This window comes from Chenopodium album, chromosome 4 (genome assembly GCF_948465745.1).
Source record: "Chenopodium album chromosome 4, dcCheAlbu1.1, whole genome shotgun sequence".
NCBI classification, from domain to species: domain Eukaryota; kingdom Viridiplantae; phylum Streptophyta; class Magnoliopsida; order Caryophyllales; family Amaranthaceae; genus Chenopodium; species Chenopodium album.
In genome coordinates, this window is record NC_137837.1 from 19,017,794 (window position 1) to 19,161,972 (window position 144,179).

Genomic DNA, 144,179 nt, shown 5'->3' on the forward strand with positions numbered 1-144,179 from the left:
ACATACTTACTAACCAATTCCAAACACTTGACTCATCATATTCAATTTAATAAATTTAATTTAGTTTGGAGTAAGCAATAGACCAGGTTGTCCAATCCAGGTCCCAAATGACCATTTGAAATAAAAGTTTAGCGCGATGCAAGAATGGGCGCGACTCCATTCTCACAAAGTTAGTCTAGGATAATCAACATTACTAGCTCAATTAAATAATGTAGTTCAAAACTACATAACACATTGTACTCTGAAAATAACCTTTATCAACTCAACCTCGAATAATAATAATACCATTCTTTACTCAACTCTGTATCCCATAAGTGTGCCATGCTCGTTGTCCTATACCTAGCCTTGGACATGGGTAATTCGAATAAAACCAACAAGTATAAAAACTTGAATACTCCCAATAACTAGAAAACACCTTGAACCAGACCACATACGGGTCAATTCCCACTGTAGGAGACCATAGAAAAATAAATAATAAAGATTGTACCTCATTCTTAACTCATGATCATTATCTCATTACCAACATGCCAAGGACTAAGGTCTATAACGCCGAGCCTCAAACCCATAACAAAATAAATAATTCTCAACCTTTTGATCTCACACATTGATCAAATAACCATTCACAAATTAATTTATAATATCTCAATATTGGCACATGTTCCCAAATAACATAACAATTCGATTCATAATATCTCAACTCTTAAAACACATACTAATAACCCAAATATAATCATATCTCAACCCAAAAATAATACTCTGCATTAATAATCCTAAAACCTCAAGAACAATACTCCCTATAGCAATAACATTAAAAAAAAACCCAGAAACATAACACAATCATTCAATATAACAATAGTAGCAAGACAATTAAATCAGATCATATCATAAAATTATATACGTCAATCATATATACATACACTCAAGCATATGAATATCCAATTATACAATAATAATATAAGGTAATAATTAATAAATTCATTCCATTTAAACCATTAAATTCCAATCCTTTACTAATTCAAATGTGGTTAACAAACCAATCCAATAAAATTATGCTTGTATCAACATTCCATACAAACAATTAATCCAATATAATTCAACATGTTTGCATCCATAATTCCATACAAACATAATCAATTCACCAAAACATGTCTCATAAACATAAGCACATGAATTAATTAAATGTATAACCAAACAATTTTCATCCAAGTGTTCTCTAATCATGAAACTAAGTTCTTTTCTTTGGTACCTAAACATGATACTACTTACAACGAAGTAGACATGTACGTACCTCATACAAACAATCCTTTTGAGCCACTTTTAATCACTTAAAATTCTCCTAGGGAATAATCACTTCCTAGAAAACAACCAACAATTAATATTACTATCCCAAGTAATTTCCAACAATATAATATGATGAAAAACTTATTAAAATAAATAAAACATATATTTATATGCTTAATTAACTTTAAAAATAATTAATTTTATTAATCAAACTCAAGGATAAAATTTTAAAAATAAAAAACTTCGTTAAAAATGAAAAACTGCCCGAAAATCATATTTAGAGGCAGAATTTGGCCACGAGAGGGTGGTGCTCACTACCAAAGGTAGTGAGTCTTTCTTAAAACATCGTTTCCACATGGAAAACACTACTTTTTTGTCAAAATCGGATGAGTTCAGAACCTGATCGGGATTAAAACGGGATTAATATTAACGAACCGAAATCTAAACATTAAAATACGAATTTACGTGTTCAAAATAATCTGGAAACTAATTAGTAATATAATCACCAAAATTTCAAAACATCATTACTATAAAAGCCCTAAATCAATTGTTCATAAAAACCCTAAAATCATGATTTTCAATAATTAAAAACCCTAGGTTATAATTCATAAAGTATGAAATTTATAACATAAATATAATCTGAAATTTATAATCTTTATACCATTAAAATATAATTTAATACTAAAAATATAATCTTTATACTAAAATCAAAACCCAAAACAATTAAAATAACATTAAGCAAAATAATGAAACAAAGGAGGATGAAAATAAGACTAACCTTTTTGTGTGGGAATTTTTGGGGATGTATGGGGTATTTATAGGAGAGAGAGTGGTGTAGGGTTAGTTTTAAGATTGGGCCTCATAAAATTAATGGGCCAATTAAGAAAAGAAAGTGGGTTTGGTTTGTTTGCTGGATATAAATTAGTGAAGAAAGGTTCATAAAAAGTTCTTTGTAATAAAATCGTTTATCAACTCCAAAAATAATTTGAAACTTTTGAAATTAAATCCGAAAAAATACAAATAAATATTATGAATAAAATATAATTTCATTAATAATATATTTAAAAATACGGGGGATTACAATATGCATCTACATACTTTGCATTTTTTTTTAATCCTATCCTTAATTATAACCCGTGCACTAGCACACGGGCACATTCTAGTAATAATAAAAAGATAGTTTTTTTTTTTTTGCCAAAAAAAAAGAAGTATAACACTTATTAAAACACGGTCATATTTGGTAAGTGTAACACTTATCAAAACACAGAGATAGTACTATATTTTATCAATTTTCTCTCTTACTTTAAACCCCGTAAAACTTATTTTATCATTTCTCTCTCTTCCATAGTCCCTAATAAAATAATAAAAATATTTATCCTCTCACATATTTTATCTTTCGTGGTCCCATCTTACTTTTGTTATAATAATTTATTCAACCACTCACAATATTATGTTACTTTCCTAAAACTTTGTGTCATCGATGCAAATAAAATAATAATAAAAAAATAAAAAAAAAACTGAGGTAGTACAATTTTGTCATTAGATTTATGATGATTTATCCATATACCTGAAAGAAAATCATCGTTTTTGTATACTCAATCTGGTTGTTCAAAAAAAAAAAAAAAAATATCAATCCCTTTATTTAGTTCCATGTCAATGTCATTCTTAGTGAACAAAATCTGCTGTAATTCATTGTTCCCCTCACCCCACAATAAGGTATTTACTCATCTCTCTTTCTATGAATATCCCATTTCCTCATTTTTATTTAATTATTTTTTGTTTATAGATTTGTTGAAATTTTGTTTGAATTGTAGAATAATTGGGATGTGTGCAAAAAAACTAGCAATGTGATAATTCAGAGTCACTGGGTTAGAAATTCAGCAATACCCCATCTCAAGCTTAATAACAATTTTTCTTGGAATTATCATCACCATTTTACACTCCATTCAATTAATAACGGTGGTACTACGGTGAGTTCTTGCCTCGAAATTATATTTGTATGTATCATTTTTATAAAATTGTGGCCCTAATTCAAGGTGATGTGATTGGATTTTTTAGTTTTCTTGAATGTCATTATGTTTTACATGTATTAATGGATAAAAATAGTTTAATTGTTACAAGCCTGGATAAGAGGAGGGTTACGATAGGCCTGTGGTAGCTTAGTCACATCACTTGACATGAGCTTCAATGATTGAGAGTAGTACTAGGATGGGTGACCTCTTAGGAAATGCTGGTTCATGTAGCCAACCCCACTTATAAGATTAAGGCGTTCAAGAAGAAGTTCTTCCAAAACCCTTAATTGTGATATTGTGTATGGTTTGTTTTTGTTTGGAGATTTATAGCAGTTAAGCATAGCACCCCATGTAGTACTTTAAAGTGAATTTGTTGTGCAAAGAGTGTGTTATGACTCGTGGCCGCCTGCTCGGCAGGGGACGGCTCCTCAATTGTGAGTCATTGCCTTTTCCTGATCCAAGAAAAATGTTTTGGCTTTTGGGTGGCCCTATTTCTTGTGCTGCGACGGAATTTTTGTTGATGGAAGAGTTGAAGACTAGTTTTATGCACAAGTATTGATAAATGAGGTGAATTTGGAACCATCGTTATTAGTTGAGCTAGCTGACATTGTGTAAATATTTCAAGGATGAATGAGTACTTGGAGTGGAAGCTTACATTTGTGTAACCATGATGTCCTTTCTTTTGGTTTGTTTGGGTGCTTTTTTGTCTAATTTTTGCCTGTTTATTAGTTTGGAGAAACGGGAGCCCTGTTCTTAAATATAATTTGGGGCCTATATATTTGAAAATTTTTACTAAATTAAATATTTTTGGATAAAATTGAAGATTTTAGTAAACAAATGCTATTACAGCAAGATAAGTAAACGTTAGGAGATGCAGTACTAGGTTGTAGACTTGTAGCAATGTAATTTGTAAAAAAACTTGATCAAACTTTGTAAAAAATAATATACATACTTAAGGCACTTCACGACTCGTAGTTCACTTCAGATTGTAAATTTGCAGAGTAGTAGAGATGAAACCAATATAAGAGTAGTGTTGTTGTAGTTTACCCCAAATTCCCAATATGTAATTGAATAATGATTTTTTTTTTTTTTAATATTTTTAATTGTTAGGATTTCCTGAATCTAATTGACAGTCTTGTATGGAAAAGAGGGCAAGTATGAAAATTAATTGATTAGTTTGGAAAAGAAATAAAATTTAATGGGAAACTAAAATAGAGAAATTAAATAATGACTGTAATTGAGATTTGAGAATTTGTAGAGTTTTAAATAAGCGTGACTTTAGGATATGATGGAAGTGAGAGTAAAGAAAACTGATTTCCAGGCCATAAAAAACGGGAATACAACATAGTTGGGCCCTCTAATTTTTTGGGGCCCTGAGCACTAGCACACTTTGCACACCCTTATCTACCTGACTGCAGTGTTGCACTTCTAGGATTAGGAATTACACATAGTTGTAATCTATGAAAAATGACTTTATTTTAATGCGGAAATTGTTTACTAAGTGATAGCTTCACATTTCTTCTAACTTTAGCTTGCGAGTCCGTTCTTAAAAGCTAAAAATAAAACTGCTGAACCAACCATCTTTCAGCTACCAAAAGTGAGCTTGAGAAAGTTACTTGGGTAAATGGTATTTGCCATTCTTCTCGCTGCTATTCTGTCTAGTGAACTTGTTAGTTCTGATGAAAACTTATTTAGCCTGAACTCATACAAACGATCAAACTTGTTTGAACTTATTGCAACGATAAAACTTAATTAACTTATTTTACCGCATCAGAATTTTTTCTGAAGCTATTTAGTTTTTTACTAAGCTTATTAGTCCTTGTTTGAACTCATATGACCTTTTCTTTGGTTATAAGAAATGCAATATATTAACAGATGAAAATTGATTATTCAGAAAGAGGACATACTGTCCTTAAATCAATGTTTCAGACTACAGATCATTCCCGTTTCTTCAAACTTTCCCAATTGAATGACCTTTAATTTTCCTCAGTCAGTCATAGTCCATAGAGACCCTAGATAAGCTATTATGTCTCACACAGAGTGTAAAAAGTGTGCCTTGGCACACCTAAGTGCTAGGCGATTCGGGTAGAACGTTTTGTTTGCTATAGACAAGGCGCACCCGAGACCTGATTCGCGCACAAGAGTTGCACATCAGTCATTTTTTATATTAATGAGGCACACTGAAGTGCACCTGGTGCAGGCCGCGCAGCAGGACCCTTATTGCTTTAGTGTTCCTTGAGCTTTATTATAAATTGGTCTCACACCAACTCAAAAGATAAAGCTCAAATAAAGATAGAGGAATTTTGTCCCCACCAAGTACACCACAAAATTGTCACAACAGCATTGCACCACCACAATTTTTCCTTGTCCACCTCAAACTGCATAAAACAAAATTATAGCCAATCCACCACCGTGAAAGGGAAATTCATGACTATTGATACAAGACAAACAAACTTTCCCAAAGGTGACTTGCCATTTCATAATATATGGAAGAGAAGTAAAGATGACACAGTAGCTCATTTAGAATTTGTTTGTGGCCAGGTCTAGTGATTTGAAAAAAATAAGTCATCAACTTGCTGGACAGTTTTCTCTCATTTCTTTTTGAAGTAGAAACTCTTCATTTAAGCAATTTTCAATTGTATCTCTATCGAATTAAATAAGTAAATTTTTGAATGTAAAGACTCCTAGGATTTGGTTATTTGCTTCATCAATGAGATTGAAATTTTAATCAACAATAATATTAGAACCTTAATCTCAACGATGGAGTTGGCAAAACCACCAATTGATGATTCAAAGCCTCCTATATTAACATGAGGTACATATGTACTATCTCCAGTTACACACATTAACCATTTTCTCATTGACCTATCGCTCTTTTTAATAAACCTCAATCATATTCTTTGCTAGCTTATAGTTGTGTATAATACCAACTGTTCCTAGTTTTATCATGCTTACCACAGCTTATAATTTCAAGGTGAAACAACTTTGGTTCTATATTCTATCTACTTAGTAACAACAACAATCCCAAAGACGTAGTTGGCAACATAAATCAAAATTTTAGACGTCAACTAAGTTTTCTCTTTTTCCATGCCCTTATAGTAAGTGTTACAATGTATATGCTTTTGTAAGCCCATTTTTTTTATATCATACTTGTGTCCTTCCATCCAAGTCTTCTTTTGTCTCCTTCGAAGATTCTTGTGATCTCAACTCTTCACTTTCTTTATTGTTGCACCTTCTTGTGATCTCAATTGGTTCTCCCTTGTTCAATTCTCAATGTCCAACTCCAACTTTCCTTCAAATGTCTTCAATCCTAATTCTATCCCTTGAGGTATTTCTTGCTGACTTGCTTTTGTCACGAGGAGGAATGAATACTATGATGGCCACCTCAAATGTTACTCAGATCTACTTTGGCATACTCTTGCCATATTCATGGTATACCAATGTCAGACATGGGTTTGGTCCTTCAAAAATAGAGAAAACCTATGGAAAATTAGAAGTATCTGTGTTGGAACTTGGAAGCTATATAATAGATCAACACTTTTGGCAATTTTGAGTACTGCAGATTATTTCTACATTTACTTTTGCACGAACTTGTATCTAATTTATCTATTCATTCTTTTCTTAGGCACATGGCTTACCAGATTCTCAAAAAATTTCAGCAGAACCTGAAGGTACTAGTGAGTATTTTATATTTATATGTATTCTTTTTGGGAACTTTTGATTTACTAACATCAATTTTAATTTTTCAGGCTCAATGGAAGGAAATGATGGTCGACAAGAAAGATCACTGTCAGCCACCAAGTACTGTAGTCACTTGCATTAGAAGTATTATCTGTCAATAGTAAGGTTTAACTTTTGATAAAGTAATTTGATAGGTGTAGTTTTAATACCATACTAGTATAGATTAAACACACTGTCTGTGCATATAACAACTAACTGACAACTAGTGCTGTGGTATACTGGTATTCTCACTTCTCTTTTTGAAGCTGCCCATTATAGTGCAACCTCGACCAAAAATTGTGAACAAAATTTGTTAGAAAGTGAACGTTCTATATATGTTCAGGAGTCCTTCCAACATTGTGTTTCTTATGATACCATTTTGTTGACTATTGAATTTTCTCTCCAACATTTAATTTGATTCCCTCCATTCAGATAATCATCTATCTAGACTCTATTTTAACTAGAATGACCATTAAATCCAAATGAAGTATATATTCTCTTTGATGAGAAACCATAGCATCCTGAGGTCTTCATTATTGTGCCGTGACTTCTGAGTAAATTGATGAGGAGATATAAAAGTTCATCATGAGATTTATGACATTAATTGCCACAAGTAGCTGACTTTCGTGCATGTGCATATATTTGGTTGAAATAGGAAGAATTCACTCTGCCTAAAATTTGTTACTTCTATGTAGCTATGAGGTGTGAGTTAAAGTCCTGAGTCAGTCATGAAATGGTATAAAGTCTGTATATTTGCAGTAGTGCATCTGATTCTATCAGCTATAGATTATGTGGTGTAGGTAGGTATAATGATTGTTCTTGTGAACGGAGGAACTTAATCATGCTCCAGTACAGTGATTGAATGAATTTGTTTATGCTTTCCTTTTATGCTTCTAAGTATTAGAAGTGAGTTTGTTAGTTGTAATGCACAATTTGTACTTGCTTAATGTATGCACTTCAATTCTTTTTTTTTTTTTTTTTTTTTTAAATTCTCACATATTGTGTATTGAAGTTACATATTTGTAGGGGAGGATAAGAGAGTGAAGAGGGAAGGGGAAGATATCCCTTCCTAATTTTTTCGAACTTTGGAAGGGTTTAGTTCACTAACGAGGGAGAAAAAATAGAACACTCCTATTCCTTTCTCTTCCATTATCCAGTCTCCAACATCACTAGGGAAAAATTATTCCCTACTCCCCTTCCCCTTTCCTTCTCTTCAAATTCTCTCGTCTGAACAAAGTAACAAACTGCTGTAGGATAACTTTTTCACTGAGAACTAATTATTGTGCAAACTTGGCAGAATATTGGAGCAGTTGAAAAGATATGGAGCTTCTGGAGTACTGTCATATGGTCTACTGAACACTGCCTATTACCTTACTACCTTTCTCTTGGTGTGGTGAGTAACTAGAAATCAAAAGTGTTGACTCTGTGTGTTTGACTCTCAGGGAATTTGTGTATTAATGTATTTCTGGACCTGTACATTTCCTATCAGCACTTGGACACTTACTGGGTGGTGGTGGTTAAATTGCTTACATTGATTTTCCACCTGTTGCTTCAGGTTCTATTTTGCTCCGGCACCTGGAAAAATGGGTTATCTTGCTGCTGTTTCAAGGTAACTGCATGTTATACCAATAATATTTCATTCCGATTAAGTTAATTTTTTCTAATGTCATTTTACGTATATTGGATGCAGATTTCTAAAAGTAATGGCCATGGTTTGGGCAGGAAGTCAAGTCACTAAGCTCTTAAGAGCAGCAGGGTAAGCTATCAATTCTACTGCTATATAATCAGTTACGAACTAGCTTAGTAGCTTAGGTTGCTAAGAAGAACTTTATAGTAATACAGCTTTATAAATGGGACAAATAAATTCTTAATAAACTGCCGCTTTTAATTTTCCCTATCACTGACAACTTCCCAAGTAGTTGCTTGTTCCATTTAGTAAAAGCTAAAAACTCTTTCCATTCCCCTTTCTCCAAAACTCATATTAATTGTGAACTAAAGCAGAGTGTCATCCAGTTTCTATCACTCTATGTTCATCTGGTAGAGTTGACGGTATGTTGGTAACTAGAATGATAGTGATTAGAGATCAGACTGGAAAGAAGGGATATAAAAGGTTCAAAGGCTAAATTATGTTGTGTTTATGTGAGTTGTCTTACGTTGTAGAAGTAAAGAGAAATAACAACCTTATAAGCCTAGGGAGTTAATCCTTCCATAGCCAATTGACTTAAGTAATCTAAACTCTTCTCTAGGGATTTTATACACTACACGATTGTCTTTTTTTGCTTTACTTCTGCTGATGGGATATCATATCGCGTGGGTTTGAATCGCCTTGCTACTCATTATATGTGATCTGACAATATTTACTCGCCATTACAGTGCCCTTGCCCTTGCACCTCTTGTAGATAGGGGATTGTCATGGTTTACTGTCAGATACAAATTTGAGTCACGGGGAAAGGTTAGTATACTTGTCAAGAAATTATAGTGTCTTCTGTGTGGCTGCTTAAATTACTGAACTTTTTTGTTTTTGTAAACTTCTGCAGGCTTTCTTCACAGTTGTCGCATTTTGTCTGAGTTTAGCTTTAATCATGTTTTTAGCCGTCACTCTGCTTTCAGCATGACATATCTCTTCTTTCATTGTTGCTGAATCAAAGAGAGCTATTCTATCTTTTCTTTGTAAATCAGACATCTATATTTAACTAGTAAAGAATTTTGCCAATTGTAATTGAGTTGATAACCTCCCGGTGCCTGTCAAAAAAAAAAAAAAAAAAAAAAAAAAAAAAGATCATCTCCCGGTGATTTTGTTATTTTCTTCCTTTTGTTGGAGTAAAATGACTCACTGTCTGAACTAATGCTGTCACGCTGAGTAGTTTACGAAAGCTGGTTATGAGAAACATCTTTTGAGGTACTCATTTGTGATTCAAGACGTTTTTAAATATTTGCTCCATTTCCTTTTTGGGAAAGCTTTTACAATATTTAATTCATTTATCACACTTAATGGACCCAACATAATACACTCTCTCTTATTCTTCCACTACTTTGTTTTTTTTACAATTTTTTATTTTCTCAACTATTTCACTACCTCCATATTTTATTACTTTCTCCAATTTCTTCTAAAACTCCGCACATGGAGAAATGAAGCAAGTATTTAAAAACGGAAGGAGTAGCTCTCAATTCTTTAAATCAAAAGGACAGTGATATAAAATGAAAATACCTTCTCCTAGTGATGAGTTTGTCTATTTGTCATGCTAATTAAAAATTTATCTCACCTTACAATTCCTTTTGATCAAAAGTATCTTCCCGGAACAGAACACTGCCTGCAGAAATTGAAGACGCAAAAACTATGTAACAAACCAAAGAAATACTCCCTTTATGAATAGCCTAACATTCATTTAAAAAAGAAAGAATAACATGTCTTTCACAAATTCGGACTTTGCCTGTCTTTCGTAGTAGATGGAAAAATTAGAAGAATGAATGCCAGTTCGACGATGTTGGACCTCCCCCCAAAAAAATTGTTTGTCCCTCCCTTCTATAATAACTTAATACAAATTTGAAAGTTTTGAAAAAGTATCCAATAATTCCATCAAGACGAGATTCTTTGGTAATGTAATTGGGTTTAGAGCATCTCATTGCGGATGTCGCCCAGAATTTATCCCTGCTTTCCTTCTTCCTCCACCTCATTTTCTCTTTCCTCCACCTTACTTTCCAATAACATCACTATTTACTTTCCAATAGCATCCCTGCAATAGTAAACAAGGTATTAGACTTGAACGTTATGTGGGTAAAAACTTTTCAAAATAAAACAAAGAGGAAACATCACCCAAGAATGTGAGTACAAAATTCCCGAAAGTTCAACCTTTCAATTGTAGACTCTTGTTTTCAGGAATGTGGAACGCATGGAAATAGTAAATAAGTGTAAGGAAAAAAATGAATAAAGTAAAAGAGACTAGGTAAAAAGGTAGGTGTATAACAAAAAAGTGGAAAAAGCAAGTGAAAGATTATAAAATGCCATAAATTATTTGAATAACTTTTGTATACATCTGGTGTACAGTAATTTACTATACATCGAGGGTCACTTTTTATCAAATATAGGGTCACTTTTACAATTTTTTGGGTAATTTTTATCAATAAAGCATAAATCATTCGTAACTTTTATTTATGTCAGGGTAACTTTTATTCATATTAATGTAACTTTTGCTCATTATAGGGTAACTTTATAATGGATGTACAATATTTATTGTACATCCAATTTCTTTAAAAGTTTGTCAAACGGTGTGGGGTATGAGGGTAAGATTGTAAAAGGGATTTTTCATTATAAGACTAAAGTAGAAATGAGTTGAACTTTTAAAAACGAATCAAATTGAAAAGTAGGATAAACTTTCAAGAATGGAAGAGTATAAGAACCAAATATCACAAGTCATTTTAGCACGTTATTGGAATATGTCTCTTCAAAAGTAGGAGTATGTAGCACAGAAAAAGCTGATTCAAGTCCCACCATTTTTGGGCTTCATAAGCACGAAAACAGGAAGACCTCGGACACTAGAAGTTTCCGTGCTTCCTTCGATGAAAGAGTAGTCAATGAGATTGATCACTCACTTCATCGAAACTCATAAGCATTCCAAATAAATCATTCAATAGGAAAAAAAATTAGTAAGACACGTTTATACTAAAGATAGGATTGGGCATAAAAAGAAAAAGAAAAAAAATAGTGCATCATGTATTCATATAACATGGTAGTTAGCTAACAACAGATAACAAAGCAAAAACCTAACGCAATTGACCTTCATTTTGAAGTGAGGATAGCTTCAGGGAGAGTAAAAGAGGTCATACTTTCACAGGGAATCAGATAGTTTAATGCTAACCATATAGTAATATGATTGATTGATTTATTATTACCTTTACAACAAATTAGCAATAAAACTGTGACATTTATTGGCATCTCAAAGCGAACTTCATTTGCAATAGCACTACAACAGGAAAATCCTAAATAACATGTACTTTCTACAAGCAAATTGGATGTGGGACAAATATGCCTGTGTGATAAGCAACAGTATAGATTACATCCTCAGTCTACAACAGCAACCCAGTTTAAATCCTGCTGAAACAGGTTCTGGAAAGCATCTATTGTTATTGTCCCTATAAAATCAATATAGTTAATTTCACACTGACATCTTTAGCAAGCAGAATTTTCCAGTTACAGGATTACCTCATTCTTTGTATATTAGACAAACACCACACGTTAACATCAGATACAGGCTTACTTCAAGATTGGCCACTTTTTCCGAAAATATGAGATTAGCACATAGGGATGCATAATTTATGTCAACAAAGCCTATAACCTAGTTCTTTCAAAAAAAAAAAAAAAAGCCTATAACATAGTGTCAAAAGTCCTAAATTCCTCTTGTGAGAAATAACAATGGGAGTACTAGACAGTATTAAAAGTAGAGGTATGTGTGTGATAAACCCCCCCCCCCCCCCCCTCCAATCTTATCCTCCTCCTCCTCCTCTATAGGAGGTTGCTGAAGGAGAAGAGAGGAATTCAAACCTTGTGCTTAACTGAAGATTCTTATAAAATTAATGTATAAGAAACAACCATCATCTGAACAGCTCAATATGAAAACATAGCATTGAAATGATAAAAGTAAATGGCAGAGAAACTCACTTCTCCAGCAACTCCAACCACGGGAAAAGATTGCACTGAAATCCTCCCTTGGGATGGGAATATCCAGTTTGCTTGGTGGGTAAGACCTTATTCCCCATATCATCTTGGGAAGTCTGCAGGCCACAAGCATTGCAGAAGGTTTCCAAATCCGATTCCTGACAAATCCAAATTTCGGTGTTACTTCATATAACGTACAACTAAAAAATTTTAATAAACAAAAGATATTTACCAAATTATACCTTAATCATCAGGATTTTTGAAAGAGATGTTAATGGATAAGGATGAAGCTTGTAGCCACTGGAATTTATACACGCTACAGCAAGTGCCCTAACCTTAAAACAAAGTGAAACAAACTCAATATAAGAACGATAATGAAGTTTTCAGGAAGAAAAGGAGCTTAAAAGCAGCATATACCAAATCTCTTTTGTTTGAACAATTAGATAAATAATAGCTACCCACCTTGGCACTTCTTATACATCTACCACATAACATTTGGAATAATTTTGTTGAAGAAACAAATAGATTTCCCTGGTCTCTCACAAAGGATTCAGGTTATCAAACGATTAAACTCTATAAGAAGTTTGGATTATCAAGGTAAAGGAATCTTATCGATATTATTGGAACTAGGAAGTGTTAGAACTTTGGAAGCACTGATATTTATAAATCGAGAAACAATAGTAATAGTACATGCACTAGTTTTGGAGACAACAGGAATACAGGATATTTTATAACATTTGCAGGGTTGGATAAAAAAAAAAAAAACAGATCCTTTGGAATCGATATGCATCCTCATGCGAAACTAAGTACCAGTTATTAAAATTTCTAGATTTCTACCTGTGAGATCTACAAACCTAAGGTTAACAGGTTGTGAGCAATAAGCATTCAGAACAGCTAATTATAAGGACCAATTAAGAGCTTCAAACTGCATATAGTGGTACTGTCCTTTGGAGGAGTAGTTGGAAGAAAATTAGAAGTCATTGTTGAGAATGGTCCTGTCTTAAGCCTAAGGGCCAGAAAATGGAAATGGAAATGGAAATTAAAAAGTAAGTAAGAAAAAGACGTAATACTTTTTTTTCTCCCTATTTTGGACAGTTTTCACTTTATAAAGATCAAGCAAAAGAGAAGTAGAGGTAATCAGTGAATAAAAAAAGTGCACCTATGAATGAAGCCTAAAGCGATAGGAATCAAGCATTTCATTGAATTAAGAAGAAAAAAAATGTAATATTTGGAAATATTCCCAATAAAGCTAACAATTTCAATCTTAAGATAACTGACCAAAACCCTAATGAGAAAAGAGGAGGATAAAGAGGGGAAAAAAAAACATAAAGGTCACAATACACAAGGTATATCATATGTTTTCTTTAAGACCATGCTTGATCAGGAAGTAGTAATTATTACAAACAGCAACAATTCCAAAGCCATATTTTCCCAAAAGGATGAGACCAGCATGAACTAGTGATGGAGGTACCGACCCGGGTATGACGGCAAAATTGCCGTGTCCGAGTAACATAGGTGGCAGCCCCATTGAGTCCATCACAACTAACTAATAATATATCATCCGCAAAAAACAAACACCACGATAACTCATGCTGGATAAACCATGTTATGCAAAACTACTGCAAAGAGGAAAGAACATTAAGAACCTTAATCCTCTATTTCTCCGCCAATAGATTTCACATCTCAATAGATATCCTTATACTTACGTGGTATATCTTTTCCAGTTATCGCCAACTAAAACACTTCTCTTAGTAGCTTGTTATATGCTCACTCTAGTTCGATAAGGACCAAGTGCAAATTCTCCTTTCTTTTCCTATAATACTTCATTCATGGTAACATAAGATGAATGGCTTTTATGATGACTCGTAACTAATTCTGGGTATAAACCTTTATTAATTCACCAAAATACTAGTACATTTCTTAATAAAGTTAATACATCACCAAAGTGTTTTTTCTCCATCATTTTGGTCAGGTACCTCCATCACTCTAGTTTCAAAAAAAAAAAAAAAACAACTTGTATTCCCATCATTTCAAGTATGTATTAAAAAATGCAAACTTATTCACAAAAAGACACCTTTGCAATCAGCAAAGCACCATAACAAATGTCCAAATTCAAAATTGAACAACTTCAAGAATTCACGATCCATTTGGAATCCAATAATGAATAAGCACATAATTCCATCTATTCAATCCTTTCAACTACTTACCATCCCTGACATGAGTTACTATTTACAACGCCATTTTGGAAAAAGGTTTATAACCATCAAATATTACCTATGCCATCTTAAAAAGTGTTTTATAATATTTGAAAACAGAGCCATATTGAAAATCATCTATACAAAAAATCCAAGGTAAAAGATCTTATCAAAGTACCAACCTCCATGATATAAGGCTCAATGATGCAGAACTGTAGGTTAGTTGCCTCTGATGCTACAGTGTGAAAGAAACGCCAAAAATTGCCGATCCGAAAAGACCTAGTAAGAAAGGGGTTACAATAAAAGTAAATTTAATGAGACAGTGCCCTTAAAAAAATTCCATTGGCATAAACAATGAGTCATATGTTAGCATGGCAAAAAGTATGTACCTTAACACTGTTCGCGCAAAGCACATCTCCTTTGAGCCAACAATATATGAAGATAGACGAGAAAACCACAAAGATAGAGACTCGCCCTATAGATAATATCAGCTGTATTAAGAGTCAGTACAATAAAGCAAGCAGAAAACTGTGACAATCAAATTCATAGCAAGAGTATCATCAAAGAAGAGAGCAACCGTTGAATGGCTATGAGTCTCAAGATGAAGGAGGACATATAAAGATCGATATTCAGCCTCATTGTCAAAAACAGAATCTGAAGTGCGGTTGATATCGTATAGGTTATATAGTGATCCAAGGCACTTAGTGAGCTGCTCCATATTAAGATGATGGATTGAAGATAAAGTGGTGCTGTCACCCTCACATCTTCTAAGCTTGTAGTGGGAGGTGACATGAAACCTAATCTGCATTAGTCATGATCCATGTAACACAAAAGTCAGAGCATCATATTAGCTACCAACTTACAACAAGTAGTTCATGCCTAAAAAGCGACACAGTAGCCAATAATAATTAAAACTGGCCTGAGATGGCTAGGGTACAAGTACAACTCAGAAAACTTGGTAACCCATAATTTCCTATTTTGTTGACTGGGCAAGTCGGCCTCCTTGCTCCTAGGTTAGAAGTGAAGAAGACCTCGAAGGTCAGCTAATTAGTGATAATTTTAATTTCTGGTTCTGCCTGATCTACTACGGTTCTTAAGCTGAACTCTGCATGACACTTTCAGGTTAGGGCATACTTGGGCGATGGATGGCGCTTGGATTTTAGCAAAACTCACTTCAATACTTTTTCTCTACCAGATTTCTATGTGAAGGTTAGTACTTCAGTCAAATAGCATGGCCTATTGGCCTGTATTCATAAAGTCCGTTATAGTATAGTGTGTAGTCCGTACAGGCGTACACAATGAAATTGACTTTGCTTTAACTTCAATTCTCTGATTACTGATATGTTATTTTTCGGTCCTTTAGCAGGTTAGTTTGCATTTAAAAATAAAAAAAAAAAAAAATAAACAAAAAGAAAGACCTTTTGGACAATATAAGAGACTATAACATAATAAAATAAGCAAAATGGTACACTTCCTTTTTTAATGAACTTACCAAAATTTTTACAGGGTTCCCAAAGCTATATAAAAAACAGGAAATACATTGTTATACAAGTTTAGCCATATGTATACAGCTCAACTTCGCTTAAATGAAATGCTAAACACCAAAGATATTCTTTTGCACATCAAGGTATCATCAAAATTCTCCCTGTACATGGTATCCACTTTTACCAATGAACAATTTGGCAGTAAATATCAATGACATACCACATAAAACTACGAGCACATGCATGAATTCAGTGACCTATTTAACATCTAAAAGTGAATAGTCTGCCAAGAGTCTGGATTTAATGATCCCACAAAATAAAAATTCATAACGCTATATGATAGATGTTGGTATGATACAGATTATTATGCAATCATTGACCAAAACAATATGAAAGGCTATACATATACAAGATTTTATGCCGTTGGGGTTGATAAGAGAAATCAAAGGTGCTACTATATATCATAACCAAACCACATGTTTTCAAGTAAACTATAGCAAAACATTGCTCCCAAAATTACTTGTTAAGGTTAAAGTTTGGGCCAACCTTTCCAAGTAAACTTCTCTATGTCTTTGAGACCCTTAGGAAGTCCTCCACTCATTTGTTATGCCAGACTTCATTCAGAAGTCAACACCCACAAATGGAGATGAATGCTCTGTTTGAGCACTTATTCAGCAACCCTGAACTATACAAATGGTTCCACATAAGTTTGAGGTAGACAAGGAACAGTATAACTATGCTATTCACTCATACTGAAAAATACTATCCATTTAAGGGGAGCTCATAACATGAATTCATTCAGGTGTTCTAAGCTTTTCCTGATCTTCTTTACGCACACAAATCTATATGTGAAGTTGAGCACTTAAAAACAAAGCATAAAAATGAACAATTATAGCATACCATTTTCTCGTACATGCAGATCACTTTATCATTGTTGATGTTCTGCATGCTGAGATCTTGCCTAATGGACCTTGTCCTATCAGAGATGAAATCATGAAGAACAAGAAAAGAATGTTCAGATGAATCCAACAACTTCATAAGGTAATCCAATGTGTCCTCCAAAACCGGCAGAGGGCGTATATCTGATGCTTGAACTTCCTTCATTGAGATAGTTCTGCAAAACTAGTGAGAAAAAATGGGGTTCATACACAAAATGACTATTATGACAAGTTTGTCCACTATATTCACAACTTAACAAGAGCAAATTTTTAACAGGCAAAGAAATAAAACCTTGTTTACCATGTAAAGATTCCTAAGGAAAAATAAAAATAAATTAAAAAAATTAAAAATGCCACTTTCCATATCTTGCACTCAAAACTTGAATACAACCTACTAGAGTACTAGACTACTTGTCCAAAGAAGAGACTAAAAAAAAAATTTAAGTCAACCATAAGCAACCATAGGCGGAGACAAAAAAAAGCCCTTAAAAAAAGGTGGCATAGTACTCCCTCCATCACATTTATAATACGAAGTACATGTTTTCCTTTTTAGGTGTTCCAAACTGTGTTACTAATATTTCTATTATTTCTATCATGATACACCTACTTTTTTACTTTCCCATACAAGATACCCCTACATTTTCACAAATATTTGTACCATCAATTATTTTTTACCCCTATATCCAATAGACCAATACTTCATTACACGTGATTATTTACTTTTTTTTTTTTTAACTTTTCCATATAAAACAATCCAATTAATAAAAATGCTATTCACTCCCTGTAATAGTCTACAACCCTTAATTTTCATGAAAAATGAGAAACAGGCACTATATGATGGGACAAAGGGAGTAATAAGCATAGAGAGAAAGCAATATATATCCCTTGCCTCAGTAGTTGCATGGGACATAACAAAGCTTGTTTACTTGTTCAAGTACAGCAGATAGTGATACAATAAATGAAAATACATGTTCCATGTATCTAAGAGATTGAATTATATAAAAGTTAAGCATGAATAACCTTAAATACTAGTTTTCAATAATTAGAACTTTGACATAAAATTCTCCCTCCTTCAACACAAATTCCTGGCCATACTAATGCAACGAATTTACAATTTCAAAAGGACAATCAATTTCACTTAAACAACAGCAGACAAAAATTTTATAGGTTTACCTTTTTAACAGCGAGCATTGAGGATGATTTTGACTGATTTCCATTCAATCTTTCAAATACAGCTAGATCTCGAAGCTGCTCACGCTGGATTCTCTCCTTTTCTACCCAAAACAAGCAAGAAACATTAAATCACAAGCCCTTCTGTCTCATATACAATCAAAATAGAAAATTCAGTATTCCAACCGAAATCCTATTCTCGGAACACTAGACAATCAAAAGAATTTTCATTGTTCTGAAAATCATTAATACTATTATTTTTTTAATCATTGAATTTCCAAATTATTTCATTGATTTAAAATCCTTTTCAAATTCAACAAATATCAAGTATAACCCATAATAGGATTTAGCACCTAATTGGCCAATTCATCTCCTCTTAATCATAGTAATTCACATACCAATGAAAATAACTCCTATGCAAAATCAACAAACTTCAAAAATAAAACTTGAAAATCCCAAATATAGTCTTAGAGAAACCCCAGATCAGAAATTAAGTAAAATTCAGCACTTCAAAGATAAAACATGAAAAAAAATCCAAATATGAATTTTGAGTCTTAGAAAAGCCCCAGATCAGAAAATAAGTACAATTCAGCAGAAATTTATCACAGTCCTATATTTAATCAATGGGAATAAAAAAAAGGTGTATAATATACCTGGGCACATAAAAGGGCAAGTTCCAACAATACAGTGAGGAGTGGTACAATCAGTATCTTCTTCCAATGGAACTCTTTGGGGTCTGTTAGAGATGCGATTCCAATTGGGTTTTGGACCCGAAGTTCTGGTGACATAGTTGTGATGTCTGGAATTAGAATTAGAGTATGAAGATGAAGAAGAAGAACGAGAAGATGAAGTTGCAGAATTTTGGGAGGGATGATGATTTCTGTTCATTGTTAAGTTTTACAACAGTTTGCTTCTTTGTCCTCTCTTATTCCCAATTGAGTTAACTTCGTCAAGTAGACAAGTACTATGAATAATGGAATGGGTGGGTCCAACATAAACCGGTGAATAGGTTTAACTAGCATAGTACTTATATTCAATTAACAAAATTTTTAGATAAAACGATTTAATGAATATTAATTAACTTACTTACATAGGTGTCTATTTTTCACCCCTCAAAATAATGATATACTTACTATTTTAAAATTGGGGATTTTTCTATGTGGCCGGTTACTCGGATTACTTCTGACCGAGTAACCCCTCAATTAACCATTGATCGATTAACCCCTGATCGAACCCCTGGCCTAGTAAACCCTCGAGTAACCCCTAATCGAGTAATCCCTCAAGTAACCCCCGACCGAGTAACCCCTTAAGAAACCTCTAACTGAGTAACCCCTGATCGAACCCCTCAACTAACGCTTGATCGAACCCCTCAAGTAACCCTTGACCGGATTAACCCTCGAGTAACCCCTCAAGTAATCCTTGACTAAGTAACCCCTCACGTAATCCTTGATCGAGTAACCCCTTAACTATATAACCTATACATAGTAACCCCTTAAGTAATCACTGACAGAGTAACCCTTCAAGTATATAACCCCTGACCGAACCCCTCAAATAACCCATGACCGAACCCATCAAGTAACTGCATGACCGCGTAACTCCTGACCGAGTAACTCCTCAAGTGACCCTTAACCGATTAACCCCTGACCGAGTAACCCCTCAAGTAACCTCTGACCGAATAACCCCTCAAGTAACCTCTAATTGAGTAACCCCTGACTGTACCCCTCAAGTAACCCTTGACTGGATAAACCCTTGAGTAACCCCTCGAGTAATCCCTGACCGAGTAACCCCTTGAGTATATAACCTCTAACAGAGTAACCCCTGGTTAGGGATGTTAATGGGGCGGGGCGGGGCGGATGTTGGCCTTCTCATCCCCATCCCCACCTAATATTTTCATCCTCATCCCCATCCCCGCGGCGGGTCCAATTTTCATCTCCATCCCCGCCCCACTGGGTACAACTCCAAAACCATCCCCGCCCCACCCCCCATTTGGATATCCATCCCCACCTAATCCCCACCAAAGACCCGCCTAATTCCCACCCAAGATCCACCTAATATCCGTATCTCAAATACAAAATCTTACATAAATAATACGAATTATAAAATAAAACATTCTATACACATTTTTGTGTTATAATATAAGTGTCGTACAAAGTATTATAATTAATATTGTATTTCATGTAATTATTTTATAAATAGAATAAAAGTATGTAATTTTGCTTTAAAAGATATATAGATGTGGGGATGAGGTGGGGATGGGGCGGTTACGAAGTGGGGCGGGTGGGGCGGGGCGGGGATGTGGCGGGTACAACTTAAAATCCACCCCCACCTCGTCACCCATGGCGGGTATGGTTTTTATCCCCATCCCCGCCCCACCACCCGCCAAACCGAGATCCATCTGGGGCGGGGATGGGGCGGTTCTCCTACTTGACCCGCCCCACTGACATCCCTACCCCTGGTTGAACCCCTCAAATAACTCATGCCCGAACGGCCGAACCCCTCAAGTAACCCCTGACTGCGTAACTCTAGTAATCTCTAATCGAGTAACTCAAGTAACCCCCACCAGACGATGTGGCCCACCACATATAAAAATTTGTGCTTGAAAATAATTTTTTATTTTTAAATTGAATGTATAGTTTATAAATATAATTCAACTCAATAGATGAAAGGAACAATCTGCTCTAGTACCATGAAAGGGTTTTATTCCTCCGTAATTAGGTGTTTAGGTTTTTTGTTTTCTTTTAGTTTTTCTTGTTTTTGCTTGTTTGAATTTTCCTTTCCTTGGTTATTGTAACCTCATTTGGAATTAAAATAATAATAATAATAAAAAAAAATCTAGAGCATATACAGTTGTACATGTGTGAATTAGAATAACAAAAATATACTCTACAAAATAAGAGCATATACTCTCTTTGAATTAAGCAATCTAAAGTTAACTAATATGGATTAAATATATGCGGAATATCCGTGAGTAATATTGATTGAAAAATAATTAAAAAAATCAAGGATGTTTTCTTGGAGTATCTTTAATAATAAGATCTTTGACAATTATACAGTTTACGAAAAAAGAACACTCTAGACCATATACAACAGTTGTACGTGTGCTAATAAGGGTAGCAAAAATATATTCTACAAAATAAGAGCATATACTCTCTTTGAATTGAGCAATCTAAAGTCAACTAATATGGAAAAAATATATGCTGAATATCCGTGAATAATATTAATTGAGAAACAATATTAAGAAGTTGAGGATATTATCTTGGAGTATCTTTAATAATAAGATCTTTAACAATTTATTGTTAATATAATTTGCCAAAAAAAAAAAGGGACATGGACGTGTTCTATTTTAGTATAGTATATAATAGATCTCTTATCATAGTGAATGTCATTGTTAATATAGATATTAAACACAAATAGTATTGTAAATTATGTGCATATGTATAATGATTATGTTAAACGTCATACATGGTAAATATTTTAATTTCAGAAAATATACTTACAAGATATATATGTATTCTTAGTTTATTAGTAAGAGAATGCTAAATAATTATATTTTTTATTTGTGTATATCGCTTAGTTTGTTAAGTAAATATTCTCGTGCATAATTGTAGCTAATAGGTTTTTAAAGAGCAGCGGAAAGAAGAAAGAGGTGGGGAAGAAGATAGGCAGATTGTTAGGGATTTTAGGATATAAAATAAAATAATACCATGAAAGAGTTTGAATCCTTGCCTTCTCATTAGGAACGTATGTATTATATACAAATTACAAGAGCATAATTAGCCTAAACTTAAGGAATTTGATTAGCTAAAGTTATGCACAAGAATATTTACTTAACAAAACTAAGCGATATACATAAATACGGAATATAATTATCTTATATTCTAAAAGAAAAAATATATTTTCAAATTTCTATATCTTTATCTATCTATACTTAGTATTTAAAAAGACAAACCACAATCACCTATATAACACATGTCATCATAATTCACCCATATGGCACATAACACATCCATTAATAATATTTCATCTTTATACTCCCTTTTAAAGTAAAAGATAAAATAAAGGAAATTTTGTCAAAAATAACACCACCTTTGGGCGGTCTTCCAAGAATAGAACGACCTTTGGATTATTCCAAAATAACACCACCTTTGACTCATATCTTCCGTAAATAGAATGTGACCTGTTAATAACCTGTTTAATAGGTTACCTATGACACGTGTCAAACTGTCAGTGGTCATTTTTTTTAAAAAAAAAAACATTAAATAAAAAAAAACCTCGAATATAAAAAAAAATAAAACCTTAATTAAAAAAAGAAAACCCCCTACCCAACCCCACCGGCCCAACCACCACTCCTCCTCCATTACCCAGTCCCCCTACCCCGCCGACGTCGTCTCTACCAGCCATCTCTTCCTGCCACGTGCCGGCGTCCGACCTTTTCCTACTCCCACTTAACTCAGGGCCCCTTCGCACCCTAACTTACCTCACGCACCTCCCAAATCGACAACCAAAACTACCAGAGCAACCCGCTATTACTCGACAACAAGCGACATCAAGACCACCATCACTTTCCAACCAAATTCGTCACAAACAGCAACTAATCTCGGCCATTACCCATTCCCTTTCCCTAGCCAGACCATACCTGTAAACAACCCATTATTGAAAAGGGGGAAGGGGTTTCAGGATTAAGGTTTCGAGGTAGGGAATTAGTTTTCTGGGTGATTTCGGGTGGGTTTAAGGTAGCCAAGAATAGGGGAGGGAGGGTCATTACGGGAAGGAGGGTTGTTTTAGGGGAGGGAAGGTCGTAGAGGTAGGAATCGGGTAGGGGAGAAGGGTGAGCGGTTGCCAGCAGTGGGGAAGTGGTGGGGGTCGCCGGCGGGGGTGGGGGACTAAGGCACAGATGGGGGCAGGTGGTGAGGGGAGGAGTTTGTTTTATTTTTTTAAAAAAATATTGTTTCTAAAATAATTTTATTATTAAAAAAAATTGAAGTTTTGTTTTTTAAAATCATTATTATTTAAAAAAAAGTTAAAATAAAATACTTTTTTTAACCAATCACACATGGACACATGTCAAATATAACTTGTGAAACAGGTTACATGCTTTTTGTTCTATTTTTGGAGGATGTGCATCAAATGTCGTTTTATATTGAAATAATCCAAATGTCATTCTATTCTTAGAAGACCGATGAAAGGTGGTGTTATTTTTGACAAAATTTCCTAAAATAAAATGTTATTGAATGCTAAAGTCTTTATGCATTCCTAACTTTCAAATTTGAGTAAGAAAATGGAGTGTTCCATTTTCACTATATAAAAAAAAAGTTGTACTCCTCTCTATACCCCTTTTAATGTAAAAGTTAAAATAACAAATTATTTAATATTAAAATCTTTATGTATTCCTAACTTGCAAATTATAAGTAAGAAAATTAAGAAAATTATTACAAAAAAATCACCAACACATACAACACGAATAAACAACACATTTCAAGAAAAATTAAATGACCTACAACCCGTTCGTTGAACGGGCCAAAAGGCTAGTTTATATATTGAGTATTAAAAAAAACAACTTAGACAGGGACACGTGGCAGCCATGGAGGTAGTGTACCCTGTTTTAGTCTATAGATAGATTATAGTAAAATAAATTTAATTTAATAAAAATAAATTCAATTCTGTAAAATCCATATCATATAACTATAACTATCAAATCAAATAATAACTAATATATAAAGCTAAACTTTTTGGCAGGTCACGAGGCAGCGACACTTGACGTTCCAACTTTTCGCCAAGTGTTGCACTACATTGAATAAATTTAAATAGACGAGGTCACAAGACAGCGTCACTTGGCGTTTCAACTTTTCGCTAAGTGTCGCGCCACGTTGGATAGATTTAAATAGACTTCCTAAGATTAAAAAGAAAAGTTAGTTTAGAATTCTATTTGGATAGAATCTTAGAATAAAATTGTTAGTTTAGAGTTTTATTTTCGATAAAATACCAATAAATCAGACGTATAAATTGAATAATAATTTTATTCAAAATAATTATTAGATCATAATTCTAAAAAATTATCACAAAAATTTGTTTTTAATATCATGAAATTTTTTTGAGTGAAGGAAGTAGTTTAAAGTGTAAAACATCCATTTATAATAGTAGGGAATATTTCAAGCATTACCCCAAACTTGACCCCCACTGTGATCATACAATAAAGTACGGTGGCGTCCAAAGGGAAGGAAGCTAGAGCAAAAGAGTCGCCAACAAGTTTTAGGAACTTGTAAACCGTTCACAGGGTGAAGATTACACCCCTTAACGATCCAGGAGATCGTTAACTCCAATAGGTCTGGAACAAAGACTGGAAATTCGGGGATGAAAGTACAAATCCAACCTAAAAGAGATTGAACCAGCCCTAATAATAGGCCTCTACTTTATTCTTCTCGTATTCATGTGCGCTTTCTGACTAACATGCAATCAATAGGTTTACCCTAAACCTGTTTAATTTATGTTGGTTGAATATTAATGCACAAATAAATCTATTATTGGCGATTACTTGAATTATAATCATATTAACCCTAAACAAGATTATTAATTATCTTATTAAGCGTGATTACAAGTACAAATTCCCTTCAAACATGCATAAAAGGCGCGATCAAGCAATAACAATAAACAAATAAGCAAGGAACATAATCATCATAATAAAAAATCATGTTAAAGCATAAAATTAATAGCAAGATCCTAGGCATGATACTAACAAGATTAATAACAAACCTTAGCATGTCACTAAACATTAAAGATCAAAGGTTTAGCCCTAACATGATACTAACATGATATTAGGAAAGAAATAGGAAGCATCACAGAATTTATAATTGACATTATATTCTTTACCCTAAAAATGATACTAGGAACTTATTGTTGTCACCCTAAACATCATACTAAGAAAAGAATCCTAAAATGATACTAGGAATCAAAATAACAACCTAAACATGATTTCTATATCATAATATCAATTAAACAATAAAGCACTTACTTGGATGCCTCGTACCTCTTTCTAATAACAAAATACACACGTTAATAACTTCAAGGAAAATTATAAAAATCAAAGAATTAAATTGAATAAAGATTAAGAAAGTTTAGACTAGATTTGGGACCAAACCCTCAGAAATACCAAACCTTTCACGTCTAGGGTGAAGGCAATTTTGAACTGTGCTAGGTGTGTCTAGATCTTATGAATGCGGAATTTTGTTTGTGAAAAGGGTTGGTTAGAATAAGAGAGAGAGAGAATCAAGAAATTCTTGATGAGACTTGGTGATTAGAAATAGAGGTTTTAGGAGGCTATTTATAACGAAAATCAGCCGGAACATGATAAAAAAGAATCAGAGTTTCGAGAAGAATAAAACGCAACGCTTTCGCCACACACGCCTCTGTCGCGACAGCCTGTGGTGCAGTGCTACAGGCAGCTTTTTTTACACGTTTTCATATTTTGATAAAATTTAAGCGTGCGAGGGGTAAAACTATAATTTCCTTTAAAACACTTCTTTTATTCTAAATAAAACTCTTAAAAACTCAATTATCAATGCTAATCATATTAGGATTCAAAAGAACCTTATAGAAGATTCTAGAAGACCATAACCAATCCTAATTGCATTAGGAATGATAAATCAGAATAGGCCCTCCTCTAGATCATTGGGCCGCATATAAAGATCAAACCGGGCCCAGTTTAGTAATTTGGCCATAACTTCCTCATTATTCATCTGAATTGGACTTATAATATATCGTTGGAAAGTTCTTTTCGAGCCCAATCCAACTACACTATTATTGGACCTTGCTATGGACCAAACTAAACTAGATTGGATATTTTCATAAAATAGGTTTTCAAAAACAGAGAGAAAGAAGAGAATTAAAACTAACCGCAACACTAGACTTTCCACACTTTCACTTCATTCGATTATGATTCGACGTGAAAGGTATTCATCACCGGGTGTGGTTTTGGGGAGACACAAATGGGTGTCTACAAAATCCCCCACTTTGACTGAGTTTGGAGAAACGCAAGTTTCGAAAACAAAAGTCAAAGTATCGATAGGGACGGAGAATGATTCAGAACGTTCTGTGATCCTAAATCACTCTTGTAACGCCAATACCTACAAACTGGCGTTAGTTAAAACATATAAAAGAGTTAAGAAACGCGTATCTTGCACCGTCAAGCACACGTTTCTGGAGGTAACCGATTTGTTGCATTGTTGGAGTGACAACCTTCCACAAGCTAGGGAACGCTATCCTGTTGTTTTGATGTTGATATGTCCACGCGTCTCTGAAAAAAGAGCTTTGATGATATGCCCACGCGTCTCTGAGCAAAGATCTTCTGAATGATATGTACACGCGTCTCTGAACAAAGAGCTTCTTTTTGTCTGACGATCTTCCTCAAGCTAGGAGATACTGCCTGAAGACTGTTTCGCCTGTAACTGCCTCCAATTATGCTGTGATAGTCTTCTGCAAGCTAGAGAACCCTATCGAAGATTGCTTCGCTTGAAATGATCTTCTAGCGCTTTGTAACCATCTTCCGCAAGCCAGGGAACATGATCGAAGACTGCTTCGCCTGAAGCCATCCTCATTTGTTGCGATTATACTCTGAAGAGTATCACCGAAGACCAACGCCTATCGATCCTTTAATGTTCGCTTGAACTTTGCTTTTGCTATGCCAGTGCGTCAGCGCTTTTGCTGCTTGTGAACTAGTATGTCGGTGCTCATGTTGTTTGTGAACCATTATGTCGGTGCCTTTGCTGTTTATGAACCATTATGTCGGTGCCTTTGCGGTGAGCCAATGTTTAGGCGCTTTAAGCTAAGTGAAACGATCATTTATCAGGTCGATCACTTAATATGATTGTAACCGAGCCGATTACTGAATCATGTCAAATTGCTTAGAGGGGCTAACTGGCGTACCAAGGAACCCAAAATTGCTGTATGAGGTCGAAATAATCATTCTGAGAGGCTTCGCATTCTGTCGCCGCTGCAACGTCACTGGCGCCGCGATTTTTCCCTTTCGCTCGGCGACAGAGCTGTCGTGCGACGCTACTGTCGGGATTTTTGCATAAATCCCTTTTCTTCCTTATTTCGCTGCTACTGCTTTCATTCACTTGAGTTCGCTGCGAGAAACTTCAAATTGCTCGTTCTTGCTCGTTTCTCAACCAAAATCGCTCAATTTGTTGCAAATCAAATCTTTGTCAATCTAGTTTGTTAATGTATGTTAGTTTTTTCCCAACTCACTCGAATTTTTCTGAATTTCGCACATGTTCATTCACGAATTTCTTGAAAAATTGAAACTTATATTGCTCAATTTGCTTTGTTTGTCAAATTTTATGCCATTAAATTGCTTGATTATGTTTACATATTGCCTTGGAAGTATTTTGAGACTTGTTTGACTCAATTTGGTGAACATATGAGCAAATTTCCATTGTGGGACCTCTTGACTTCGTGAAAACAATGTGACTCGTTCTTCATGTTTTTGCTAGCCATTCTTTTCAAAATTTGTCACTATATTTGTCATAGTATTGCAAGAAATTGTTTTGACTACTGAAAATTTCCATTTATGCTTGGATTGAAATCATGATCTTTTTTAGTACTACGTACTCTATTTTTTTGCGAACATAGTATCATGCGGCTAGGCGAACCTTGGATACTATAAAACCTTAATTTTCTGGTATTTTGCATAATATAGCATGGCTAGACGATGAGGTTCAGGCTCTTGTTCTCGTTCTAGGGAGGCTCATCGGGAGGACGATCTCGTTGACGCCGGCGTAGGCACCTCTTCTTCTCTAGGGAGGTTTCTTGAGTGGGACCAGCACACTCTGTATTTCGCGTTTGAGTTCCACATTTCAGAGCGCGTCCGACGAGGGATATGATTCTCAGCGGGCGAGTCCGTAGCCATGGTTCTTTGTACGATACTTACTTCCGCGACCATAATGGTCTGCGCCTTCTGTGGGAGTCATATGGCTTGACTCCTCTGCTGCGAGCCACTCGGATCGGGCTATGTACTCTTTAGAACAGAGCCACTACGTAGTCCGAGCTTTGTTGGAGTTCTTTTGGGACACCACCAACACCTTCCATTTTCCTTGGGTTCAGATGAGTGTCACCCCAGCCGACTTTAATCTCATCTCGGGACTGGAGTTTCGCTCGACCGCGCTGCCGTTTGACAGCTCCATCAGTGTTTTCTCTCCTGTGGTCGATGAGCTGTTGGGTCCGATTGTTGTTTAGACCCGTGCTGAGGTGGAGCCATCACAATTCAGCTCCAGGTGCATTCGCCGGTCGACTCTGGCGATGGCTTTTGAGGACGATGCGACCACCCGAGAGCAGTGGGTGCGCATCTTTGCACTTATTTTGCAGTTAGGGACATTTTCCCCTAACAAGGGTAGTCGAGTGCTACTTTACTACCTTCTTGCTCTTCGCGATCTTCAGCTGATCGGGACCTACAATTGGGCCAGCTTGGCTTATGTTGACTTTTTGTGGGGATTGCGAGACTCATGTCGACATCGGTCTTACACAAGAGACATCGCTCTCTCTAGCTTCTGGAGAGTCGTAGAGGTACACTTTATCTATTAAAAGTTAGCTCTAAACTCTTATTAGCACTTGCTGATATCTATTAAAAGTTATCATTCCTACTCTGGCTGCGCAGTACACTGCTGAGCGTCGCTACTTCCCGGGGACATATGAGGCTGCGGTGTACCTAGGAGAGAGAGTTGCTATTCAGCACTCCTCAGAGATTTTTGTCGTCCCTGCTCCTCCGCCACGTCACATGTTCCATGACGTGATGCTGCTCAACCTATCGGAGAGGTCGCCTGCTGGTATGCCTTGGCGATCTCATGCTAGCTCAGGGCGATGCTACGAGGAGAATTTGCTACCGTTGTTAGCTCCGGCCCCTGTTTTGTCTGAGGAGGCGGCGGTATGATTTTTGTCTTTTATCTTTTTGCGAAGTAGCCCCCAAGTGGTATTTTATTCACTTTGATTTGCTTTTTTCCAGATCAAGCCTACTGAGTTTGTTACCCCTCGTATGTCCATCCACTATCAGGGAGCATACAGGCCTATTGAGGAGATGATCCCTCCGGCTCCTGAGGATCAGCATTTTGTTGAGCGATCTATCCCTCGTCACCAGACTCGGGTGAGTTATTTATTTTCTATTTGTTTGTATCTGTCTTATATTGTTGCTAACTTTATTTCTTTGACAATTCTCGCGCGAGGTGGTTACGGCGATGGCGAGGTGCATCGACGCCTTTCGGAGCCAGCTAGTGCGGATGAGGAATGTGGCTTCATGTCGTCGCGACGACGCTGTTTAGGAGGTAGCTTTTCCTCTTTATTTCTGCATTGTTTATATTTCTATTTTCTTTGCATCTAACTTGATTTCTTTTTACAGGGACAACCTATTCCCTCCCGTACTCGGACGAGACCTGAGGCTCGGAGAGAGCCGGCTAGGTCTAGCTCGAGGCGTCGCCGTACTACTTCTGGTGGTCGGGGTGGCCAATCTGATGCTTCTCGGACTGAGGCGGTGGAGGGCTCGGGCTCTTCTTCTGAGAGTGCATAGGCTGGGCCGATGGGTCAGGGAGAGGCGACATCGGCTCCGGTAGGTGGTGGGACGTACGAGGTCGACTCTTCGTCGCAGCAGCCTCCGCAGCCTCAACCTTTGCAGATTCATCACTAGGGCGACCTTGGGTGGACTGGTCCTGAGTTGAGTTTCCCTCCTCCTGGTGAGACCGGAGCTGGTGGGGAGCATACTCCTCGATCTACGCAGTTGTTTGATATGATGAACATTCCTCATCATCTGCGTCCTCTAGCGCCGTAATTATGTGTGTGTAACACCCTGACCCCAACCAAATTAGGGAGGGGCCTATTGTCACGAAATGCGCATCGAGGGCCAACAACTGTCCCCACAGACCAACACGAATCCTTCCGGCACATTTTGTCCTCACTCATGTGCACCTCGAGAAAACTTCCCAGGAGGTCACCCATCCCAAGACTACACCCAGCCAAGCACACTTAACTATGGAGTATTCTTAGCATATGAGCTCCCTAAAAGGAAGATGCACCTTGTTGATATACGCCCTCGTTGCGCCTGGAAAGCTAGGGACTCCAGTATTATGCCTAATGGCAACTGGGTAGCCAAAGTGTTACATCCAGTCTGGCTACGACCATATGGCCCCAGAATTATCCCCCGCTAGACGACTGACATAGGATTAATTATCCACGGTCAGCACGTGGTCGCAGGGTTGCTCTGATACCATTTGTAACACCCTGACCCCAAACAAATTAGGGAGGGGCCTATTGTCACGAAATGCTCATCGAGGGCCAACAACTGTCCCCACAAACCAACACAAGTCCTTCCGGCACATTTTGTCCTCACTCATGCGCACCCCGAGAAAACTTCCCAGGAGGTCACCCATCCCAAGACTACTCCCAGCCAAGCACGCTTAACTATGGAGTATTCTTAACATATGAGCTCCCTAAAAGGAAGATGCACCTTGTTGATATGAGTAGTATATCAAACTCCTTTAAAGCAATCATGAGGGGTATTACAGTGTGTGTGCAAAAAAAATTGTGATTAATTTTGCACAAAAATTTCCGTCATTTTATTACTAATGGAGGGTGTAGGCGTCGTTTGAAGTGCGCCTATGTTAAGGCATGTGTGAATATGCTTTGCACTCATAGGAAGTGGGAATTGACATATACGATTAGGGACAAGGAAAGTAGGGAGCCGCCAACAAGTTTTTAAGGAACTTGTAAACCGTTCACGGATCATAAAAGGCAACCACGATTAAGGGACAACGATAGGCAACAAGGATTGACCCGTGAAGGTTACACCCCATTCATAATCCATGAGATTACTAACTCCATATGGTTCGGAACCACGAAAGGAGGATCGGGGATGATGGTACAAAGTGAGTCATGGAGTGACATTCGTTCGTATTGGCTTCTACTCGATTCTTATAGTGAAAAGTGATTCCTGCGATCTCAAAGGCATACAAACAAAATACTCAATTTGCTCCAAACTATTATTAAGATAAATTGGTTGAATATTAATGCAACATATAATTCTAAAATATTAGTGATCACTTCAATTAACAACAAGATTAAAAAGGAACCTAAGCCGGTTGTCCAAATTATCTTATTAGGCGTGATTTCCAATTACATATTCCCTTTAAACATGCAATATTGTGATCAATAAATAAATAATAGAACAAACATTAATATTGGAAGCAATTCAACAATAATAGCTTTAGTCAAATCAAATAGAAAATAACCTAATCATGATACTAGCAATATTAAAATAAAATAAGTAATTAAATTAATTAATTACTCACATTCCGCGCGTTCCTTTAAATGGCTACATCAATAAAAAATATAAAGCAAATAAAAATTAAATTAAATAAAAAGTAGAGTTGATTTAGTCCAAACCCTCAGTCAATTATACCTTTCACGCCTTGGTTTAAGTATAGAGCTTTGGGTATTATATGGACTCCTTGGAGTGCTTAAAGGAAGGAATAGTGAAAGAATGGGGAGCCTAGTGTTTAGGCTAAAGAGGGAGAAGAGAATTATTTGATGATCAAGATTTTTGATGATTGAAAAAGGGGAGATATGACATCTATTATTATAGAGAAAAAAAAAGAAGGGTCGAAAAAACAAGATAAGATATGAATTAAATCGGAATAAAACTCGATAGACAACAGTTTTTGCGATTTTTGTTTTTATCATATCTTTTGATCCAGAAATCTTAATAAGATAAATAATATGTCGTTGAAAAGATTTTGAAGTATAATTTCTAACCCAATTGAAATCAGATTAAAATATATTGTAGAATAAAAGATATGATCGAAATAGTGGGACAGTGTCAGTTTTGGATAGAGTTTGACATTTCATTCATATCTTTTCTGCTATAGCTCAGAATTGATATTATAATATATCATTGGAAAGATAATTTCAAGGGATATCCAACCATATAAGATTCAGATAAAAAATACGAGGCACGAAAATAATATCTGTCTATCTTTGAACGTCTTTCAATTCGAATAGAATTAGGACTTTTAAAAAGAAAAAAGTTTTATTCAATTTCAAACTTTTTAATCTTATCTTTTCATAAAGGATAATTAAGATCTTTTATAAGCTTATAGAAGTTTCCAATTAATCCTTATTTGTTTGGGAATGGGATTAAATCCTTTGGACCCTCCACATGATCATTGGGTCGTAGGTAAGGTGGCTTAGGTTCGGTTTGGGCTCAGTTTAATATTTTGGCCATAACTTATTTGTTATAACTCGTATTTGGGCTTATAATATATCGTTGGAAAGCTCTTTTATATCCCCATCCAATTATTCAATCATTGGACCCAGATTATGGACCAAAATAAATTGGACTAAACGTTTTTATAAAAAAGACACGAAATGAATGATTTTAAAGGACACGAAATGAATTATTTTGGGTTTAAACGCACGAAAAGAGGAAAATAAGTGATGGTTTGGGAAAATGGGCTAGGAATTGGTTTTTTTATGAAATGTATTGGGATTGAATATGAATTTAAGCACTCCAAAAATTAAATACTCAACTCGACCAATAATGGCGATGAAAGGTTGTTCATCATCGGATTTGGTTTTGGGGAGACATTTTTAGGTAGGTGTCTAAAGAAGCCCCCACTTTGACTAATTTTGTAGAAACGTCAGTTTCAAAAACGATAGTCAAAGTAGTTGATTGGGACGGAGAATGATTTAAGACATTCTGCGACCCTAAATCACTCTGTATACGCCGATACTTGCAGAAAAATGTTAGTTCTGTAGATAAAAGAGTAAAGGGATAAAATGCTTATTTGACACTAGTGTATCGGTGGTAAATATGTTCGATAGTATTTGACACCAGTGTATCGGTGACAAATGAGTTTGGTAGCTTTATATGCTTGAAGAAATCCACCAGGTGACGTTTTGTTGAGATACTTTCCATGCTTGAGGAAAGTCGACAGATGAGTTTGGTATCTTTCTATGCTTGAAGAAATCTACCGGATGATACTTTCTATGGTTGAGGAAAGTCGACATATGAATTTGGCGGTTTTCTATGCTTGAAGAAATCCACTGGATAATACTTTCCATGCTTGAGGAAAGTTAAAAGATGATGAGATTGCAAGTCTTTGTGTATCGAGAACCTTACGCCGTGAATCATCTTCGCTTGGGAGATGATCACTAAAATGATGATGGTTCGATTGTCCCCGAACGTGGGCTGTAGATGGTTCGCTTGTCCCCGAACGTGGGCTGTAGATGGTCTGCTTGTCCCCGGACGTGGGATGTAGTTGGTTCGCTTGTCCTCGAACGTGGGCTGTAAAAGGTTCGCTTGTCCTCGAACGTGGGACGTAATTGGTTCGCTTATCCCCGGACGTGGGCTGTAGATGGTCCGCTTGTCCCCGGACGTGGGCTGTAGATGGTCCGCTTGTCCCCGGACGTGGGCTGTAATTGAGACCTTGACAGGGTAAAGTCGTATCCCCAAATCAAAAGTAATTCCTAAATCCTCTAACTAATATAGATAGGGAAGTAGGGTCGAATCCACAGAGAAACGGGTCTTTCTATTCCTAATTAACTAATATAATTTAGATTATGAGGTAACCAAAATTTATATTTGAATAATAAACTAAACTACGGAGATCAAGAATAAGGAGAAAATAATATATAAAAGGATCTAGGGCATAGGTTCACCAATAAATAATATTCCAGGGTAGAATATAATAATCATTCATCAATGCATATATTAATCAGATTATAAAGGGCTTTCGCTACGTATTATAATCACACAATTAATTTACCGGTATTAAATCTCATCTTTCAAATCTCGACTTAACCATTTATAAATTAACCTGCCTATTGAAACTAGATCTAAACATCAATTCTCATATGTCGAATCTCGAATCAATATTGTCAAACACATGCATAAAAGATCAGGCATAATCTAGTCACAGAGCATTAAATCAATCAATAGGAAATTAATCTAGCATTGACAATTAACAACAATACATTACCCCTTCATATTATTTATGGATCCCCATAAACCCTAGAAAGAAAACTACTCACACATAATAGAAACTAAACTAATCAAAGCAATAAAGCAAGACATGATTAAAGGAATAAAGTAAACAACTAAGATTAAGAGAAGAGAAATCGTTACCAAAATAAATCTGGAATTAAGAGTAGATTAAGAACAAAGGTTTTAGAGAAAGAAATCTAAGAAAAACAATTAAGAGAGTAAGGAAAGAGAGAGAGAGAGAGAGCGAGAGAGAGCTCCTAAAATCGTATTACGAAGGAGTATTTATACTCTGTACAAATCCTAAACTAAAACAAACTAAAACGACGCTAATCGTCTCTTAATAATTACACGCGCCCGATCGGTTGAGGCACCGCCCGATCGGGCGCGCCTTTTTGCTCCAATGTTAAATCTCGCGCCCAGCCGAGCGCGTCATCGGGCGCCAACCTTAGCTTTTCCCGCCCGGCCGGGCGCGCCTCTGGGCGCCAGCCTCTTTGGTCGGGTGGCTCTCTTGGGCCACTATTTGGACTACGATTGGGCTCCAATTCTTCGGGCCAATCTGGGTTTCCTCTTCCGGTCTTGAATACTCGGTCCAAATGCCCCGGTATCACCTATATCGAGCCCTTAATCACCGGTTCGTTGGCTCTAACCGGCCCTGGGCTATAAAATTTGGTCGTGCTTCTCTAATGCTCGTGATTGCTCCAAAATATCTCGGGAAAATACTCCAAAAGTTTAAATCCCTGCAAAAGTCAGCCAAATGTACGAAAACACTAGAAAACACCAATTAGTAATAAAAGTGGCTCTAAAGAGCCAAAAACACTACTAATTTAGACCAAGGGACGGGAGTAAAATACTATATAAAATAGACACATCAAACTCCCCCAAGCCAAACCTTTGCTTGTCCCTAAGCAAAGATCTCATCAATGAATCAATAAATATGCTTCACCCCAAAAGTAAAAATCAAGCACAAACGATTCAGGGTAAATCAAATAAACATGCTTCAAAATCAACCAATCAAATCCATCTAACTACCAATCTTCCCTAACAATTGTCAAATAGAGCAAACCACAAGAGCATATAGAATTCAAGACTAGTTCTCACACACTCAACTCTCATTTATGTGGCGAGTAAAAGATGTACTCGATCGCTCTCCAACCAACCCTTTATATGAACAATGCCCTCCCAACTCACACTCTCGTGTGTATAAAACAGTGAACGCTCAACCTACTAGTCGACTCGAAATATGTCAAATAATAACTTGCATTGATAAACAACACTTTCACATTCATACAATTCTATGCACAAAGGTCGGAAGGTCTTTAAAGCTTGTAATGTAAGGCTAGGGTAAAGGGTAGGATAAATTTGGGAATAAGTGAGAGAAAAGCTATGCTTAAGGGAGCAAATACTAATAAAGCCCATGATCAAAATAAATAATGATCAACATCTCCTACATAACCAACTTTAATATCAACCAAACATACTCCAATCATAATAAACAATCCCAACACTTACAATTTCACTCATAAGAAATATAATAATGAAGTGGAGTGAATAAACAAACTTTATTTCCAAACTTGAATTTTTCATTGAAGCTCTATTTTTTCCTTTATTTTGATCAACCTCCAACTAGAACATTTGAACATTAAACAATTTTTTTTCTCTTGATTGTTTTTTTTTATTGAAGTTCACTTATTTTTTTTCACTTATTTTTCATAACATCATGCTTTATTTTTTCCAAGAAAATATAACTTTCAAACTCATCAAAAATAAACATGATCAAAGACAAAATAACTTCTCAAAACCCACCCAAATTGTGAAAATAATAAGCACACTACAAACTCCCTCACCTCACTCACTAATAGCTCCCCCAAGCCGAGCTTGGGACTAATAACCAATGGGGCAAAATAGGCTTGTAATGTGGCTAATAAAACAACAAAAAGTCAAGGCAAAAACATGGGTAGCAAGAAGGGAACAAATGTATCTACAATAATCCGGAGGCTACCTAAAAGAATGAACGTCTTCGTCCTCCATAATGTGCATAATAATGAATCATATAAACATTACTTATAGTTGCAAACCAATACTCAAATTCATTGACATACCAGGAACTAACGCACATTCCTAATCAAATCAACTAGTCAAGCACCATATTCACAAGTAGTTGGGCAAAATTGACTCATGTTAAGGTTTCAAATAATCTGGAGGCTACCTAAAAGAATGAACGTCTTCGTCCTCCATAATGTGCATAATAATGAATCATATAAACATTACTTATAGTTGCAAACCAATACTCAAATTCATTGACATACCAGGAACTAACGCACATTCCTAATCAAATCAACTAGTCAAGCACCATATTCACAAGTAGTTGGGCAAAATTGACTCATGTTAAGGTTTCAAGGAAATCAAACATCAAATCATGATCAACTAATCCACAATTCTTATCATCAAATACCAAGAATCAAAACAATTTTCTCAAGTAAGGGGCACAGGGAAGCATAATTTACAATTCATTGGAACGTATTTTTGGATTTTTTATTTTTCAATTTTTTTGTATTTTTCATATATAAGAAAGCAATAAAACTAACCTAGAAAGCAATAAATCTACCCTAAGAAAACACACCAAAAAATAAAAGAAAAGAGAAAAAGAAAGATACCAAATCCAAAATCTCCCCCAAGCCAGAAGTAGACAATGTCCTCATTGGCTCGGGAACTAGCCCAACATAGCTAGTCCTGATCATCCTCATCCATTGAGCCGAAACCTGCACCTCCACTGCCACCTGCACCACCTGCACCAGAAGAGTTACCACCAAAGTAATCAGTATGAAAACTCCCCCCCCCCCCCCGCCGGTCCCCCGAAAGGAATGTCCTGGCCGTACCCATGGAAGGAAGAATAGTTAGTGTAAATACCATGGGTAGTGGGATCCCTATCGTATCCCTAGGGTGGAGGCTGAAACCAGTCAGGCTGAAACCAAAAATTTCCTCATACCAATATCGTTCAAAAATCTCCTAACATAATCATGTAAACCTAATGCTTCTAAAGTAGGGCAGTGTAACCACCGTAAAGGAATTACCTCACGCCCGTAGAGTTGCTCAAGCTTTTCCTTCTGTTCCAGGGTTGCGATTTTGATCGTCGGCCAATGCGGTAGTTGCAACGCCGGGTCATATTGCTGACTTGAGCTTGAGCTTCCCCCTAAAAGTGTTCTTGCCCTCTTTGGCGCCATTGTTGAGATTTTTTTTAAAATGGGTCTAAAAATTATTTGATTGGAACTTGAAGATTTTGGAGTAGAAATGTAGAGGATGAGGAGGGGATCAAAAATATGTAAAAAGTTTTGGATTTGGGTGAGAAATGAAAAAGAAATCTTAGAGAGAAGGTAGAGAGAATTTGAGTTTTAGAGAGAGAAAGTAATGGAGGAAAGAAGAAATGAAGGAAGAAAGAAGAAAAGAAAGAAGAAAAGGAGGCGGACACCTCTCGCGCCCGGTCGGGCGATCTGGACCATTTAAACGAGCAGTTCTCGCGCCCGGTCGGGCGATCTAAGTCCGAATTTCCTTAAATTCTCGCGCCCGGTCGGGCGCCCTTCGCCCGGTCGGGCGATCTAACGTTCAAATTTTCGCCACTTCTCGCGCCCGGTCGGGCGGACAATTTAGTTCGTATACGACGAATTTCGCGCTCGGTCGAGCGCTCGTCGCCCGGTCGGGCGAAAATACTTTATTTTGAAGACTAGCACTCGCGCCAGGTCGGGCGGCATTCGCCCGATCGAGCCCGAGGCTAATTATCTGCTTTCGTATTTTCTTATTTTCTTCAAAATTTGGCTAACTCTTTTCCTTATAACCTGTATAAACACTCATAAAAACTCATTAAATTCCCTCATCTCTCCTCTCATAAGAAAAACAGGAAAGAAAAACTAGTCTAAAAAGCATTGAAAATACGGGTTGCCTCCCGCAAAGCGCTGGTTTATCTAGGTCCCGCACGACCTTCTTACCAAGTACAATGACTAGGAACCTTGGCCTAACACTTGATCGGGCGGTTTCTCACCCGGTCTAGCGGTGTTTTGGCTGCGACGCGGCTTCCTGACATGCCCTGTGGGACGCCAATTCACCTTATCTGGTGGATCCTCCTTGACTTGGAATGGGAGGTCTTCAATGCTACGCACCAAAGATCCCTCTTTGATCTAGGGTTGCTTCAAATTATTATTGCATTCAGCACTTGCAACTCGATCTGGCGGAACACTTCCCATAGGCTCCAATCGCACAACTTGCTTGATTGATTCCACCTTTTCGTCCTCAAAACCAAGACCAACATTGTAGATTGCTATTTCTATTGCATTAACTTCCTTCTGCCATTTGTCTATCTCATTTGAAAAGAATGCAACACAAGATACCGCCTCCAAGGGATCTTTTTCAAGAGCTTGGGGCTTGTTAGAATAATTCTCAACCACATTAACACTAAAACATTTTTCCTCAGTCATTGAGCTTTTAGGGGTATTATTAAGATTGAAAATAACTTTATCATCCTCTACTGATAGTGTTAACTTACCACTTCTCACATCTATGATTGCTCCTGCAGTGTTAAGGAATGGTCTACCCAAACTAATTGGGGTTTGCATATCCTCAGCCATATCAAGAACAACAAAATCAACATGTATATAAAATTTACCTACTCTAACGGGGACATCCTCTAAAACACCTAAGGGGTATTTGAAAGAACGGTCGGCCATTTGTAGAGTAATATTGGTAGCTTTTAATTTACCCATATTCAACTTGGAACACACAGATAATGGCATGACGCTAACACTAGCACCCAAATCACACAATGCATTATCAATCAATAGATTTCCTATATGACAAGGGATAGAAAAACTACCCGGATCTTTTAATTTAGGTGGAGACTTATTTTGAAGTACGGCACTACACTCTGCAGTGAAAGTTACTGTCTCTACCTCACTAATAGACCTTTTCCTTATCAATATTTCTTTCATAAATTTTGCATATGAAGGAATTTGTGTGATTAATTCAGTGAAGGGAACTGTTACCTTTAAATCTTTTACCATCTCCAAGAACTTACCAAACTGCTTATCCAAGTTTGTCTCCAATTGACGATTGGGGAATGGAAGTTTGATAATTGGTTTTGGAGCATTATTGCTCTTGTCTGGAGTAGCCACCTTCTCTGGAGTCGTACCCTGCAATGTAGGATTAGATATGTTAGTATTATGCTTTAGCCTTGCAGGGCTGTTAACTACATCGTTTGGTTTAACGGAATCAAGATTAGCATTATTTAATAAATCAGGTTGATCAAGTCTGGGCATAGAGGGCCCTTCATAGTTTGAACCACTCCTTAGAGTAATTGCATAGGCTTGATCCGTAGGCCTGGTCGGCTGTGCCGGCAGAGCTCCCTGTTGGCGGGCTTGTAGAGTAGCGAAAAGTTGCTCAATTTGATTGTCTACAATTTTATTGTGTGCTAGGATTGAATCAATTGTTGCATCTCTACTCTCCATGTGCTTCTGCATATTAACCAACATCGCTCTAATTTTCACCAGAGAAGGGTCGGAAGATGAGGAGGGTTATTGTGGTTGATTCTTCTTGCCAGCATTGGGATGGTAATATTTCTGATGCTGTTGCTGTGGCGCCTGTGGTTCTTGTGGTGGTGGATTTTGAACATTAGTACTCTGGTAGGAAAGGTACGGATGGTTCTGATACCCAGGATTGTAGGTGTTGGAGTATGGGTTATTCTGCCTATAAGCTTGAAAGGCATTAACTTGCTCCACGGAACTCCTGCAATCTTGTTCCCAATGACCTAAAATACCACAATTTTCACAGAAAGCCTCATTAGAATTATTATTAATCGCAGAAACATTAGCTACATTAACAGTGCTAAGATTATCTAATTTTTGGCATATAGAGGTCAATTGAGCTTGCAAAAAGGATACAAAGTCAACACTATGTTTCCCCTTGTTAGCAAATCCTCTAGGATTCCCATATTGGGAATTATGTGTCGCCATATCTTCAATAACCTGACCTGCATCATCAACATTAAGATTCATAAATCTCCCACTAGCTGCAGAATCTAAAATTATTCTAGAGGAATTTCCAATGCCATTATAAAAGGCTTGGATTAACTGCCATTGTGCTAAATTATGGTGGGGGCATTCTCTTTGTAGGTCCTTGAACCTCTCCCAAGCCTCATATAAAGATTCATCGGCTTCTTGGGCAAAATTCTGAATCCCACTTCGTAGTACGGCTGTTCTATCTGCAGGATAATACTTGTTATAAAAATTCAGAACAAGAGTTTCCCAGTCAGTTATACAAAGTGCAGTTCTATTTAAGCCATTAAACCACAATTTAGCTTTTCCGGTTAAAGAGAAGGGAAAGAGAATCTCCCTGATTTGGTCTTGAGTGACCCCGGCTTGCCTGATGGTATTTCAATATTGACAATAGTCGGCAATGTGAAGATTCGGGTCTTCACCCTTAGCTCCACTAAATTGCTTCCTCTCTATCATCTTTTTAAATTGAGGTTTAATTTCGAATTGAGCCCCATCAAGAGCTGGAGTGGGAGTGAGATGTGGAAAATCTGAAAGCTTTGGTTGGGAGTAATCACTAAGCTTCTTTGGAACCGCCATCTCTGATTCTGCGTCTGATGATACCTCATAATCGCTAGAACCAGTTGGAGGATCGCGGTGATTATTATTATTATCACCGGAATCCGCCGGGATTTGCTTGTAGAGATTTTTCTGTCTATGGAAGGAACGCTCGACCTCAGGATCGAATGGGATGTACCCTGATCTGGAACACCTGGGCATAAACAAAAAAAAAAACTAAAAGAAAATATGAGATTTGCCGCAAAGAACTAGCGTTCTCTGAGACAAAAAGAAATAACCTAGACTACAAAAATAATCAGAAATAAAAAATAAAACCGTTTCCCCGGCAACGACGCCAAATTTTGACAGGGTAAAGTCGTATCCCCAAATCAAAAGTAATTCCTAAATCCTCTAACTAATGTAGATAGGGAAGTAGGGTCGAATCCACAGAGAAACGGGTCTTTCTATTCCTAATTAACTAATATAATCTAGATTATGAGGTAACCAAAATTTATATTTGAATAACAAACTAAACTACGGAAATCAAGAATAAGCAGAAAATAATATATAAAAGGATCTAGGGCATAGGTTCACTAATAAATAATATTCCAGGGTAGAATATAATAATCATTCATCAATGCATATATTAATTAGATTATAAAGGTCTTTCGCTACGTATTATAATCACACAATTAATTTACCGGTATTAAATCTCATCTTTCGAATCCCGACTTAACCATTTATAAATTAACCTGCCTATTGAAACTAGACCTAAAAATCAATTCTCATCTGTCGAATCTCGAATCAATATTGTTAAACACATGCATAAAAGATCAAGCCTAATCTAGTCATAGAGCATTAAATCAATCAATAGGAAATTAATCTAGCATTGACAATTAACAACAATAAATTACCCCTTCATATTATTTATTGATCCCCATAAACCCTATAAAGAAAACTACTCACACATAATAGAAACTAAACTAATCAAAGCAATAAAGCAAGACATGATTAAAGGAATAAAGTAAACAACTAAGATTAAGAGAAGAGAAATCGTTACCAAAATAAATCTGGAATTAAGAGTAGATTAAGAACAAAGGTTTTAGAGAAAGAAATATAAGAAAAACTATTAAGAGAGTAAGGAAAGAGAGAGAGAGAGAGAGCGAGAAAGAGCTCCTAAAATCGTATTACGGAGGAGTATTTATACTCTGTACAAATCCTAAACTAAAACAAACTAAAACGACGCTAATCGTCTCTTAATAATTACACGTGCCCGATCGGGCGAGGCACCGCCTGATCGGGCGCGCCTTTTTGCTCCAATGTTAAATCTCGCGCCCGGCCGGGCGCGTCACCGGGCGCCGAACTTAGCTTCTCCCGCTCGGCCGGGCGCGCCTCTGGGCGCCAACCTCTTTGGCCGGGCGGCTCTCTTGGGCCACTATTTGGACTACGATAGGGCTCCAATTCTTCGGGCCAATCTGGGTTTCCTCTTCCGGTCTTGAATACTCGGTCCATATGCCCCGGTATCACCTTTACCGAGCCCTTAATCACCGGTTTGATGGCTCTAATCGGCCCTGGGCTATAAAATCTGGTCGTGCTTCTCTAATGCTCGTGATTGCTCCAAAATATCTCGGAAAAATACTCCAAAAGTGTAAATCCCTGCAAAAGTCAACCAAATCTACGAAAACACTAGAAAACACCAATTAGTAATAAAAGTGGCTCTAAAGAGCCAAAAACACTACTAATTATGACTAAGGGACGGGGGTAAAATACTATATAAAATAGACACATCAGACCTGCAAAATAAAATTTGCCAAGGGACTCGTATAGACTATGATTGACTTGACACGACATGACATGTGTATAGCTTGTGATTGTCTGTATGTGTGCACAAACAACCAAAAATGCAAAAGCAAAAATTTTCCGTCATTTTTGTCACGAGACGAGTGGAGGGTACCGACTTTCTCCCAAAAAAGAAAGACGTGAAAACTGAACTTTTATTTTTAAAATTCCCTCGATAAAAAATTTTGAAAAAGTTTTTTGAACTTCCGAAAAACAAAATAATGAAAAAGGGAAGAAGTTTTGAACTTCCTCCTTGAGCAACACGAAATGAATCGTATGGATTGAATTTCTTGTCCTGAAAATAATGTATGCATGATGCATGTTCTTATGCCAGGAGACTAAGGACAATTACATTATGTGACACGATAGATGAATGAACTTAAGTCATGGAGCTAAGCATCATATATGGTGTAAAGAAGCGATCTTGAACGTCACTTAGGTTTGGAAGTTAAGCACGTATATAAATGAAGTGATTATGAACGTTGCTTAGGTCAAGGAACTAGGCACGATATGCTTTTATGATTACAAATCAAGACGATATGCTTTGTATGATTACAAATCATTGATATATAAATGTTGCTCAGCACATTAAACAATGAACATTGCTCAGGTCAGGAAGCTAAGCAAGTATACAACGTTTCTTCTAATCAATGTTGTCTTGAAAGATGATGAAGCATGCGCGGTAGGGAAACAAGATTTCATGATAAAGGGTTCCTAAGGGAAAGATGATATGGCTATGTATGTGTGAAAGAAGTGTGTGAAAGTGATACTAAGGTGAGGCTGGAAAGGCTATGGTGAAGGAAATAGATGTGAGAAGAGTCGAGATGGTGGCTCTTTAGGCTAGGTAGGCTAAATTATGTAGGTTTAAGCCCCCAAGCCTAGCTATAAATGGGTAGTGTAGGGAATATTTCAAGCATTACCCCTAGCTTGAACCCCACTGTGATCATACACTAAAGTACGGTGGCGTCCAAAGGGAAAGAAGATAGAGCAAAAGAGTCGCTAACAAGTTTTAGTTACTTGTAAACCGTTCACGAGGTGAAGGTTACACCCCTTAACGATCTAGGAGATCGTCAACTCCAATAGGTCTGGAACCATGAATGGAAGTTCGGGGATAAAGGTACAAATCCAACCTAAAAGAGATTGAACCTGCTCTAATAATAGGCCTCTACTTTATTCTGATCGTATTCATGTGTGCTTTCTGACTAACATGCAATCAATAGGTTTAACCCTAAACCTGTTTATCTATGTTGGTTGAATATTAATGCACAAATAAATCTATTATTGACAATCACTTGAATTATAATCAAATTAACCCTAACAAGATTATTAATTATCTTATTAAGCATGATTACAAGTACAAATTCCCTTTAAACATGCATAAAAAGGTGTGATCAAGAAATAAAAATAAATATATCATCAAGCAACAACAACAACAACAACAACAACAACAACAACAACAACAACAACAACAACAACAACAACAACAATAATAATAATAATAATAATAATAATAATAATAATAATAATAATAATAATAATAATAATAATAATAATTATAATTATAATCATACTATGTTAAAGCATAATAATAATAGTAAGATCCTAGGCATGATACTAACAAGATTAATAACAAGCCCTAGCATGTCACTAAGCAATAAAAATCAAAGCTTTAACCCTAACATGATACTAACAATCATAAATATTAGGAAGAACATAGGAAGCATCATACTTTTAATCATACTTGATATTAAAGTTACCCTAGACATGATACTAGGAAGATCAAAACACCCTAACATAACATTAGGAATCATAATAACAACCTAAGCATTATTTCTACATAATAACATCAATAAAAACCATTAAAGCACTTACTTGGATGCCTCGTACCTCTTTCTAATAACAAAATACACACGTTAGTAACTTCAAGGAAAATAATAAACAAAACAATTAAATTAAATAATTGAAATAGAGATTTGGGACCAAACCCTCATAAATTAAAACCTTTCACGTCTAGGGCGAAGGCAACTTCGAATTTGGCTAGATGTATATAGGTCTTGTGAATGCGGAATTTTGTAAGAAAAAGGTAGGTTTAGAAAGGAAAGAGAGAAGCTTTAGCTTAGAGAAAGTTGATGATTGTAGACTGGAGATTCCAGATGAGAATTGATGATAATTGATGGAGTTTTTAGAAGGCTATTTATAGAGAAAATCAGCCAAAAAGATAGAAATTCGAAACAGAGTTCTGACGCGCAAAAACGAGGTTAGTGCTAGACGCTGACATTAGCGCCAAGCGCTAATGACTGGCGTTTGGCGCTGATTTAAATTTCTGACGCGTTTTCTAAAATCAGATAGAAATTAACCGTACAGGAGGATAAAATCGTATTTTCCTCAAAAACATTCTTTTATTCTGATTAAAACTCTAAATAGTCAACAAAAGTCAATTTATCAATGCTAATTGAATTAGGAATGAAAAGAACCTTCTAGAAGAATCTAGAAGACTAAAACCATTTCTAATTGCATTAGGAATGATAAATCCATAATAGGCCCTCCTCTAGATCATTGGGCCGCATATAAGGCTCAAACCAGGCCCAGTTTAGTAATTTGGCCATAACTTCCTCAATATTCATCGGAATTGGGCTTATAATATATCGTTGGAAAACTCTTTTCAACACCTATCCAACTACACTATTATTGGACCCGTATTTTGGACCAACCAAACTGGATTGACTGTTTTCTTAAAATAGGTTTTCAAAAACAGAGAGAAGAGAAAAGAAATTAAAACTATCCGCAACACTAGACTTTCCACACTTTCACTTCATTCGATTACGATTGGACGTGAAAGGTACTCATCACCGAGTTTGGTTTTTGGGAGACACAAATGGGTGTCTACAGAAGCCCCCACTTTGACTGAGTTTGGAGAAACGCAAGTTTCGAAAACAAAAGTCAAAGTATCGATAGGGACGGAGAATGATTCAGAACGTTCTGCGATCCTAAATCACTCTTGTAACGCCGATACCTGCAAACTAGCTTTAGTTAAACAAATAAAAGAGTTAAGAAACGTGTATCTTGCACCGTCGAGCACACGTCTCTGAAGGTAACCGATCTGTTGCTGTATTTCTTTATTTCTGTAATTTTTTTGACGACCTCCTACAAGCTAGAGAATGCCGCCTGAAAACTGCTACGCTTGTAACTGCCTCCAATTCCGCCATGATAGACTTCTACAAGCTAGAGAACCCCATCGAAGATTGCTTCGCTTGAAACGACCTGTACAAGATTCCTTGTTTACTCCAAACTCACGCCGGTTTCGATCTATGTAAGTTTCCTCCAAACTCACGCCGGTTTCAATAAATTTCGCATGCATTTATTTACGAATTTCTTGAAAATTCGAAATTTAGATTGCTAAATTCTCTTTGTTTATCAATTTTTATGCCATGAAATTGCTTGATTATGTTTATATATTGCTTTGGGAGTAATTTGAGACTTGTTTGACTCAATTTGGTAAAGAAACGAACAAATCACCATTATTGAACCTCTTAAGGTCGGAAGACAATGTGGCTTGTTCTTGATGTTTTTGCTAGCAATTCTTGTCCAATTTGTCACAATAATTACTATAGTATTGCAAGAAATCGTTTGATTGCTTGAAAATGTCGTATATGCTCAATTTGAATTTGTGTTCTGTTTTTGTACTACGTACTCTGTTTTTTGCGAATATAGTATCATGCGGCTAGGCGAACCTTAGATACCATTGAACCTTAATTTATGATGATTCTGCATAATGTAGCATGACTAGACAACGAGGCTCTGGTTCACGGTCCCGAGACGTTCGACGGGAGCATGAGCCTGTAGAGGACGACGCTGATCCGTCCACTTCACTCGGCCGACTCCCTGAGTGGGATGAGCGGACTTTGTACTTCTCTCCCGTCCATCATATCTCTGAGAGGGTGAGACGGGGCGTCACAGTTGGGAGGACACGTTGTTACGGTTCCGGTTGCGATGGTTTGGGCGACCTGTACAAGATGTACATCGCCAAAGACGACGAGACGAGACTTCTATGGGAGTCTTGTGGACTGACTGCACTGTTTGAGACCTCGGAGGCCATGATTGCCTCTAGAGGGGGTCACCATGTAGTCCGTGCTCTGGTGGAGTTCTTTTGGGACACAACCAACACTTTTCACTTCCCTTGGGGTGAGATGATGGTCACTTCGACCAACTTCATTCTCATTACGGGACTGGAGTTAAGCTCTGTGGCGCTGCTGTTCGACACCGACATTAGCATCTTTTCTCCCGAGGTCGAGGAGCTGTTGGTTCCGATTGCTATTCGGGCTCGAGCTCAGGTGGAGTCTACTAAGTTCAGCGCGAAGGGGATTCGCCTTTCGACTCTAGCAGCGGCTTTTGATGCTGGTGCGACTACCCGAGAGCAGCGGGTGCACATATTTTCACTTATCTTGCTGTCAGGGACGTTTTCTCCCGACAAGGGTAGTAGGGCGCTGCTTTACTACCTTCCTGCTGTCCGTGATCTACACCAGATCGGGACTTACGACTGGGCCAGCTTGGCCTATGCTGATTTCATCCGAGCGTTGCGGGACTCGTGTTGACATCGGTCCTTTACGGGGAACGTTGCTCTATCAGGCTTTTAGAGGGCCGTAGAGGTATACTTTATTTCTTGTAAAGTTTAGCTCTAAATTTTAGTTAGCACTCGCTTATAATTTTTTGCTTCTTTTAGATCTGGTTCTGCGAGTACTTTCCCTCAGCTGTGCCGACGAGACCGTCGCCGTGCATGTTTCCAGTAAGTGCTTCCTGGGGCAGCCGCCGTGTGGGGATGTCCACTGCTTACGTTCGAGATTGAATTATCTCGGTATGGTTCTTTACATATTTGAACATTTTGTGATACCTTCGATAGATTCATGTCTAATAGGCGTTCTTTGCAGGAGTCTGATGTGCTGTACCGACCGTGGGTCGACTTGGCAGTTCCTGGGCTAGCCGTGCAGTATTCTGCTGAGCGTCGCTATTTCTTGGGGACTTATGGAGCGGTCGCGTATCTTGGAGAGAGGGTTGCTATTCAGCATTCCTCAGATACTTTTGTCGTTCCTGCTCCTCCGCCGCGTCACATGTTTGATGCCGCGAGGCTGGTGAGCATGTAAGAGGGAGCTGGTACCCCTTGGCAATCTTACACGATCCCTGGGCGGTGCTATGAGGAGGATCTACTGCCGTTTTTGGCTCCAGTTCCTGTACCTGCTGAGGATGTGGCGGTATGATTTTCAGCTTTTACTTTTCGTTAAGTAGCCCCCAAGTAATGCTTTACTGATTTTGATTTTCTTTGTCAGGGTGGTCCTGCTGAGTTCGTGCCACCTCATATGTCCATCCACTATCAGGGGACATACGGCTCGATTGGGCGAGCGCTTTGTGGAGCGGTCGATTCCTCGTCACCAGACTCGGGTAAGCTTGTTTATTTGCGACTTTTGTCCATATATGTTATGCATGTTTACTGACTTTCTTCTTTGACAGTTTTCGCGCGAGGTGGTCACGGCGATGGCACGATGTATAGATGCCTTCCGGAGCCAGCTCGTCCGAATGAGGAACGTGGCTACATGCCGTCGAGATGACGTCGTTCAGGAGGTTGCTTCCCTTCTTATGTTTTTGCATTACCGCTTCTAATTTGCATGTTTCTGATCTTAGTTTCTTTTGCAAGGTCAGCCCATTCCTTCTCGTACCCGCACAAGACATGAGGTGCGGAGGGAGCCGGCGAGGTGTAGCTCGAGATGTCGCCGCACTGGTTCAGGTGGTTAGGGCGGTCGTTCTGAGGCTACCCGTACCGAGGCGGTAGAGGGCTCAGGCTCTTCATCTGAGGGTGCACATGCTGCGCCGGTAGGCCAGGGAGAGGCTACCTCGGCTCTTAGAGGTGGTGGGATGTACGAGGTCGGCTCGTCATCGCAGCAGCCTCCGCAGCCTCAGCCTTAGGTTGATCTTGGGTGGACGGGTCCTGTGCTGAGTTTTCCTTCTCCCTAGGAGACCGGAGCTGGAGCTGGTGGAGAGGTTACTCCTCGTACGGCGCAATTTTATGACATGATGGGTGTACGTCCCCTGGCGCCGTAGTTTGTTCCTGTGCTTTTTATTATTTCATTTCTACTTTGTATAGAACTTTGCCTTTAGTTAGACTCATTATTTATACATGCTTGTATATACATACTGTTATGAGTTTATTCATCATTTATCGTTGTTTTTCATTTTTTATTATTGTTATGTGCATGTTTGTGTGTGCAAAGAATTGTGAAAATTAATTTTGCGCAAAAATTCCGTCATTTTTATTATTGATGGAGGGTATCCGACTTTCTCCCCCAAAAAAGAAAAAATAAAAGTCGCAAAAAATATTGGATTTATAAAATCCGAGAAGTAATATAATTAATATAATAGTTATATTAATTAAGAGGAAGGAATAAGTGAATTTTTAGAAAAAGATATAAAAGAAAAATAAAGAAACCGTAAAGTCATTGGCAGACTCGAATCAGGTCAAAACGAGTTTGTTTTTTTCGGAAAGCTCGTACGATAAGACACATTAGTGCCAGCTGGCGCCACGCGTTTTGGTGTAGCGCCAGGCTCTACACTTAGCATTTGGCGCCAATGTTTGGCGTCTAGCGCTAATGAGCGCTGAATCCGAATCCTTTCTGGATTAAAACTGTGCCGATTTTGTGTATAAATAGCCCCCTGCCCAACCGATTGTCTTCATAATTTCAGCAAATAAAATATTTTCTTAGCTTTTAGAAAAAAAAATAACAACATGTCTCTAGTCTCCAAAAGTTTTACCAACTATACTCATGAATGGTGTCGGTCTCTTAATGCCAAGGAGAGGAAAGAGTTAGATGTGTTTCACTTGGGGGGTATTTATAGTGTCAAAGGGGTAGATCTTGATTTAGATTTTATTCATACCGCTCTAGAATATTGGGATGTAGATACTCATTGCTTTAGAATAGGGTATGATGAAATTAGCCCTTTGCCGGAAGAATTCGGTGCTATTTTAGGCTTCCCAGCACTAGATCTTGTAGTAATCCCTAAAATAAACGAATATTATTATAAGGATTTTGAACGCTTCTTCAATTTAAAAGATAAAGATCTATCAAAATTAGTAGATGGTAGCATAGTTAATTTGAAAGAATTTGCTCGCCATTATTTTGATAGACCTTATTCTGAATCTTTCCATGTTTATAGAAGAAGGGCTTTTCTCTTTTGTATGCTCAATCAATATTTTCTCACTAGTGGTAAAAATAATGAGGGTCAATCAATTATATCCACTGTTTTAGAGCAGATTGAATCTGGGAGAAATCCAATGCCCTTAATAGTTGGAGAGACTATGCTTAGCCTTGATGAATTAAAGAAGAATCCAAAAGTGCCTTTTCGGGGCTCTCCAATGTTATTACAGGTAGAAAAATAATATTTTTAATTACAGAAATCAAAAATATATTTTTGTATAGTAATAATAATTTATTTGCATTGCAATTTTTACAGATGTGGCTAATGGAAAGACAAGAATTAATTAGCCCTCCAGACAACATTGAGAAGTATACTCCAAATTCCTTCGTGAGAAGGGAGAAACGCTTCTCTAAGATGGGGCGCCATGAATGGAAGAAGGTTTTCGAGTCTTATAATTTCGCCATCAAATGGGTCATCCCTTGGTGGAAAATAGAAAAGATGGTTGGTGTCAACAAGCAGCCTTTCGGCCGTCTTCCAAGCTTGTCCCGAATGACTTTTTATTATCCCTGCAGGGTAAAAAGACAGTACGTCCTACTTCAGACTATTCCTTCCGGTGATCTTCGTCGTCCCTATGAGTTTCCTGTCTCTCAGGAATTAGAAAAATTTGATGCTTATTGGAGCGCTAGACCTTTATGGGAAGTGATTACTCAAAAGGTTTCTCCTTCCTTGCCCAATGATGTGAAAAAGCGGCTTCTGAAGAAACCTTCAAAGGACGTGAAGAAAAATCAGAGTAAAACGGATGTGAAGAGTCGTCTAGGTGACAAAGTGATTCCTGTTAAGGAACGATTGGGTGAAAGAATTGAGTTCAAAACACCTACAATGCTTAAGAAGAAAAGTACTGCAAAAGATAAAGGAAAAAGGAAAGCTGACACCACAAAAAAGAAAGCTTGGGTAGAAAAGAAGCATGGGGTCCTAGCTAAGGGAGAGACTATTTACTCAAAGATTGAATGTAGGTCCTCTAAAGGATGCCTACTAGCTAAGGTTATGGATGAGGAAGATGACGCAGACAAGAATTGGAAAAGGGCTAAGAAAGAGAAAAAAGATTAAGAGCATTGCTTAATTTTCAATTATTAGACTTAGTTAGTTTTTTAAATTCAAAGTTAATTTATTTAAACTTTATTTAAATTCTATCAATAATGTAATTTATTTTATTAATGAAATTGCAACTTTTTAATTAAATTATTTACTTTAAATTTAATTTATTAAAGCAATGAAAACCGAACAAATAATTTTCCAGAAATTCTTTCGAGTACGGAAGTAAAAAATTTTCCGAAAAACACCGAAATATTCCTAGATATTTTTCAGTAAATTGGCGCCACGATTCTACGACTGGCGCTAGCTGCGGCAATTTGGCTTCAGGCGACGGAGGCTGTCGTCCAACGCTAATGTTCATCGGCTGGCGCCAGAACTTTTTTTGTGATGCCGATGTCTCGTCGATCTTCTATTGAATTTTTTATTAAGCCTGGGATGCGAGATTTGAAAAAAATAAAGTGGCCGCACCCGTAAAGGGTTGCCTACGTATCCTTTCTTAAGGAATCAGGCCAAACGTAGCTTTCTTGAGTATCCTACTCAAGTAATTATGGGTAGTATTTCTTAAGTTGGTCAAGATTTTTCATGTTCGAGAACTCATTGCCATCCATGTCAGTTAATTTTGCTGCACCTCCTGACAGAATTGTTTTGACAATGTAGGGTCCAGACCAATTAGGTCTGAATTTTCCCCTTGGATCTAAAACATTTTTCCTTAATGCTTTTAACACCAAGTCTTCTACTTTGATGTTTTGTGTCTTGACCTTCTAGTCGTTTTTCATCAAGTAGAATTAGCTCCTCATATCTTGCCCTAGTCCATTCAACTTCATCGAGTTTTCTTTCTAATGCGATGCGTAGAGATGGAATCTCTAGTTCGACAGGTTGTACGACATCCATTCCATAAACCAAGGAAAATGGCGTATTTCCTGTTGATGTGCGAATTGACGTGCGATAACCCCACAATGCGAAGTGAAGTTTGTCAGGCCAATCCTTGTAATTTTCCGTCATTTTCTCGAGGATAGTCTTTAGATTTTTATTAGCTGCTTCGACTGCTCCATTTGCCTCAGGTCTATAAGTGGAAGAATGATGATGTTGAATGCCATATTTCTGTAGCAATTCTTCACATTCGGCTTGAAAGTGAGTTCCATTGTCACTTATCATTTCATGTGGGACTCCGTATCGACAAATAATATTTCTTTCGATAAAGAGTGCTACATGTTTTGCGGTGAGTTTAGCGTATGATTGTGCTTCGACCCACTTTGTGAAGTAATCAATTGCCACTAGGATATATTCGTGACCTCCTGTTCCTGGTGGAGTGATTTTTCCGATGATGTCAATTCCCCATGTAGAGAACGGCCATGGCGACGTGTAGGTGTAGAGCAAGGATGGAGGAACGTGTTGTAAATTAGCGTAGATTTGGCACTTAGGGAATCTTTTTACGTATTGATGGCAATCCCTAATCATTGTAGTCCAATAGTATCCTTCTCGCATTATCTTTTGGACTAACATCTTGCCATTTACGTGAGTTCCACAAATTCCTTCGTGGACTATCCTAATTGCTCTTTGGGCATCCGTTTTTCCTACACATAATAGAGCTCGACCCTTAGGTACCCTTTTATGTAGCTCGTTGTCTATGAGTACGTATTGGGAAGCCAAGAGTCTTAATGCTCGTTTTGCTCTTTTGTCAGCATGGGGAGGGTATTCTCCTTTGGTGACATAATTGAGCATATCCGTATACCACAGTTCTTCTTCTTCTTCTTCTTCTTCTTCTTCTTCTTCTTCTTCTTCTTCTTCTTCTTCTTCTTCTTCTTCTTCTTCTTCTTCTTCTTCTTCTTCTTCTTCTTCTTCTTCTTCTTCTTCCTTGATTAATTCATCATATTCTTTAGCTTGAGTATATGCTGGTTTGTGCCTTTTTTCTATAGTTAGAGGCATTTGCTTGATTTCCGTAGGAATCCTAACCATTGAGGCTAGTCTTTCCAAGGCATCAACAAATTGATTTTCTTCTCAAAGTAGATATGTGTATTCTACCTTCTCTAACTGATTAGTAAGGGTTTCCAGCTAGGTTTGGTAAGGGGCTAGACTTTCGCTCCTTACTTTCCACCTTTTGGAGATTTGATTGATGATTAATGAAGAGTCTCCGAATATCCGTAACTTTTTTACTCCCAATGCCAAAGCTGTTTCAAGGCCTACCACGCATGCTTCGTATTAAGCAACGTTGTTGGTAACGTCGAAATCAAGCTTTATGGAGATTGGAACATGCTCTTCTTTAGGTGATACTAGTAATACTCCAACGCCACATCCCTTTTGGTTTGAGGCTCTGTCGAAGTACAAGGTCCAAGTATCATCTTCGGTGACCATCAAGTCTTCATTTGGAAATTCGTTGTCGTGTATTGGCGTCGAGTCTTCTATTGGAAAGTCCGCTAGAAAATCTGACACCACATATCCTTTGATAGCTTTTTGTGGCATGAACCTTACATCAAACTAGGCTAAATTGACTATCCATCTTGATATGCGCCCATTGAGTGTAGATTTCTCGAATAAATACTTGAGTGGATGTAATCGGGAAACTACGAAGACTGTATGCACGAGCATGTAATGTCTTAACTTGGTTGTGGCCCACACCAAGGCGAGGCACAATTTCTCAAGTGGTGTATAGCGTGCTTCATATTCGAGCATTTTCTTTCTTAGATAGTAGATCACATTTTCTTTGCCTTCTACTTCTTGTGCTAGCATAGCTCCCATTGTCTCTTTGGTAACTGTTAAGTACAGCCTAAGAGGTATTCCCGGAAGTGCTGGTGCTAATACGGGAGGATTTGCGAGATAGGCTTTGATCTTTTCAAAGGATTTTTGACACTCGTCATCTCATATTACTGGTACATTCTTTTTAAGCTTTTTAAAGATTGGTTCACATATTGTCGTCAATTTTGATATGAACCTGCTTATGTATTGCAACCGGCCAATAAATCCCCGAATCTGCTTCTCGGTTTTGGGCGGTGGCATTGACATGAATGCCTTGATCTTGGTTGGGTCTATCTCTATTCCTCTAGAGCTTATGACATAACCCAAAAGCTTGCCTGAGGTGACTCCAAAAGCACACTTAGATGGATTCAACCTCATATTTTATTTTCTTAACCTTTCGAAAAATTTCTTAAGGCTACTTGATGGCCTGGGTGATATTTTGACTTTACAATCATGTCATCCACATATACTTCGACTTCTTTATGCATCATGTCATGGAGTAAGGCAGTCGCTGCACGTTGGTAAGTAGCACCCGCGTTTTTCAACCCGAATGGCATTATCGTGTAGCAGTAAGTACCCCATGGTGTTATGAAGGTTGTTTTCTCCATGTCTTCTTCTGCCATGAGAATCTGATTATAGCCTGCGTATCCATCCATGAATGAGAGAAGTGCGTGATTTGCTGTGTTATCCACCAGAATATCGATGTGTGGTAAGGGAAGTCGTCCTTTGGAATTGCCTTATTTAGATTTCGATAGTCGACACACATTCTTACCCTTCCATCCTTTTTCGGAACTGGGACGACGTTGGCGACCCATTTGGGGTATTTGGATACCTTGATGAAACCTGCAGTTATTTGTTTTTGAACTTCCTCTTTTATTTTAAGAGCTACGTCGGGTTTCATTCGACGTAACTTTTGTTTTACAGGTTCCATTCCCGGAATTAGTGGTATAGTGTGTTGAGCTATTTCTCTATTAATGCCAGGCATATCTTCGTATGACCAAGCAAATACATCGATGAATTATTTAAGCAAGATAATTAAATCGGTTCTTTGTTGTTCATTAAGTGTTATTAGTTCGATTTTAACTTCTCTTTTATTGGTTGAATCATTTGAGATATCAACCGTCTCAGTTTCTTCAATTATCGGTGTCTTCTTTTCAAGCGTTTCCATTGCTTTAATAAGTTCTTTTTATTTTTCATTGTTAGTTAAGCAATGCTCGTTACCTTGGGTTAAAGCAGAACACAAGGAGTAAGGAGAAGACATCATATTATTATACTCTGAGATCATTACATCAAAGAGTGATATGTCCTTAGGGACTTGATAACTAACTATTTTAGGGGAAGGGATAGAAGGAGGAGGTGCTACAACTAAAGACCTAGATGACTCTATAGGGAGAGACTCAGACTCAGACTCAGACGACTCTTCGAACATCGGTCCTTGTCCTATCGTGATGGAGATCTTCCTTCCACTTGGAGTAGTCACCTTGACGGTCTTGCGCCACCCTTGTAGTGATCCTTCCGCTGGAGTGATTAGCTTCAAGGGATCGAAGCTTTCACTTTGTAGGACTGTCTGAATTAGCGAGGAATTATCCCCTTTGTATGTCGGCTCATCCTTTTCTCGCCCAAATAATAATCCCATGACATTAAAGTCAAAGCATGGGGGTGCTTTCTCCTTATGGACAGGAGTTGGGATTTCGTATGTGAAATAGCAATCTAATAAAAAATTCAAATCCCGGTTTCCTTATGCCATTAACGACAAATGGTTCGGGAAATTCGTAGCATGGATAGTCCTCTCCTTCTTTTATAAATTGCCCATTAAGGGTAAGAGGGTACTGATCCATTGGGATTGCTTTCTTTTGAATGCGAGCGTCCCTACGTGCCTTCGACTTTTCCTGCTCGCTTGAGATCTTTCCGAGTCGGTTCGAAACCAAGTCCGAAAGTGTCTAATTTAGGGAGGCCAGGTGATTCCAGCGGTTTTGCTATTCCTTTCTTCTTTCCTAGGGTCATCCCAAGAAAATGTCCTTGCTTCTTTAGAATAGCATTCACGATCATGTTGGAGTGGGGGTCGCGGCAGAGAGGGGTCCTTTCATCCTCCTCGATTAAGGAGACCTCTTCATTAAAGCCCCACAAATCTTCATCGTCTTCATCGTGCTCCACATTAATTATTGGATTCTCTATAGATTTAATTCTCATAGGCAAAGCATCGATGGTAATATGAATTCCTCCAACTATAGCTTTTACTTGTTGGTGGAGAGATGAGGGGACGACCTTTAGGTCATAAAGCCAAGGGCGTCCCAACAATAGATTGAATGAAACTTTAATATCTACTACTTGGAAAGTAGTAGCGTGTTCTATTGCTCCCGCCGTTGCATTCATAGTAATCTTACCAAGAGCTTGACGACGAGTGTTGTCATAGGCTCTTACTCCTTGCGTTGACGGGGTTAAGTCTTCATCCCTTATGCCTAACATCCTCGCAGTTCTAAGTGGACAGACATTAATGGTTGTTCCATTGTCTACAAGAGTCATAGGGACGTTCATTCTCTTGCAAACCACTGTGAGGTTTAATGCCTTATAGTGTTTGTCACCTTCTGGGGGCAAATCCTTGTCAGAAAAGGTGATCAAGTTGATGGGACTAGGGAGATCACTCGTGAGGAAATTAGCCAACCCCTCAGGAGTGGTGTCAGAATCTATCCATATTTTATCCAAGGCATTCATTACGGCCAACCTATGTTCTCGAGACGTTGCCAGAAGCTTCCATACGTTCATTTCAACTTTGGTTTTCTTGAACTGTTTGACGATGTCATTATCTTCTATGATAGGTATGGGAACTAGATGTGTGGTTGGCATGGGTTGTGTCAAAACTGGAGGTTGCATTCTCCCGGATCTTGTGAAGACGTCTATTGATGAATCTTCTTCTACCCAAAAGTCATCCATGGCATATGACACCGAAGGTGGAGGTCCTACCATGTCTTTTAATAGACGTCTTCTTCTTCGCTGTCCCAAACTCCATTATTTTTTGCATCCTCTTCTTGTGGAACTTGGACTAGCTTCTTATCATAAATCATTTTCTGAATAAAATCCTTGAATTTAAAACAGTTTTTGATAGTATGACCCCTTGATTAATGATATTGACAATAATATCTATCTGTCCTTTTTAATGATTCAAATGGTCTCGGTTCGAGAGGTTTGATCTCGCCACTCTCGGAGAGCATTTCGAACATTTGTGCGTATGGGATCCCAATTGGAGTGTAGAGTCTATTACTCTTCTTGGGTTTATCGGTTACTTGCAAAGAAAAGTGTTTCCTCGTTCCCTTGCTAGCTAGAGGTAATGAGATCTTATTGGCTTCCACAAGATCTTGAATGAGGTTTTGAAACCTGTAGCATTCATTTGTGGTATGACTGTTTCCTCGATGGTACTTGCAGTAGGACTTGGGATCCCACCTTGAAGATCGCTTTTCTGGTGTTGGATTCTCAGTAAGGCCAATAGGTTTGATTAGTCCTTGATCATAGAGGTGATAAAAAATAGCATCATAGGTCGTTCCCATGGGTGTGAACTCTCTCTTAGGTTTATTTTTCGAGAGTGGAACCTCGTCATATTTCTTCTGAAGTTCTTTTACAACTTTGAGGGCTTCGCGTAGCAAGTGCGATCCTTCCATCATAGTTAGTGTAAGCAATTGTAAGTCCTCTTTACTTGCTAATTCTGGAAGGTCATTCATGGCGTCGAAAAAGATCTCCTCCTCTTCTTCGATAGCATGGATTTCTTTGACAGGTTTGATGAGAGACGAGGGATCAACCTCGTTTTCCTCATCAGAGATGGCCAAGGAGTGAGCGAGAGGCGCATCATCAATACTTGGCTTCTTACTGGCAGTGGGCAATGGTAGCTTGTTGTTGTCGATTAAATCTTGGATAGTTTTTTTTAAGCTTCCAACAGTTCTCGGTAAGATGGCCCCTACCTTGGTGATACTTGCAATGTGCATTGGGGTTCCAGTTAATAGGAGTTATAAGACCTTTTGCATTTAATCGGTCAAATACGACGTCATAACTCATGCCAATAGGAGTAAAGTTCCTCCTAAATGGTTTCTTTTGTCCTTGATTATTCATAGCAAGGACTTCACTTAGGTTAAAAGTGCTAACATTGTTTTAGTGGGTGGTTTTGGAAGAAGAAGGATTGTCGTTCTTCTTGCCTTTCCAGCCACTGTTGGAGTTATTGTTGGCAGCTTTCAACTTAGTCAGGTCGTCTTCAATATTAATTCCAATGTCGTAGACGGCCTTGAAGGTGTGGAGATTATTCTGATATTTGAGATGCTTGGAGTACTTTTCTTGAAGGTTTTTGATGAATAACCTTACAGACTCTTTTTTACTGGGCACCTCAATCATCTTAGCTAAGGTTTCTCTCCATTTGTTAAAGAATGAGGTGAAGCCTTAATTCTCCTTCTGCTTGAGGATTTCAAGTTCCCTATGGTCGGTCTCAACTTGAATATTGCATTTGTATCTATCAACGAAAGCATTTGCTATGGACTCCCAGGTGGAGGTTTTTTCTTTCTCGAGAGAAAAGAACCATTGCTGGCAAACGGTTTCGAGAGATAGTGAGAACAGAGAGGGGAACACTTTCTTGTCGATACCCTTAATACTCATTATTGTTTAGAAGGCTCTTAAATGAAAATAAGGGTTATCAGTTGCTTTGAATTTCGGGATGTCGTTGGCATTGAACTTCTGCGGAAGAAGATCCTTGTCCACCAAGAACCCTTGTGAGCTAATCCCTTGAAACTTGTAGTCACTAGATAGCTTGCTCAGACTCTATTGCATGAGGTCCATCTGTTGTTGTTTCACGGGTGCATTGATCTTGAGGGTTAGAATCTTTAATGCCTCAGTCACGGTAACCAGTTGGTTCCTGAGCTCATTGACTTCTTCTTGTGTTTCCATTACTGTCCTAGCTTTCCTCTTACGAGCAATGGGTTTGTCGAAAAGTTGGACTTGTACAAAAAGATTGTCTTTGATTAACCGCCCTTCCTTTCTTGACCACGCGCTGTAATTTAAACCATTTTTGTTTTAATTATTTGACTCAAATCGACCTTGACTTTACGGTTTTAAAGAGGAAAAATAGGTGCATATTTTTGGCAAAAATAAGGTATATATATTTTTAGGAATCAATTATGGTATTTAATGAAGTGATTTAAATTGGAGGATTAATATCCGACTTACCCCCTAAAAAAATGACGAAAAAAAACGCGCATACAAGACTTTCTTAGACATGGTCAAAAGTGTGTATTAGTGTGTGCGTTATGTGGTGAGTGTAAGTGACATGCTTTGACTTTTGTGTAAGACCATGAGACTTAGTGCCTAGACTTAATTAATGACTTAACAAGGCATTATTATCAGTAAAAATTAACCGAATTAATTAGCAAACTGTTAATTGGACACAAAGTGATGACTCGAGCAATAAACCGAACTGTCGTCAAAACGACAGGACTGGCGCCTCTCTTTGCAGTGTAGCGCCAGACGAAAGGATTGTCGCCAGGCGCCACACTCCACAGAGTGGCGCTACAGCTCAAACTTTGGCGCCATTGCTGGAGCGTCGATCTGAAACTGTTTTCGGTATTATTGCTCAACAAGGGTATACCTACAGTCGTACTAAGTCAACTCTGATTAAATATTAGACTTTATTTACTCAAATTAATTAATTAATTAATTAATTAATTAATTAGGCAAAGTTCTTTTAGTCATTAATGTATTTAATCTAAGCACAAGTCAAACAAACAGTTAGGAAAAACACATAGAGTATGCACAACAAATAATGCACAATTAGTCAAGTAGGCACAATATGATGCAATGAGTTTGCAACCTAACCATGGCTTTAGTTCTCTAAAGTTCGGGATATGGGTTAGTCAATAGAGGGTCCATGGTTAATTGTCCGGATGCACCGCGTGGAAGCCTAACCGTGAAGGGTTGGCTCGAGTGGATGGGACATCGCAAATTTAGAAAAACTCGCTTCCATGGTTTGGTGAATTCAACATTCTCGGATGTACCATTTGTTGCTCAGAGCGTTCAATCAGATGGAGCATGAATTCCCTGAGGGTTATGTCCATATGTAAAACACATATGAGTTTCAGAAAAATGAGAAAAACTCAATCAGGAAGTAGGATCGAGCAAACAATGCTAAAAACTGGTCGAAATTAGAACACATATTTCTGGCTCAGTATTGGAAGAACTTGGCGCCAGCAAACAGAGGCCAACGCCACTTTTTGGCTTTACCGCCTGGCGAAAGAGGTTGTCGTCTAGCGCTAAAGTCAAAATACTGGCGCTAATCTTTGTTCGCTGACGCTAGTTCCTACATGCCTCGGCAGCTTTCTGTGCTCGATAAAATTTTCCAGTTTCGCGCAGTGTTATTTGATCCTAGTTGTGAAAGATATTCCTCAAATTTCCTACGTGTAAAAATCCTATGTTTTAACTCATTACGGATGGTCTTTCCAATGAGATCTTTTTTATGCATATGACAATAATGTTAATCAAAATTACGCACATGAAATACTTAGAACTTTTCGAGTCTTATCCACTCATTCTAAATCATTGCCGAAATAAATTTCAGAAAATAAAATAGAAATCGTCCCCAGTGGAGTCGCCAAAAATTGTAAGGAATATATCAAGCATTACCCCTAGCTTGAAACCCACTGTGATCATACACTAAAGTACGGTGGCGTCCAAAGGGAAAGAAGATAGAGAAAAAGAGTCGCCAACAAGTTTTAGGAACTTGTAAACCGTTCACGAGGTGAAGGTTACACCCCTTAACGATCCAGGAAATCGTCAACTCCAATAGGTCTGGAACCATAACTGGCAGTTCGGGGATGAAGGTACAAATCCAACCTAAAATAGATTGAACCTGCCCTAATAATAGGCCTCTACTTTATTTTGATCGTATTCATGTGCGCTTTCTGACTAACATGCAATCAATAGGTTTAACCCTAAACCTGTTTTTCTATGTTGGTTGAATATTAATACACAAATAAATCTATTATTGGCGATCACTTGAATTATAATCAAATTAATCCTAACAAGATTATTAATTATCTTATTAAGCATGATTACAAGTACAAATTCCCTTTAAACATGCATAAAAAGGTGTAATCAGGCAATAACAATAAATATATAACCAAGAAACAATAATCATAATAATAATAATTATTATTATAATCATACTATGTTAAAGCATAATAATAATAATAGTAAGATCCTAGGCATGATACTAACAAGATTAATAACAAGCCCTAGCATGTCACTAAGCATTTTCCTCAAAAACATTATTTTATTCTAATTAAAACTCTAAAAAGTCAACAAAAGTCAATTTATCAATGCTAATTGAATTAGGAATAAAAAGAACCTTCTAGAAGAATATAGAAGACTAAAACCATTTCTAATTGCATTAGGAATGATAAATCCATAATAGGCCCTCCTCTAGATTATTGGGCCGCATATATGGCTCAAAGCAGACCCAGTTTAGTAATTTGGCCATAACTTCCTCAATATTCATCGGAATTGGGCTTATAATATATCGTTAGAAAGCTCTTTTCAAGCCCTATCCAACTACACTATTATTGGACCCATATTATGGACCAACCAAACTGGATTTGCTGTTTTCTTAAAATAGGTTTTCAAAAACAGAGAGAAGAGAAAAGAAATTAAAACTATCCGCAACACTAGACTTTTCACACTTTCACTTCATTCGATTACGATTCGACGTGAAAGGTACTCATCACCGAGTTTGGTTTTGGGGAGACACAAATGGGTGTCTACAGGTAGGGGTAAGAATTGGATATTCTTTGACTCGATCATGCATGGATATGAATATGAATATGGCCGCACCTCGATGTGAGGTTGCCTACGTATCCGTTAGGAATCACGCCGAACGTAGCTCTAACCGAACTTTGCACAAGTGTATGTACACCTCAAAGAGTTCTTTCAAGGGTTGTAATATGGTTAAGTTGATGGTTTAAAGAAGAAAAGGGTACAAGGCTCAAGACTCGAGAGAATCCCCAAGATGTGTAATTGTGAATTTGAAATTTTTTAATTTTACAAGTTTTTCTTTGATTTTTTTTTCATTGTTTAACTTGTTACCGCCAAGAGGGACAAGAAGTTTGTTATTGTTGATACTTTGATTGGAAGAAAAGAAGGAAGGAATGACGTTCCCCTTATTCTTCCAACTCTTTCCTAGTGATTCTTGAACTCTAGTATTATGGAAAAATGAGCTCACTTAATTCACTGACTCAATACTCGGATTCGAAAGGAAGAGTGTATGAAATAATTTTAAAAACCAATGGGAAATACTCCACTCATTCCTATTACGACGGAAAACGACGCATGCATGGTCATAGTATACGATCATAAACAATATAGTGCATTACTCGAAGACAAAGTGTGTGCAACGACTCAACATGTGTGATTATGTGAGTTTATTAAGACTCGTTGTATGATCGCATGGATATAGACATGAGGACGTTGTGAAAAACAAAAGATCCAATGACCAAATAGCACGGAAGACTAAGAGACAAACTAACTTGATTAATTGTGTCCAATTTTAATGTTTATGCTATTTACTAGGTGAAAACGGTCCATTGGCAATCATTAGTCATAAATAAGATCAACAACAATCAAAGACAAAGAACACATGTTAAGGTTAGTGCAAAAATCGACCACAAGAAACTAGGAAGAGGACTAGAATTCTAGAAGAGTTATGACTCATGGGTATAAAAAAATAAATAAAAATAAAACTAAAAATCTACAATCCTATGTTATACGAGTTGAAACGGATTAAAGGACTTGGCTAAGACTAGCTTAACACGAAAAGATATTAAAAAAAAAAAAAAAAAGAAAGTTGACGCTAAAAAGACACCTAAACTGGACATGCTTTAGTATATCGGTTATAACTTTTTATCTGTGACTCTGATTGGGACGAAACTAATTTCAAATGAAAGATAAAACTCAGGGCTAGAGATCCATAGGTTGCACGATACGTAACTCTTTCTAGAACTCCGGATATGACCAAAACAAGTTGACACTTATGCAGGAAACGAGAATAATAATCCGATTGACTCAAAATTTTTATTTTAAAAAAAAAGTCTATAGCTGGACTCTAATAAAAATAATAAGGGTTTAATAAGAGAAAAAAAAAATTAATTTAAAAAAAGCTAATAAAAAAATTCACATATAAGCACATTGTCACACATGATGCAATGAAGTTCGCAACCTAAAATCAAGTTCTATGTTCGAATATGGTCAAGCTTATTTGTATGTCAAAGGGTACCATTATTAAGAGTTTGGACGCGTTAGCAAGGCAGCCTCCCTGGAGGGTGTATGCCAATGGGCGGCTCTGCGAGTTCGTGATGAAATCGAACTCGACTCCATGGTTTGGGCGGATTTAAAAACTCGGTTGAACCCTTATTGCCATGAGCGTTTTCGGGTTGATAGAGCTTAAATCCCCCGGGCAGCCACATACGTAGAACACGTACTATTGTGGCAAAATAGGTAAGCTAAAATGCATATGCATATGTGACAATGCCAATTAAATCGCAGGAATACAATTCAAGAATCTTTTAAGTCTCATCCACTCATCTTAATTAAATACCGATCACGCAAATCGATAAATAATCAAGAATCCTCCCTAGTGGAGTCGCCAAATTGTAGGCGTCGTTTGAAGTGCGTGTACGTTAAGCATGTGGTGAATATGATTGGCACTCATAGGAAGTGAGAATTGACATATACGATTAGGGACAAGGAAAGTAGGGAGCCGCCAACAAGTTTTTAAGGAACTTGTAAACCGTTCACGGATCATTAAAGGCAACAACGATTAAGGGACATCGATTGGCAACAACGATTGACCCGTGAAGGATACACCCCATTCATAATCCATGATTTTAATAACTCCATATGGTTCGGAACCACGAAAGGAGGATCGGGGATGATGGAGTGAGTCATGGAGTCACATTCGCCCGTATTGGCCTCTACTCGATTCTTATAGTGAAAAGTGATTCCTGCGATCTCAAAGACATACGAACAAAATATTCAATTTGCTCCAAACTATTATTAAGCTAAATTTGTTGAATATTAATGCAACATATAATTCTAAAATATTAGTGATCACTTCAATTAACAACAAGATTAAAAAGGAACCTAAGCTGGTTGTTCAAATTATCTTATTAGGCGTGATTTTCAATTACATATTCTCATTAAACATGCAATATAGTGATCAATAAATAAATAATAGAACAAACATAAATATTGGAAGCAATTCAACAATAATAGCGTTAGTCAAATCAAATATAAAATAACCTAATCATGATACTAGCAATATTAAAATAAAATAAGTAATTAAATTAATTAATTACTCACATTCCGCACGTTCCTTTAAATTGCTACATCATTAAAAATATAAAGCAAATGAAAATTAAGTTAAATAAAAAGTAGAGTTGATTTAGTCCAAACCCTAAGTCAATTATACCTTTCACGCCTTGGTTTAAGTATAGAGCTTTGGGTATTATATGGACTCCTTGGAGTGCTTAAAGGAAGGAATAGTGAAAGAATGGGGAGCCTAGTGTTTAGGCTAAAGAGGGAGAAGAGAATTTGTAATACCCCGTATTTTTATGTATTTTTATTAAGTATTTAAGTATTAATAAAATATATTGTCAAGGGCTCAAGTATTTTAATTAAATATTTTAAAGGGTTAAATTATTTTAAATATAAAGTTTTATAAAAGTAAAATATGTTTTGGGCCAAACATTTATTAATTCTTGGGCAATGTAAATTATTCCTACATACTCTTATTGGAATAACCCATTCCAAAACCCATAACTTAAGCCCTACCCCATAACTGAAGCCCACATTTTTATAAGCCCAAATTTAACCCTACGCTTTCTACTCTATAAATACCCCATGAATCCCCAAAAATTTCCCACACAAAAAGGTTAGTCTTATTTTCTCTCTCCTTTGTTTTATTAATTTGTGTAATTATAATTATTGATTTATGGGTTTTGATTTTATTGTTTGAAATTAATTTAATTAGTATCAAATTGTATTTTGATGATTGAACTTTATAATTTTCAGATTTTGTAAATTTTATAACCTAGGGTTTTTAATTATTGAAAATCATGATTTTAGGGTTTTTATGAATAATTGATTTAGGGCTTTTATAGTAATGATGTTTTGAAATTTTGGTGATTATAACTACTTATTAGTTTAACTTAATTCCAGATTTATTTTGAACACGCAAATTCATGTCTTAATAATTAGATTTCCGTTCGTTAATATTAATCTCGTTTTAATCCCGATCAGGTTCTAAACTCCTCCGATTTTGATAAAAAAAAGTAGTGTTTTTCGAGTGGAAACAACGTTTTAAGAAAGACTCACTACTTTTGGTAGTGAGCACTACCCTCTCGTGGCCAAATTCAGCCTCTAAATACGATTTTCGAGCAGTTTTTGATTTTTAACGAAGTTTTTTTTTATGCTTTAAATTTTATCTTTGAGTTTAAAAGGGGTAAGAGATAATTTAGTGTTTCTATGGATAATTTAAGTATAAAGATGTATTTTGATGAAGTTTTAAAGGATTTTTGATTAGTTTAAAATGTTGGAATTTTATTTAAAGTAGTATAATTGTAATTTTTAATAAAAGGGTGTGATTATCCATTAAAAAGGAGTTTAATTAGGGGTTTTTAAATAATTTTCAGATTATTATAAGTTATTTAAAGTGAGTTTAAGTTGCTGGAAATTGTGTATACAAGGGTAATTAATATAGTATTATTGTCCCTTTATGTAGGAGACTTGGTTCGAGAATTGTTGTAGTGTAATCGGCTACTTTAAGGGCTTATTTGAGGTACGTTCGCGTACTTAACATATTTTGATGATGTAGAATCATGCTAGGCTTGATTTCAATCAATTACAAGTAGTATCATGCTAAGGTTTATGTATGAAATTGTGAATTTATGGTGTTTGTGATTGAATTGTGAAGCATGAATTATTTGTGATGGTTATGGATTGGAAAATTATATTTTGGGCATGTTGTGTTTGAACCACATTTTTATTTATGGCATGTTAGAAGACATGATTAATTAAACTACATGTTTAATTACGTTTGGAATATTGAAAATGAATTTTATTATGGTTCAAATAATTTTTATTGATGCTTTAAGCATGAGGAAGGAGCTATATAAGTGTCTATGTACACAAGGAATAAATTGTATGTTGGTGCCTTTGTGCACTTAAGGTGTTTTTAACACCGAGGGATAGGATTTTTGGCGCATTATGCGTTTAAGGTGTCTTTGACACTGAGGTAGAATTAAAAAGGGTTCAACATTAAATAATATGTGGTCACTAATTATTCAAGAATTAAATTGGTATGTTTTGTTGATTGAATGATTATTGTTGATTGATTCATTATGCTTTGAGAGTCATCACCAAGTCCAATAATATGTAAATAACGTAAAGTGAAAGAGATTACGCACCAAAACTCTTGGAACGTATATACCTTGAGTATGAACAATGGGGGGAGTTATGGGGTTTTATATTTAACCATAACTTCTAATGGAGTACAGGACGCTGTATATTCCTTTTTTTTTATTTATTATTATGCGCAGGAATTCCGCCACCTTTGAGTGGTTTTGTCGCTGGCACGGTTAGATCCTGTGTCAGTTAACCTCAAATTTATTTGGGGGAGGTTAGGAGGTGGAAACCCGTTCGATGCGTAATCAATGCAAAATGAATTAATTAGTGTCTAGTCATTGTGTTTTGTTGATTGGTGTGTGTGCTTGTGAACAGGTGCAATGAGGTAAGTGTGTGTTGATAGGTGAAAGCATGTTAGTGTGGCTAATTTACGCTTATGTACTCATCTTTGCTGTTTGTGTGTGTTTGTGTGTTTGGCCATGTCTTTACTTTGGCCCTACGACGACCCATTTTCTAATGGCGAGTAGTGGGGACAAGTAGAGAGGAGGTTTTCAGGTATTGAAGCATGATCATGATGGGGCATGAGAGAAGAGTGAATCTTACTAGTTTTCATTAGGTTACAAGGTGTTTTATGCTTTATTTATTTATGATATATTTTGTGTGGACTAACACAAAGGTTTAGTTTTGGGAACGGTTTTTGAATAAGGGCCTTTAATGGTTCCAAGTTGTAGTTTGATTTTATTTGACTTGTTCGTTTGGTTTTAAACTTTATTTTCGTTTGGTTGACTTTGAGTTAACTTGTTTAATCGGTTTTTAATTTTGAGTCTTCCGCTGTGTATCTTTGATAATTGCCTTAGCCGTTTTCACGGTGGCGGTAATGTCTTAGTTATTCCTAAATTGTATTTTTAAAAGTGTAGAATGGGTATTTAACGAGAAGGAATTTCTAGGGTGTTACAGAATTATTTGATGATCTAGCTTGTTGATGATTGAAAAAGGGGAGATATGACATCTATAATTATAGAGAAAAAAAAAGAAGGGTCGAAAAAACAAGATAAAATCTGAATTAAATCGAAATAAAACTCGATAGACAGCAGTTTTTGCGGTTTTTGTTTTTATCATATCTTTTGATCCAAAAATCAGAATAAGATAAATAATATGTCATTGGAAAGCTGATGAATTCTACTTTCTAAACCAATTGAAATAAGATTAAAAGATTTTGTAGAATAAAATACATGATCGAAATAGTGGGACGGTGTTAGTTTTGGATAGAGTTTGACATTTCATTCATATCTTTTCTGTTATAGCTCGGAATTGATATTATAATACATCATTGGAAAGATAATTTTAAGGGCTATCCAACCATATAATATTGAGATAAAAACTACGAGGCCCGAAAATAATATATGTCTGTCTTTGAACGTCTTTCAATTCGAATAGAATTAAGACTTTCAAAAAGAAAAAGTTTTATTCAATTTCAAACTTTTTAATCTTATCTTTTCATAAAGGATAATTAAGATCTTTAAGAAACTTATAGAAGTTTCCAATTAATCCTAATTGGTTTAGAAATGGGATTAAATCCTTTGGACCCTCCACATGATCACTGGGTCGTAGGTAAGGTGGACTTAGGTTCGGTTTGGGCTTAGTTTAATATTTTGGCCATAACTTATTCGTTATAACTCCTATTTGGGCTTATAATATAAAGTTGGAAAGCTATTTTAAATTCCTACCCAATTATTCAATCATTGGACCCAGATTATGTACAAAAATAAATCAGACTAAACGTTTTTATAAACAAGATACGAAATGAATGATTTTAAAGGACACGAAATGAATTATTTTGGGTTTAAACGCACAAAAAGAGGAAAATAAGTGATGGTTTGGGGAAATGGGCTAGGAATTGGTTTTTATGAAATGTATTGGGATTGTATATGAATTTAAGCACTCCAAAAATTAAATACTCAACCCGACCAATAATGGCGATGAAAGGTTGTTCATCATCGAGTTTGGTTTTGGAGAGACATTTTTAGGTGTCTATAGAGGGTATCCGACTTTCTCCCCCAAAAAGAAAAAATAAAAAATAAATCGGACTTAAAACAAACCAAAATTTAATTAAGTTTGAAAAAATCCAAAAAGAAAATAGAAGGAAAATATATTAATTTAATATATGTGGGATATTTGAACAAAGACAAAATTGTAAAGTTATTGTACGAATTCGAATCATAGCCAGAAAAATGCGGTTTTGCATAGCACATTGAGGAAGCGCTGCAGCGCCGCGTCTTGCACGCATTTTGCGCTGTCGCCGAGCGCTGCTGCTGTCGCCAGGCAACGGGCTGTCGTTTGGCGCTGCAGTGCGCTGGCTCCTAATCCTTTCCGGAGTCAAACTGCGTCGATTTGGTAAATAAATAGCCCCCTAATCTGCCGATCTTCTTTATAATTTGAATAGATTAATTATAATCTTAGTTCTCAACAAATAATCATGTCTTTAGTTACTAAGAGTTTTAGCAATTTCACTCGTGAATGGTGTCGATCTTTAACTGCTAAAGAGAGAAAAGAGCTCGACTTTTTTCATATGGGAGGTATTTATGGTGTTAAGGGGGTAGATCTTGATATAGATTTTATTCATACCGCCTTAGAATATTAGGACACAAATACACATTGCTTTAGACTAGGGTGTGATGAAATTAGCCCTTTACCGGAAGAATTTGGTGCCATCTTAGGCTTCCTTTCATTTGATCTTGCGGTGATCCCTAGAATAAATGAACATTATTATAAAGATTTTGAGCGTTTCTTTAATTTAAGAGATATAGATCTAACAAATATTGTAAATGGTAGCATAATTAATCTAAAAGAATTTGCACGCCACTACTTTGATAGACCTTATTTTGAATCTTTTCATGTTTATTGAAGAAGGGCGGCTTTTCTCTTTTACATGCTTAACCAATATCTTCTGACTAGTGGAGAACTAATGAGGGTCAAGCAATTATATTAACTGTTTTGGAGCAAATTGAATCTGAAAGAAATCCAATGCCATTAATTGTTGGAGAGACTATGCTTAGTCTTGATGAATTAAAGAAAAATCCAAAAAGCACCTTGTCGGGGCTGTCCAATTTTATTACAGGTAGAAAAATAATATTTTTAATTATAGAAATCAAAAAAATATTTTTGTATAGTAATACTAATTTATTTGCATTGAATTATTTTTTGTAGATATGGCTAATGGAGAGACTAGAATTAATTAGTCCTCCTGACAATATTGAAAAATATACTTTAAATTATTTTGTGAGGCGAAAGAAACGCTTCTCTAAGATGGGGCGCCATGAGTGGAATAAAGTCTTTGCTTCTTGCAACTTTGCTATCAAGTGGGTTGTCCCATGGTGGAAAATAGAGAACATGGTTGGTGGTAACAAGCAACCTTTCTGCCATCTTCCAAGCTTAACCAAGATGACGTTTTATTATCCCTGCAGGGTAAAAAGGTAGTACGATCTACTTCAAACAATTCCTTCTAGGGATCTCTGGCGTCCCTATGAATCCCTATTTCACAAGAAGTAGAGAAATTTGACACATATTGGAGTGCTAGGCCTTTATGGGAAGTGATTACCCAAAAGCCTCCTTATTTACCCAATGATGTGAAGAGATGGCTTCTTAATAAGCCTACAAAGGATATGAAGAAAAATCAGAGTAGAACCAATGTGAAGAATCGTCTAGGTGACAAAGTGATTCCTGCTAAGGAACGCTTGGGTGAAAAAATTAAATTCAAAACACCTGTGATGCCTAAGAAGAAAAATACTACAAAGGATAAAGGGAAAAGAAAAGCCGACACTTCAGAAAACAAGGTTTGGATAGAAAAGAAACATGAAGTCCTAGCTAAGGGAGAAACCATTTACGCTAAAATTGAATGTAGGTCCTCTAAAGGATGCCTACTAGATAAAGTCGTGGACGATGAAGAAGATGCAGATAAAAATTGGAAAAGGGCAAAGAAAGAGAAGAAAGATTGAAGCATTCTTTAACTTCCAATTTATTAGACTGGTTTAAATTTAAAGTTAATTTGTTTAATTAAGCTTTCATTTAATTCCATCAATAATGTAATTTTTATTTTATTTTATTAATAAAATTTCAGCTTTTTAATTAAATCAACTTTTTTTTAATTTAATTTATTAAAGCAATGAAAACAAATTAAATTATTTTATTTTTTCTAGAAATTTTCTCTAGTACGGAAGTCAAAAATTTTCCAAAAAACACCGAAATTTGCCCAGATATTCCCAGAAGAAGCGACGACATTGATTTGCATCTGTCGCCAAGCGACAATCTGTCGGCCGGCGACATACCTCTTTCTATGGCGCTGCTATTCCGTCAAATTTCTATTTTATTTCTAGGTTGCATGGCCGCACCTTGTAAAGGGTTGCCCACGTATCCTTTCCTAAGGAATCAGACCAAAGGTAGCTCTCTTGAGTGTCCTACTCAAGTAATTTATGGGTAGTACTTTTCAAGTTGGTCAAAGTTCGTCATGTTTGAGAACTCATTGTCATCCATGTCAGTTAGTTTTGCTGCACCTCCTGATAGGATGGTTTTGACGATATATGGTCCGAACCAATTAGGCCTAAATTTGCCTCTTGGATCTAAAATATTTTTCCTTAATGCTTTTAACACCAAGTCTCCTACTTAGATGTTTCTTGTCTTGACCTTCTTATTAAAGTGCCTAGCCATACGGGTTTGATAACAATAGGTATGATGTAGAGCTTCTAGTCGCTTTTCATCAAGTAGAGTTAGCTCTTAAAACCTTGCTCTAGTCCATTTGACTTCATCGAGTTTACTTTCTAGTGGAATATGTAAAGACGGTATTTCTAGCTCTACAGGTTGTACGACATCTATTCCATAAACCAAAGAGAATGGCGTATTCCCTGTTGATGTGTGAATTAGCGTGCGATAACCCCAAAGTGCAAAATGGAGTTTGGCAGGCCAATCCTTGTAATTTTCTGTCATCTTCTCGATAATAGTCTTTAAATTTTTATTAGCTACCTCCACTGCTCCATTTGCTTGAGGTCTATAAGGGGAAGAATGAAGATGTTGAATGCCATTGTAGGCGTCGCTCGAAGTGCGCCTACGTAAAAAGCATGTTGTGAATATGCTTGGCACTCATAGGAAGTGGGAATTGACATACACGATAAGGGACACGATTAGGGACAAGGAAAGTAGGGAGCCGCCAACAAGTTTTTAAGGAACTTGTAAACCGTTCACGGATCATAAAAGGCAACCACGATAAAGGGACAACGATAGGCAACAACGATTGACCCGTGAAGGTTACACCCCATTCATAATCCATGAGATTACTAACTCCATATGGTTCGGAACCACGAAAGTAGGATCGGGGATGATGGTACGAAGTGAGTCATGGAGTCACATTCGCCCGTATTGGCCTCTACTCGATTCTTATATTGAAAAGCATTCCTGTGATCTCAAAGGCATACAATAAAATATTCAATTTGCTCCAAACTATTATTAGGCTAAATTGGTTGAATATTAATGCAACATATAATTCTAAAATATTTGTGATCACTTGATTAAATAAAAAGATTAAAAAGGAACCTAAACCGGTTGTCCAAATTATCTTATTAAGCGTGATTTCCAATTACATATTCCCTTTAAACATGCAATATAGTGATCATAAAAACAATAGAATAAACATTAATATTGGAAGCAATTCAACAATAATAGCGTTAGTCAAATCAAATATAAAATAACCTAATCATGATACTAGCAATAAGAAAATAAAAAAAGAGTAATTAAATTAATTAATAATTACTCACATTTCGCGCGTTCCTTTAAATTGCTACATCATGAATAAACTGTTAGTAACTTCAATAAAAATAATAAAGTAAATGAAAATTAAATTAAATAAAAAGTAGAATTGATTTGGTCCAAACCCTCAGTTATTTGTACCTCTCACGCCTTAGTTTAAGGACGGAACCTCGGGTTAAGTATAGACTCCTTGGAGTGCTTAGGGGAATTATTATGGAAGAATAAGGAGGCTAGAAATTAGGTTAAAGAGGGAGAAGAGGATGATTTTTGGTGCAAGGTGAGAGAGAATGATTATTGCTGCCCCGAACTGCAGAAAGGAGGGGGGTATTTATAGGGAAAATGAGCAGAGGGAACACACAGAACCCTAAAAAGATAAAAAAACCCTAAAAAAGGCTACCGCGACACGGTCAGACTGTACCGTGACACGGTCAGACTCTACCGTGTCACGGGGGAAATTAGCGTGACGCGGGAAATATTTGACCTACGGGAGTAAAAACGCGTGAAGGGATTACGCGGAAAAAACACGGAGTTGTCCCGTGTCACAGCACTGGCACCGTGACACGGCAGTAATTCCCGTGTCGCGGCAAAGTTCCCCGTGACGCGGGAAATTTTTAAGCACCGTGACACGTCAGCAACCCACCGTGACACGGCAGAAAACGCCGTGACGCGGCAAAGTCCACCGTGTCACGGCATATGGCGCTGGGTCACGGTACTTATGCCAAGTCACGGGGCACTAAAAAACATGAAAATCCCCTCCAAATTACCGTGTCACGGGAATTTCTCCCGTGCCACGTCAGATCTTGCCGCGTCGCGGCATTTTAGCTGCTGCGCGGTAATTCCAGTTTTTTACCCGTTTTTAAAATCATCATAACTTTTGATCCGTAACTCGGAATAAATCGTATAATATATCATTGGAAATCTTATCAAGTCTACTTTTCAACCTAATTAGAATCATGTCAAAATAATATGTAGATTTTAAGATATGGCTGTTTTAGTAGAAGGGTGTCAGTTTTGGGCCGAGTTTAATGTTTTGCTCATATCTTTTTCGTTATAGCTCGGAATTGGGCTTATGATATATGGTTGGAAAGCTTATTTAAATGCCTATCCAACAAAATAATAATTGGATCAAAATTTTATACCCAAAAAATCAGTTTCTCTCAGTTTTGCGATGTGGACACGAAAAGTGGAAAATAGGTTATGGTTTAGGGAAATGAGCTAGAAGTTGGATTGGTTCATGAAATATATTGGATAGAACATGGATTTAAGCACTCCAAAGATTAAATACTCAACTCGACCAATAATGGCGGTGAAAGGTGTTCATCAACGGGTTTGGTTTTGAGGAGACATTTTTAGGTGTCTACAGCCATATTTTTGTAACAATTCTGCACATTCAGCTTGAAAGTGAGTTCCATTGTCACTTATCATCTCATGTGGGACTCCGTATCGACAAATAATATTCCTTTTGATAAAGAGTGCTACATGTTTTGCAGTGAGTTTAGCATATATGTGATTGTGCTTCAACCCACTTTGTGAAGTAATCAATTGCTATTAAGATGTATTCGTGACCTCCTGTCCCGGGAGGGGTAATTTTACCGATAATATCAATTCTCCATGTAGAGAATAGCCATGGTGAAGTGTAGGTGTAAAGTAGAGACGGAGGAACATGTTGTAAATTGACATAAATTTGGCATTTAGGGCATCTTTTTACATATTGATGACAATCCCTAATCATGGTAGTCCAATAATACCCTTCTCGCATTATCTTTTGGACTAGCATTTTGCCATTAACATGGTTTCCACAAATGCCTTCGTGGACTATCCTCATAGCTCTTTGGGCTTCCTTTTTCCCTATACATAGGAGAGATCGACCCTTAGGTACCCTTTTATGTAACTCGTTGTCTATGAGTACATATTAGGAAGCCAAGAGTCTTAATGCTCGTTTTGCTCTTTTGTCAGCATGAGGAGGATATTCTCCTTTGGTGACGTAATTAAGTATATCCGTATACCATGGTTCTTCTTCTTCTTCTTCATCTTGGATCACTTCATCATCTTCTATAGCTTGAATGTAAGCCGGTTTATGCCTTTTCTCTATGGTTAAAGGCATTTGCTCGATTTCCGTAGGAATCCTAACCATTGAGGCTAGTCTTGCCAAGGGATCAGCAAATTGGTTTTCCTCTCTAGGTAGATAGGTGTATTCTACCTTTTCCAGCTGATTGGTTAGAGTTTCTAGATAATTTTGGTAAGGGGCTAGACTTTCCCTCCTTAATTTCCATCTTTTGGAAATTTGGTTGATGATCAACGAAGAGTCTCCGAATATTCGTAATTTCTTTACTCCCAATGCCAAATTTGTTTCAAGGCCTACCACGCATGCTTCGTATTCGGCAGCGTTGTTGGTAACGTCGAAATCTATCTTTATAGAGATTGGAACGTGTTCTTCATTAGGTGATACTAATAGTACTCCGACGCCACATCCCTTTTGGTTTGAGGCTCTATCGAAGTATAAAGTCCAAGTATCATCTTCTATGACCATCAAGTCTTCGTCTGGAAATTCATTGTCATGAACTAGAGTCGAATCTTCTATTGGGAAATCCGCTAGGAAGTCCAACACCACAGATCCTTTAATAGCCTTTTGAGGCATGAATCTTACATCGAACTGGGCTAAATTGACTATCCACCTTGATATGCGCCCATTGAGTGTAGACTTTTCGAATCGATACTTAAGTGGATCCATTCGAGAAACTACAAAGACTGTGTGCACGAGCATGTAATGTCTTAGCTTGGTTGTGGCCCATACCAATGCGAGGCACAATTTCTCAAGCGGTGTGTAGCGTACTTCATACTCGAGCATATTTTTTCTTAGATAATAGATTGCATTTTCTTTGCCTTCCACTTCTTGTGCAAGCATAGCCCCCATTGTCTCCTTGGTGACTGATAAGTACAACCTAAGAGGGATCCCTGGAAGCGCTGGTGCTAATACCGGAGGATTTGCTAGATAGGATTTGATCTTCTCAAAGGCTTTTTGACACTCGTCATCCCATATTACTGGCACATTCTTTTTAAGCTTCTTGAATATTGGTTCGCATATCGTTGTTAATTTTGATATGAATCTACTTATATATTGCAACCGGCCAATAAATCCTCAAATTTGTTTCTCGGTTTTGGGCGGTGGCATTGACATGATCGCCTTGATCTTGGTTAGGTCTTTCTCTATTCCTCTAGAGCTTATGATATATCCCAAGAGCTTGCATGAGGCAACTCCAAAAGCAGACTTAGATGGATTCAACCTCATGTTGTATTTTCTTAGCCTTTCGAAATTTTTTCTTAAGGCTACTTGTTGTCCGGGGCAATCTTTTGATTTCACAATCATATCGTCTACATATAATTCGACCTCTTTGTGCATCATGTCATGGAGTAGGGCAATTGTTTCTCGTTAGTAAGTAGCACCCGCGTTTTCAACCCGAATGGCATTACCGTGTAACAGTAAGTACCCCATGGTGTTATGAATGTTATTTTCTCCATGTCTTCTTCTGCCATAAGAATCTAATTGTACCCAGCGTATCCATCCATAAATGAGAGAAGTGCATGATTTGATGTATTATCTACTAAAATATCGATGTGTGGTAAAGGGAAGTCGTCCTTTGGACTTGCCTTATTTAAATCTCGATAGTCGACACACATTCTTACCCTTCCATCCTTCTTCATAACTGGGACCACATTTGCTACCCATTCGGGATATTTGGATACCCTAATAAAACCTGCAGTTATTTGTTTCTAAACTTCTTCTTTTATTTTAAGAGCTACGCCGGGTTTCATTCGACGCAGCTTTTGGTTTACAGTTTTCATTCTTGGAATTAGTGGTATAGTGTGTTGAGCTATTTCTCTATTAAAGCCTGGCATATCTTTATATGACCAAGCAAATACATCGATGAATTCTTTGAGTAGATTAATTAAACCGTTTCTTTCTTGTTTATTAAGCGTTAATCCGATTTTAACTTCTCTTTTAATGGTTGAATCATTTGAGGTATCAACCGTCTCAGTATCCTCAATTATCGATGTTTTCTTTTCAAGTGTTTCCATTGCTTTAATAATTTCTTTGTCATTTTCATTGTTAGTTAAGCAATGCTCGTCATCTTGGGTTAATGAAAAACACGAGGAGTAAGAGGAAGAAGACATATTATTGAATTCTGAAATCATTACATCAAAAAGAGAAATGTCCTTAGGGACTTGACTGCTAACTATCCTAGGAGTAGAAATAGAATAATTAGAAATAGAGGGTGCACTACTACAAAATTGGCCAAAGAGACCCGTCCAAATAAGCCAAAGAGACTGCCTTAGAGGCTGTCTCTAGCGCAGCGGTCTCTTTGGTAAAGAGACTGCTTTATAATAGGCGGTCTCTAGAATGTGAAAGCTAAGACCACCTCTCAAATATAAGCAGTCTCAATTTCCTAGAAATTAAGACTGCCTTTGTAAGAAAAGCGGTCTCAATTTTCAGAAAACTGAGACCGCATATCTTAAATAAGCAGTCTCTTTTTTTAGAAAATTGAGACTGCTATTTAACATAACAGGTCTCTCTTTGGTCTCACTTTAAATAAAAAAAAAGTTTTTTTTTTATTTTATTTTATAATTACAATTCATCAACATTAACATTGATAATAACTTATTAACTTATATTTATTTTTTCTGTCATTAAATAAGAAGTAAAAAAATAATTATTTTATTTCATACACCTCAAAAATTACGTACAGTAATTAGTACAAATATCAATGAAAATTTAATACATAAATAAAAATAAAAATTTAAGAAATGATGTTATAAACTACCCAGATCTAAATAAAAAATTCTAAAAATGATGACAATAAACTACCCAAATCTTCAATCACAGATCTTCCGTTCAAATTGAAACTTGAGAGATTATTTTGGAAACGAGGACTATAAACTACCCAGATCTTCAATTACAGATTTTCTTCATTTCGTTACCTACAACCACAGATATAGGCATGCAAAAAAAATTATAAAAAGCAAATATTATTATCCAAAAAATAAATCATAACAATGAACAGATTGAAAAAGAAAAGAAAAAAAAAACCAAACATTTTAAAAACGAGATATAAAATAAATTCGTTTTCAATAAAAAAAAATGAGAAATTGTTCAATTTAACAAGTAAAATATGAGAAATTGTTCAACTTATAAAAAATACCAGAGCTTAAATCTAAAGCGCTGAAATCAAAATTGAAAATGGAAACAAAACTAGAAAAACAAATGCGAAAGTAATAAAGACGAAAATTACTAGATTTGCCTTCATATGAAAGAAGCAAGCAATAATAACTAAAAAAATACTAGATCTGACTATGAAAGGTGTTTTTAAACAAAAACATCATAATAGAATGGTGAAAATAGTTTCTGAAACGGAAACATTAACAATCAAACAAACAATCTTTTATCATGGCTAAACTAAAAATCCGACTATTTATTGTTTTTAACAATAAAAAAGGAATTTAAAAACATTATTATAAGAAATTCAGATTTTTCATTAAGAAAAACCGAAATAAAAAGTAAAGATCTAACACTTAATAATGAAAAAAAATACAAAACTCACCTTGGCAATACATCTTGAAATTTTGAAATGACATAGTATGATAACTTCTTGAGATTGATAACGAAGTAAAGGATGAAAGTAAATTTTATTTTATTTTATTTTGTGCGAGATTAACTTAGAATTTAGAAAAAAATGAGCAAGAGCAAGATCGAGATGATGAGAGGAGGGAGAAGAGAGAGAAAAGAAGATGAAATGAGTTATATTATGAGAGTGAAGATAGAGCGGCGGAGGAGAAGAGAGATAAAATGAAACGGTTTAGGGTTTGATTTAATGGGCTTATGGATGCCTATATATGTGGGAGAATCAATTGGAGAGACCTGTTATTTAGAATAACGGGTCTCTCTAGTTTCTCACATTTTAAAAAAGCAACATTCAAGAATCAAGAGACCGGTTATTTTAATTGACCGGTTTTTTGGATATTGCCTGAGACCTGTCATCTAAAATGACGGGTCTCTCTATATTCCTCGATTTTTTAAAAAGATCCCAAGAGACCTATTTTCTTAAATGACCGGTCTCTTTGATATTTCGAGAGACCTGTCATTTAAGATAATCGGTCTCTCCTCTATAAGAGACCAGTTATGCACTTAACCGGTCTCTTTGGCCATTTTTGTAGTAGTGGTGCTATAGCTAAAGACTTGGAAGACTTTACAGGAAAAGACTCTGACACTGACTCAGACGACTCTTCAAACATTGGTCCTTGCCCTGTTGTTATTGAGATTTTTTTTCCACTCGGAGTAGTCACCTTGACCATCTTACGCCATCCTTGCACTAGACCCTCTGCTGGAGTAATGAGCTTCGAAGGGTCAAAGTTCTCGCTTTGTAGGACAGTTTGGATGAGCAAGGAATTATCCTCTACATATTTTGGCTCATCCTTTTCTCACCCAAATAGGAGTCCCATGACATTAAACTCACAACATGGGGGTGCTTTCTCTTTGTGAATAGGAGTTGGGATCTCATCTAGAAAGTAGCAATTCAAAAATATTTCGAACCCAGGTTTCCTATGCCATTTATAACAAAAGGTTCGGGAAATTCATAGCATGGATAGTCCTCTCCTTCCCTTATGAACTGTCCATTGAGAGAAAGAGGGTATTGATCCATTATGATTGCTTTCTTTTGGGTGCGAGTGTTCCTACGCGCCTTAGACCTTTCCTGGGCTTGCTTAAGAACTTCCCGAGTCGGTTCGCAACCAAGTCTAAAAGTATCTAACTTAGGGAGGCCAAGTAATTCCATTTGTTTTGCTATCTCCTTTTTCTTTCCTAGTGTCATTCCAGGAAAGTGTCCCTGTCTTTCGAGAATAACATTTACTGTCATATTGGAGTGGGGGTCGTGACAAAGAGGGGTCCTTTCATCCTCCTTGATTAAGGAGACCTCTTTATTAAAGCCCCACAAGTCTTCATTATCCTCATCGTGCTCCACATTAATGATCAGATTTTTAACAGATTTAATCCTTATAGGTGATGCATCGATTGTGATGGGGATTCCTCCAACTATGACTTTTACTTGTTGGTGAAGAGATAAAGGGACGACCTTGAGGTCATGAAGCCAAGGGCGTCCTAATAATAGGTTGAAGGAAGCCTTAATATCTACCATTTGGAAGGTAGTGGCATGTTCTATTGCTCCCGCCATTACATTTATAGTGATTTTTCCAAGAGCTTGGCGACAAGTATTGTCTTAGGCTCTTATTCCTTGTGTTGACGGGAATAAGTCTTCATCCCTTATGCCTAACATCCTTGCAGTTATGAGTGGATAAACATTAATTGTCGATCCGTTGTCTACAAGGGTCATTGGGACGTTCATCCTCTTGCAGACTACTGTGAGGCTTAGAGCCTTGTAATGCTTGTCACCTTCTGGAGGTAAATCTTTGTCAGAAAAGGTGATCAAGTTGATAGGATGACAGGGTAGAGTCATATCCCCTAATTACCTAAGTCCTCTAACTAATGCAGATAGGGAAGTAGGGTTGAATCCGCAGGGAAACAAGTCATTTTACTCCTAATTAATTATTATAATCTAAATTACCAAGGTAACCAATGTTGTTGTAATTAAAGACTATACTACGAAGAATATGATCAAAGAAAATAAAGTAGGGAGAAATTAAATATTAAAATGCCTAGGGCATAGGTTCACTAATAAACAATATTCCAGGGCAAATCATAGTAAACAATCATCAAGCATTGATTAATCAGATTATAAAGGGCTTTCGCTACGTATTACAATCACAGAGTTAATTTACCGGTATTAAATCTCATCTGTCGAATATCAACTTAACCATTTATAAATTAGTCTTCCTATTGAAACTAAGCCTAAACATCAATTCTCATATGTCGAATCTCGAATTAATATTGCTAAACTCATACAATTAAATCTGGCCAAACCTAATTGCATAGCATTAAATCAATCAATAGGAAATTAACCAAGCATTGATAATCAACAATCACAAATTTACCCCTTCATATTATTTATTAGATCCCCATAAACCCTAGAAATAAAACTACTCAAGCATTATTAAATCTAAACTAATAAAATAAATAAATCAAGACATAATCAAATAATTAAATAAAATAACTGAAATTAAAAGAGAAGAAATTGTTACCAAAAGAAATCTTGATTAATGAATGTAATTAAGAACAATGTTGGGAGAGAGTTTAAGAGAGAGAAAATATCCTAAGTAGAGAGAGAAAATCTAAAAGAGAAGGTAATCCAAAATTACGTACAAAATTCGTACTTAAAACACTCCTAAAACAAAACCTTAAAAAAAACTAATCAGGTACTTAGAAAAACAAGCGCCCGATCGGGCGAAGGGCCGGCCGATCGGGCCCGCCTTTTCCACTATGCCCTTGCTGGTGTGCTGCGCCCGATCGAGCCTACGCTCACCCGATCGGGCGCGACTCCTTCCTTGAGGCTGCTTTTGCGTGCGCCCGCCCGATCAGGCGTATGCTTGCCCGATCGGGCCCGACTTCTTCTTCGAGGCTTAGATTTCGATTAGGCTCGATTCCTCGGCCCAATCCGGATTTCCTCATCGGGTCTTGATTACTTGATCCAATTGCCCCGGTATCACATACCAAGCCCTTAATCACCGGCTCTCACCGGTCCCGGGCTTCAAGGATGGTCGTGTCCTCCTAACGCTAGTAGTTGCATCGTGAAAAACCCGGAAAACGCTCTAAGTGTGCAATTTCCTACAAAATTCAAGCAAAACTACAAATACACTAGAAAACACAAATTAGTAATAAAAGTGGCCCTAAAGAGCCAAAAACACTACTAATTATGACCATGGGACGGGGGTAAAACAATATATAAATTGGACAAATCAAACTCCCCCAAGCCAAACCTTTGCTTGTCCCTAAGCAAAGAGCTCATCAATGAACATATAAAACATACCTCATCCCAATAAACAAAATCAAGCACAAACGATTCAAGATAAATCTAATGACATGCTTCAATGTCAATCAATCTCATTCATCTAACCATCCTTCATCCCCAACAATTGTCAAGTAGAGTAAACCACATGAGCATATAGAATTCAAGACTAGTGCTCACACACTCAACTCTCATTTATGTGGCGAGTAAAAGATGTACTCGATCGCTCTCCAAACAACCCCTTTATTTGTGAACAATGCCCTCCCAACTCACACTCTCGTGTGTTTAAAACAATGAACGCTCAACCTACTAGTCGACTCGAAATATGTCAAATCATAACTTGCATTGATAAACAACACTTTCACATTCATACAACTCTTATGCACAAAGGTCGGAAGGTCTTTAAAGCTTGTAATGTAAGGCTAGGGTAAAGGGTAAGATAAATTTAGGAAAATGTGAGAGTAAAGCCATGCTTAAGGGAGCCATATCCTAATAAAACTCAAGGTCACAACAAGTGATGACCAAAACATCTCCAATCACAACTCAACTCCACAAAAGTTCACCAAACAATCATATACACAACACAATCCCAACACTCATATTCACTCACAAAATATGATAATATGAAATAGAGTGAATTAAAACAAACTTTGAACTACTTATTCTTTTTTTCTTTCTCTTTTTTTTTTTCAAAACTTGAACTTTTTTTTTCTTTTGATTTTTTTTTTCTTGAGCAACCTTCAAATAGAACATTTGAACATATGAAACAACCTTTTTTATTCTTTGCTCTTTTTTTTTCTTTTTTTTTACCTCATATTGGAAATTTTCAACTTTGTAGCACAAAACACCAATATTTTCCAATCATAATATCAAAGAAGAATCACTCTTCTTTTATTCCCACATTGTGCAAATGATATGCACACCACAAATCCCTCACCTCACCAACTAATAGCTCCCCCAAGCCAAGCTTGGGACTAGTAACCAATGGGGCTCATATAGGCTTGTAATGTGGCTAAATAAACAATAAAAGGGCACAAGCAACAACATGGGTAACAAGAAGGGAACAAATGTATCTAATATCGTCTGAAGGCTTCCTAAGAGAACAAATGCCTTCGTCCTCCTCAATGTGCATAATATTGAGCTATATAAACATTACTAATAGTTGCAAACAAATACTCAAATTCATTGACATACCAGGAACTATCACATATTCCTAACCAAATCAAATTGTCAAGCACTATATTCACAAATAGTTGGCAAAATTGACGCATGTTTAGGAATCCAAGCAATTAAACTTCAAATCATTATCAACAAATTCACAAAGCTCATTATCATATACCAAGTATAAAAACAATATTTTTTAAGTATGGGACACAGGGAAGCATGATTTACAATTCATTGGAACGTATTTTTTAATTTTTTTGTTTTTTCAAAAAAAATTTGTATTTTTTTCATAAAGGAAAGCAATAAAAACTACACTAGGAAAGCAATAAATATAGAAAAGAGAAAGAGAGTTACCATATATACAAGAAATCTCCCCCCCCCCCCGAAGCCAAATCAAGCAATGCCCTCACTGACTTGGGAAGGTAGCTAGGAGAAGCTACTCCTCATCATCATCCATCCTCTCGTACCCTCCTCCATAGCTCGAGCCGGCACCACCCTGGCTCGTTCCAGCACCACCAAAACCCGAACCACCTGCAAAGTAGTTAGGGTTCACATTTCCCCCCATAACACCAAAAGGAGAATCACCCCCATATCCATGGACTGAAGAGTAGTCCACATAAGTACCAAAAGCTCCGGCGGTGGAATACCCACCTTGGGGTATTGGAACCAATCGGGAACTAAGGCCTCGGGGGGAATAGCCCCTCGGCGTGCATAGTCATCGTACATCGGGAATAAACCCCTCCCGAGGTTCCTCTCTATATGACCCACCCGACTATCCAATGTGCCTAACCTAGCGTCTAGGTTTTGCACCATGCCCTCTACTCTCCCTTGCCCCATCTCTATACGGTCTAGTTGGCTTCGAAAAGCCTAAAAGTCATAAGGGGCATTAGGGTCGATGTTATAATCGACGGAGGAGGTGGGCATGCTATAGGTAAAGGGTTGGGGTGGGGGTTGGGGGTAGTGTGGTGAATGGTGTTGGGGGGAATGGTCTTGGGGTGATTGGTGGGGTTGTGGTGAAAGGTGAGGTTCTTGAACCTCGCCTTGACCGTTTATCTTGAATGTGTAAGAAGGCTTCCTCTTCTCAAATTTGGTCAAGGCGGGGTTGGGTAGGGTAAAGGTTTGGTCTCTCCTACCCGATTGCCGGTGGATTATCCACCAAGTCTCACCGCCCATGGGTTGCACCCAGTTTAGGCTCCCTAAGTAAGATAGGTCCATAAGGGTTGAGCCCACTACTTTCCTATGCTCATTTGGGTTCCATCCTAGGTGTTTAATAGCAATATGGGTCACCAACCCCCCAAAATAGATAGGCGCCCTAGACCTACCCGTTTCGGCCGCATTGGCCGCCCTTTGAAAGTGGTTGGCAATCTTATGAGGTATGTTTAATTTCTCAGCATTAGGGATCAAATAGGATGCCAACAATTCTATTTCATCCCTCCTCACGTTTGCCGGTTCATGCCTCCCAAAAATTGTGAGGCCGGCAAACCTTTACCAAAACTTTGGGACGGGATGTTGAATCCACGTCCCTTTGGCGTGTTGGAGGTTAGCCAAACCCTCCCCAGTGAGTTTCTTGTAGACCACGACAATGTGGTCTTGGGAGGGTTCGATAGGTTTGTCCGATTTTAGTTCAAACAACTTCCCAAATTCTTTTAGAGTTAATCGCACATCGTTGTTTAGTAATCGGAATTGCACATGAAGGATCAAAGCATTCATTTTAATAACATTAAAACTAGAAATAAATTCTAATGTCAAGTAATCATAAGTATTATGATGCATTTGGAAGAAACCACTCATGCCTATACCCTTAAATAATTTCTCTACATATTTATCAAGACCTAATCTAGATAATGTAGGATGATGAACAAAACGGGTTGAGATTACCTGCCACTCGATAAGATTTAGCATCCTTGCCCGTTGATCCGTCGAGGTGATAACAACCTCCTCCCATCCCGGTATTTGAAGCTCCGGGTCGACCATTGGTTGTTGTTGCCTCGAACTTTCGCCCCTTTGTTGTCTAGAACGTTTCGAAGCCATTTGTAGATAGAAATTTGGGTATTGAAGCTTTCTCTCTCTATGGGTTTTAAGAAATTATGAGAGAAAGTGGGAGAAAGTGGGTGGAAAATGTAGAGGAAGGTGTGAGGATTAAGAATATGTAAAAATTTTGAGGTTTTGATGGATGAATTTGAGGAAATCTTGGAAAGAAGGTGAGGTTGAAGGTTTGAAAATGGAGGTTTTAGTGAGAGAAAGTGTGAATAAAGAAGAAGAAGTAAGAAAGAAAAAGAAAAGAATAGGGGAGAAGGAGGAATTAATCCTCCGGAAAATAGGTGCGCCCGATCGGGAGAAATTAGTTCTTTCTGGAATGCGAAGTGCGCGCCCGATCGAGCGACTTCAGCCCGATCGGGCGCGAACACGAACCTCAAAATCGCCAGATTGCTCGCCCGATCGGGCGAAGATTCCCTTGATTTTCTTCCTCACTTGCGCGCCCGATCGGGCGTGCTTCGCCCGATTGGGCGATTATATTCTCCGATAAAATCCATATTTTGCGCCCGATCGGGACTCCTTGCCCGATCGGGCCAAATAATGCTCAATTCTGACCCTTAGGTGCGCGCCCGATCGGGCGAGCCTCGCTCGATCGGGCCCGTACCCAATCTTGGAGCTTCTCTTTTCTTCGCCTTTTTCTCTTGAAATCTCCGTAATTTGTGATCTAAAACCTGTACAAAACACTCATGAAAGGTAAAATTTCACTCTCCTCACCTCTCTAAAAAAACTTAAAAAAAAATAATGAAAAAAAAAATTTAGTCTAGAAAGCAAGAAATACGGGTTACCTCCCGGAAAGCGCTAGTTTATCTAGGTCCCGCACCCCTCTTACCACATTGAAGCTCAAAATGAATCGGAACCGCTTAGGTGAAGTAATTCTAGTGCACCAATCGTAGCCCCCTTATGATATAGCTTGTGTCTTTGGCCATTAACCTTGAACTCGTTACCATGTTCAAAGAAAACCTCCAAAGAACCGAATTTATTGGCCCTTTTACAATAAAAGGACCCGACCACCTTGACCTCAACTTTCCTGGGAATAGTTTAAGTCGAGAGTTGAATAGTAACACTTTATCACCCTCTTTGAATTCTCTCGGAAGGATCATCTTGTCGTGCCACTTTTTTATCTTCTCCTTGTAGACACGAGCACTATCATAGGCCGTCAACCTAAACTCATCGAGTTGGTTAAGTTGAAGTAACCTCTTTTTCCCGCTAGTTTGGCATCCAAATTGAGCTCCTTAATAGCCCAATATGCCTTATATTCTAATTCGATCGGGAGATGACATCATTTACCGTACACGAGTCTATATGGAGTAGTACCTATAGGGGTCTTGAATGCAGTTCTGTACGCCCAAAGGGTGTCATCCAATTTATCGCTCCAATCTTTCCTTGACTTTGCTACCACCTTCTCTAGAATGGCCTTGATCTCACGGTTAGAGACTTCAACTTGGCCACTAGTTTGGGGGTGATAGGCTAAACCTGTCCTATGGTAGACACCATACTTTTTGAGGAGGGTGTCTAACTTCCGCTCATGAAAGTGAAATCCTCCATCATTGATTATCGCTCTACGGAACGCCAAATCTTAAGCTTGGAAAGATGGTCTTCTTGAAAAGTCTATGGACCACCTTGGCATCATTAGTAGGAGTAGCGATGGCCTCAACCCACTTGGACACATAGTCGACGGCGACAAGTATATAGCGGTTCCCTTTTGAAGAAAGGAACGGTCCCATGTAATCAACACCCCAAACATCAAAAATTTCAACTTCTAGAATTCCGGTTTGAGGCATCTCATGCTGCCGCGAGATGTTGCCAGTCCTCTGGCAAGAGTCACAAGCCTGCACAAAAATGTTAGCATCCTTAAACATTGTAGGCCAATAAAAACCCGACTCATTAATCTTGGCCACCGTTTTAGTGGGGCCATGATGTCCTCCATATGGTGAGGTGTGGTAACTAGTAAGCACACCGTGGACTACCCATTCGGGAACACACCTGCGAAATAATCCATCTGCACACTCACGAAACAAAAAAGGATCATCCCAAAAATAATGCTTAACATCAGAAATGAATTTCTTTTTTTTTGGTAGGACAAGTCAAGAGGTAGATTTCCACCCACTAAATAATTAGCAAAATCGGCATACCATGGGTGTTGCTCTACAACTGCATATAGGTTGTCATCAGGGAAAGAATCATCTATAGGAAGAGAATCCTTACCCTCATCATACCTGATACGTGACAAGTGGTCTTCCACTACGTTCTCTGCTCCCTTTTTATCTTTTATTTCGATGTTGAAATCTTGGAGCAAAAGAACCCATCGGAGTAGCCTTGGCTTTGATTTTGCCTTAGCTATCAAGTACTTCAACGCTGCATGGTCAGTAAAAACAATGACAGCAAGAAACTCCTTCTCAGTAGTGGCATAGTTGACTTGGGCTTCATCCAAAGTTTTGCTTGCATAATAAATAGCATGCAAAAACTTGTTCTTTCTTTGTCCGAGCACGGCTCCTAGTGCAAAGTCACTTGCATCACACATGATCTCGAAAGGAAGATTCCAATCGGGAGCACATATGATGGGTGCCGATATCAAAGCCTGCTTAATCCTGTCTCAAGACACTCGTCAGTAAAAATAAAAGGAACATCCTTGAGCAAAAGCTGAGTCAGTGGTTTAGCAATTTTAGAAAAATCTTTGATAAAGCGACGATAAAACCCCGCATGACCCAAGAAACTTCTAACTCCCTTAACATTAACTGGGGGAGGTAATTGCTCAATCACTGAAATCTTAGCTTTGTCTTGTATGCCCTTATCAGATACAATATGACCTAGAACTACTCCCTCTGTCACCATAAAGTGACATTTCTCCCAATTTAGAACTAAGTTGCATTCTTCACATCGTTTTAAAATTTTAGCGAGATTAATTCGACATGAATCAAATGAAGAACCATACACGCTAAAATCATCCATAAAGACTTCCATAATAGACTCTATGAAATCAAAAAAGATGCTCATCATACAACTTTGAAAGGTAGCGGGAGCATTACATAAACCGAAAGGCATTCTACGATATGCAAAAGTGCCATAAGGGCATGTAAAAGTTGTCTTTTCCTGATCTTCAGGGTGAATCGGAATTTAGAATAATCCCGAATACCCCTCCAAATAGCAAAAGAACTTATGTTTAGCTAACCTCTCAAGCATTTGATCTATAAAGGGAAGAGGGAAGTGGTCCTTTTTAGTGGCGATATTCAGTCTACGATAATCAATACACATACGCCACCCTGTTACAGTTCTAGTGGGAATTAATTCATTTTTTTCATTAGTTATCACAGTCATCCCACCTTTTTTAGGCACTACCTGCACAGGACTTACCCACCTGGAGTCAGAAATAGGATAGATAATACCTACATCAAGTAATTTCATAACCTCTTTCTTGACTACTTCCTGCATGTTAAGATTCAATCTTCTTTGGGGTTGAATGCAAGGCTTATAGTTATCCTCTAGATGTATCCTGTGCATACAAAAATTAGGGCTAATACCCTTGAGATCATGAATATTGTACCCAATAGCTTTCTTATGGGTTTGAAGAACCCCTAGAAGTTGGGAAGTTTGTAGGTCATTAAGTGCAGTACTGATGATCACGGGGTATAGTTCCTGTTCATCCAGAAAAATATATTTTAAATGAGAAGGGAGAGGTTTTAGTTCAAGTTTCTTGACCTCTGCAGGCTTTGATTCCTGAACCAAATTTACTACCTTCATTGTTTCCTTGGGGTCTAACTCTTTTAAGGAAAGATCTCTTTCAATAACCTGTACCTCATTACCCCAAACGCTTGCATTGTCTTTAGATAAATTCCCGCAAAGAATTTCCTCCAGGGGATCCCTTGCAAGAACCTGTGGCAAGCTATCATCACAAATATCATCCATTATATCAATTATATCAATATAACAACAATTTTCTTCTAGCATAGGCCCTTTCAAAACTTTCCCTAGATTAAAAGTAACATTATCATCACCAACAAAAAGGGTTAGTTTACCATTTTTCACATCAATAATGGCTCCTGCAGTATGGAGAAAAGGCCTACCTAATATAATGGGTATTTTCGTATCCTCTGCCATGTCAAATACAACAAAATCAACAGGAATTAAAAATTTACCAACTCTGACAGGGACATCCTCTAAAATACCTAAGGGGTATTTTTTACAGAACGATCTGCCATTTGCAAAGTTATATTAGTAAAAAAAATTTCTCCCATATTAAGTTTAGCACAGACAGACGATGGCATAACACTGACACTAGCACCCACATCACACAAAGCTTTATCAATAAAAACGCTCCCTATATGACAAGGGATAGAAAAACTATCGGGATCCTTTAATTTATGAGGGGATTTATTTTGAAATAGAGCGCTACACTCCTTTGTGAAAGCTAAGCTACAGTTTCTACTTCATTAAAGGCCCTTTTCCTAGTCAGAATGTCTTTCATAAATTTAGCATATGCAGGAACCTGAGTGATTAAATCAGTGAAAGAAACTGTTACCTGCAGGTTTTTCACAACCTCTAAGAACTTACCAAATTGTTTATTAAACTTACTCTTCAATTGTCTATTAGGGAACGGTAGTTTGATAACCGGGCTCTGCACATCTCCTCCCTTATCCTGAGATTTACCTTGCATAGAAACATTAGAAGGGTTAGTATCTATTTGTAGCCCTGCAGGGTTAGCAGGATTAGTGTTTGGTATAGAGGAATATAGATCAGGAATTGGTCCATCTTCATTTGGCATAGGAGGTCCATCATAATGTGAACCACTCCTTAGAGTGATTGCATTGGCATGATCTGTTGGATGGATAGGTTGTGAGGTAGAGCTCCCTGCTAACGGGATTGTAGGGTAAAGGAAAGTTGTGCAATTTGATTATCCATGATTTTATTGTGGGCTAAAATAGAATCAATTTGCGCATCCCTACTCTCCATATGCTTTTGCATATTAGTAAGCATTGCTCTAATTTCTGTCATGGCAGGGTCAGAAGATGATGAGGATGATGCTTGGCTTTTCTGGCCAGAATTTGGGTGGTAATATTTTTGCTGTGGTGGGGGTTGCTTTTGTGGTTGTTGTGGAGGTGGAGGGTTTTGTACATTGGTACTCCGGTACGAAAGATATGAATGGTTCCGGTAACCAGCATTATATGAATTGGAATATGGGTTATTCTGCCTATAGGTTTGAAAGACATTAACTTGTTCCATGGAACTCCTACAATCTTGCTCCCAATGCCCTATAATTCCACAATTTTCACAAAAAGCTTCATTGTTAGCAACAGTGGAAACATTAGCTACAGAGTTAGGAGTAGAAGTAAGATTATCTAATTTTTGACAAACAGAAGTTACTTGAGCTTGCAAAAAGGATACGGAATCGACATTATGCTTTCCTTTATTTGCAAACCCTCTCGAATTCCCGTATTGGGAATTGTGTATTGCCATGTCTTCGATAACTTGTCCTGCATCGTCCACATTTAAATTCATGAATCTCCCACTGGTTGCAGAATCCAGAACTGATCTAGAAGAATTTCCAAGTCCATTATAGAAAGATTGGATCAATTGTCATTGTGCTAGATTGTGGTGGGGGCATTCTCTCTGTAGATCCTTGAACCGCTCCCAAGCCTCATATAGCGTTTCGTCGGCCTCTTGAGCAAAGTTCTGAATAGCACTCCTTAGTACCGTTGTTCTCTCTGCAAGATAATATTTATTATAGAAATTCAAGGCAAGAGTTTCCCAGTCAGTAATACCAAGTGCAGTTCTATTCAAACCATTAAACCATAATTTATCTTTGCCATATAATGAAAAGGGAAAAAGAATCTCCCTGATTTGGTCCTGCGTGACCCCGGCTTGTCTAATGGTGTTACAATACTGGCAGAAATCTGCGATGTGAAGATTAGGATCTTCACCCTTAGCTCCACTGAATTGCTTCCTCTCTATCATAGTGATAAATTGGGGCTTGATCTCAAATTGAACTCCATCTAGAGCCGGAGTGGGAGTGAGGTGCGGGAAATCTGTGAGCTTCGGCTGCGAGTAGTCACTGAGTTTCTTTTGGGCCGTCATCTCTGATTCTGAATCTGAAGGAAATTCTGTGTCACTAGAATCAGAGGGAGGGTCTCTTCGACTGTTTTCCTCCTCAGAACCCGCCAGAATTTGTATATAAATTTTCCTTTGCCTATGAAACGAGCGGTCGATCTCAGGATCGAATGGAATGTAACCTAATCTAGAACACCTGGGCATAAACAAGGAACTAAAAGACAAATATGAGAATTGCCTCAAAGAACTAACGTTCTTTGAGACAAAAGGGGATAATCTAGACTACAAAAAAAAAATCAGAAAATAAAAATAAAACTGTTTCCCAGGCAACGGCGCCAAATTTTGACAGGGTAGAGTCGTATCCCCTAATCAAAAGTATTACCTAAATCCTCTAACTAATGCAGATAGGGAAGTAGGGTCGAATCCGCAGGGAAACAAGTCTTTTTACTCCTAATTAATTATTATAATCTAAATTATCAAGGTAACCAATGTTGTTGTAATTAAAGACTATACTACGAAGAATATGATCAGAGAAAATAAAGTAGGGAGAAATTAACTATTAAAAGGCCTATGGCATAGGTTCACTAATAAACAATATTCCATGGAAAATCATAATAAACAATCATCAAACATTGATTAATTTAGATTATAAAGGGCTTTTGCTACGTATTAAAATCACAGAGTTAATTTACCGGTATTAAATCTCATCTGTCGAATCTCGATTTAACCATTTATAAATTAGTTTTCCTATTGAAACTAAGCCTAAACATCAATTCTCATATGTCGAATCTCGAATTAATATTTCTAAACTCATACAATTAAATCTGGCCAAACCTAATTGCATAGCATTAAATCAATCAATAGGAAATTAACCAAGCATTGATAACCAACAATCACAAATTTACCCCTTCATATTATTTATTAGATCCCCATAAACCCTAGAAATAAAACTACTCAAGCACCATTAAATCTAAACTAATCAAATAAATAAAGCAAGACATAATCAAAGAATTAAATAAAATAACTGAAATTAAAAGAGAAGAAATTGTTACCAAAAGAAATCTGGATTAATGAATGTAATTAAGAACAATGTTGAGAGAGATTTTAAGAGAGAGAAATTCTAAAAGAGAAGGTAATCCAAAATTACGTACAAAATTCGTACTTAAAACACTCCTAAAACAAAACCTTAAAAAAAACTAATAAGGTACTTAGAAAAACACGCGCCCGATCAGGCGAAGGGCCCGCCTTTTCCACTATGCCCTTGCTGGTGTGATGCGCCCGATCGAGCCTACGCTCACCCGATCGGGCGCGGCTCCTTCCTTGATGCTGCTTTTGCGCGCGCCCGCCCGATCGGGCGTATTCTTGCCCGATCGGGCCTGGCTTCTTCTTTGAGGCTTGGATTTTGATTGGGCTCGATTCCTCGGCCCAATCCGGATTTCCTCATCGGGTCTTGATTACTTGATCCAACTGCCCTGGTATCACATACCGAGCCCTTAATCACCGGCTCTCACCAGTCCTGGGCTTCAAGGATGGTTGTGTCCTCCTAACGCTCGTAGTTGCTTCGTGAAAAACTCGAAAAACGCTCCAATTGTGCAATTTCCTAAAAAACTCAAGCAAAACTACAAAAACACTAGAAAACACAAATTAGTAATAAAAGTGGCCCTAAAGAGCCAAAAACACTACTAATTATGACCATGGGACGGGGGTAAAACACTATATAATTTGGACATATCAAGGACTAGGGAGATCACTCGTAAGGAAGTTAGCCAACCCTCAGGAGTGGTATCAGAATCTATCCTTATCTTATCCAAGGCGTTCATTACTTCCAAACTATGTTCTCGAGATGTAGCTAGAAGTTTCCATACGTTCATTTTGACCTTGGTCTTCTTGAATTGTTTGACAATATCATTGTTCTCTATAATAGGTATGGGAACTTGTTGTACGGTAGGAATAGGTTGTGCAAAGATGGGAGGTTGCATTCTCCCAAATCTTGTGAGGACGTCTATGGGTGAATCTTCTTCATCCCAAAAATCATTTATATGACATTGAAAGTGGAGGTTCTTTCATGTCCTTAAGATAGACGTCTTCATCATCGCTGTCCCAAACCCCATTAATGCTTATATCTTGTTCTTGTGGGATTTGAACCAGTTTCTTGTCATCAATCATCTTCTGAATTGAATCTTTGAATTTAAAACAGTTTTCAATGGTATTTCCCCCTGATTGATGGTATGGACAGTAGAACCTATCTGTCCTCTTTAGTGATTCAAATGGTCTCGGTTCGAGAGGTTTGACCTTACCATTCTCTGAGAGAATTTTGAACATTTTAGCATAGGAAGTCCCAATTGGAGTGTAGATTTTATTACTCTTCTTGGGTGTGTCAATTACTTGGAGAGGGAATGATTTCTTCTTCGTAGGTGAAACTTTTGCACACTTGCTTTGAAGCTCCTTTCCTTGTTTCTTTGCTAATTCAGTAGCTTCATGTAACAAGTCTATTCCCTCCCACATTGACCATATAAGAATTCGTACTTCTTCCTTGGTTGCCGGTTCTTGTTCAAAAGGAAAATCATCCATGGCATCAAAAAAGGTTTCCTCGTCTTCTTCGATAGCTTGAATTTCTTCAACAGGTTTGATGAGAGATGAGGGATCGACATGGTTTTCCTCATCAGAGATAGCCAAGGAGTCAGAGAGTGGTGCATTGTTAATACTTGGCTTCTTACTTGCAGGGGGCATTGGTAGATTATTATTGCCGGTAAAATCTTAGATAGCTTCCTTAAGCTTCCAACAATTCTCAGTGAGATGACCCCTACCTTGGTGATATTTGTTGTGTGCATTGGGGTTCCAGTTAGCTGTCCTCTTTTCAACTGGTGGGTCCCCAAATGGTCCAATAGGAGTTATAAGACCTTTTGCATTCAGTCGATCAAATACGGTATCATAACTCATACCAATAGGAGTAAAGTTCCTCCTAAATGGTTTCTTTTGTCCTTAGTTGTTCATAACAAGGACTTCACTCAAATTAAAGGTGCTAACATTATTTGAGTGGGTGGTTTTGGAAGAAGAAGGATTGTTGTTCTTCTTGCCTTTTCAGCCACTGTTGGAATTATTGTTAGCAGCTTTTTGTTTGGCTAGGTTGTCTTCAATGTTAATCCCAATATCATAGACGGCCTTGAAAGTGTGTAGATTGTTTTGATATTTAAGATGTTTGGAGTACTTTTCTTGGAGGTCCTTGATAAACAACCTCACATATTCTTTTTCACTCGGTACTTCAATCATCCTAGCAGAGGTTTCTCTCCATTTATTGAAGAAAGAAGTTAAACCTTCATTCTCCTTTTGTTTAAGTATTTCAAGTTCCCTATGATCAGTTTCAACTTGAATATTACATTTATACCTATCAATGAAAGCGTTTACAATTGATTCCCAAGTAGAGGTTTTCTCGTTGTCAAGGGAGAAGAACCATTGTTGGAAAACGGTTTTAAGAGATAAGGAAAATAAAGAATGAAATACTTTTCTATCAATACCCTTAATATTCATTATTGTCTCAAAAGCTCTTAAATGAAAGTAAGGGTTATCAGTTGCCTTGAATTTTGAAATGTCATTGACATTGAACTTCTGCGGAAGAAGCTCCTTGTCCACCGAGACCCCTTGTGAGCTAATGCCCTGGAACCTGTAATCATTGGATATCTTGCTCAAGCTTTCTTGCATGAGCTCCATTTGTTGTTGCTTCACAGGGTCATTAATTTGGAGGGTTAAGGTTTTTAGCAACTCAGTAACACCAGCCATTTGCTTCTTGAGCTCATTAACTTCTTCTTGACTCGCCATTGTCTTCTTGGCTTTCCTTTTCCAACCGATTGGTTTGTCAAAAATTTGTACTTAAACGAAAAGGTTTTCTCTGATCAAATGCCCTTCCTTTCTTGACCACGCGCTGTAAATTAAACCACTTTTTATTTTAATGACTTGACTCAAATTGACTTTGACTTTACGGGTTTATAAAGAAAAAAGGAAAAAAGCAAAAAATAGGGTGTATATTTTTGGGAATCAAGTATGGGGGTTCAAATAAGTGATTTAATTGGAGGATTAATATCCGACTTAACCCCCTAAAATAATGACGGAAAATACGCGCATACAAGACTCTCTAGACATGGTCAAAGTGTGTATACATATTAGTGTGTGCTTTATTTGTGAGTGTAAGTGACATACTTTGACTCTTGTGTAAGACCATGGGACTAAGTGCCTAGACTCAGTTAAGGACTAAACAAGGGTACTGTTATTAACAATATAATCGAACTGATTAGCAAACTGTTGAATAAGACTCGTCGTGATGACTCGAGCAAAATCCTGAACTGTCGCCAAAGCAACAGGACTATCGCCGCACACTGCAGTGCAGCGTTGTCGCTCGGTGTTGCACAGCATCGTATGGCGCTGCAACCCAAATTTTTGCCCCATTACTGGAGGATTAATCTGGGACTGTTTTCAATATGTTTACTCTACGGGACATGCCTAAAGTCGTACTAAGTCAATTCTGATTAAATTATTAGACTTTAATTACTCAAATTAATTAATTAATTAGGAAAAGTCCTTTTAGTAATTAATTAGTTTATTTAAGGCTTAAACACAAGTCAAACAAACGGTTAGGAAAAACACATAGAGTATGCACAACAAATAATGCACAAATAGTCAAGTAGGCATAATATGATGCCATGAGTTTGCAACCTAACCATGGCTCTAGTTCTCTAAAGTTCGGGATAAGGGTTAGTCAAAGAGGGTCCAAGGTTATGAGTCCGGATGCACCGCGCGGAAGCCTTACCTTTGGAAGGGTTGGCGCGTGTGAATGGGACCCCGCGAGTTAAACTCGCTTCTATGGTTTGGTGAATTCAACATTCTCAGATGTACCATTTGTTACTCAGAGCGTTCAATCAGGTAGATGGAGCATGAAATCCCAGAGGGTGATGTCCATACGTAGAACACATATGGGTTTCAGAAAAGTGAGAAAAACTCAATCAGGAAGTAGAAACGAGCCAACAGTGCTAGAACTGGTCAAAATTAGAACTCATATTTCTGGCTCGGTATTGGAAGAACGCAGCGCCAGCCAACAGGGACTGTGCCGCGATATAGCCCTGTCGCCTGGCGACAGAGCCATATCTTCGGCGACAGACTCTGTTTGCTAGACGTCAGTTCCTACATGCCTCAGCAGCTTTCTGTGTTCGTAAAATTTTCCAGTTTTTCGTAACATTATTTTGGTTCTAGTTGTGAAAGATATTTCTCAAATTTCCTACGTGTAAAAAATCCTATGTTTTTTACTCATTACGGATGATCTTTCCAATGAGATCCTTTTTTATGCATATGACAATAATGTTTATCAAAATTACGCACATGAAATACTTAGAATTTTTCGAGTCTCATCCACTCATTCTAAATCATTGCCAAAATAAATTTTAGGAATTAAAAAATAAATCCTCCCTAGTGGAGTCACCAAAAACTGTAGGGAATATTTCAAGCATTACCCCAAACTTGAACCCACTGTGATCATACACTAAAGTACGGTGGTGTCCAAAGGGAAGGAAGCTAGAGCAAAAGAGTCGCCGACAAGTTTTAGGAACTTGTAAACCGTTCATATGGTGAAGGTTACACCCCTTTAAGATTCAGGAGATCGTTAACTCCAATAGGTCAGGAACAAAAACTGGAAGTTTGGGGATGAAGGTACAAATCCAACCTAAAAGAGATTAAACCTGCCCTAATAATAGGCCTCTACTTTATTCTTCTCGTATTCATGTGTGCTTTCTGACTAACATGCAATCAATAGGTTTACCCTAAACCTGTTTAATTTATGTTGGTTGAATATTAATGCACAAATAAATCTATTATTGGCGATTACTTGAATTATACTCATATTAACCCTAAACAAGATTATTAATTATCTTATTAAGCGTGATTACAAGTACAAATTCCCTTCAAACATTCATAAAAGGCGTGATCAAGCAATAACAATAAACAAATAAGCAAGCAACATAATCATCATAATAAAAAATCATGTTAAAGCATAAAATTAATAGCAAGATCCTAGGCCTGATACTAACAAGATTAATAACAAACCTTAGCATGTCACTAAACATTAAAGATCAAAGGTTTAGCCCTAATATGATACTAACATGATATTAGGAAAGAAATAGGAAGCATCATAGAAATCATAATTGACATTATATTCTTTACCCTAAACATGATACTAGGAACTTATTGTTGTCACCCTAAACATCATACTAAGAAAAGCATCATAACATTATACTAGGAATCAAAATAACAACCTAAACATGATTTCTATATCATAATATCAATTAAACAATAAAGCACTTACTTGGATGCCTCGTACCTCTTTCTAATAACAAAATACACACGTTAATAACTTCAAGGAAAATTATAAAAATCAAAGAATTAAATCAAATAAAGATTAAGAAAGTTTAGACTAGATTTGGGACCAAACCCTCAAAAATACCAAACCTTTCACGTCTAGGGCGAAGGCAACTTCGAACTATGCTAGGTGTGTCTAGATCTTGTAAATGCGGAATTTTGTTTGTGAAAAGGGTTGGTTTAGAATAAGAGAGAGATAATCAAGAAATTCTTGATGAGAGTTGGTGATTAGAAACGGAGGTTTTAGGAGGCTATTTATAACGAAAATCAGCCGGAACATGATAAAAAAGAATTAGAGTTTCGAGAAGAATAAAACACAACGCTGTCGCCACACACGCCTCTGTCGCTAAGAGATAGAGACTGTTGCCAGGTGACAGCTGTGGTGCGGCGCTGCAGGCAGTTTTTTTTACACGTTTTCATATTTTGATAAAATTTAAGCGTACGAGGGGTAAAACTGTAATTTCCTTTAAAACACTTCTTTTATTCTAAATAAAACTCTTACCTCAATTATCAATTCTAATCATATTTGGATTCAAAAGAACCTTCTAGAAGATTCTAGAAGACCATAACCAATCCTAATTGCATTACGAATGATAAATCATAATAGGCCCTCCTCTAGATCATTGGGCCGCATATAAAGATCAAACCGGGCCCAGTTTTGTAATTTGGTCATAACTTCCTCATTATTCATCGGAATTGGGCTTATAATATATAGTTGGAAAGCTCTTTTTGAGCCCAGTCAAACTACACTATTATTGGACCCTTGCTATGGACCAAACTAAACTAGATTGTCTATTTTCATAAAATAGGTTTTCAAAAACAGAGAGAAAGAAGAAAATTAAAAATAACCACAACACTAAACTTTCCACACTTTCACTTCATTCGATTATGATTCGACGTGAAAGGTATTCATCACTGGGTTTGGTTTTGGGGAGAGACAAATGGGTGTCTATAACAATATATACTAATCGGTTAAAATAATATACTTCACAATCCAATAAAATTTTATTATTATGTAGACCTTTCAATTAGGGTCGGGTCATGAATCATCTCGGATTGGTTCAGTTTAGGTTTCGAGTCAAGAAATGTTCAACCCTTAACAGGCTTTCAACATTTATTTTATGCTAATTTTTTATTTTTTAATGTATTAGATTTAATCGAACATTTCCACCAACATTATTATTTGTCATAACATGCCTACTAGCTAACTAATTTTGTATCAATGATATATTTTAAAATTTGACATATAGATTAAAGATTTATCTTAAAATTCAATAAATAACCCGAGCATTGCACTGGACACAAAACTAGTGTTAAGGTTTGGTGAGTCCCACTCACCGCGGAAAAAACCCGAGTCAAGGATCTCGCTCGCAATAAATAATATCACAAATGCATAATTAAACATAAAAGGGTAAAATAGGAAATTTGCCTTTGGTGCATGCTTCGCCCCACAAATCGGGCTCTTACTTGATAAGCTTAGCCCTGAAAATACGAGAGCCTCCGACGGAGATCCACCCGCAAAAACAACTGCCAACTTTTAGGTCCGTTACCTCGAGGTTAGCGAGGTCCGACCAAAGCCCGAGTATTATGTGAGTTTAAGAGTTTTTGGTAATGCAATGCTCTATTGAACTCCTACTCAAGCACCCTTCCCAAAAACCCAAGTTAGGTATTTATAGGCAAGAGGGAGAGTGGGAATTTCTATCCCATCAATGTGGGAGGATGAAATTCCACAATTTATTTTAAAGCTAAATTAAAATAAATAAGCAAACTAATAATAAATCTACAAGTGTCACTATTACATGAAAAGGGAAGTGAGGATCACTTGAAGAGTTTGATGTGTCCAATTTATATAGTGTTTTACCCCCGTCCCTTAGTCATAATTAGTAGTGTTTTTGGCTCTTTAGAGCCACTTTTATTACTAATTGGTGTTGCCGAGGAAACGGTTTTATTTTTATTTTCTGATTATTTCTTGTAGTCTAGATTATCCCCTTTTGTCTCAGAGAACGTTAGTTCTTTGAGGATATTCTCATATTTGTCTTTTAGTTCTTTGTTTATGCCCAGGTGTTCCAGATCAGGTTACATTCCATTCGATCCTGAGATCGAGCGCTCGTTGCATAGGCAAAGGAATCTTTATAGACAAATCCTGGCGGATTCTGAGGAAGACAATAATCGAAGAGACCCTCCAACAGATTCAAGTGACTCAGAATTTCCTTCAGATACAGAATCAGAGATGACGGCCCAAAAGAAGCTCAGTGACTACTCACAGCCCAAACTCACAGATTTTCCACACCTTACTCCTACTCTGGCCCTAGATGGAGTACAATTTGAAATCATGCCCCAATTTATCACCATGATAGAGAGGAAGCAATTTAGTGGAGCTAAAGGTAAAGATCCAAATCTTCACATTGCAGATTTCTGCCAATATTGCAACACCATTAGACAAGCCGGGGTCACGCAGGACCAAATCAGGGAGATTCTTTTTCACTTTTCATTATGTGGCAAAGCTAAATTATGGTTTAATGGTTTGAATAGAACTGCACTTGGTATTACTGACTGGGAAACTCTTGCCTTGAACTTTTATAATAAATATTACCCTGCAGAGAGAACAGCTGTACTAAGGAGCGCTATTCAGAACTTCGCCCAAGAGGCCGAAGAAACTTTATATGAGGCTTGGGAGAAGTTCAAGGATCTACAGAGAGAATGCCCCCACCACAATCTGGCACAATGGCAATTGATCCAAGCTTTCTACAATGGACTTGGAAATTCATCTAGATCAGTTCTAGATTCTGCAACTAGTGGGAGATTCATGAATTTAAATGTGGACGATGTCGGACAGGTTATCAAAGAGATGGCAGTACACAATTCCCAATACGGGAATCCGAGGGGGTTTGCAAATAAAGGAAAACATAATGTTGATTCCGTATCCTTTTTGCAAGCTCAGTTAACATCTATTTGTCAGAAATTAGATAATCTTACTGCTACTCCTAACTCTGTAGCTAATTTTCTGCTGTTGCTAACAATGAAGCTTTTTTTGAAAATTGTGGAATTGTAGGACATTGGGAGCAAGATTGTAGGAGTTCCATGGAACAAGTTAATGCCTTCCAAACCTATAGGCAAAATAACCCATTCACAACAACCACAAAAACAACCTCCACCACAACAGAAATATTACCATCCTAATTCTTGCCTGAAAAACCAAGCACAACCCTCATCATCTTCTGACCCTACTATGACAGAAATTAGAGCAATGCTTACCAACATGCAAAAGCATATGGAGAGTAGGGATGCGCAAATTGATTCAATTTTAGCCCATAATAAAATCATGGATAATCAAATTGCACAACTTTCATCTACCCTACAAACCCGTCAGCAGGGAGCTCTACCATAATAACTAATCCATCCCACAGATCATGCCAATGCAATCAATCTAAGGAGTGGTTCACATTATGATGGACCTCCTATGCCAAAGGAAGATGGACCAGTTCCTGCTCCAGATTCCTCTATACCAAACGTTAATCTTGCTAACCCTGCAGGGCTACAAAAAGATACTTACCCTTCTAATGTTTCCTTGCAGGGTAATTCTAAGGATAAGGGAGGAGATGTGTAGAGCCCAGTTATCAAACTACCGTTCCCTAATAGACAATTGAAGAGTAAGTTTGATAAAAAATTCGGTAAGTTCTTAGATGTTGTGAAAAACTTGCAGGTAATAGTTCCTTTCACTGATTTAATCACCCAGGTTCCTGCATATGCTAAATTTATGAAAGACATTCTGACTAGGAAAAGGGCCTTTAATGAGGTAGAAACTATAGCCTTTATAGAGGAATGTAGTGCCTTATTGCAAAATAAATCCCCTCCTAAATTAAAGGATCCTGGTAGTTTTTCTATCCCTTGTCATATAGGGAATGTTTTTATTAATAAAGCTTTGTGTGATTTGGGTGCCAGTGTCAGTTTTATGCCATCTTCTGTTTGTGCTAAACTTAATATGGGTGATTTAAAAGTTACTAATATAACTTTGCAAATGGCAGATCGTTCTGTAAAATACCCTCTAGGTATTTTAGAGGATGTCCCTGTCAGAGTTGGTAAATTTTTCATCCCTGTTGATTTTGTTGTTTTAGACATGGCTGAGGATACACAAATTCCCATTATATTAGGTAGACCTTTCCTCCATAATGCAGGAGCCATAATTGATGTTAAAAATGGTAAACTAACCCTTTCCGTTGGTGATGATAATGTTACTTTTAATTTAGGGAAAGTTTTGAAAGGACTTATGCTAGAGGAAAATTGTTGTCTTATTGATTTAATTGAAATAATGGATGATATTTGTGATGATAGCTTGCCACAGGTTCTTTCAAGGGATCCCCTGGAGGAAATTCTTTGTGGGAATTTATCTGCAGATAGTGCAAGCGTCTGTGTAGACACCCAAATGTGTCTCCCCAAAACCAAACCCAGTGATGAATACCTTTCATGTCATTTGATTATCGAACAAAGCGAAAGTGTGAAAAGTCTAGTGATGAGCATGTTTTTATTAAAATATCTCTTGTTTTTGTTTTTGAAAATATTTCTTTTCTTACCCTATTTATGAAAAACGTGCCACTTTAGTTTGGTCCATGATATGGGTCCTATAATGGTGTATTTGGATGGGGCTTAATGAGGAAGTTATGGCCAAAATACTAAACTGGGCTCCAACCGAATCTTACCTACGACCCAATGATCATGTGGAGGGTCCAAAGGTTTAATCCTATTCCTATTTCTAAACTAATTATGATTAATTAGAAGCTTCTATAAGTTTATAAAAGATCTTAATTATCCTTTTTTAAAACATAAGATTAAAGAATTTGAGTTAAATAAAAACTGTCCTTTTTTAAAACTTTCCTTTTTCTTAAATCCTAATTCTATTCGAATTTAAAGATGTTCAAATATAGTCAGATATTATTTTCATGCCTCATAATATTTATCCAAATTTTATATGGTTGGATAGATCTTGAAATTATATTTCCAATGATATATTATAATATTAAATCCGAGCTATAACGGAAAAAGATATGTGTGAGATACAAAACTCTATCCAAAACTAACACCGTCCCACTATTTCTGCCATATATTTTTATCTACAAAATATTTTAATCTGATTTTAATTGGGTTGGAAAGTAGACTTCAAGAGCTTTCCAATGACATATTATATACCTTATTTGAACTTATGGATCAAAAGATATGATAAAACAAAATCCGCAAAAACTGCTATCCATCGAGTTCTATTTCGATTCGAATTCGGATTCTTTTCATATTCTTCGACCCTCTTTTTTCTCTATAAATAGTGGTCATATCTCCCTTTTTTCAATCACCAATTCTCATCAAGAATCTCTTGATTACTCTCTCTCTATCTCTCTCTCTCTCTCTCTCTCTCTCTCTTTTCTAAACTAGCCTTTTTCACACAAAATTCCGCATTCACAATATCTAGACACACCTAGCATTGTTCGAAGTTGCCTTCGCCCTAGACGTGAAAGGTTTTAATTTCTGAGGGTTTGGTCCCAAATCTCTCTTTCAACTATTTAATTTAATTGTTTGATTTTATTGTTTTCCTTGAAGTTACTAACGTGTGTATTTTGTTATTAGAAAGAGATACGAGACATCCAAGTAAGTGCTTTAATTGATTTATTGATATTATGATACAGAAATCATGCATAGGTTGTTATTATGATTCCTAGTGTCATGTTAGGATGTTTTGATCTTCCTAGTATCATGTTTAGGGTAATAACTATAATTTCTAATATCAAATATGACAATTATGATTATTATGATGCTTCCTAGCTATTCTTTTCCTAATATTTTTGTTAGTATCAATGTTAGGGTTAAAGCTTTGATCTTTATTGCTTAGTGACATGCTAGGGTTTGTTATTAATCTTGTTAATATCATGCCTAGGATCTTGCTATTATTATTACGCTTTAACATGATTATATTAATTATTATTTTAATTATAATATATTAAGATTATGATTATGTTGCTTGATACATTATTTATTGTTATTGCTTGATCACGCCTTTTATGTATAAAGGGAATTGGTACTTGTAATCACGCTTAATAAGATAATTAATAAACTTGTTTAGGGTTAATATAATTATAATTAAAGTGATCGCCAATAATAGTTTTATTTGTGCATTAATATTCAACCAACATAGATTAAACAGGTTTAGGGTAATCCTATTGATTGCATGTTAGTCAGAAAGCGCACATGAATACGATCAGAAGAAAGTAGAGGCCTATTATTAGCTCAGGTTCAATCTCTTTTAGGTTGGATTTGTACCTTCATCCCCGAACTACCAGTCATGGTTCTAGACCTATTGGAGTTGAAGATCTCCTGGATCGTTAAGGGGTGTGACCTTCACCCTGTGAACGGTTTACAAGTTTCCTAAAACTTGTTGGTGGCTCTTTTGCTCTATCTTCTTTCCCTTTGGACGCCACTGTACTTTAGTGTATGATCACAGTGGGGTTCAAGCTAGGGGTAATGAATTGTAAATCATGCTTCCCTGTGTCCCATACTTGGAAAATATTGTTTTGATTCTTGGTATATGATAATGAGCTTTGTGAATTTGTTGATCATGATTTGAAGTTTAATTGTTTGGATGCCTAAACATGCGTCAATTTTGCCAACTATTTGTGAACATAGTGCTTGACTAGTTGATTTGGTTAGGAATTTTGTGATAGTTCCTGGTATGTCAAGGAATTTGAGTATTGGTTTGCAACTATTAGTAATGTTTGTATGGCTCAACATTATGCACATTGAGGGGGACGAAGGCATTTGTTCTCTTAGGTAGCTTTTAGACGATATTAGATACGTTTTTTCCCTTCTTCTTTTTTTTTTTGACAAAGGTTACAATGAAAGATCAGATAAAACTAAGCCCTTAGTCATATTTTCTGCAATTAATAGCTAAGTCATGGGCTTTTTGAACGCTCCGTCTATCCACTTTGATGCATACTAGAAAATCTCTTTGTAACCCCAGGTATTTAATGTCTTGGACAATTCTCTTAAGTTCCTCCAATACCTTCCCCTGCTGTTGTAGGCTTTCAACTACAACCGAAGCATCCGTTTTGATGATTAGATTGGGGTATTGCGTTGGCGCTCCCTTAATTGCTTCTAGGATTGCTAGTCCTTCTGCCTGAGCTGGTGAACTAGCATAAACCCTTGTTGCACTCTGGTAAGATCTGCCTTGGTTGTCATCCGCATTCCACGCAATAGCTGCTTGCCACTCACCTTTATTAGGTTTATAATCCTTTTTCCAAGCTGCATCAACAAGTATGGTGAGGCGAGGGCCTTTTGTAGCTCTTCCTGAACTCCAAATCAATGGGGACTTGAGTGGAACTCGTTTTTGTGCTAGGTGCTGGGATTTCTTCTGCAGCTGCCCATCTTTGGATGTGTACCTGTGTTTTCTCCAATATAGCAGTCGGATTAACACTCACACCCTTTAAGATAATATCATTTCTATGTGTCCAGATTGACCATAAAGTCGTGATGAATCTGACAATACTAATCCTGGCTTCTTCTTTGCCCTGGTGACAAAAGAAGTTGATGAATTTAGCTACCCATTCCCTGCAAGACAAGAAACATGGGTTAGTGGAAATAATCCCCAACGAGGAGGCAGCCCAAATTCTCCTGCTGATGTCACATAATCGAAAAAGGTGGTTGGCATCTTCTTATTCTCTTCTACACATAGGATAATTTTGTTGGATCATAATTCCCCTCTTTCTGAGGACATCACTTGTTGGAATGATGTTGTGGGCGATTCTCCGGACAAACCATTTCAAATGAGGAATAATGTCGAGGTTCCATAAATTCTTCCAGAAATTGTGCTTGATTGGCTTCCTTATATGTGAGTTCTTCTGCATTATTTGGATCCAATAGCCTGATTTAAAGGAGAATTCGCCATGCTTGTCCTGTATCCAATAAAACTCATCTTCCTGGTTCTGAGTTGGAATGTGGGTAGCTAAAATATTACTAGCTGAGATCTTGTCAAAGTTATTCCAAATTATACCCACATTCCATCGCCTTTTGTTGGTCATTAAGTCTGCTACCACTGCATCCTGCTGTAGAGTGGCCAAGGGGGGTAAAGTCAACCTCCCCTTGCCTACCCAAATGTCTTGAAGAACTTTAGTCGATGCCCCATTGCCTATTCTTCTTCCTAAGTATCCCTTGAGAGAGTGAACTGCTCTATTCATACTTTTAGCTGCCCATGAGCCTCTTTGGATTGATTTGTTGGAGTAGCCCAAAGAGATCGGATCCGCTCCATACCTAGCTTTGAAGATCTTGCTGGCTAGAAGGTGGGGGGTTTTTATACAATCTCCAACTATTCTTCATGAGGAGTGCAGTGTTCACAGCTCTCGAGTCTTTCATTCCCAGACCACCATCAGATTTATGCAAACTTAGGACTTCTTTTATCCTCCAACAGATGCCCCTTTTTTTATCACTTGAGCTCCACCAAAATTTGTTAATTGTGGAATTCATTTTATTAATAATGGATTGCGGGCACTAAAAGATGGATAAGACATGGTGAGCTATAAAGACAAGAATGTTGTTAATGAGGAGGAGTTTGCCTAAAGGAGATAGGAAGGAGAACTTCCAAGAGGTGATCTTCTGCTGAATTCTGTCAAGAATGGTGGAGAATCTGGAGGAGCTTCTACCATCTATGTCCATCGGGAAGCCAAGGTAGGTTCCCAACTCTTTTGAACTCCTTATTCCAATTGGTTTTCTCATGATTTTCACGAATCTAGAGGGAGTATTTGGGCTAAATAAGATAGAAGACTTATTTAGATTAACCACCTCTCCAGAAATGAAGCAAAAATCATCCAGCACTTGCTTGATCAGTCTGCAGGAGGGTGGTGTAGCTTTGAAGCAGAAAAGCGTGTCATCAGCAAAGAATAGATGGTTAATAGCCGGGGCAGTACGAGCTACTTTGATGCCTTGGAGAGCGTTACTAGATTGAAGAGCAAGTAGCTTCTTAGAGAGGACCTCCATGACCAAAATGAAGAGATAAGGGGAGAGTGGATCTCCCTGTCGCAAGTCCACCTTTAGGGTGAAAAAAGGTGTTGGTTCCTGTGGGCGTCGTTCGAAGTGCACCTATGTTAAAAGCATGTTGTGACTATGCTTGGCACTCATAGGAAGTGGGAATTGACATATACGATTAGGGACAAAAAAGTAGGGAGCCGCCAACAAGTTTTTAAGGAACTTGTAAACCGTTCACGGATCATAAAAAGGCAACCACGATAAGGGACAACGATAGACAACAACGATTGACCCGTGAAGGTTACACCCCATTCATAATCCATGAGATTACTAACTCCATATGGTTCGGAACCACGAAAGGAGGATCGGGGATGATGGTACGAAGTGAGTCATAGAGTCACATTCGCCCGTATTGGCCTCTACTCGATTATTATATTGAAAAGCATTCCTGTGATCTCAAAGGCGTACAAACAATAATTCAATTCGCTCCAAACTATTATTTAACTAAATTGGTTTAATATTAATGCACACATAATTCTAAAATATTGGTGATCTCTTGAATTAAACAACAAGATTAAAAAGGAACCTAAACTGGTTGTCCAAATTATCTTATTAGGCGTGGTTTTCAATTACATATTCCCTTTAAACATGCAATATGGTGATCAATAAAAAATATAATAGAATAAACATTAATATTGGAAGCAACTTAACAATAATAGTGTTAGCCAAATCAAATATAAAATAACCCTAATCATGATACTAGCAATATTAAAAATAAAATAAGAGCAATTAAATTAATTAATTACTCACATTCTGCGCGTTCCTTTAAATTGCTACATCATGAATAAACTGTTAATAACTTCAATAAAAAAAATATAAAGTAAATGAAAATTAAATCAAATAAAAAGTAGAGTTGATTTGGTCCAAACCCTCAGTTATTTGTACCTTTCACGCCTTGGTTTAAGGACGGAACCTCGGGTTAAGTATAGACTCCTTGGAGTGCTTAGGGGAATTGTTGTGGAAGAATAAAGAGGCTAGAAATTAGGTTAAAGAGGGAGAAGAAAATGATTTTTGGTGTAAGGTGAGAGAGAATGATTATTGGTGCCCCGAACTGCAGAAAGGAGGGGGTATTTATAGGGAAAATGAGATGAGGGAACACACGGAACCCTAAAAAGATAAAAACCCTAAAAAAGGCTACCGCGACACGGTAGATTCTACCGCGACACGGCAGATTCTACCGTGTCACGGGGGAAATTAGCGTGACGCGGGGAAAAATTGAGTGACGTGGGAAATATTTGACCTACGGGAGTAAAAACGCGTGAAGGGATTACGCGGAAAAGACACGGAGTTGTCCCGTGTCACAGCACTGGCACCGTGACACGGGAATTCCTACCGTGACACGGCAGTAATTCCCGTGTCGCGGCACAGTTCCCCGTGACGCGGGGAAGTTTTAAGCACCGTGACACGTCAGCAACCCACCGTGACACGACAGAAAACGCCGTGACGCGGCAAAGTCCACCGTGTCACGGCATATGGCGCCGGGTCACGGTACTTATGCCAAGTCACGGGGCACTAAAAAACATGAAAATCCCCTCCAAATTATCGTGTCACGGGAATTTCTCCCGTGCCACGTCAGATCTTGCCGCGTCGCGGCATTTTAGCTGCTACGCGGTAATTCCAGTTTTTTACGCGTTTTTAAAATCATCATAACTTTTGATCCGTAACTTGGAATAAAGCATATAATATATCATTGGAAAGCTTATCAAGTCTACTTTCCAATACAATTAGAATCAGGTCAAAATAATTTGTAGATTTTAAGATATGGCCGTTTTAGTAGAAGGGTATTGATTTTGGGCCGAGTTTAATGTTTTGCTCATATCTTTTTCGTTATAGCTCGGAATTGGGCTTATGATATATGGTTGGAAAGCTTATTTAAAGGCCTATCCAAAAAAATAATAATTGGATCAAAATTTTATATCCATAAAATCAGTTTCTCTCAGTTTTGCGATGTGGACACGAAAAGAGGAAAATAGGTTATGGTTAAGGGAAATGAGCTAGAAATTGGATTGGTTCATGAAATATAGTGGATAGAACATGGATTTAAGAACTCCAAATATTAAATACTCAACTCGACCAATAATGGCGGTGAAAGGTGTTCATCAACGGGTTTGGTTTTGGGGAGACATTTTTAGGTGTCTACAGAAGCCCCCACTTTGACTGAGTTTGTAGAAACGTCAGTTTCGAAAATGATAGTCAAAGTAGCCGATAGGGACGGAGAATGATTAAAGACGTTTTGCGATCCTAAATCATTCTGTATACGCCGATACTTGGAGAAAAGTGTTAGTTCTACAGATAAAAGAGTAAAGGGATAGAATGCTTATCTAACACCAGTGTATTGGTGGCAAATGAGCTTGGTAGCTTCCTATGCTTGAAGGGATCCACCGGATGACGTCTGTTGAAACGCTTTCCATGCTTGAGGAAAGTCGAATGAGGAGTTTGGTAGTTTTCTAAGCCTGAAGAAGCCTACCGGATAATACTTTCCATGCTTGAGGAAAGTTGACGTATGAATTTGGTGTCATTCTATGCTTGAAGAAATCCACCGATGATGCTTTCCATGCTTGAGGAAAGCCGACTTGGCGGTTTTTTATACTTGAAGAAAAATCCACCGATAACGCTTTCCAAGCCTGAGGAAAGCCGACTGGTGAATATGGTGTCATTCTATGCTTGAAGAATTCCACCGATAATGCCTTCCATGCTTGAGGAAAGCCGATTTGGCGGTTTTCTATACTTGAAGAAAAATCCACCAGATAATACTTTCCATGCTTGAGGAAAGTCGAAAGATGATGAGATTGCAAGTCTCTGTGTATCGAGAACCTTGCGTCATGAAATGATGGTGGTCCGCTTGTCCCCGGACGTGGGCTGTAGATGGTCCGTTTGTCCCCGGACGTGGGCTGTAGATAAGACCTGCAAAAATAAATTTGCCAATGGACTCATATATACTGTGATTGACTTGACCACTAACTTGACCAAGTTTGACTTGATGTGACATGACATGTGTATGACTTGTGAGTGTGTGTGTGTGTGTCTATGTGTGTGTGCAGACTCAAGCAAACGAAGATGCAAAAGCAAAAATTTTCCGTCATTTTTTGTCATGAGTGGAGGGTACCGACTTTCTCCCGAAAAAGAAAGATGTGAAAACTGAACTTTTATTTTCGAACTTCCTTCGATGAAAACTTGGAAAAAGTTTTTGAACTTCCCCAAAATAAAATAAGGAAAGAAGTTTTGAACCTCCTCCTTGAGCAAGACGAAATGAATCGTATGGATTGAATTGCTTGTCCTGAAAATAATGTATGCATGATGCATGTTCTTAGGCCAGGAGGCTAAGGACAATTACATCATGTGACACGATAGATGAATGAACTTAAGTCATGGAGCTAAGCATCATATATGGTGTAGAGAAGCGATTTTGAACGTCACTTAAGTCTGGAAGCTAAGCACGTATAGTGATTATTGTGTTGCTTAGGTCAAGGAGCTAAGCACGATATGCTTTGTATGATTAAAAATCATTGATATATAAATGTTTCTTAGCACATTATGCGAAACAATGAACATTGCTCAGGTCAGGAAGCTAAGCAAGTATACAATGTTTCTTCTACTGAATGTTGTCTTTTAATATGATGAAACATGCACAGTGTTGAAATAAGATTTCATGATAAAGGGCTCTTAAAGGGAAGGATGATTGATATGGATATGGATGTGTGAGTGAAGTGTGTGAATGTGATACTAAGGCTGGCTGCAAGGGTTATGGCGATGGAAAGAGATGTGAGAAGAGTCAAAGATGATGACTCTTCAGGCTGGGTAAGCTAATGTGATTTGGGTTCAAGCCCCCAAGTCTAGCTCTAAATGGGTAGGGATAAGTATTGGATATTCTTTGACTCGATCATGCATGGATATGAATATGAATGTGGCCGCACCTCGATGTGAGGTTGCCTACGTATCCGTTAGGAATCAGGCCGAACGTAGCTCTAACCGAACTTTGCACAAGTGTATGTACACCTCAAAGAGGTCTTTCAAGGGTTGTAATGTGGTTAAGTTGATGGTTTAAGGAAGAAAGGGATAAAAGGCTCAAGACTCGAGAGAATCCCCAAGATGTGTAATTTTGGATTTGAAAATTTTTAATTTTGCAAGTTTATTTTCAACCCTTTTTTTTTTTTTCTGAATTTCTTTTTTTCTCTTTTTTTTTTTATTTTTTATTTTTGAATCAATGTAGACAATCTCAGATCATGCGGTCCATCACTCACTTAGCATTCATGTTTCTCAGGCACGGTACCAAGCACTCGATGAGAGACGCAATTTGAGACGTGTTCATATCAAAGACATTGGAACACTTGCCTTTAGACATTGTTTTATTGTTGCTTTGCTGCTTTCTTTTTTTTTTTTACTTGCTTTTTGAATGTTGTACAATTACACATCTTCCAATCCCAGGGTTAAGTGAATGTGAGTTGAAGAAATGAAGGCCAAACGTTAGACGAGGCTCAAAATGGTTGATGAAGAAATGGAATGTGATTGAACGGTTAACAGGGAATGACATGGTTGCAAAGGTGCCTCAAGTCATTGGTGTACCTTGGGTTTAGTTTAGTAATTGATTTTTTTTTTAAATTGAGAATGAATGGAAAATTCTATGATCGAGATGTAAAGGAAAATTGCTCATTTTATTAATGGAAAAGGTGAACGAAACACATGAAACATATAAAAAAATTCAAAGTGGAAAACCTATGCTAGACATGAATGGGGGAATGGAGAAGAATGATAAAGAAAGAAATCATGAAATCTTACACGAAGGATCTGTGTGCCTTGTATTCATTACTTCTTGCCGCCTGGAGGGACAGGAAGTTTGTTTGCATCCAACAAGTCTTGAATGGCGTCCTTCAAATTCCAACATTGCTCCGTAGTGTGGCCCCTTCCTTGATGGTACTTGCAATGGGCATTGGGATTCCATTTGGCGCTCCTTTCTTCAGGTTTTGGCTCTATAAATGGCCCAATAGGTGTGATCAAGCCTTGACTGTAAAGGCGATCAAAGGCCGCATCATAAGTCATTCCTAAAGGAGTGTAAGTTCTTTTCTTCTTAGGCAATGGAGTATCAAGAGCTAACACTTCATTGATATCAACTTGGCTTATATTGTTGGTAGTATTTTCGTGCTTAGAAGACGAAGAAGAAGGATGGTCGTTCTTCTTGTTTTTCCAAGTATTATTATTGTTACTACCAACAGTCTTTATTAGCTCATCCTCGATATTGATGTCGATGTCGTATACAGCTTCGAAAGTGTTCAGTGGAAGAAATTTGAGATGTTCCCTATATTTATGAGTCAGATTTTGAATAAAGAGGCGAACCATCTCTCTTTCTTTGGGAGGATCTACCAAGAGTGAAGCTGTTTCCCTCCACCTGTTCAGGTAAGCGGTGAAGCCTTCATTCTCTTTCTGTTTGAGAATGGAGAGTTCACGTTCAGAAGTTTTAGTTTGAATGTTACACTTGTAACGATTCATGAAACTTTCGGTGACATCTTGCCAAGTCGCAGTATGCTTGGCATCTAAGGAATAAAACCATTGTTGGCAAGCATGTTCTAAGGAGAGAGGGAACACCGTAGGGAAGAGTGTTACGTCCAATCCCTTAAGAGCCATGGTTGCAGAGAACGCCTTCAAATGGAATATTGGATTGTCAGTAGGCTTGAACTTTGGAATATCAGCAGTGGAGAACTTTTCAGGGAGTCTATCCTTCACATCCAAAGGAGTGGGAGGCCGTTCCACATGAGTGAAATCCTCAGAGATCTTACTCATTTGTTCCTTCAGTTTGTCAAGGGTGGAAATAGTGACCTTGTTTTGTTCCATGGTAGTGACCCTAGTGGTAAGGGTTTGCATCATGGAAGACAGTGCCTCAATGGATTTGTTAATGTTCTCAATGTCTTCTTTAGTGGCCATTGAAAGGTGATGAGTAACGGAGATGACAAAGTTCTCTTTGAACACCTATTAGATCTGAGAGATTGTTGCGGTAATGGCTCGAACCATATTGATCTATCCCTGTTCCTTGATCAAGTACTGTGAAATAAAATAATTCACTTAATTGTTTGACTCATTGCTCAAGATAGGAAAGGAAGGAAAAAAAATAGACATTTGAAAACAGGTGAGAAAACTCCACTCATTTTTTTATTATGACGAAAAAGGGTGCATAAACCTAATATACGATCATAAACGACCTGGTGCACGACTCGAGTCGGAACATAAAGAAAGTGTGTGGAATATACTTGACTCGTGAGTGACTAAGTGATGTTATAAGACTCGTGGTATGATCGTATGGCTAGACATGTGAACAATAACCAAAATGACTAACGCGAGGACCAAATTAACACAGAAGACTTGATTGACGTTTTTTTTTTTTTTTCTGGAAAATCCACCGTGTCACGGTGAACTTTCCCGTGCCACGGTAAACATTCCCGTGCCACGGTACGGCACACCGTCAGACGGTGCACTGTACCGTGACACGACAATTTATTTATTTATTTTTTTTTTTTTGGAAAATCCACCGTGTCACGGTGGAAATTGCCGTGACACGTTGAACTTTCCCGTGCCACGGTAAACATTCTCGTGCCACGGTATGGCACACCGTCAGACGGTGCACTGTACCGTGATACGACAATTTTTTTTTTTTTTTTTTTGCTAATTACTAAGTGAGTACGGTCCATTGGCAATCGTTAGTCATAAAATAATCCACCATAGACAAAGAAATATCGTTAAGGTTAGGATCAAAACGACCAAACATAAAACATGTAGGCACAATGATGCAAAGAATAGTTCGCAACCTAAGGTCAAGTTCTATGTTCGACTATGGTCAAGTTTATTTGGTGTCAATAGGGTACCATGGTTAAGAGTTTGGACGCGTTAGCAAGGCAGCCTCCCTTGAGGGTGTATGCCAACGGGTGGCTCCGCGAGTTCGTGATGAAATCGAACTCGACTCCATGGTTTGGGTGGATTTAATAACTCGGATGAACCCTTATTGCCATGAGCGTTTTTGGGTTGATAGAGCTTAAATCCCCCGGGGCTAAGACGTATGTAGAACACATACGTTTTTTTCAGAAAAATCAAAGGAAGTTGACTTTAGAAGAGAAAATAAGCCACGGGACTGATTTTAGGACTGCCGTGACACGGCAAAGATTCCCGTGCCACGGTACGGCACACCGTCAGACGGTGCACTGTACCGTGACACGACAGATTTTGCCGTGGCACGGCAGTCAGAAAATCTGACTGGTGCCCTGTTTTCCTTCGTACGCAATCAAGTTATTCAATTTTTCCTACGGGGCAGACCTAAATACGACGTTAAAACGTCTATGCATATGCAAAAATGCCAAATTAATCACATGAATATTTTTCAAGAATCTTTCAAGTCTCATCCACTCATCTTAATTAAATATCGATCACTCAAATCGATAAATAACCAAGAATCCTCCCCAGTGGAGTCGCCAAATTGTGGGCGTCGTTCGAAGTGCGCCTACGTTAAAAGCATGTTGTGAATATGCTTGGCACTCATAGAAAGTGGGAATTGACATATACGATTAGGGACAAAAAAGTAGGGAGCCGCCAACAAGTTTTTAAGGAACTTGTAAACCGTTCGCGGATCATAAAAAGGCAACCACGATAAGGGACAACGATAGGCAACAACGATTGACCCGTGAAGGTTACACCCCATTCATAATCCATGAGATTACTAACTCCATATGGTTCGGAACCACAAAAGGAGGATCGGGGATGATGGTACGAAGTGAGTCATGGAGTCACATTCACCCGTATTGGCCTCTACTCGATTCTTATATTGAAAAGCATTCCTGTGATCTCAAAGGCGTACAAACAATAATTCAATTCGCTCCAAACTATTATTTAACTAAATTGGTTTAATATTAATGCACACATAATTCTAAAATATTGGTGATCACTTGAATTAAACAACAAGATTAAAAAGGAACCTAAACCTGTTGTCCAAATTATCTTATTAGGCGTGGTTTTCAATTACATATTCCCTTTAAACATGCAATATGGTGATCAATAAAAAATATAATAGAATAAACATTAATATTGGAAGCAATTTAACAATAATAGTGTTAGCCAAATCAAATATAAAATAACCCTAATCATGATACTAGCAATATTAAAAATAAAATAAGAGCAATTAAATTAATTAATTACTCACATTCTGCGCGTTCCTTTAAATTGCTACATCATGAATAAACTGTTAGTAACTTCAATAAAAAAAAATATAAAGTAAATGAAAATTAAATCAAATAAAAAGTAGAGTTGATTTGGTCCAAACCCTCAGTTATTTGTACCTTTCACGCCTTGGTTTAAGGACGGAACCTCGGGTTAAGTATAGACTCCTTGGAGTGCTTAGGGGAATTGTTGTGGAAGAATAAAGAGGCTAGAAATTAGGTTAAAGAGGGAGAAGAGAATGATTTTTGGTGTAAGGTGAGAGAGAATGATTATTGGTGCCCCGAACTGCAGAAAGGAGGGGGTATTTATAGGGAAAATGAGATGAGGGAACACACGGAACCCTAAAAAGATAAAAACCCTAAAAAAGGCTACCGCGACACGGTAGATTCTACCGCGACACGGGGGAAATTAGCGTGACGCGGGGAAAAATAGAGTGACGTGGGAAATATTTGACCTACGGGAGTAAAAACGCGTGAAGGGATTACGCGGAAAAGACACAGAGTTGTCCCATGTCACAGCACTGGCACCGTGACACGGGAATTCCTACCATGACACGGCAGTAATTCCCGTGTCGCGGCACAGTTCCCCGTGACGCGGGGAAGTTTTAAGCACCGTGACACGTCAGCAACCCACCGTGACACGGCAGAAAACGCCGTGACGCGGCAAAGTCCACCGTGTCACGGCATATGGCGCCGGGTCACGGTACTTATGCCAAGTCACGGGGCACTAAAAAACATGAAAATCCCCTCCAAATTATCGTGTCACTGGAATTTCTCCCGTGCCACGTCAGATCTTGCCGTGTCGCGGCATTTTAGCTGTTGTGCGGTAAATCCAGTTTTTGATGCGTTTTTAAAATCATCATAACTTTTGATCCGTAACTTGGAATAAAGCATATAATATATCATTGGAAAGCTTATCAAGTCTACTTTTCAACCCAATTAGAATCAGATCAAAATAATTTGTAGATTTTAAGATATGGCCGTTTTAGTAGAAGGGTATCGATTTTGGGCCGAGTTTAATGTTTTGCTCATATCTTTTTCGTTATAGCTCGGAATTGGGCTTATGATATATGGTTGGAAAGCTTATTTAAAGGCCTATCCAACAAAATATTAATTGGATCAAAATTTTATATCCATAAAATCAGTTTCTCTCAGTTTTGCGATGTGGACACGAAAAGTGGAAAATAGGTTATGGTTAAGGGAAATGAGCTAGAAATTGGATTGGTTCATGAAATATATTGGATAGAACATGGATTTAAGCACTCCAAAGATTAAATACTCAAATCGACCAATAATGGCGGTGAAAGGTGTTCATCAACGGGTTTGGTTTTGGGGAGACATTTTTAGGTGTCTATAGTTCCCCATTGATCAAAATGGCATAAGTGACTGTGGTAATGCACTGCATTATCTATTGTCTCCAAGTTGGTGGGAACCTCATATGTTGCAGGATTTTGTCTATAAAATCCCACCTAACTCTGTCGTAAGCTTTGCTCAGATCAATCTTCAGTATACCCTCAAAGCGGTTGCTTTTCCTTTTAGACTTGACTTTATTGAGTATTTCATGAGCGATAAAGCAGTTATCACTCATTAGTCTTCCCAGAATAAAAGCATTTTGAAAGTCACCGACTAAATCCGGTAGGATCATTTTTAGCCTGTTAACTAGACATTTCAAAATCACCTTGTAAAAGGAATTACACAGGATAATTGGTCTGAACTCGTCAATTTTTTTGGCGTGATTGACTTTCGGAATTAAGGTGATATAGGTCCTATTTGTCTCTTTTAGCATAAAGCCAGAGGAGAAAAAATGTTGGGCTCCTTGGATTATGTCTTGCTTCACCACTTCCCAATTTTCTTGAATGAACATGGGAGGAGTACCATCTGGGCCCGGAGATTTTAAAGGGTGTGGAGCAAAGGCCGCTTTTTATATTTCTTCAGCAGTAACAGGCTTATTAAGCCAATGTTGGTGGGCCTCGTCCAAATTTGTTCCCTTCTTGCTACCCATATTGTTGCTTATGCCCTTTTTATTGATTATTTTGCCACATTACAAGCCTATATGAGCCCCATTGGTTACTAGTCCCAAGCTTGGCTTGGGGGAGCTATTAGTTGGTGAGGTGAGGGAGTTGTGGTGTGCACTCTATTTGCACAATGTGGGAATAAAAGAAGAGTGATTGTTCTTTTAATATTATGATTGGAAAAATATTGATGGTTTGTGTTTCAAAGTTTGAGATAAAAAGAAAAAAAAAAAAAAAGAGCAAAGAAAAAAATTGTTTCAAATGTTCTATGTGAAGGTTGCTCAAGAAAAAAAAATCAGAAAATAAATAAATAAATAAATAAGTAGTTCAAAGTTTGTTTTAATTCACTCTATTTCTTATTATCATACTTTGTGAGTGAATATGTAAGTGTTGGGATTGTTGTTATGTATGGGATTGCTTGGTTAATTTTTGTGGAGTTAAGTTGTTATTGGAGATGTTTTGGTCATTACTTGTTTTTGACCTTGGGTTTTGTTAGGATATGGCTTCCTTAAGCATGGCTTTTCTCTCACATTTTCCTAAATTTATCCTACCCTTTACCTTAGCCTTACATTACAAGCTTTAAAGACCTTTCGACCTTAGTGCATAAGAGTTATATGAATGTGAAAGTATTGTTTATCAATGCAAGTTATGATTTGACATATTTCGAGTCGACTAGTAGGTTGAGCGTACATCTTTTTAAACACACGAGAGTGTGAGTTGGGAGGGCATTGTTCACATATAAAGGGGTTGGTTGGAGAGCGATCGAGTACATCTTTTACTCGTCACATAAATGAGAGTTGGGTGTGGGAGCACTAGTCTTGAATTCCATATGCTCATGTGGCTTGCTCTACTTGACAATTGTTGGGGAGGAAGAATGATTAGATGAATGAGATTGATTGACATTGAAGCATGTTCATTATATTTGCTTTGAATCGTTTGTGCTTGATTTTGTTTACTTGGGATGAAGCATGTTTTATATGTTCATTGATGAGCTCTTTGCTTAGGGACAAGCAAAGGTTTGGCTTGGGAGAGTTTGATGTGTCCAATTTATATAGTGTTTTAGCCCCGTCCCTTGGTCATAATTAGTAGTGTTTTTGGCTCTTTAGACCCACTTTTATTACTAATTGGTGTTTTATAGTGTTTTTGTAGTTTTGCTTGAGTTTTGTAGGAAATTGCGCATTTGGAGCATTTTCCGGGTTTTTCATGGAGCAACTACGAACATTAGGAAGACACAACTTTCCTTTGAAGCCCAGGACCGGTTAGAGCCGGTGATTAAGGGCTCGGTGTGTGATACCATGGCATTTGGACCGAGTATTCAAGACCCAAAAAGGAAATCCGGATTGGGCCGAAGAATCAAGTCCAATCAAAGTCCAAGCCTCAAGGAAGAGACCGGGCCCGATCGGGCAAGCTTGCGCCCGATCGGGCGGGCGCGCGGAAGAGGGCACCAGCAAAAGGCGCGCCCGGTCGGGTGAGCATTAGCTCGATCGGGCACGGCTTCCCAAGAGAACCTTGAAGAAAAAGGTGGCCCCGATCGGGCGGCCCTTCACCCGATCCGGCGCGTGTTTTTGGAGGCACCTGATTGCTGAGATTTTAGTTTTCAGTTAGGATTTGTTTCAGGGATGTTTAAGTACGATTTTTGTACATAATTTTGATTACCTTCTCTTTTGGACTTTCTCTCTCTATTAGAATATTTTCTCTCTCTAAAATTCTCTTAACTTTGTTCTTAATTCCATTCCTTAATCCAGATTACTTTTGGTAACAATTTCTTCTCTTTTAATTTCAGTTATTTTCTTTAATTCTTTCATTATGTTTTATTCTATTGCTTTGATTAGTTTAGATTTAATTATGCGTGAGTAGTTTTATTTCTAGGGTTTATGGGATCCAATAAATAATATGAAGGGGTAATTTGTGATTGTTGATTGTCAATGCTTAATTATTTTCCTATTGATTGATTTAATGCTATGCAATTAGGTTTGCCAGATTTAATTGTATGAGTTTAGCAATATTGATTCGAGATTCAAGAGATGAGAATTGATGTTTAGGCTTAGTTTCAATAGGCGGAGAAATTTATAAATGGTTAAGTCGAGATTCGAGAGATCAGATTTAATACCGGTAAATTAACTCTGTGATTGTAATACGTAGCGAAAGCCCTTTATAATCTGATTAATTGATGCATTGATGATTGCTTATTATGATTTGCCCTGGAATATTGTTTATTGGTGAACCTATGCCCTAGGTTTTTCCTTCATTGATTTATCTCTTATTTTATTTCCTTCCTACTCTTACCTTTAGTAGATTAATTACCCTTTTTATAATAATTTTGTTACTTGATAATTTAGATTGCTTTTAATTAATTAGGAATAAATTGACTTGTTTCCCTGTGGTTCGACCCTTCTTCCCTATCTACATAGTTAGTGGATTTAGGTTTTATTTTTTATTAGGTGAATACGACTTTAGCCTGTCAAGAGTAGGGGACCATACTTGCTCCCCACTCCATACTCTTCTTGTGCCACTTGTCCCTCACCCACTTGCTTCCATTTGCTTCCCATGATTTTCGGCCCTACTACCCGTGCCTTAGGCCTAGCCGTAGCCCAACCAAAGCCTAGCCCCGCACTTGGAGTTGCGGGCTGCTGCTAGCACGCCGCGCACACCATGTGCGGGCTGCTAGCAGCTGCTGCCTTGGTGTGCTTGCGGCTGCTAGCACGCATCAGCCAGCCACCCTTGGCTCGGCATGGTGCGCATGTTAACCACCCGTGCTAGCATATTATGCCCCTAGCATTCGGATGCTCGGGGCATTCCGATGCTAGGGGTATTTTTGGAATATTATCGATTTATTATTATTTTGCGCGTCTCGTCATTTACTATTTTTTACTCAACTTCCGATGCTCGGTTTCGACGCTCTAAGCTCGAATTTTCGACGTCTAAATATTTAATACGTACTCAGGCGACTCATTAATTTCTTCCGAATTAATTCGTCGAGTTGGATTGTTAATGGCTTGGGTGTGACCCAAAGGGTTCAGTCAAGATTAAGTTGTAATATTAATTATATATTAATATTACTGATCGGAAGCAGCCTCCTCCTAGGCATTCTGATCACTTGACTTTACTGAATATATTAGCTTTCTAATAATTTTGAACCCACTATCAGAATAATACACTTGTTCGAAGGACACCATTCATTTCAACTAGTACATATATAAACTAAACTTATAGCTAGGTCACGAGAAAGCGACACTTGACGTTTCAATTTTTCGCCAAGTGTTGCGACACATAGGCAACAATTAATATTAGTTTGACATATAGGATAAAAAAAATTGGATAGTTTTATAAGATAAAAATGTTAGTTTAGAATTATTTTTATAAAAGTTGGATAGATTTTTAGGATAAAAGAATCGGTTTAAAGTTTTATCTTCGATAAACTTCCTATATTTCATATGTATAAATTAAATAATAAATTTCAATAAATATCTTATAAATTCTTTACCTTCTCACCATGTCGCACACGACAAATAAGCATTAATGGGACCCATTGATATGTATAGTAGTCCACGAAAATATAATTTTAGACGAAATAAAATCAAAATAAGAAAAAGGTAGGTTACTAAGGTAAAGATGAGTAATAAATTGGCAATATGGTGAAGGATATTGGAATACTTGGCTATGAAAGATTCTAGGCAAAAAGGAAGTTTCATATACAAAGAGGGTTATCTATACTTATTATCTATTAAAAAGCGTTCCTAAAAACGTTTATGTGCCACGTGGCACCCTCGTCATGTCATCTTTCAACTATAAGCATATTCTAATAAAAATGTCTATCATGAGATTCGAACTCATAACCAAAAAAAATATGCATTAGGTGTCTTACCATCTCATCCATATATTAATCATGTTTTTATTCTCCACTCATAAATATATAATTATATGGATTGGATGGAGATCTGAACATTTAATAACTGAAATTCTTAAATAAAAAAAAAAATCGATCCTATTATTTGCTAATTACGCTGATCGAGGTAATACATATAAACAAGAAAAAATAACTATTGGTATAAATTAATTTTAGTTATTTAATTATTTTGATACTAATTATGTCTTTATTTTCATTATATTATAAATTATAAACAAAGGACATGCATATATAATTTTTTAACAGGAACACGTTGTATATTTAATCAATAGTTGTTCCATAAAAAATTTATTCAAAGGTATAATGAAAAAATATTATAAATTATAAACAATAACGAATAAATAAATAATAAAGAATGAACCTGTTTATTCAATTACAAGTGTTCAAACAAAAAAAAGCCAGAGCATCGCCTGGGCAACACACTAGTTTATAATTTAAATGTTGAGTTTTTTTTAAGCAAAGGTGGATTTAATTTGTGAGTTGGGACTTGGGAAAGCTACCTCTGTTGCAATGGTACTAATAGTATAAAGTTCACAACCGATTGTTATATTGTACTTCATAAAATTTTTTTAATGAAGTTGTAATTATTTTTAAATTAAAAGAAATATCATCCAATAACATTAAAATTGGTGCAACTCCAAACTGGTCTCTTTTAGTTACTCTGGTCATGCTATCAGCATCACTTTCAACTTTCAAGAGCTACTAGATAACCCAAACTTTTCCCAAAATCACTCGCGACTTTATGATGAGCAGTAGTACTATTATTTATTTTACAAGTATGGTTGTCAAGTGATTATTATTCATTAGTAAAAAATTTTAAATAACATTTTACGTCAAAATATCCTAAAATTCAATAAACAAACCGGAAAATTGCCCAGGGCACAATGCTAGTTAACCCTATAAATACAATTTTGTAAAAAATTGGTATTAAGCCCTATTCACTTCACCTTATTATACTGAACTGAAATCTAATATATGTACTATATACTAAAGTAATCACCAAATAAGACACTTAGGCCCTGTTCACTTCACCTTACAAAAATATATTTAGTTAAAATAATTTCAGTTCAGTAAAATTAATTTTAGTTTAGTAAATATAATTTCAGTTCAGTAAACTTAAAGAAGAAATATAATAGAAAATCAGTAAAAATAATTTCAGTTCAGTAAAATTAATTCAGCTCAATAAAAATAATTTAAGTTCAGCAAAAATAATTACAGTTCAGTAAAAATAATTTCAGTTTAGCAAAAATAAGGTGAAGTGAATAGGACCTTAGCTTGGCCTAATTTTATGGAAAATTTTCCCCCATTTTTTCATAAAATAATAAATTTGTATCCAAAAATGAAATTATTTTAACAAAAAATTATTTACTATGTAACATACAAGAATATTAATGATATACATTAAGGCCCGTTCAATTCACCTTATATATTTTTGTTGAACGAAAAATATTTATACTGAACTGAAATTATTTTTACTGAAACAAAATTATATTTGCTAAATTTATTTTATTTTTCATTGAACTTAAATTAATTTTACTGAACCAAAATTATTTTTGCTGAAATGAATTTTTTTTTTTTTTTTACTGATTTTCTATTATAATTCTTCTTTAAAATAACTGAATTTTACTAAACTAAACTTATTTTTACTAAATCGAAAATATTTTTACTGAACTGAAATTAATTTTACTGAACTGAACTTATTTCTACTGAACTGAAAGTATTTTTACTTAATATTATTTTTTTAAGGTGAAGTGAACAGGGCCTAAGTTTACAAATTTTTACTGAACTGAATTTTTTTTTGCTGAACAGAAATTAATTTTACTAAACTGAAATTATTTTTACTAAATATTTTTTTTAAGGTGAAGTGAACATGGCCTAAATAAATTTAATGTTATGAAAAAAATTTTACATACGTCATCATTAATAAATCTTTACCATTATAAATATGTGCATATCAGGGCCAAAACTAGTATTTATATAGAATGGAGTTTTTTCCAAGTTTTTAGAGCGCTACATAAGATTATAATTTTTTAACGCGTCATGTAAGATTATAAATTTTATTTGTAGCCAATTAAATAAGACATTTGTGATATCATTTAGAATTAAATAATTCAAGTGACACATAAGCAAATTGGCGAATAGGATTTTAGAATTTAAATTAATTAGATATAAAATATTATCTTTTGACATTAGGTTTTTTTTTTAATTTATCTTTATATATAATGAATGAAAGAAAATTTACAAGTTATTTAAAATAAAAATATTATAAGATATACTACGCACAACAAAAAAAATAGTTATTTTAAAACATACAAACGAATTGTGCATCGCATGGTTTCATCTACTAGGTATAAGATCCCATATTCGCTTAAAAAACGTTTACGATAGAATAATATAATCCAATGATGAGTTTCTCTAAAAAAAGCAAAACATACCCTCTTAAGGTCTCACATAAGATTCCATGTCTGCTAAAGTTAAAAACTCGATTGATACTATTTCGAGATTAACGCTTAATTATTTCATATCATATTATATCTGTTAAGTGACAACTATGGCGTTGATTATAGTTCTAATTACACATTAATTGTGTTTTCTATTTCATTGAATCTGAGCTCGATTATTGGATAAACCTTAATTCTAAATCTTAATATTAATATAAATTAATCCTCCATTTTAATTAATTATAAATTAATCCTCCCTTTCAACTAATTATTCACTATATTTTATATAAAATAAGAATTTTCCCCTAAGAAAATTAAAATAAAATAGCAATTAGTTATATACTTGGCTGTTTTGTCGAGCCTAAGATTCAATTCATCACATATACCATAGAATTTGTTATATACACTCGGGTGTATCGTACACGGAACTAACTTCAGGTTAGTTTTTGCTCTTCATTTGATGATAAAATGAAAAATAATCATCAAAATGGGAACAATACTCGTTGGTGTACGGTACATCCAGGTGTATATAACAACCTCTCAATAAACCCTAATTTTAAATCTTAATAAGATGAATTAAATCCTCCATTATTTTTACATAGAAATTACTTTTTTTTTAAAGAAGTCATATATGACACTAAATTTCATTAATTAAATCCATACGACATCTACAATTGACAATTAACGATAATAAAAACGAAATTAACAAAATCCAACAAGAATAAATCGGGGAAGGGCTAAGAATCCAAATACAAAAAAATAAGAATTCAACACATTCTTGATTCGTTGTCTCATACATCTTTTGAGTGGATCCGTCATCGCTTCACAATTTTGTGAAAAAGTAAATTCTTGTGATGATTTTGTAACCCGAATCCGAGCCATAATCAATCGTAGCCCCGCACAACCAATGACTCAATTAAACACAAATAAAACTAATCTTGTCTTACGAAGGAGTCCGAAAAACCTTATCTTTCGAAGGAGATTCAAAAAACCTTGCCTTTCGAAGGAAATAAATCCTTTCTTCCGAGGAAGACATTATTGTAACCTAAGAAACAAAAATCTTAAGAGAAAATAAAGATTTGGGGTCTTTCACCAGTGAAATCCGATGAAAGCCCCTTTAAAATTGACAATAGAGGCTAGAGTTTAGGAGAAAAAAGAGAGGGAGGAGGCTAGCGTTTTTTTTCATTTACTACTTTACTTATTTTTAAATTTTAAAATAGCAAATAATTATCTACATCTTCAATCCTGCGTTAATTACAGTTTTAACTACACTCTAATTGTGTCATTTTGTCGAGTATGTGCTTGATTATTTTTTCGGCTATTTCACCAAATGCCACTGAGCACTTTAAAAATTCACCAAATGCCATCGGACTTTTCAGAATTCACCAAATTCCACCGAGTTTTTAAAAAATTCACCGAGTGTGATTAATGACTAACGGCAGTTAACTCTGTTAATCATTAAGGCTAATTATGTCACGTGGTGGCTTTATGATTGGTTGCTTATTAAATTAGTAAATTAATTACTTAATAAAAAAGTTTTTTTTTAAAAAAAAACCACCCACCCACCATGACCCAGCTCGACCACCTACCGTCTATCACTGCCACCACCATATCCCCACCTCCAACTAGTCCCCAAGCCAGCGACCCAGCCTTGAACAACCGCGCCGCCGGCGACCTTGTGTAGTCAGCCCGCGCTGACAACGCACCCAGCCGATTCGCAAACTCTCCTTCTCTCTCGAAAATCCCTCCCCTCACCACCGCCGACGACCAAAGCCCCCCTCCCCACGCCGGAGAACCCAAATCAGTTCATCCCCTCCGAGCTCCACCCTTTCAACCACCACGCCGGAACCCTAAATTAAAATCCCCAAAAATCAAAATCTAGGGTTTCGACACCTTAAACCCCAATATCGATTTCCCTAAATTCGTAACCCCCTCCACTCCACCCCTCCTGCTCCGACGAACCCAAACCACCTCTTTCCCTCCCATCTCCACCCCCTGAACCACCTTGCTTAAAATCGAAAACCAAATTTGATTTTCGATTTTGGAGATTTTGTTTTTGGGTTATTAGGGTGTCGAGGATGGGTGTTTAGGGGGGGAGTGTATGCAGATGGTAGGGGGCATAGGGTCAAAGGGAAGGGTGGTCGCCGACGATGTTGGTCGCCAGTGGGGGTGGAGGCAAGGGGTTGGGTTGGCGTAGGTGCGGTGGGAAGAGTGGTTGGGGTTCAGTTTTTCTTTTTTTTTTTTTATTATTATTATTATTATTATTATTATTATTATTATTATATATATATATATATATATATATAAATTTTTTGATAAATAAAATAATAATACAAATGAACCAATTATAATATGCCACGTGGCATAATTAGTCTTAATGACTAACGGAGTTAAATACCGTTAGTCATTAATGGTACTCAGTGAATCGGTGAATTTTTTAAAAACTAGGTGGCATTTGGTGAATTGTGAAAAGTCCGATGACATTTGGTGAATTTTTAAAGTATTCAATGGCATTCGGTGAAATAGCCGTTATTTTTTTTAAAAAAAAAAAAATCAATTCATTAATAAAAAGTCATCCGCCATTTACAAATGAAATCTAAATTAACAAATACATAACATTGAATCAAATTAGGGTTTCCTTTATAAAAGCTACGATCGTTGAAAAGATCTTGCACTGTCGTACATATCTCGCACACATTGCTAGAAAATACAGCCTTTTTGGAGAGACGGTCTAATGATTTGTTGTAGTTGTAAGGATGATTCTCATCTGATTCGCCTTAACGCATTTGAAAAATTGACAACCGTTGCGATTTCGAACAAATCTTTACCAAATAACTGACAATAGGGCAAAAGATGATTACTTTTTTTTTTGAACCCTAACACACAAACCAACCCTAAATATAATAAACAAACAACTAAACTAACAAAAACTAACAACTCCACCATAGGGAGACGAACGAATATCTACACTACTTGTGTAGATTTATTGAAACCTAAAATGCAAAACTAAATAAAACTAAACGGCCAATATTTTAGTATAGAGAAACCCTAGAAGAGAGGAGGAGGGAACAGGAGAGGAGAGACGAGAGATTATGGTCATGTGCTTGATTAAATAAAACCTTTTCCTAAATCTTATATTAATAAGATAAATTAACTTTCCCTTTCAACAATTTTTTAATTTTTTTTTAAAAAAAGTTATTAATTATCTACTTCTTCAAACCCTAATAAGATAAAAATTGGATACTCATAGAAGCGAAAACTATATTCAAATATAAAAAAAAAAATAATAATAATAAGTTTTCGTCAAAAAATAATAACAGGGTATATAAATTAAAGGTTCTTTTGAGGAATTTGGAGATAACTAATTATAGAGTTAAATCAACATAAAATAGAATTATAAAGCTTTAAACCATAAATTAGAAGAATTTGCTAATTGAAAATAAACAATCTCGATAAATATTGTATATATATATAAGAGATATGTATTTACAATGGTGTAGTACCTTCTAGGACTTGTGTATGTAGATTCAATCATTTGAGGAAGTTAAGAATAGAATAATGTTCTAAATTGTAAGGAGGTCCATAAATAGGGAGTCTCGCCCTCATAGAATAATGTTCTAAATTGTAAGGAGGTCCATAAATAGGGAGTCTCGCCCTCATTTGTGCATTATCCAAGAAACTGTAAACTCTCTTAACATTGTTAATATAAACATCCTTGATTTTTGTGATAAGTCTAAGGATAGTTCGTTGCAAGCTAAACAGATTAAATCTATTTTAAATGTTTTTTTTTATAGAATGTTGAGTTTATCCATGTTCTTAGAAAATCAAATTGTGTAGCTCGTGCTATGGGTCACCTTAATCCTCTCGAATACTATATGAGAGAGTGGATAGGGTTGTCCAAGCATGATAGAAGAGTTGGTTGGCTATAATTTTTGCATAAGTCTCAATCCGTTTCTTCAAATAAACAAACAAAATGACATTGTTTTTATTCATTAAAAATAATTGTAGTTTTAAGGTGAAGTAAAAAAGACAAAGTATTACTAGCAGAGAAAAAAAAGTTACGACTTGTTTTAGATTGTTTTATGTTTCCATTTAAAAAAACAAAAACAAAAACCCAAAAAAAAATAAGGAAATTGACATAAATAATCCCACCTTTAGTACTCTGCTCATATTAGTCCCACCTTTCAATTAACTCATAATAATCCCAACTTCAAAGTGCATCAGTGTAACTTTTAATTAGACCCTCTTCACTTATGACCTGCTACACGCCTATGCTAACGTGCCATTTAGGTCAGATTCTTTTTTAATTTTTTGCCCATTTAAAAATCTACCCTTCCTATCTTATGTTGTTATACTTTTGATATGAACTTATGAAGCTTGTAGTATATTTATGATATGTAAAGGGGCTATTTGGTTGGGGGCATTCATCAAAGGGAAATGGAATCAACCACCCTAATTCCCTTTTGTTGCTGTTTGTTAGCCATTTTTTTCATTCCCTTTACCCCTCCATTCCCCAAAATCCTTCCAACTTCATTCCCCATGCCCCCAAAGTATTTCCATTCTCATTCCCTAGCCACCAACACACCACCACAACACCACACTACTACAAAAATGGGAAAATTGAATGCAATATACAAAGCGCTTGAATGAATTAACCGTTCTCTTGATCAAAATAGAATGGTTGATCTTAATAACCGTTTTGTATGTAAATAGCTAAAGAACGAGTAACAAACCCCACCGTTCTCTATTCTTTATACTCCAAGCTATGATGTAATATTGTAATCTATAATATAATTGTAGAGCAGATCAATGAGGAGCCTCCAAAACCCCAACCAAGCCTCCTCATTCACTCCCGCCTAATTACCCTAATCCCCCCAATTTCCCATTAACCAATCTAATTTTAATTTAAATTTTAAAATAAAAGAAAAAAACAAAAAAAAAATAACTAATTGCGTGTAGCATACTATCACAATCACCATAAAATGAGAACAGCTGCAAAACTATTCTATTTTAATCCCCCCAATTTCCCATTAACCAATCTAATTTAAATTTAAATTCCAAAAAAAAAAAAAATACAAACATCTAACTAATTGCGTGTAGCATACTATCACAATCACCATAAAATAAGAAGAACTGCAAAACTACTCTATTTTCCATGTACATCTTCCATTTTTAATTTGGGATTTTATACAATACAAGAGGTCAGTTTCCTCTTTCACTATTCTTTTCAATATTCTTTACTACTACTATTTCTTAGATTTTCCACCTTTGCTTTTGAAGCCAATTGGGTGATTACCAAAAAAATATTTTTTTTTGTTTCATTAAGGAGGCTTTTAGTTGCCCAATATTGGCAAATATACGAATCTGATAGTGCTACATTACTACATATTTGTTGTATTTTTCGTATGATTACAACAGTCTAATAGTCCAACTTTGATGTATAAAAGATATGGGAATAAATTCAAGTTCCTTAATTATATGGTTACTTTGATGCAAATAGATAAGAACACGTTCTTGATGATGAACGTGGGTAAGAGGTTTGACCTGAATGTTGAGATCATTACTTGGATGAAATATATTTTGTTTAAACGGAAATTCAAAAAAAAAAAAAAAAAAAAAACTACTCTACCTAACTCAATGCGTTCATCAATTTACACTCCACTTTCCCTATACATTCTATAAAGAAAAACTTTGACAGACTAAGGTTAGCCTTTTTTTCTATTTTATCGATTACAATTATATACTACTCCGTATCTTAAAAAAAAAAAAAAAAAAAAAAAAAAAACAAAAAATGAGGTAGTACACAAATATTTCGTAGTACACAAATAATTGTACTGATTATATTTTTTTAAGATTTTTACAATTCATTTTATGTTGTATTGTTTTTACAGAGTAATATTGTTTTGATCCTACCAAGTGGGTGCTTGGTAAGAGTTCGTGAGGCAATTGGAAAATACAAGGTATATTAGTTATTGATGATTATTTGTTGTATAAAAAGGAATTTTGATGCATACAATTTTATCTTAACACACCATTGCAACCTTTTTTATTTTATCTTTATAAAATTCTATTTTTATCTCTTTTGCTACTAATGATCGTACAATTTTTTTTTAGCATGAGTATTATTTAAAGCCACCACAAGATTGAAAACACATGAGTATTATCAACCGCGTAAATACGTTGATCAATAGAGTTATAGAAATCAGAAATAACAGTATGTTTGAGGTAGTTTTATCTTATAAAAAACGGTTTCGTTAATTGGGCTAAACTTTTTTTTCTTTTTCATTTAATTTTGTTAGCTCAGATTTTTTGTTTTTTTTTATTTTTATTTTTTATTTTTTTTTCCAAATTATAAATTCTATCCTTATCTATTTTACTAATCATGATCAATATATTATATTTCAACTATAAGCACGTACTTTTTTTCTTTTTCGTGTTTTTTTTTCTTTAATTTTTGTTAACTTAGTATCAATTTTAAAAAGATTCATTTTAAAGGTAACTGTTTGTTTAAGTTTAGATTTTTTTTCCTAGGAATACTCATTTACCAACTACTATACTAACCTATCAAATTAAACTTATCTAAAAATCACTACTTATAATTTCAAATTCACTAATTATACTTTCAAATTAAAAAAAAAAAAAAAAAAAAAAAACAGCAAAAAAAATAAATAATAACATAATACACTACATGCAACTACCTCAACAAGTCATCATCATTCAACTTCACTTTCATTAGCACATCCCACACATACACTATTCCCTTAACTACACATAACTTAAGAAAGCTTAGATCGCTACGATAGTATTAAATATCCGTACTTAACCGCAAAAACAACAAAATTTGGGATATAGCACATTATTGTAATGGATTGTATGTTTTCAGATTTGGTAAGCAATCATCTTTGCTTTAAAAATTATTTTATTAAAGTACTTATAACTACTTTGATTCCGTTTATTATGGTTTTAAATTTGATTTTTCAGGGTAATATTGGTTTGATCACTACCAACTGGGAGTGCTGAGGCAATTAAAAAACAAAAGGTTTTTAATTTTGGTTTTTATTTTTAATACTGAATAAGTAATTGTAAATGTATGATTAATCTTTTATATAAGATTTCAATTATATATTAGATATGTTAGGGCATATCATTTTTATGGGCTTACAAAATTTAGGATTTTGCTTATTGTTTCTGCAGGAATCCGATGACCCAAACCCAAGATCCGAAGCTCGAGTATATAACCCGTTTTGCTCCTATCGGCCAAGTAAGAACCTACACAAAGAGAAGAGATGAGCTAGCCCCGGGGTGAATCCGGGGATAACCACTCCAAAGATTAAGTCAGCAGGTGTTTATAGAATAAAGATGATTTAGAGAGAGAAAGTAATGAGAGAGAGAGTAGTGAGAGAAAGAGCGTAATCAATGCTACCTTGCTTATGAAGTAAAACCAGATTATTTATATGTTTACTAAGTGACAGATGGCAGTTTAATAAGTAACATAATTTCTGCCACGTGTCAAACGCGAGCACGACACGTGGCAGCTACTTACATGCCGATATGTATACTTTATAGAAATGCCGATATTAACAAAAGCTATTTGATGGATCGAATTCAGATAGTATGTCGGTCTGTCATACCATATCGGCCCATAATGATTTCCGTTATGTAGATATTTCCCCATACAACTAGCCCCCCAAGTGAGGACGTTTGATCAGATGATCTAACGTGGTCACTTGTTATTAGTATTCTGATTTGATTCGATTTGAGTTATAATGTGACTAGCAAACTAGGTTTACTTCAATTATACTTAGGCTGGGAGCAAAAAACTTCGTTTTTCCCCCCAAGGAAGCTTGTTTGCCATTAGCAAACAAGGTTTACTTTAATTAGGCTGGGAGCGAAAAACTTCGTTTTCCCCCCCAAGTAAACTTGTTTGTCGTTAGCAAACAAGGTTTACTTTAATTAGGCTGGGAGCGAAAAACTACGTTTTTCCCCCCAAGTAACCTTGTTTGACGTTAGCAAACAAGGTTTACTTTAATTAGGCTGGGAGCGAAAAACTACGTTTTTCCCCCCAAGTAAGCTTGTTTACCGTTAGCAAACAAGGTTTACTTTAATTAGGCTGGGAGCGAAAAACTTCGTTTTTCCCCCCAAGTAACCTTGTTTGTCGTTAGCAAACAAGGTTTACTTTAATTATAATGGCTTTAAATTTTAGGCGGGAAAATTGTATAAGTAGAGGACACGTGTCGATGATCTAACGATTTATTTTTTAAATTAACATTTTGTTCTAACCGTTAGATTTCTGACTAGGTGTCATATCAAACGTCACCTTTTCAACTTCCTTTTTAACTTCTCTTTCCCCTTTTTTTTTTTTTTTTTTTACTTTTCACATTTTCACATCTCCTTCACAAAAAGTTGCGAATTTTATCAGAGAAGGCTGCGATCTTTGTTTGGGATAACCGCAATTGGGTCTTGCTGGACTTTTCGCATTACTGAAGCATCTAACATTCTTCTTTGCGTTGTCGCTGCCATCAAGTAGTTTAAGGTATTTTAAAGATTTCAATTTCAATTTGCATGTGTTGGAATACATTCGCTGTTTACCCATTTTTTAGCTTTTAGTTGGTTTATTAAATGTCCAATAATAATACTGAAGAACAACCCCCCCCCCCCTTAGTACTGTTAGGCGGCGTCTTATTAGGCAGTCTTTGGGAAAAGATCTCGGCCATAACAAAAGCGGAGTTTCATCTTTGTCTGATAATATTGACGACCCTTTTCAGCCGTTATCAGAGAAAGAGCAAAAGGAGGCTTTTTACCGTCATAAAATACTAGCGGATTGTGAGAAGGCACGACGCCCTACAAACCCTAACATTCCTAAGGACGTTGAGGTTCTTGAAATTGAACCTGTTAGCATCCGGTATCATTTGCGGAGTTTTGCCGACAAACCTGATTTTGATCAATACGGAACTAACGTCGGAAATATTCACATCAGAACCTCCAATATGCCGAGATCTAGGCCGACTGACAACCCATCTCAGACCGCTGAGGGTGCAGTGAGGCCTAATGTTGAGGCTGAACCAAGCTCTAGGCCTGAGCCAAGCAAAAGGCCTGGCCAAGCACAAGTTATAAGCTCTTCTAGCTCTGAGTCCGAAAGAGGTTCGAAATCTCCTGTTCACGATTCCGCTATCAAGTCTGTGTTAAATGATGACGATGATAGTGATGAAGAAGTAAATCAGGGCGATAACACTGAAAGCCCTGAGAGAGCCGAAATGATTGATATTATGGCTCAAGTTACCCATGAAGAAAGTTTAGATGAGGAGTATGAGTCTGAAACCGGTGAGGCTGATTTCCGACAACCTCTTATCTTACCTTCTAACAATAAAGTCGCTGAGGCTAGCGTTAGCAAGGTTTGGCGGAAATTGGCCGAAGAAAAGGAATATTGCCGTAAGGCAAAAAGATTTTATGGTTTGTCGGATGGGTATGAGTTAATACTTCCACCACCTTCTGCTACTGTTCTTGATTGTCCTGATGGTCATATTGCCATTTATGCCAAACACTTTGAATTCGGCCTCCGATTTCCTCTTCATCCTTTTATTGCTAAAGTTTTTAAGGCATGGAATGTATGCCTGGTTCAAGTTACTCCTCCTACTATTCGTGCCGTTATTGCTCTGGTTTGGGTTTTGCTGTATAAAAATTTTCCGTTAACTTTGAACTTGTTTAGGAGGTTAATAACTTTGAAACGTGATGGACAATATGAGGGTTGGTGGTCGTTGTATACGGCCTCTCACAAGTTCACCGTAAACCCTAAGTTGTCAAGTTGTAAAGGGTTGGCAGGATAAGTTCTTTTTCATGAGTGTTCCGGAAGGTTTTCCTATCAGGAGAACTTTCTTTCGGCCTCATCCTCGTTTCGGCCATATTGCCGAGAGAGAGCTTGGCCCTCAAGAACAGAAGGCCTGTGATTACTTTGACGCCGTTAGGGTCAATATCCGTGGAAAAACTTGTGTTGTTCCGAAAGTGTGGTTGCCAAATGTAAAGTACATTTTGAACAACGCACCACTATCTTATATCGGTTTATGTCGGACTAACAATTATGGTACTAACCTTATAAATTATTGTTATCCTTTACGTTGTCTGTACTTACGCATTAATATGATACTTTTGTTGGTATTACTTATACAGATATGGTTTTAAACGGTTTATACTTATTAATAATCTTTGACATGTAGGCCCACAGAAGTTGGACAAGGCAGCCCTCGGCTTATCACCTGACGGCAAGAGAGTGGTGTCCCGTTGTCCCCCATCTCCAAGACCGGCATTAGAAACCTTCACTTCTTTCTGCTCGCGTTCCCCTACACGTAATCCTAAAAGAAGAGCAGAAGAGATGGCTGATGAGAATGTGAGAAGAAATCGGCGTCTGACCTCATTGGCTAACAGACGCGGTGGTAGCGTTCCTTCCGTCTCTACAAGAAAGGAAGATGAGCCGGCATCAAAGCGGTCAAAGACCGACACTGAACAGCCAGAGGCTCCATCGCCACCTAAAACTTCTGCTCCCATAAAAACAGTTTCGGCAGCAGCAACAACTAGTGAAAATGCCGATAAGGTGTTTGAAGATTTGACTGTGTCTCTTGCTCCTCAACAGGTAATAAACTTGGTACATAAAAATTTACTTGTGATAACGGCCGAAAAAAAAAATTTATTATATCGTTATTATTACTTTCATTATTTTTTACTAACTTATTTTCTATTAGGAAACTGTTCCCATTTCTGCTGAACCTCAATAGGTCGGTCCTGTCAATTCCGACATAAGTATTCCCGGTATTACTTATCGGGAAAGACAGTGGATTGAACACGTTGAAGGAAAGATTCCAGATGAGGTTCTGAATAGAGTAAGGGCTCCTGAGGGCCGTTCTCGTGATCAATGGCAGCCTGAAATGGACGTCTTCCGTAATGAATCCATTACCACTGATGATCCTCTTCGGGGTGGAAATCTGGGATATCGGTTGCTACGAAATGTTTCAACTCCAGTTGATAGGCCGTCTGGACAGATCGGCCCAGTTGCAGCCCAACATATGCATGATCTGATGAGGGTATGTAGTTATAATTTACTATGTTTTTTTTTAGGCACATGGCTTATATCTTTTATATTGCACTTGTTTATAGGAGGTTGCTTCTGGAACAGAGTTGGTTGAGATGTACAGATTCTATCAGGATAAGTATCATCAGAACATGTCTAACCAACAATCTCTGGAGACAGCTTTGAAGAATTCCAGAAAGGCTCTTGATGGAATTAAGTTGATTAAGGCGAAAGATGATGCCGAATTGTCATCTCTGCGCGAGAAAGTTGAAAAAATGAAAAATCTTGAAGAGGAGATAAAGGATCTTAAATCTCAGCTTGAAGATAAGAACGCCGTGAAGGATCAACTTTCCATTACACAGGGTGATCTTTCTAAGGCTAAGGCAACAATCGGCAACCTAGAAGGCCAGCTGCAAAAAATAGAAGCCGATAAATCTGGGGTACGGCAAAGGGCGGTTAGCCGTTATTTGTCATCAGCTGAGTTTTGCAGTAAACTACAAGATCGTTTTGATGGTGGTTGGACTGCTGCTCAGAGGTGTGCTGCTCATGCTATTGGCCTCAAACAAGAAGACTGGGCTAAGATTGAAACAACATTTAATAATGATGCTCACAAGACACCTTCTGGATTCGAGCAACAAGAGTTCTCATACGCAGATATCTTTAATCTTGCTCCTCCTGCTGATATCGGCGTTTTCGACCCTAAGATTTTGGATTCTCCTGAACCTGAAAACAAAACGGCTTAAAGGGGCGGGCAGCCATCACCATCATCATCTTGTGGCTCTTGTGTTATGGGGCCTTACTCATTGTAATTTCTATTTTGGTTATGTACTTTTAGAAAACTTACTTTTGACAATGCTGTTTTATCGGCATATACCCTTTTGTGGTGATGTCTGTCGATCTTGTTTTAGCTTTGCCAAAACATCGTTTCTTTCATAACATTATGTTTGTATATCTTTAATGTATTTACGTTTTTATGCGGTTCTTTTAAATGCTATAACTGTCTTAGTTTTAACTTTTATTGGTTTTAATTATTCAATTCAGAATCGATTTACTTTACACAACTCGTACGTTATACTTGTAAGCATAAGGATATCGACATAGCCCCTTATTAAGACTGTAATATCGGGCGCAGTATAGCCCCTTATTCTTCCCCGCTTAGTGCAGACATCATTTTCATGATGTATGTACTTACATCTTTTTGTATACAACGATAGTTTGTCTTGTAACTCATTGGTCACTTGTGAAACTATATAATTTGATTGCAAGCCTGTAAAAACTTTGCTAACAATTTACAAAGTCAAATTTGCATATGCAGCAGTTTGCCATCCACAATCAAACGACCAAGCAACGATAGTTTGTCTTGTAACTCATTGGTCACTTCAGCAACTATATAATTTGATTGCAAGCTTGTAAAAATTTTACTTTAATAGCGCCAACTGTTTCTGCAGGAATCCGATGACCCAAACCCAAGATCCGAAGCTCGAGTATATAACCCGTTCTGCTCCTATCGGCCAAGTAAGAACCTACACAAAGAGAAGAGATGAGCTAGCCCCGGGGTGAATCCGGGGATAACCACTCCAAAGATTAAGTTAGCAGGTGTTTATAGAAGAAAGATGATTTAGAGAGAGAAAGTAATGAGGAAGAGAGTAGTGAGAGAAAGAGCGTAATCAATGCTACCTTGCTTATGAAGTAAAACCAGATTATTTATATGTTTACTAAGTGACATATGGCAGTTTAATAAGTAACATAATTTCTGCCACGTGTGAAACGCGAGCACGACACGTGGCAGCTACTTACATGCCGATATGTATACTTTATAGAAATGCCGATATTAACAAAACCTATTTGATGGATCGAATTCAGATAGTATGTCGGTCTGTCATACCATATCGGCCCATAATGATTTCCGTTATGTAGATATTTCCCCATACAACTAGCCCCCCAAGTGAGGACGTTTGATCAGATGATCTAACATGGTCACTTGTTATTAGTATTCTTATTTGATTCGATTTGATTAATAATGTGACTAGCAAACTAGGTTTACTTCAATTATACTTAGGCTGGGAGCAAAAAACTTCGTTTTTCCCCCCAAGAAAGCTTGTTTGTCGTTAGCAAACAAGGTTTACTTTAATTAGGCTGGGAGCGAAAAACTTCGTTTTTCCCCCCAAGTAAGCTTGTTTTCCGTTAGCAAACAAGGTTTACTTTAATTATAATGGCTTTAAATTTTAGGCGGGAAAATTGTATAAGTAGAGGACACGTGTCGATCTGGGAGCGAAAAACTACGTTTTTCCCCCAAGTAACCTTGTTTGCCGTTAGGAAACAGGGTTTACTTTAATTAGGCTGGGAGCGAAAAACTACGTTTTCCCCCCAAGTAAGCTTGTTTGCCGTTAGCAAACAAGGTTTACTTTAATTAGGCTGGGAGCGAAAAACTACGTTTTTCCCCCCAAGTAAGCTTGTTTGCCGTTAGCAAACAAGGTTTACTTTAATTAGGTTGGGAGCGAAAAACTTCGTTTTTCCCCCCAAGTAAGCTTTAATTGGGGAAATATCTACATAACGGAAATCTTTTTGTATACAATGATAGTTTGTCTTGTAACTCATTCTAGCGTCAACTGTTTCTGCAGGAATCCGATGACCCAAACCCAAGATCCGAAGCTCGAGTATATAACCCGTTCTGCTCCTATCGGCCAAGTAAGAACCTACACAAAGAGAAGAGATGAGCTAGCCCCGGGGTGAATCCGGGGATAACCACTCCAAAGATTAAGTCAGCAGGTGTTTATAGAAGAAAGATGATTTAGAGAGAGAAAGTAATGAGAGAGAGAGTAGTGAGAGAAAGAGTGTAATCAATGCTACCTTGCTTATGAAGTAAAACCAGATTATTTTTATGTTTACTAAGTGACAGATGGCAGTTTAATAAGTAACATAATTTCTGCCACGTGTCAAACGCGAGCACGACACGTGGCAGCTACTTACATGCCGATATGTATACTTTATAGAAATGCCGATATTAACAAAAGCTATTTGATGGATCGAATTCAGAGAGTATGTCGGTCTGTCATACCATATCGGCCCACTAGTTGTATGGGGAAATATCTACATAACGGAAATCATTATGGGCCGATATGGTATGACAGACCGACATACTATCTGAATTCGATCCATCAAATAGCTTTTGTTAATATCGGCATTTCTATAAAGTATACATATCGGCATGTAAGTAGCTGCCACGTGTCGTGCTCGCGTTTGACACGTGGCAGAAATTATGTTACTTATTAAACTGCCATCTGTCACTTAGTAAACATATAAATAATCTGGTTTTACTTCATAAGCAAGGTAGCATTGATTACACTCTTTCTCTCACTACTCTCTCTCTCTCATTACTTTCTCTCTCTAAATCATCTTTCTTCTATAAACACCTGCTGACTTAATCTTTGGAGTGGTTATCCCCGGATTCACCCCGGGGCTAGCTCATCTCTTCTCTTTGTGTAGGTTCTTACTTGGCCGATAGGAGCAGAACGGGTTATATACTCGAGCTTCGGATCTTGGGTTTGGGTCATCGGATTCCTGTAGAAACACTTATAAACATTCAAACAAACGTGCATATCTATTTAATTTACAAAGTTCTATTTTTTTTTTTTTTTTTAAAAAAACAAGATGATGAACATGCCTCAAATGCTGCCAAAAAAGTATTTATTATCAACCATCAAATTTAGAAAAAATAACAACTCACTATTGCTTCACATAATCCGTATAAATCACAAATACACAAATCTTTGGCAAAATGCTGACAATCCATGCAAGCTCATGTCCAAAATAGATGATATGCAAACCTTTATTTAACATAATTTTATTATTACTTTATAGATATCGAATTGGTGTAAATATACCTACAATTATACATGTCGCAATTATACTTCGCCACGTGTTCGAATAATCTTTTTATTTGTACTTTCTTAAAAAAATGGATATCTACACTATTTATCAATATCTTTAACCTTAATTCAAAAGGGAAACAAAGTCTATACATTATGTAGATTAATTATTCTTAAAGTTAATCATTTTGACACTTAGTCATCCGATTAATCCACATAGCCATATAATGATACCTAAAAAGTAAGCATGCGTTCCTATTAAAAACTATACTAATAGATAAATTTCGATAATAGGTTGCATTCCTTTATATTTTTTTTTTAATTAATAAAATGAAAATTGAGTTGCGGTTAGAGATGGTTCATTAAATTGTTTATTTTTAATGAAATGAAAATGGATTTGTAGCTGGAGATGGTTCATTAGTTTTTTTTTTATTGCTATATTTTTTTTTTACAATAAATAAATAACTTTGTTCACTGCTTTTCGCCTTCATTTTAAATTACTACACCCTACAGGTATGTAAACATTACTTTCTTTTACTTTTGGTAGTATAAATGAGCATGTATATACTTACGTAAATTGAGACTTTTATCTGCAATAGAGCGACATGCTATTAATTTGTTGTTACACTGCATCATACACATATATACATAATTTTTATATTAACCTTATAGTTTAAGATTTATGTTAATAGTTTTTATACATTGTTTTATCACTAAGAAAAACCAAATATAAATCTATTTATAAGTTCATAGGTGGCAAGATTAGATTTTCTTTCATTTGAAAACCAAATATAAATATAAGTCACCAATTAGACAAAAATAAAACATGTCAATTTTACCACAGAAAACTACATTGTCACAACTTCATTATATCAATTGAAGTTCTAATATCGGTTCTAATACATTTACTTCTTGGTTATTGTATAACTAATGATTAGAATGGACATAAGTACAAGTAATTATCGATTCAGAGAGAATTTGCAACACAAACATGCTAGATTAGCTGCTAGGCGAAGGTTACTATTCAAACGCACTGCAAACCATGAAGACCCTATTTTCAAGTGACGTCGTTACTTATTGGAGAAAGAAGCACGATATTTGCGATTATTAATGCTGCAATTACGTCGATCTACACATCAATATCACCATGGTAGAGGTAACCACCTTGCCAGGCCACTTAATCATACACATTATTGATATCAACATTGTTAGTTGATAATCATTTGAATAAATCATTTGTATGCACAATTGACTCATTAATATGAGTTTGATAGACGTTGGGAGTTTGGACCTAGAACAGTTGTGTGTCCTAATTGCAAGGCCCTTATGTGGATAGAAGAAAGGGTAAAGGGTAGCAGTAAAACACACTCAAGGTTCTATCATTGTTGTCAAAGTGGGCAAGTTAAATTGTCGCTTTTACCTTTGACACCGCCATATTTGATGTCAATTTTGCCATATCAACAATTTCGAAACAATATTAGAGCTTTCAATTCTATGTTAGCTTTCACCTCTATGGGCAGTCGGATTGATAACACAGTTAATGATGGTAGAGGCCCCTATGTCAATCGTATAAGTGGTAGTAATTACCATAGAATTAGAACTTTACTCCCTGAGCTGGGAACTGGACCAAAGTTTGCACAGTTGTACATTTATGACACTGATAACGAAACATCCAACCGGCTACAATACATGGGGGCCACAGAGGCTTCTTCCTTAGATCCAAGAATTTTACAAGGACTACAAACGATGCTTGATGATATAAATCCATATGTTGCAGTCTTCAGAAATGCTGGCAGTATGTTGCGTGATCAAGGGGAGCATCAAGATTTGAGAATAAAGCTAATTCGCGCAAGAGAAGGCAGACAATACATCCAACCAACTGTAAGTGAAGTGGCTGCATTGATGGTGGGTGATGGGACTGAAGACATAGGTAATCGAGATATCATATTGCAAAAAGTAGATGGTGAGTTACAAAGGATTGATGAAACTCATCCAAGTTATATGCCTTTACAATGCCCACTGCTGTTCCCATATGGTACCGATGGATGGAGAGTTGGGATACCTAAGGCGTCAAGTACAAGTACCAGCCGAACTACTGTGACAATGCGACAATTCTATGCATTTAGGATACATGATAGGGAAGAAGAGGGTGACACCTTGATTGGTTCTGGCCGCTTATTGCAACAATTTGATGTTGATGCATACGCTGCAATGGAACAATATCGATTATCATGGATAAGGAGAAATCAAGGCAGGCTTCGCTCTGATTTATACAATGGACTCCAAGATGCAATCAGGGCTGGAGATGTCAATGCTACTGATGTAGGTCGATTATTCATATTACCATCATCCTTCACACGAAGCCCCCGTAATATGGCCCATCATTATCAAGATGCTACGACAATTGTTCGCGTTTTGGGTCCACCTGATTTATTTATAACTTTCACTTGCAATTCAAACTGGCCTGAGATTGTAAATGAGATATTTACACGTGGAAGTTGTCGCACTGAAGATAGACCAGACATTGTAGCACGTGTTTTCAAGATCAAATTGAAACAAATGCTTCGCAATTTGAAGGATAACAAGAAGTTTGGAAAAGTCATTGCTGGTGAGTTGTGTTAATTAATTAATTATGCAATCGTACTATTTTTTTGACATATCTAATTAATTAACATGGGACATATTTCATGTTTCAGATTTTTATGTCATTGAATTTCAAAATCACGGACTTCCACATGCGCATATTCTCATAACATTGGCTCCAGAAGATAAGCCTAAGTGTCCAGAGGATATCGATGTAATTATTTCTGCGGAAATCCCTGACAAGGATACAGATCCTTTGGCATTTGAAACAATTACCAAGAACATGCTCCATGGACCATGTGGGCCATGTTTAATCGATGGAAAGTGTTCAAAGCATTTTCCGAAGAAATTTTGTGCTGAAACCACGTTTCATGATAATGGCTTTGTGCAGTATAGACGTAGACAAAATAGAGAGCCCATCATTGTTAATGGAAGGGCGGTAGATAATCGTTGGGTGGTACCATATAACAGAGATCTATGTGTTAAGTACAATGCACACATAAATGTTGAGCGTGTTGCTGCGAAAGTGTGGTAAAGTATCTATACAAGTATGTTACTAAAGGTCAATATCGAGCAACAGTTGTCATTGAAAACAACTCAACCACACGACGTGATCAAGAGGCACGACAAGGAAATAGAGTGGATGAGATAAAACAATACTTAGATTGTCGATATGTGTCGGCCATTGAAGCATGCTGGAGAATATTTGAGTTTAATTTGCAACATCAATATCCTTCAACAGAACTGCTTCAGTTTCATCTACCTGGTGAACAATTTGTAGTTTTCAATGATAATGATGATCTGCACACAGTCCTTGAATGACCGAGATTGCAACAAACCATGTTAACTATGTGGTTTCAAGCTATCAAGGATTTTCCAGAAGCAAAACAATACACTTACCAAAATTTTCCTATGGGATTCACATGGCATCGTTCTACAAAAAGGTGGGCACAACGACAAGAAAGACCTTGCATTGGTAGATTGCCTTTTGTTCATCCGAATTCTGGGGAACGATATTACTTACGGATGCTTTTAACAAAGGTTTGTGGAGAGGAATCTTTTGAAGATATACAAACTGTTGATGGTTTCATCCACCCTACCTTTAGATCTGCGTGTCATGCCTTAGGGTTGCTTGACGACGATAATGAGTGGCATGAAACTCTGTCAGAAGCCTCTAACTGGGCATTGGGTTCACAGTTGAGAAACATGTTTTGCTCCATATTGATGTTTTCAGAAGTAGATCCGAAACAGTTGTGGGAACAACATTGGGGTGAACTTACCGATGACCTCGAGAGAATTATGCAACGTCAAACTAGAAACCCTAACTTACGATTAACTCCTGAAGAGATGCAGAATCAAGGATTGCAAGAGATTGAGCATATATTGAATAAACTTGGAAGGTCATTGACAGATTTCCCTGACATGCCACAACCTTCTTCGGAGTTAGCACGCAATGCCTTAAATCGGTTGATAAGAGATGAACTTGAGTATGACACACATGATGAAGCCAACAGATTTAATACCTTAGTTAGAGGGTTAAACACGGATCAATATAGAGTATATGCTGCAATACTCGATGCTCATTCTCGAGATGTAGGTGGCCTATTTTTTGTCTACGACAGTGGTGGGACTGGAAAGACATACCTGTAGAACACTCTGATTGCGAAATTCAGATCTAAAAGAAAGATCATGCTCTCTATGGCTTCATCGGGAATTGCTGCTTTGTTATTGTCTGGGGGTAAAACCGCACATTCGACTTTCAAGATTCCTTTTGATCTTGATCAACATTCCGTTTGTAACTTCAAAAAAGACTCAACCCGTGTGTAGGGAACAATTCAAGCCTTTAAAATCCCACTATCTTGAACCCCACTGTGATCATACACTAAAGTACGGTGGCGTCCAAAAGGGAAGAAGATAGAGCAAAAGAGTCGCCAACAAGTTTTTAAGGAACTTGTAAACCATCACGAGGTGAAGGTTACACCCCTTAACGATCCAAGAGATCGTCAACTCCATAAGGTCATGAACCAAATAAGGGTTCGGGGATGATGGTACAAATCCAACCTAAAAGAGATTGAACCTGCCCTAATAATAGGCCTCTACTTTATTCTGCTCGTATTCATGTGCGCTTTCTGATTAACATGCAATCAATAGGATTAACCCTAAACCTGTTTAATCTATGTTGGTTGAATATTAATGCACAAATAAACTAATATTGGCGATCACTTGAATTATAATCACAATTAACCTAACAAGATTATTAATTATCTTATTAAACGTGATTACAAGTACCAATTCCCTTTAACATGCATAAAAGGTGTGATCAAGCAATAACAATATAAAAATATGCATATCAAGCAACATAATAAATAAATAATCAACATCATTAATAAAAAATAATATCAATCATAAATATAATAATCATAATCATGTTAAAGCATAGCAAGATCCTAAGCATGATACTAACAAGATTAATAACAAACCCTAGCATGTCACTAAACAATAAAAATCAAATCTTTAACCCTAACATGATACTAACATGAATAAATATTAGGAAGAATATAGGAAGAGAATAAAAGGCATCATAGCAATCATATTTAATATTAAAAATACCCTAGACATGATACTAGGAATCATAACAACAATATAAACATGATTTCTACATCATAATATCAATAAATCAATTAAAGTACTTACTTGGATGCCTCGTACCTCTTTCTAATAACAAAATACACACGTTAGTAACTTCAAGGAAAATAATAATCAAAACAATTAAATTAAATAATTGAAATAGAGATTTGGGACCAAACCCTCAGAAATTAAAACCTTTCACGTCTAGGGCGAAGGCAACTTCGAATATGGCTAGGTGTTTCTAGATCTAATGAATGCGGAATTTTGTATGAAAACCAAAGTTTAGAAAAGAAAGAATGAATGAAGAGATGAATGAATTCAAAGAATAATCAAGAAAATCTTGATGAGAGTTGGTTAAGACTTAAGAATAGAGAGAATTGGTGAATGATAGATGTAGATGATGAAGATAGTTGATGAAGACTTAAGAATAAGGAGAATTCGTGAATGAAAACGGAGTTTTTGATACGATATTTATAGAGAAAATCATCCAAAAAAGATAATTTATCAAAACAGAGTATGAAGACCACAAATCCACCTTGGCGCCAGACCTGGCTCATTGGCGCCAGGAAATGTGGCTAGCGCCAGGCGCCAATTCTGGCGTCTGGCGCTAATCTTGATTCCAGGCGCCAAGGCCTGGGGTTGGACGCCAAACCGGATTTTAACGCGTTTTCGAAAATCTGATAATTTTACCGTACTGGAAGATAAAATAATATAATTTCGGTCGAAAATGCTATTTGATCTAATTAAAACTCTGAAGAATCCTAATTGAATTAAAAATGATAAAACCTTCTAGAATGTTCTAGAAGACCAAAACCATTCCTATTTACATTAGGAATGATAAATCATATTAGGCCCTCCCCTAGATCATTGGGCCGTACTTAAAACTCAAACCGGGCCCAGTTTAGTAAATTGACCATAAATTCCTCAATATTCATCGGAATTGGGCTTATAATATATCGTTGGAAAGGTCTTTGCAAGCCCCATCCAACTACACCACTATTGGACCCATATTATGGACCAACCAAACTGGATTGGCTGTTTTCTTAAAAATAAAGTTTTCAAAAACAGGGAGAAGAGAAAAGAAAAGAAATAAAACTTTCCGCAACACTAGACCTTTCCACACTTTCGTTTCATTCGATTATGATTCAACGTGAAAGGTACTCATCACTGGGTTTGGTTTTGGGGAGACACAAATGGGTGTCTACACCGTGCTGATTTATCCGTAAAGCATCATTAATTATATGGGATGAGGCTCCAATGACCCATCGATTAGCATTTAAGGTTGTAGATCGACATTTCAAGGATATTTGTAATGACAATAGAGTTTTCAGAGGTAAATTGGTTGTTCTTGGTGGAGACTTTAGACAGATACTTCCCGTGGTGCCAGATGAAGGACGAGAATCTATTGTTGCAGCTACCTTGCATCGAGCGCCCTTTTGGACAGACTGCCAAGTTATGTGCCTAAGGATAAACATGCGTTTATGTCGAAGTGACGTTCCATCCGATACCCTTGAACAAATTCGAGAATTTGCTGATTGGATAATAAAAGTTGGAGAAGGAGTAATAGCAGGAGTGTCCATTACAGAGGAAGGTGAACCAAATTGGATTGAAATATATACCACGTGATTTTTTGATAACCAATGATGAACATGGTTTGCAAAATCTCATTAACTTTGTCTTCCCCAACTTGCCTTCAAATTAGACGGATTGGGAGTACCTCAAGGATCGCGGAG

At 36.9% G+C, this 144,179-nt stretch overlaps 5 protein-coding genes and 3 non-coding genes across 10 annotated transcripts; 5 read left to right on the top strand and 3 right to left on the bottom strand.

The window, feature by feature from the left end:
• Window positions 1–2,869: 2,869 nt before the first annotated feature.
• On the top strand, window positions 2,870–9,931 carry LOC145629004 (uncharacterized). 2 transcript variants are annotated; one of them, XM_081681470.1, is made up of 9 exons: window positions 2,870–2,997; window positions 3,096–3,251; window positions 6,919–6,970; window positions 7,043–7,094; window positions 8,311–8,406; window positions 8,569–8,622; window positions 8,704–8,769; window positions 9,387–9,465; window positions 9,551–9,931. In XM_081681470.1, exons 1-9 carry the CDS (start codon window positions 2,932–2,934, stop codon window positions 9,626–9,628), a joined length of 699 nt encoding a protein of 232 aa, XP_081537596.1. In that variant the 5' UTR covers window positions 2,870–2,931; the 3' UTR covers window positions 9,629–9,931. The 2 variants fall into 2 exon arrangements, with proteins under 2 accessions (XP_081537596.1, XP_081537597.1); XM_081681471.1 differs by having other exon boundaries at window positions 6,919–6,964; window positions 9,551–9,930.
• Window positions 9,932–10,369: 438 nt separating this feature from the next.
• LOC145629003 (SAC3 family protein C-like) lies at window positions 10,370–19,393 on the bottom strand. 2 transcript variants are annotated; one of them, XM_081681468.1, is made up of 9 exons: window positions 19,107–19,393; window positions 18,457–18,557; window positions 17,246–17,467; window positions 15,439–15,663; window positions 15,251–15,336; window positions 15,044–15,140; window positions 12,909–13,001; window positions 12,670–12,824; window positions 10,370–10,747 (listed from the first exon to the last, which is right to left on the bottom strand). In XM_081681468.1, the coding sequence occupies exons 1-9, from the start codon at window positions 19,339–19,341 to the stop codon at window positions 10,729–10,731; spliced, it is 1,233 nt and encodes a 410-aa protein (XP_081537594.1). In that variant the 5' UTR covers window positions 19,342–19,393; the 3' UTR covers window positions 10,370–10,728. The 2 variants fall into 2 exon arrangements, with proteins under 2 accessions (XP_081537594.1, XP_081537595.1); XM_081681469.1 differs by having other exon boundaries at window positions 18,457–18,552; window positions 19,107–19,368.
• A 21,204-nt stretch (window positions 19,394–40,597) lies between these two features.
• On the top strand, window positions 40,598–40,704 carry LOC145629553 (small nucleolar RNA R71). The gene has a single exon (XR_014111719.1). It is a non-coding gene; the product is annotated as a small nucleolar RNA R71 (small nucleolar RNA).
• Window positions 40,705–89,838: 49,134 nt separating this feature from the next.
• LOC145629768 (small nucleolar RNA R71) lies at window positions 89,839–89,945 on the top strand. The gene has a single exon (XR_014111916.1). It is a non-coding gene; the product is annotated as a small nucleolar RNA R71 (small nucleolar RNA).
• A 9,364-nt stretch (window positions 89,946–99,309) lies between these two features.
• On the bottom strand, window positions 99,310–99,416 carry LOC145629821 (small nucleolar RNA R71). Its single transcript, XR_014111955.1, has one exon. It is a non-coding gene; the product is annotated as a small nucleolar RNA R71 (small nucleolar RNA).
• Window positions 99,417–105,221: 5,805 nt separating this feature from the next.
• On the bottom strand, window positions 105,222–105,707 carry LOC145627753 (uncharacterized). Its single transcript, XM_081680103.1, has one exon. It carries the CDS (start codon window positions 105,705–105,707, stop codon window positions 105,222–105,224), a length of 486 nt encoding a protein of 161 aa, XP_081536229.1.
• A 33,040-nt stretch (window positions 105,708–138,747) lies between these two features.
• Window positions 138,748–140,353, top strand: LOC145627754 (uncharacterized). Its single transcript, XM_081680104.1, has 2 exons — window positions 138,748–139,843; window positions 139,932–140,353. The coding sequence occupies exons 1-2, from the start codon at window positions 138,748–138,750 to the stop codon at window positions 140,351–140,353; spliced, it is 1,518 nt and encodes a 505-aa protein (XP_081536230.1).
• A 314-nt stretch (window positions 140,354–140,667) lies between these two features.
• LOC145627755 (uncharacterized) lies at window positions 140,668–141,468 on the top strand. Its single transcript, XM_081680105.1, has one exon. It carries the CDS (start codon window positions 140,668–140,670, stop codon window positions 141,466–141,468), a length of 801 nt encoding a protein of 266 aa, XP_081536231.1.
• Window positions 141,469–144,179: the final 2,711 nt, after the last annotated feature.

Excerpts from the sequence above, each read along its gene's own strand:
- LOC145629004 (XM_081681470.1), top strand. The coding sequence starts at position 2,932 with ATGTCAATGTCATTCTTAGTGAACAAAATCTGCTGTAATTCATTGTTC. Across the intron at positions 8,407-8,568 it reads ACTACCTTTCTCTTGGTGTG|GTTCTATTTTGCTCCGGCAC; the intron begins GTGAGTAACTAG and ends CTGTTGCTTCAG. Across the intron at positions 8,770-9,386 it reads AAGCTCTTAAGAGCAGCAGG|TGCCCTTGCCCTTGCACCTC; the intron begins GTAAGCTATCAA and ends TCGCCATTACAG.
- LOC145629003 (XM_081681468.1), bottom strand. The coding sequence starts at position 19,341 with ATGAACAGAAATCATCATCCCTCCCAAAATTCTGCAACTTCATCTTCT. Across the intron at positions 18,558-19,106 it reads TTGCCCTTTTATGTGCCCAG|AAAAGGAGAGAATCCAGCGT; the intron begins GTATATTATACA and ends TGTTTTGGGTAG. Across the intron at positions 12,825-12,908 it reads CAAAAATCCTGATGATTAAG|GAATCGGATTTGGAAACCTT; the intron begins GTATAATTTGGT and ends TGGATTTGTCAG.
- LOC145627753 (XM_081680103.1), bottom strand. The coding sequence starts at position 105,707 with ATGGAGGTCCTCTCTAAGAAGCTACTTGCTCTTCAATCTAGTAACGCT.
- LOC145627754 (XM_081680104.1), top strand. The coding sequence starts at position 138,748 with ATGGGCAGTCGGATTGATAACACAGTTAATGATGGTAGAGGCCCCTAT. Across the intron at positions 139,844-139,931 it reads GTTTGGAAAAGTCATTGCTG|ATTTTTATGTCATTGAATTT; the intron begins GTGAGTTGTGTT and ends TTCATGTTTCAG.
- LOC145627755 (XM_081680105.1), top strand. The coding sequence starts at position 140,668 with ATGTGGTTTCAAGCTATCAAGGATTTTCCAGAAGCAAAACAATACACT.